Source organism: Amia ocellicauda, chromosome 10 (assembly GCF_036373705.1).
Source record: "Amia ocellicauda isolate fAmiCal2 chromosome 10, fAmiCal2.hap1, whole genome shotgun sequence".
Lineage (NCBI taxonomy): Eukaryota > Metazoa > Chordata > Actinopteri > Amiiformes > Amiidae > Amia > Amia ocellicauda.
Window position 1 is genome coordinate 24,512,076 of NC_089859.1, and position 126,497 is coordinate 24,638,572.

Here is a 126,497-nt window from a genome sequence, read left to right on the forward strand (position 1 = left end):
AGAAGAAACCATTGCAAGGAATTTTCATGAAACAAAAGATGAAGCTGCTGTTTTACTTAACAACAAAACAAAACAAACAAAAACAATCTAATAAACAAAAAAATCTGGATGTATTGACAAACTTGACTGCTATGTTTTTGGACTAACCAAACAGGACCCGAGAAACTGCATATTTAACATAGCGTCAGTACTGGACAAATAACTATCCAAGACATTAAAAAGAAATGGTAGGCGTATGAAAAATTCCACAAACACCGTTAAAACGTTCACCTCTCCTCCCTCTTAAGTCTATAACTAATTTCACACAGAAACGTACAAACAGTGTCACGTATAAGAAATACAGCACACGAAAACAGTTGCAATTGTGAACTCCAGACATAGCAAAGGGAATTCTTGCATTGTGAGATCCGCAGCTGTATCTTGAGTGATTGATGAGTTACAACCAGACAGGCAATAAAATGGGAGAATGTGTGGCTGGACTGTGAAGACATATGTACATGTGGGAAACAGGTGTTTTTCACTCTGCAAAACAATACGTCTTTACCTTCGAGATAAAAAGCATAGATTCTCTTTGGCGATTCTAACCCACTGACTGTATTTTGCCAAACCAGTGATCCAAATGGGAGGAAGGTCAATTGGGCCATTGCTGGGCAGCACAGTGCAGCTGCTAGGTTAATTTGAAGACACTGAAATGCCATTATCCATGGGTCACCTTACATAAACCATGGGTCTGAGTACACAGTGGCCAGTAATACTACTACTATGACTACTACAACTACTACTAATATTAATAATAATACTTAGTAGAGTAGGTGTAGCAGTACACAGCAAAAGATGATAAAAACCTTGTTAAAGAGACAGTCGTACATGAATAATTTAGTATGAAGCCAGGAAGAAGAAAAAAATGTCTGCCAAGAAATAATTTAAACTATAGAAATCAAGAAGGCTGGCACTGCTACTAAAAAACAGTCATAAGATCTCTTTGTATGCCAGCTCATCAGTACACATGACTGTGAGCTTGTGTACCTTATAAAGTGTCATAATCCAGGCATTGCTGGCACAGACTTTGGGAACAGAATGCTAGAAAGTTTTTAAATAAAATAATAGTAATAAAAAAGCTCATCCTTTTCAAATGGAAAGTCCAGCTAATTGGCAATAAACAAAGCTTTCCATCAGCTCATCCACCTCTGCCTAGCAAGACGCAACCCAGGTTCAACTGCTTGTGGGTAGCATGCCAGCTACTAAAATTTACTTTTGTATTGTTCACATTTTGCAAAGAATGTGTCTGTATTTTACCATTCCAAATTAATAATAATAATAATTTGTTTTTAAACATTATATAATGTGCTTGTACATATATACAAATATACATTTACATGTTTAAATTTCATGTACACACACACTTGAATTTTAATTTTTACAAATCACAATTAGAAGTGTAAGTTCAGTTATTTGTTAAATTTCCAGCCCCACATTCTTAATGGACATTCCAACATCAGATATGAACATCATTTGAATGATCATTTGAACTTGACGTTGCTGCATGCACATGCTTCCTTAAAATGCGAGCACTAGGACCCCGAAGGTCACCGAAAACTGTCTGTTTGTCAAGTAAAGTACATCTTGCCTGAGAGAGACAAGTTGTAGGAGAAAAATAAGAGACAGGAGTTTCCATCTGCTGATCAGATTAGACCTCAGAGTTCATACTGAACAGGATTAGTTGACCTAGAAAATGATGCATAAAAAATCTGTCCTGTTTGTTATGTTTTTTTGTTTTTGTTTTTGTTTTTAATAATAATAATAATAATAATAATAATAATAATAATAATAATAATAATAAAATCTTAATAGTATGAAATCAATAACAAGAAAAAGTAGTCGCAAAAAAGAAAATACAATATAAATTCCCTTGAAGAAAAGGAACATGGAGGGTTAAAATTGGAGTACTCATATTTCACATGTGGATGTTCATGGTTAAACTCGCAATTATAAAATGCAGTTTAAATACCAATGTGTTTTGGGGGTGTTTGTGTTTTGTTTTTGGAGTATGGCATGCTCTGTAGCAATCAGCTGGTGCGCAGCTGGATGGGTGGCTAGATATAAATCTGTCTCTTCTGCTTGCAACATGAGATTGAGGTGCAGGTACAGATTGTGTAGGCTGCAGTTTGTCTTCTTATGGTTGGTGTTGGGGTTCCTGGCGATGATGGTGACTTTTCTCGACCCTCTTTTCGGTGAACTTTCCAAGAAGCCGCTTCTTGTTCCGCGACACCAGCCCGAAGAGCGTCCCTGCGCCGTGGACGATGTTCTGGACCTTGATGGACTGTCCTCCCTGGGATCGCTGAAGGAAGACCAGCTGATCATAGTCACATCGAAACTGAGAAGTCAAGCAGATCATCCGAAGCAGGGGAGGTACAGGGTGCTGAGGGCTGGAGGCAGAAAAGAGACAGGCATGTCGCAGTCCACTCACGGGGATCTGGGCAAACCTGTGCACCTCTCTCTGCACGGGTCCGAGAGGGACCTGGAGGAGTCGGGACTGAAGAGACATGGGTTTAATGAAGTTGTCAGCGAGAAGATCTCTCTACACAGACGGCTGTCCGAGGTGCGTCATCCTTTGTAAGTAAACCCGACCTTCTGTTCAACCAAGAACTTCCACCGAATTCTCAGACACGCTTTGATTTTTGTATTTTTGTATCTAACCAGCAATATATATATATATATATATATATAGTATGTTCAAAAAATTAGGTTGCTTTAATATAATAGCAGGCATGTTCACGTTCATGATAGTATGTAAGTTACTAGAAATACATGTAATTATTATTATTATTATTATTATTATTATTATTATTATTATTATTATTATTATTTCTCATACAATGGAAATGTTTTTTCCCTAATGAAACCTCCTCCATATCACCAAATCAATTAAGTCATATGATTTAAGATTAATGGGGAAGATGAGAGGGTACAGCTGGGTCTTTTCCAAATACCAAGGCGCTCTACCAGCCAGAGACGGGCAGAAGGAGAGCTCTGCCCACTTCAGGGTTGAGAGGGCCTGATCCTGGGGGGACTGCATAACGACATTAACAGGGCCGGGGGGTGAGTACAGCCACCTGATATGGGCGCAAAGTTAACCATGCCTCCTTTTTCACCCCCTCCGTTATCCCGGGTGCAGAGGGTCATTTCTTTGGCCTGTCCCTCCAGAGACCATTCCAGAACAGGACTAAGACTGTCTTCCCTCAGGGATGAGGGACTAAGGGAGGGGGGCAGGTCTTTTCAGGACTGTTGTGTTTACATTCAGGAATATATATTCAATCTTCTTATATCCTGAACACTTTCAATTCCCAAACCTGTGTCATGTAAACCCTTGTATTCCAGGTGTCTCACACAGCAGTACAGCACACACTTGCCAACAGCCAGTGTAATCATCTGCTTCCACAACGAGGCCTGGTCCACACTGCTGAGGACAGTGCACAGTGTCCTGGACACCGTGTCTAGGGAGCTGCTGAAGGAAATCATACTGGTGGATGACCTCAGTCAACAAGGTGGGTCGTTGTCACAGTGGGTAACAAGGTACACAGTCGGTTACACTCTGCACTTGGCAGAAGGCAGGGTTAACCAACTGATGATGCTTCAGTTTAATAGGAAAATTTAGACACAGTGCATGTCGCATAAGACACAGTGCCCTTATTATAAGGAGCTACTTCCATTTTATCTGTTGGTTGATCTTCACTCGGTCTAAGGAGTAAGAGAATAAAGTGGACAAGGGCTGCTTTGTCACTCCTCAGGTCCAAGCCTCTTAACGTCTGCTGTTCTCCACAGGCCATCTGAAGACAGCTCTCAGTGAGTACGTGGCCCAGCTTGAGGCCGTGAAGCTGATCAGGAGCAACAAGCGCTTGGGGGTTATTGGAGGCCGGGGGCTGGGGGCGGCACGGGCCTCCGGGGATGTGATCGTGTTCATGGACTCTCACTGTGAGTGTCACCCAGGCTGGCTGGAGCCACTGCTGGATAGAATAGCAGGAGACAGGTGAGACCGTCAGTCCTCTTTATATTCGATACTCATCAGGACTCTGTGGGAGTGTATTCTTTTTGTGCTCTCTTTCATTTCTCCCCCCCTCCAGTTTTATCCAGTTAACCTCCTGAAAGATCTTGCTTACTCATTTTATACTTTTTGCCTAAAGATAGGTTGTGTACATACTCCTGTTTTATTTCTTTTATTTCCTACATGGCTCTAGTAGACCCATGAGGAGTGATCGGAGTGATGTACCAAGGTAATTCATATTTTCTCACCACACCTAAATTTAAATCTTGCACATTCAGCTTAAATGAAATGGACTGTATTTGGGCTTACTCATGCAAAATAGGTGTATGTCTAGTCACACAAGCTATTATCCAAAGGATCTGTGAGGATTGAGCAGCTCCCCAAAATAGAAACCCGGGTGGTCTCAGCCCAGCTCTTTCAACATCTTTCCACTTCACTTTCACTGCCCTTTATGTTTTCTTGACAAGCAGTATCCCACAAAGACCTCCAAATGAAATGCAGGGACACTCCAGCATCCACCAGTGGGTATAGTGCTGCTTGTGAAGTCCCCTTGTGTGAGTTTCACCTGACAGCTGTGAACCGAACTTTGTGACAGAGAGAGGGAAATGCAGGACTCCTGTGTAATGGAGTCACGGTGCGTAAGGAGAAGTGTGACAGGGGCTGTAGAGGGATGAGTTACAAGAATTAGGGGTTAAGAAGTGAGATAGATAGGCAGTAGCACAAAAGTGTCAGTCCACGCATGAATTACTTATTTCTGAAATGAGTTTTGGTTTAAACATGTGTTTGCTTTCTTTCTTCTTCTTCTTATTCATTTTCTTCTTTTCTATTGATTTTTTAATTATTATTATTTCTTTATTTAATGGCAGGCGCCCTTAACCATAGTGACTTACAGTTTTTGGTAGTATGCTGCTAAAACCTGCAATAAAAAAAGAAAAAGAAAGTGGAAAGGTATGTTTTCCCTAAAATTGGCATCTTTCTGAGTTAATCAGACCGCAGTAATACGCTGTCATCTTGTGATTTCCAGTCTGTCTACCCCAGACAGGGTTGCGAGAAGCAGCGCCGGGCACTCATTTAATCTTAAACACTTTTGTTGGAATTGAAATTTCACAGTGTGGGACCTGTAATTGAAGGGATTATTATTTTATTTTTTTGAGTGTCTGAATTTTGATTCAGCTGCATCTCTCTGGGTAAAACCTGCAAGTCTCTCTCAGGGTAAATCTCATGGGTTACTGCTGAGGGGCCCGCTTTTAGATTCAATTAGATTCAAAAGAACATGCTCTCCTTGTCCATGAAGTAAATAGTTTGTGTCTGATCAAAAATGTTTTCAAAGTGGAATGGAGATGTTTAATGGAACTTAACATACTTGATATGTTTGCATTGTGCCCAGAAGCCAGCAGAACATAAGAGTGAAGGGACTGGAATTGGAGCAAGTGAAAGGCAAGGACAAGAATCTTAAATAGGATGTGAGCAGAGATAGTTTCCCAGTAAGGAGTCCAAAGAAGAAGAGTTATATTGGAGAAGAAAGACATCTATCCACCGAGATCAGGTTGAAATGGTGATAGTCGGTTGCGGAAGCTGTAGTTGATGGGGGCTATTTCAAATGTAATGATGAGAGACAGATAACAGATATTTAAATGGATGTGCTCAAAGAAATAAGCCAAATTTGTTTCTTATAGAGGAACAACAAGTACAAATTTTGCAAGAGCTTTGAATAGCCTTAAATACTGTAATTCAGCCCCTTGAAAATGGGGAATAGGAGAAATTACCCCTCAGTAACACTCATGGTCACTTTCCCCAGCAGTGCCCATTCTATGCATTTGGGAATGGTGTCCAATAAATCTAGAAACAATTCAGAAACCTCTATTTCAAATCCATATTGAACAGGAGAAACAATTCTCCTAAAAGTTTTAATCTTTGCAAATAGAGCTGCTTATGAATAACAAGTTCAGCTTTCACAAACAAACTGAGATGCACGATGTCAACAGAAATATTTGATTGTTTTACCACCTAGCATTTTTCCACAGTGATATATGACTAGGTATGAAGGCAGACTTTAAGGCATTACTTTGTTAATCTTTTATATGTCTAGTATATGCTGTTATAGCAAAGGAAAACAGTAGGGTAGCACGCATCACAGTACAATAATGACATTATTAACATTGTACTGTAAATGAGGATGAAAAATCTCAGACATTGCCTAATTTCTGCGGCCATGGGATTTAATGCTTCTCAGTAGGCTTTTGAAAACGTGCCACAGTCAATTACGCTGTGCACGGACACTAATGAGCAGACGTGCCCTGCCTGGGACTCGGAGTGTTACATCCAGGATGCCTGGTGCGTATATGTAGTTAATCTCTTGAAATGCCATAATCTTGAGTCCTGCTCTATGTATTTGAGCAAATCCTTTTCATGTTCAATCACTATCAGCTGGATAATTACTTACCTACTGGTCCACCTCTCATGATACAATTTTACTTATAATATAAGTATTTATAATATAAGTATATAAATATACTAATTCCATTGTAGAATGGTTTTAGAAGTAAAACAAGTGTTTTTGGAATCCTAAACAACTGTAGCTTAATTTAGCATCTGTGTGGGAGTTTTATTTAAAAACAAAAAACGTATAACTGGGAATTGGCAAAAGAACATGAAAACAATGAATATTACAGAATGTACAATATTGTGTTTTTTTTAGCTTGTGGCATTATTTTTGGTTGCCATGGTAGCTTCTATTTATAGAAACTCAGATGGTCTTTTCATCTGGCCTCTGTTGAATCGGGCTTTCCACATGTGAGAGGCCTAAACTGTATCCAATATTCACACGGCCCGTGTTTCCCCAGCTTTTCAACATCTGTGTCCAAGAGTTGTCAAAAAAGGAAAAGTAACTATAGCAACAACAGTAAATCTGCTGTAGGGACTTATGTGAAAAACATTAGTTGCTAAAAAATCAATCCCTCTTGCCCTAAGTTTGCTACAGATGAAAGCAGAGTCAAGTGGGATTTGTAGGAATCAGTTGCTTTTTGTTTGCCAATCAAGACTACGCATAAGTAATGTAAAGAAAGTAAATTATTCATTAAACATATAACTAGCAAAAACATATATACAGTGCATAATTTTTTGGATTTGTTTACATATGTCACATTTTTGTATGTCAAAACATGAACTAGTCTACCTTGAAAAATAAAGAAATAGGCCACTATATATTAGTTAAAGTAATTTAATACTAATAATTTTATTAGGGACTTTTTTAGGGAATCAGGAGAATGAAGTTAGATAAATTAGGTTAAATGCAGCTGGGCATCTTCTCATCTTGAAGTCATATATTTCCCAAGGTTTTGCATACAATTTAAGTAGCACACACACCAGTCTATGGTGGAGAAATGATCCTATAAATCTTCACATCTCATTCTTCCTCTGTCCTGTCTCAGCTCCCAGATTGAAGTCCCCAGGAGTGTAATGCCCTGGACTGAATGGAAATCCGCTGATACTCTCCCATGTTTTCTCTCACAGAAGTCGGGTCCTGTCCCCAGTGATCGACAGCATCAACTGGAACACATTTCAGTATCATGGCTCCCCACATCCACAGAGGGGTGTGTTTGACTGGAAGCTGGATTTCCACTGGGAGCCTGTGCCCAAATACCAGCAGAAGAAACATGAATCCCCTATCCACCCTGTCAGGTACAACTGTGACACTAAATGCAGAAGCCAAGAAACAGGAAAACAGTGCTAAAGCTTCTCATTGTTGCACTGTAGTTGTGGCATCTTCCTGTAGAAGATAGTCTGCAATTTCATTATTTTGTTTTAAGACAAATCAAACGGTGCCAGTAGTGAATCAAAGTGGTAATGGAGAACAGGTTAATAATCATTATCATTATTAAAGTATCATGTTTTCCTTCAGCAGCTAACCACAATGACCAAATCCATAAACACCACCCTAAAACCATCTTAAAAAAACCTTTATTTAATAATAAATAAATAATTCCTTTCTGTGTGCAAAAAGTTTTAATGGATTATCTGCTAACCAATTAATTAGCTTAATTACTTCAAATTAAGATGATCCCACTTTTCCTGTTATCTTCCTTCAGAGTCCTGACATAATTACAGTTGCTTGAACCAACCCTCTCTTCTGATACCATCATTTTCAGCATGCAGTAAAAAGATGCACACAGCAACGTTTGATTGTGTGTTTCTTACCATTGTCTTCTGATTATGTGGACTCACAGTATATAAAGCAAATAAGAATGGACTACATCTATATGTATATGTATATATATATATATATATATATATATATACACACACACCGATCAGCCATAACATTATGACCACTGACAGGTGGAGTGAATAACACTAATAATCTCGTTATCATGGCACCTGTCAGTGGGTGGGATATATTAGGCAGCAAGTGAACAGTTTGTCCTCAAACTTGATGTGTTAGAAGCAGGAAAAATGGGCAAGCGTAAGGATCTGAGCGACTTTGACAAGGGCCAAATTGTGATGGCTAGACGACTGGGTCAGAGCATCTCCAAAACTGCAGCTCTTGCCGGGTGTTCCTGGTCTGCAGTGGTCAGTACCTATCAAAAGTTCTCCAAGGAAGGAAAAGCGGTGAACCGGCGACAGGATCATGGGCGGCCAAGGCTCACTGATGCACATGGGGAGCGAAGGCTGGCCCGTGTGGTCCGATCCAACAGACGAGCTACTGTAGCTCAAATTGCTGAAAAAATGAATGCTGGTTCTGATAGAAAGGTGTCAGAACACACAGTGCGTCGCAGTTTGTTGCGTATGGGGCTGCGTAGCTGCAGACCAGTCAGGGTGCCCATGCTGACCCCTGTCCACTGCCGAAAGCGCCTACAATGGGCATGTGAGCATCAGAACGGGACCACGGAGCAATGGAAGAAGGTGGCCTGGTCTGATGAATCACGAGTTCAAGGTGTTGACTTGGCCTCCAAATTCCCCAGATCTCAATCCAATTGAGCATCTGTGGGATGTGCTGGACAAACAAGTCCGATCCATGGAGGCCCCACCTCGCAACATACAGGACGTAAAGGATCTGCTGCTAACGTCTTGGTGCCAGATACCACAGCACACCTTCAGAGGTCTAGTGGAGTCCATGCCTCGACGGGTCAGGGCTGTTTTGGCAGTAAAAGGGGGACCTACACAATATTAGGCAGGTGGTCATAATGTTATGGCTGATTGGTGTATATACCTACTGTTGGGGGATGAACAAGGTGCTGGGCTCTTTGAATATGTGAGATCTAGGACAACCGCAAAATGTAAGTAAACTGAATTCAAACAGCCAATTCTACTCAAGGACTCTACTTAATTTACTAGCTTTGCAAAATGAGCCATTGAAGGATATTACTCAACAGAGACCTCCCTGTTCTTGTAGTGACTATCGAAGGCCTTGGGCATCCAGTACCATCACCTGTGAACTGGTCTTGCATGTGCTGTAATGGTTGTGCTCTGTGCAGGAGCCCTGCTTTGCCGGGTGGAGTCCTGGCTATCGAGCGTCACTATTTTCAGAGGATTGGAGCCTACGACCCCGGCATGACCTTATGGGGATTGGAGAATGTGGAGCTGTCCATCAGGGTAAATGACCGTTGTCTGTGTCACCTTTCCTTTGGCGTAAAGTATTTATCATGTGAGGAGTCACGCATAAATGTTTTTGGATGTTGACTCAGTGGTCCCTAAAGGAGGTTTGTGCATGCAGTAGTTTGTGTTTCCATTAACACAGGGTGACAAACTCAACATGGTGGAAGATTCTTCCTGAATGTGGTTTGTCAGGTTGATGTATGTGAGAAAGAGAGTGGAAATGGTATGCAGGAGCATGAAGGGAATCAGGAGAATGAAGTGCAGCTTTTTGGGATACAGATTGACTTCATGTTCACACAGAGCCCAGCTGTACCTGTGTCTGTATTACTCCATACCCTGTCTTATAGGTGTGGCTCTGTGGGGGTTCCATGGAGGTCCATCCTTGTTCCAGAGTTGGACACCTGTACCGCAGTCACATCCCCTACTCTTTTCCTGATGATGACATGGTGGAGAGAAACAAGATTCGTGTGGCTGAGACCTGGCTAGACTCTTACAAGAGGATTTTTTACAAGCGAGACACAGTGGCCTACTTTATAAGCAAGGTGAGGGATGGAACATCTATTTTTCTTGCATGTGTTAGTTTTGTCATGTATGTGTTATTTATTTTATTCGCTGTGCTCACTAGGCAGAGAATGCAAATTGTACGGAAAGACTGCAGCTGCGGAAGCGGCTTGGATGCAAGAACTTTCATTGGTTTCTGTCTGACGTCCACCCAGAGCTCTACATACCACAGGATACACCTGGCCACTCAGGAGAGGCAAGACTCAGTTCCCCATGGTAGTTTGAAATGATTGATGCACATCAAGTAAAATAAAGCCAAATAATAAAATAAGTTATGGACATTTCATGCATGGCAATATATATTTACTATTGCACTGAATTCAGAATTTTACAACCAGTGGAACATGTGGAATGAACCAGTGTATTTCGGTTACGCAACTTAAGGTTTTGTGTTGTGACTTGCGTATTTTTCATTTTTCAATATAAATAAATGTGGCCCTTAAGGCAACCCCTCTAGAATGAATAGTCCACTCACAGGCAATGTATTACTCAAAGTACAAATCCCAGTTTGATGTGTATCATGCAAGATCACATGTTTGGAGTGCCATATTAATCTATTTTTGAACACCTGTATGTTTAAAGCTGTACAATGTTGGCACTGGCTATTGTGCAGATCACAAGAATGGGTGGAGTACGATGGAACAGCCCATGGACATTTCACCCTGCAGTGGAAATGGAAATCAGGTACCCTAAGCTACCATCACTCATTAATCTACGTTCAGTGATATTGACTAATATGTAACAATTGTAACTATGCAATTCCATTTAGTAGCCTGCAGTATAAAGATGATGATAAAGTTTGATTAGAAAACCTCTAGTGCAAGATATTTCTTCTCTATATTATGTCCTGTGACATGTTTTTCATTAATGTTTACCAATTGTTGCAAATACAAGTGTAATTATAGCTTTGAATGTGATCTGTGTCATTTTGGCTTAAGATGCACAACTGCATTTAAAAGCAAAGCTATTAACTCTCAATTATTTCTTTAAAATGGCATTAAACGTGAGAACAACTAGTTTTGTGTCAAGGCCATTTACTATCAGGTTTTAAAGACTTAATTGCCACTCAGATAGTATATTATAAATAATCTGGGAATGCAACTTGTTTATGCAAATGGTTAGTATCTGAGTTGATTTTGATGAGCCGCACAGATGGCGTGTGGAGGGTTAAAGATTGTAGCGCTCTCCCTGGTGTTCCCCTGCAGCACTGCGAGTACAACACGCTGAGGGAGATCCGATGTGGCTCGGCGGGGCAGCTGTGCTTGGATGTGAGACAGGAGCGGGTCACTGTGGCCGCTTGCTCCCTGAAACAGCACACCCACCTCAGGCAGCAGTGGAGAGTGGTAAATGTAAGCTGACGAGAAATTAAATAATGATAATCACCAGGATCAAATTTGGCAAACACAACTTACGGTCACCTGAGTCATAAAGCTGTAGTTATTGTTGCCTTCATTCAGCCTATTCATATTGTCTAGTCTCCATTGCCATCTGCTGGTGTGTTTGTTCTTAAAATGGTTGTTCAGGAAATTATTTTACTACAAAGAAAGCTGACTAAATGCTTTTGAATATCAATTCACACAGCTGTAACTTTCTATTTGTTTGACCAGGTTGAAATAAATGAAATAATTAATAAATCTATGCCACAGCTGCCCTGTTCATGTGGGACATTGACTTAATTTGGTGTTGTTTTGTCATTGCAGCACAGCGGAGAGATAGTGCACGTGGCGTCTGGCAAGTGCATGGAAGCAGTGGACAGTGAGGGTGGGAGGGGCCTGTTTCTGAGGGCGTGCAGTGCCGCCCCCCAGCAGCAGTGGCTTTTCGAGCAGCTGATTGTCCTGAATGAAGGTTGACAGTCAGGAACAAAGGCACCCTCATCTCTCCCTACAGTGTCCTCTTTCATGCTCATTGCACCTCCTTAGTCAAATGAGTGCAGTGGAATCAAAGGACTGTCTATATATCCGATGCTAAAGCATGGCCTGGTTGTATATATACTTTATATTAAATGCTGGCCATTGAACAAGAAATAAAATCATGCATCTGATTTATAAATGATTGGAATAGTCATTGTTTTTGATTTCTACTGAAACCTAAACTATGTTTATCAAAATCTCTAAAAGAAATACGCTTTGGTATGATATGATAAATTCAGCTTCCATAGTAATATTCTGAGTGAGTGAATATATGGTTGTAGTGCACTAGCAGTAAAGTATGAGGTCAATTTTGTTTACCTGTACTTTTTTTGTAGAAGTAATGAATACTAATTTCCTTTTACAGTTAAGACAAATGCAAGGATTTAAATCATACATCAAACTATCCTCACACTTATGGAGACCACTTTACATGGCAGTGAAGATACACAATCTCTTTAATTAGGTGAATCATTGAGAAACCTCCTATCTTTCCACCTGACCAATTGATATTCAGAGGAGAGAGGAGGCTTAGCAATGAGGTTTCCTGTTGCAACAGAAATGCATAGAATGCTGCTGTGCACAATTACCACAGCTGATGATGTTTATGGCAGTGGTGTCATATGGATGAGGTTAGCTATATATAGAGAGAAATATATTGTGTGTGATATCTTTCATCTGTTGCACCTTGTTCCTGTTTAATCATTTGGCTCAGAGCTCAGCTTAGGAAGCCCTGCAAGGCTACAGGCCTGTCAGCAGTTCCTTGCAACAGGATCACGGGAGTGCATACAGCCGGTGTGGTGTGACTGTCAGCAGTATTCTATCTCACTATAACATATTCATCGTCAAAGTGAGTTGTGCTGGCGTTAACGGGATTGTGCAAAGGCAGAGACCTTCTGGCTGACTGAAGCAAAAAAATAGAAAGTTATCGTGGTGCGGCTTTTGCACAGTGCAACTGTGTCCTCTCCCGGCACAATATGCATAGGTTTTATTTGTCACTGACTTACATTAGTGGCTCTCTTTGCTGATCAATGGACCCCTACTCAGATGAGTGATAAACACAATGGCAGGGAGGGTAGCTGACTAGCATACAACAGATTCCTTAGTTTAGACCTAGAAGGCAACATAGTTTATAAGACAAAACCATAAAGAAATGAATAATTGATTTTGAGATCAGCGAAGCCTCCAAGGCTTTTAGGACAATGGCAGCATGGGAATAGAATGCCCTTGATGACTCAAAAAAAGCCCAACCATTAAAAGGTCACATGGTATTCTCATTAGGGGAGAGTGGGAGGATATTCACTGGGGTTCAACACAGGTGTCTTTAAAGTCCTGGAGGACATAATTCCAGCTGAACTTGTGATTCGATGATGGAAGACAGGTGAACATGTGTTGTTCTGCTTTGCTTAAGGTAGTAGTTTGACTGTGTGCTGCTGATGTGATGAGAAAATAAAATTAAATAAAATAACCGGACTGAAAAACAGAATCCAGTAAAGACAAAAATAGCAGATTTCACAAACAGCATTCATAGCATCATAAACTCTAGTTGTATATACCTTTTTAGGTGTTAAGAAACCAAACATTTTAGTAACAATTGTAGCTATGCACTTCATTTTTGAGTTTTATTTGTATATATATATATATATATATATATATATATATATTTGTTTTGTAACACTTTGGAGTCAATGTAAAGATTCCAAAGACAGCAGGGAGTGAAAATCCGGATATTGTCTTCCTTGGTTGGCCACCGTTAGTTGAAGTTAAAGCACACTGCTCTTCCTTTCCTACACAAACAAAACAGTGAGTTTTGTTTGTTTAGCCAGACAGTGATGTAAAAGTTGACCCGTTGCTGTTGTTTTTTTACTGCCTGTCCTCTAAAAATATCTCAGAACTGCAGATGCTTTTAACTTTTTGCTTTGATTTTCCTGTTATTTGACCTTTCACCTCTAAATCTAGTGTCGGCATTATTCCTAAAAATAACCTGCAGTCTTCCTTTACAACTACAACACTATAAACAATAAAGCATTTGTTTGTGGAACTTAGCTGGTTTCATGCATGTATCCTGACAGCTTTTTGTTCAAGATTTGTTTTTAATGTTGTGGGACATACTGAGAAACCACCTGTTTTTTGTATGTTTATTGTGCAGGCGAAAAACTGATATGAAAGGCAGGTACACACAACCACAGCCATGCAACACTAGTGAGGCAAAAGCCAGATTGTATGAGAATGATCTGAAACAGAAGAAGGTCTCACCATGGATTTGCTGGTGGTGGCAAGAGATAGCTGCATGAATCTAGGAGCAGCAGAAGAAGCGCACGTCATTCAGGGCGCTGTCATCCAGTCCTACTTGGTACGGCTCCTGCTTGGTTTCGATCCCACAGATCCCTCCTTGTGGGCATTCATCACTCCAGTTGCCGTAGTCTCCCCAGGTGAGACCCAGCCCTTCAATGACTGGGTTGCTGCTGCAGCGAAACTTGATGTTGTTGGCCGAAGTGTCGTCACCAAAATGCCCTTTATGGGGCTCCACTCTCAGCTGGAAGGACTTGAGGACACCATTGGGACACCACAAGGTCTGTGTCCACTCTCCGAATCTCAGGGTAAACAAATTAAAGACTTGAGGGTTACACTGAAAGAGCCTGACTTAAAATAGACTTAATTACATTGCTTTTTCAGAATTCTATCATTTATTATGCTACTTTTTTAATATATAAAACTGATATGCTACATTTTCTGTTAACAACTATTCACAGTGCCTTTTTGAACGTAAGTCTCCTTTGACAAAAGTGTCAGACAAATAAACATACTTACAATCCAATGTTTGACTCAGTGGTATAAAGTACACTTCTGTCCGAGGGCTTAGAGCAGAACAGGCGAATCCCATTGAGAGCAGTGTCATCCAAGCCTAGCTGATTTTCCTCTACCTTTGAAACAAAAAATCACAGTGACACATATGCCCACATTTACTGTGCTTTGAATAGTTTTTTATAATTTTATTAGCTTTTTAAAATACTTTTTAAAATCACTGTCAAAGCAAATTAAAATCTGTGGGATCTGTGACGTTTAATCAGGTTTCTGAAAGTGTAACATTCAGCACCCTCTACACTGAGGAAAAGGCAATTAATTTGCAGTATGTGTTCTACTTTAAAATTCCTATTTGAAATTAGAGATCGGCCATACCTTGTTACTGTTATTGTTCTTATTTTTTCTTCAAAGAACATTTGTTTCTCCTTTCATTCATGATGTTGTGAATTGCACTCAATGAAGAATAAAAAAAAAAAAGAGAGAGAACTACAACTGGGGACTTCTTACCCTCAGACTGAATCCTATTGCATAGAAGCCCTCTGGACACATTTCTCGCCAAGTCCATGCTCCAAACTGTCCTCCGTTGGTGACGTTTATAGTGGAGTAGTATGCTCTCTCTGCAAAAATTGTCCCCGCTCTTTGCACAAAGCTGGTCTCTTCCAGGTTACAAGATACTGGAGAGAGTACAAAAAGGAGGGACAAGGAACTGAGGAGTAGCAAAGCCATTCCAACTAAATTATACTGGGCTCAGTCTGATACACTGGGGCAAGGTTATTAAGTCTGTTTCCTCTTTATACCCCCGCAACATTTCCCAGTATCATAAAAAAAACATTTTTGTTTAACGTCCATAACATATCAAGGTTAATCTAATCAACATTAATAATTACCAAGCCTGAGAAAGGTTTTCAGGGAGAAACAGGTGCTTCGCTGAACACATGAGATTTGAGTGTAAATGGACTAGCTGAAAAACAACATAATTTCTGAGATTGTTTACAATATTTTTTATTAAAAACAAATCTATTTTTCACATAATACAAATAATTGTAGACTGGAGCTCACAATAATTGCTAATAAGTATTTATCATTGATCAACCTTGACATGTCATCACATAACGAGGAGGATATATAGAACTTGCTGAGTGATGAGTGTACTTCTAGTTTTAATTAATATATTTTTGTTTTTGATTCATTGCTCAGTTAGCACAATTAAAATTAATTTGCCCAGCATAGGGATGGTCAGCACTTATTATTATAGTCATGAAAATAGGTGGAGGTAACTGACTTTAAACAAGCCAAAATTAGATAATTTTGTATTTGTTGGTACAGGTGTACAGACACCTATAAAAAGAAAAAAGTGTTATGAGGCAGAAATGAATAATGAATAATAGATTCTGTATGAACATCATGCCTTTTCTCACACGCTTGTCTAAAATGTCAAGGCTATGTAAAATAAACAAAGTGGTGGGGTGCAACAAACCTGAGTTCAGAACTGAATTATATCTAGGATAATTTTAAAAATAAATTAATAGATACATAAATATTATACAAAATAAGTAAATTAATTAAAATATAAATATATTAATTAATTTATAATTTAGAAATAAACCAAAATGTATTTATTTAGCTATCTATGGCCTCTCTATATCACTTATTTATGTATTTATCTAGTTATCAGTTTATTTATATCTATTTATTTAGTTAGTTTTTTAAATTTTGGCACAATCTTTTCACCCGTGAACTTCTTCCTAGCGTGTTGGTGCTCAGACATTGAAAATGCAGGCCTATAGCCTACGTTTTTCCGCTTAATTTATCCAGTCACTGAAATGTTTGCATTTAATAGTATTATTACTATGTAAATAAAAGCTGCATTTTGTTGGAGGAAACCGAATACAAATACTAAATATGGTCAACATAACCCCTCCTACTAGGGTCTGCCGTCACCACTTTCAAAGTGGGGAGGCGTTGTTCCAAATTTCTTTAAAGAGTAGGACTCAAATTCACTTTCCAATTCAGGTTCTACTGTTCAATCAAAGATTAGGACTACACAAATACAAAATAAAAGTAATATTTTATCAAATATACACAAACAGAATAAAAATTTACATTTTTTTAAAGCAAGATTTTTTTTTAAGTGTTAAAATACGGGCTTTAAAGGAAATTAATGATATATGTGTGTGTTACAAACTTGTGCTTTCAGTTATCTTACGTAGGTGTTGAAATACAAATCTCATGAAAACCTGTCACTCGCTCTTAAAAATGGAAGCGTTTAGTTTTAGCGTTAAAAATTCATAAAAAGAAACATTATTTCTTACTCTATGTGAAGATGTTGACAAAAGTTTCTACACTTGCCCACTAGGCGGTGCTGTATTGAATGCAGAGAGCAACACCATCCCATCCTCGCGATTCTACATGCATCAAAGCGCCTAGTAGATGGAAATGTTATGCAATTGAGGTGAGGGGGGGGCACCCCTGTAGCTCCCGGAAACAAAGGCATATGCATTGAGTCTTCACAATTTAGCCCCCTATTGTAATCTATGGAACAACTACCGCAAATCCCCACTAGAGGCATAGAAATGCTGCTTTATCCTATGCTTTCCTGGCCCCCTAGAACTGGCATTCACTTGCTTCAGCCTTACATCTCGCAGCTTGCAGGTGCCACACAAGGCATGCTTTAGCCGGCCTGCTCCGCGCCTCCAGAAGCTGATATGCCCTTGTTTAAACCTTACATCTCGCAGCTTCCAGGTGTGCAAATGGCATGCTTTAGCTCCAAGCTTCTGGAAGCCGCTGTGCACTTGCTTTAGCCTTATTCTCTCAGTTCCGTATACAGCGCTGCATTTGTCGCCTTCATTTGATCCCATGGAGAGGCAAATACATTTTAAACATGTGATGTCTTGAAAGAGCCTTTATTTATACATTTGTGTATTTATTTCTGTATTTATATGTAGTGTATTTAAGACAATGTAATAGAACGAGGACAGGTTCATGTAGCCTGTATTGCCTGTAAGCCGCAATACACCAGCACCAATTTCTCTCAGCTCCTAGGGGCCACACACTGCATGTTTTAACCCTCCGGCTCTGTGCATCCAGAAGCCAATATGCCCTTGTTTAAGCCTTACATCGTGCAGCTTCCAGGTGCGGCACAAGGCATGCTTTAGCCCACCTGCTCCGTGCCTCCAGAAGCCAAAATACGCATGCATTACCAGATGTGAGGAGGACACTCTTGTAAGTTGAGTTGAGTTACTGGTTTTAATGATGCAGAAATTAAGACTAGTTTGGGTCCTGAATTGTGATTATTATTGTGTCAGAGTGCATGCCACAACAGCAAGAGATGCAAGTGTAATTACAGATGTTTCTGTGATTATGATCTGGAATTTCTTCAGCTGCCGTTTTAAGATACACAAAAGACAGTTCATACATGAAGAATACCAAACCTATGAATTATTCACATGGAAAAAATAACATGTTAATAGCATGCATTTACTGCATGGCTGGCTGTTTTAAACTATTTCCTGCCAATACCACCTGATACTGAGACATTCTCTGCAGGTTTAATATGGATTTCTCAAATTCAGATTAAAAAGAAATCAAATGACAAAAGCATTGTTGTTGTTTTTCATTTATTTAAACTGGTATTTAAAACTTGCAGGGGGATGTAACGATTCCCAAGACAGCAGGAATGGATGTCCAGATGTTGTCCTCCAGTATTAGCCATCTCAAATTGCCCTTCTTTTCCAAGGGAAACAAAACAGAGCAGTTCATTAGTTTTGCAGGAGAGTGATGTAAAAGTCGATCCAATGCTGACATTATTAATGCATGTTGTCTTCATTATTGCTTAGATTTCCATGTAATCGTACTTTTCATCAGGCAGGAATGATTTCTTAGGTATGTTATATTTCTGACAGGAATACTGAGTGTGTAGTGTACAGAGGTTCAACAAAGACAAATGGCATTGATACACAGCAGCAGCTACCCAGCATGCATGTTTCAAAGCTAGTTTTGATGAGAAACATCCAAAACAGAAGAAGAGCTCACCATGAGTGCACCAGGCCAGTGGTGACCAGAGCTGGATCCACAGTCCTAAGCGCAGCAGAAGAAGCGCACATCGTTCAAGGTTGTGTCATCACCATCACCTTGCCTTGGCTCCTGCTTGGTTTCTATGCCGCAGATCCCTCCTCGTGGGCATTCCTCACTCCAGCTGCCGTACTCTCCCCAGCCGAGACCCTGCCCTTCAATAATTTGGTTGCTGCTGCAGCAGAACCTAATGTTGTTGGCCGCAGTGTCATCACCAGACCCTTGAGGCTGTTCCACTCTCAGCTGGAAGGACTTGAGGACACCGCTGCCGGGACACCACTGGGTCTGTGTCCAATCTCCGAAACTGAGGGAAGATGAAGCATGAGAAACTCCAGTGTTACACTGAACAAGCCTGACTGGTAAAATAAGATCAATAGACTCATCTTGCTTTTAGAAATTCTGTATTCTGGAGATTTTTAATTGAATTATTACTGTTGCACTAGGTACATTTTCACAGTTCCCTTTTGCATGTAAGTTACATTTGATAAAAGTGTACATTTGACAAGTAAATAAACAGATAAAAGTATAAATATGTTAAGGAAACCTACAATCCAGCGCGGGCCTCAACTGTAGAAACAGCTGTTGGTTGTCCAGGCTTGGAACAATACAGGCGAATGCCATTCAGCGCTGTGTCATCACCTTTACCTTGATTTCCTTCAACCTATTACAAATATACACTCACCTAAAGGATTATTAGGAACACCTGTTCAATTTCTCATTAATGCAATTATCTAACCAACCAATCACATGGCAGTTGCTTCAATGCATTTAGGGGTGTGGTCCTGGTCAAGACAATCTCCTGAACTCCAAACTGAATGTCTGAATGGGAAAGAAAGGTGATTTAAGCAATTTTGAGCGTGGCATGGTTGTTGGTGCCAGACGGGCCGGTCTGAGTATTTCACAATCTGCTCAGTTACTGGGATTTTCACGCACAACCATTTCTAGGGTTTACAAAGAATGGTGTGAAAAGGGAAAAACATCCAGTATGCGGCAGTCCTGTGGGCGAACATGCCTTGTTGATGCTAGAGGTCAGAGGAGAATGGGCCGACTGATTCAAGCTGATAGAAGAGCAACTTTGACTGAAATAACCACTCGTTACAACCGAGGTATGCAGCAAAGCATTTGTGAAGCCACAACACGTACAACTTTGAGGCGGATGGGCTACAACAGCAGAAGACCCCACCGGGTACCACTCATCTCCACTACAAATAGGAAAAAGAGGCTACAATTTGCACAAGCTCACCAAAATTGGACAGTTGAAGACTGGAAAAATGTTGCCTGGTCTGATGAGTCTCGATTTCTGTTGAGACATTCAGATGGTAGAGTCAGAATTTGGCGTAAACAGAATGAGAACATGGATCCATCATGCCTTGTTACCACTGTGCAGGCTGGTGGTGGTGGTGTAATGGTGTGGGGGATGTTTTCTTGGCACACTTTAGGCCCCTTAGTGCCAATTGGGCATCGTTTAAATGCCACGGCCTACCTGAGCATTGTTTCTGACCATGTCCGTCCCTTTATGACCACCATGTACCCATCCTCTGATGGCTACTTCCAGCAGGATAATGCACCATGTCACAAAGGTCGAATCATTTCAAATTGGTTTCTTGAACATGACAATGAGTTTACTGTACTAAACTGGCCCCCACAGTCACCAGATCTCAACCCAATAGAGCATCTTTGGGATGTGGTGGAACGGGAGCTTCGTGCCCTGGATGTGCATCCCACAAATCTCCATCAACTGCAAGATGCTATCCTATCAATATGGGCCAACATTTCTAAAGAATGCTTTCAGCACCTTGTTGAATCAATGCCACGTAGAACTAAGGCAGTTCTGAAGGCGAAAGGGGGTCAAACACAGTATTAGTATGGTGTTCCTAATAATCCTTTAGGTGAGTGTACAAAGGTCACATATACACATTGACTGGCAGCTTTAAATTCATTTGATTCAATGACTGTATGACGCCACTGTAATGTTGAAATTACGCAGCATTAACATGACATCAGGATCTGCAAGGTTGAATCCACTTACAAAGGGATGTTCTTCTGTTTGTAACTTTCACCCTGCATTTTACTGAAGTAGTTTTCCTTGTTACTGTGGTAATGTTCTTCTTTCTTATGGGAGTTTCTGATTCCCATAACAAAATATGGTTTAAATTTCACTCAATTACTGTATTTTCTTGAGTTTTAGTCAAAGCACAGGCGATAGGTATAAGCAGACTAAGCAATTGCTTAGTGTGGCCCCCATTATATATTTTTTCTTATGATTTAATTTGCATTATCAGTATGGAGGCTTGCGACTTTGTAAAGTATTGTTATTTCATAAAGAGTTTGGCACTGCGCTCTTACTTCACCCATGATTTCAAGTTGTGTATGTAATTGTATAAATAACTTAAAATCTACAACTTCTTTTAAACTGAAGAATAGTTTCAAAATCTGATTAGGTCAATTAAGTGTTCATGTAAGCAACAGAGTTGGAACCACAGCCTTCAAAGCTGAATAAATTATTGGTCTTTTGTGACAAAATACATAGATTGCTCATGTTGCAAGAGCTAATCAGCACGATTAGAATATGAAGACCTCTGGAGTGAGAATGTGTTTCATCTGTACATTTATTTTTCAAATATTTCTAACTTTAACCTTTTTCATATATATAAAGGAAGTACAGCACTGTCAAATGCAGAGGTTTTCTTGATTTGTAACTGAAGAAATCAAAAGGTTTAGTGTTAATCTTGGTTTAGTAATAAGAAATACAGTTTAATTGTAGTGATTCAGCTTTCACAATTCACATACAAATCTATAACAACATGAATAAGGCTGTTGCTTTACACACAAAATACTTACATTGCAATTCAACTGTTCCACCTTAAATTAAATGAAGACACTACCTCTACTGTCATGAATTTACCAGCATGTAAATAAGGAATTACATATATTCTTACCCTCAGACTGAATCATATAGCATAGTAGCCATCTGGACACATTTCTCTCCAAGTCCATGATCCCCATCATCCTCCATTTGGGACGTATATTTTGGAATAGGAAGATCTCCCAACAGTGGCTGCTTCCACTTGCTGAAGAAAGCTACCAGGGTAGAGCACAAGAAGAAGGGAAAGAGAACTAAGGAGTAACATCGTTATTCCAACACAGTTACAATCTGCAAACTCTGGGACACTGGAGGGAAAAGGCAGACTGACTCCAGATACTTAACCTACATCGAATATACTTTACAAGCTTTCATAGTTAATCATTTCTACCCAGTGGTATTCCTCACTCTGTCCTCCCTCAGCCCCCTCCATCCTTAGTCAACACTTAGGGTAACTGTTGTGTAACTTTGTGGTAACTCCTTGTTGGGAGCAGAAGTCAATGTCCATGTTCTGTTTACCTGTCTACAAAGTCCATGTTGTCAGGAGAGGTGATTATCCAGTCAACACTTATGGTAAATGTTGTGCCACTGTTTCTGGTAAGTCAATATTAATGTTCTATGTTCTGTTTGTTTGCTTGCTAAGTCCACATTGCCAGGAGAGGTGAATGCCCTGTATTGATCCTGTGTTCCATCTGTTTGTGAGCATTTTGATTTATGCAGAAATATTTGAAAGCTAGAGCTAGAAGTGACGAGGGGGTCCCCCATGTTGCAATAATGAAATCAGAGTGTTTAAAAATACGGCCAGACATTAAAACCCTGCTGGAAAAAATAAAAAGGACAGCACAGCAGAGAGGAAAAAAATCTAAAAATAGGCATGATATTATAATATTATAATAATGAAAGCAGTAAACTTTCTTGTGATGAGATATATGCACTAGCATTGGATAAAGGTGTCTGCTAAATTGTTTAATAACGAATACATCAAAAGGAAATTCCATGCAAGGGTGCTTCACTAACTTCACTCAAACGATTTTATTAATATTTTATGAACAACTTGATGGTGTTTCAGGCTGTTGTCCTGTGAATGGTGTGCAGGTCTGTTGTATAACAGCCCCGCAGAGACAATCAGTATGAAGACGAACACAACAGCTTGTGCCCATTTACAAGTTAAATGAATTAATACATAAATACAGCATATCTGGGTTTCCCTCTAAAACAGGGGTCCCAAAATGCGGCCCTCAAGGATGTTTGGTGTGGCCTCCCAAAGCCAACCTTCAACCACCCCTTTTCTGAAACTTTACTATATGTTTACACTTTATGGCAATTTTCTGTTACAAATTACACATGTAATTCTGTTCCCTAACAGAAATGTATAGGAAATTAAATGTTCTAGTGCAGCACCCCCATCCCATGCAATCGCAGGAATTTGGCCCTTCATCACCAGACGTTGGGAACCCCTGCTCTAAAACATTAAGGACTGGTTTAATAAATGCGTCCATAAGTCCATAAATATGAGGGGCCATTTAGGAAATAATTCAAACTTTTTGTACATACACATTTGAAACACTCACATACACACATGAATACATACAGTGAGGGAAAAAAGTATTTGATCCCCTGCTGATTTTGTACGTTTGCCCACTGACAAAGAAATGATCAGTCTATAATTTTAATGGTAGGTGTATTTTAACAGTGAGAGACAGAATAACAACAAATAAATCCAGAAAAACGCATTTCAAAAAAGTTATAAATTGATTTGCATGTTAATGAGGGAAATAAGTATCTGATTCCCTATCAATCAGCAAGATTTCTGGCTCCCAGGTGTCTTTTATACAGGTAACGAGCTGAGATTAGGAGCACTCTCTTAAAGGGAGTTACCTGTATAAAAGACACCTGTCCACAGAAGCAATCAATCAATCAGATTCCAAACTCTCCACCATGGCCAAGACCAAAGAGCTGTCCAAGGATGTCAGGGACAAGATTGTAGACCTACACAAGGCTGGAATGGGCTACAAGACCATCGCCAAGCAGCTTGGTGATAAGGTGACAACAGTTGGTGCGATTATTCGCAAATGGAAGAAACACAAAATAACGGTCAGTCTCCCTCGGTCTGGGGCTCCATGCAAGATCTCACCCCGTGGAGTTTCAATGATCATGAGAACGGTGAGGAATCAGCCCAGAACTACACGGGAGGATCTTGTTAATGATCTCAAGGCAGCTGGGACCATAGTCACCAAGAAAACAATTGGTAACACACTACGCCGTGAAGGACTGAAATCCTGCAGCGCCCGCAAGGTCCCCCTGCTCAAGAAAGCACATGTACAGGCCCGTCTGAAGTTTGCCAATGAACATCTGAATGATTCAGAGGAGAACTGGGTGAAAGTGTTGTGGTCAGATGAGACCAAAATCGAGCTCTTTGGCATCAACTCAACTCGCCGTGTTTGGAGGAGGATGAATGACCCCAAGAACACCATCCCCACCATCAAACATGGAGGTGGAAACATTATGCTTTGGGGGTGTTTTTCTGCTAAGGGGACAGGACAACTGCACCGCATCAAAGGGACGATGGACAGGGCCATGTACCGTCAAATCTTGGGTGAGAACCTCCTTCCCTCAGCCAGGGCATTGAAAATGGGTCGTGGATGAGTATTCCAGCATGACAATGACCCAAAACACACAGCCAAGGCAACAAAGGAGTGGCTCAAGAAGAAGCACATTAAGGTCCTGGAGTGGCCTAGCCAGTCTCCAGACCTTAATCCCATAGAAAATCTGTGGAGGGAGCTGAAGGTTCGAGTTGCCAAACGTCAGCCTCGAAACCTTAATGACTTGGAGAGGATCTGCAAAGAGGAGTGGGACAAAATCCCTCCTGAGATGTGTGCAAACCTGGTGGACAACGTCTGACCTCTGTGATTGCCAACAAGGGTTTTGCCACCAAGTACTAAGTCGAAGGGGTCAAATCCTTATTTCCCTCATTAACATGCAAATCAATGTATAACTTTTTTGAAATGTGTTTTCCTGGATTTTTTTGTTGTTATTCTGTCTCTCACTGTTAAAATGTTAGATAGGGTAGGACTTGTATTTTGCTGTATATTTTTCCTATGCAATTGTGTAATTTTGAACTTGTAATTGTATTTGTTTGTATCTGTAATTTGATATTGTATTATTTAACTAATCAAAACAACGTGCATTCGAGCAACACTCCTGCAAAGCCACATTGAGCACCCTTACATAAATCACCAATTAGGCTTCAACACGTTTAGCTCTTACTAATATTCCTTAACAGAAACATGTATTTATTACGCTGTCTCCAATCATGTAAAACAGAAAGAATAAAACAGACACAAAAGTCCTTTCTGTTATGTCCACGTCCTGACCTTGTTCCTAGTCTCTCCACCAGAGGTCACTTTCTCTCACCTTCTACCCTTTCTCAGCTTTCTGTTCTCCTGTTCAGGGTTACTTCAGGTCAAGTGCTCTCCAATTTACCAATTAGCACACCTGTTCCCAGTTACCTGGGCTCATTAGCTCAGTATTTAAACCCCCTTGTTTCTACAGCTCCTCATGAAGTCTTGTAAAGCCTCCTTTGCTGTGTTTTCTGGCTTTCTGGTTTTTATTATTATTATTATTTATTTATTGATATATATATATATATATATATAAACACTATCCCACAATTGCTCTGGCTCCTCCCACAACAGGGGAGGGACTTGCTACAATGTCCACGTTTTTCAAAGTGCTATGGAACACGTCTGGCATTGCACAGACACTTAGCCAGTGGAAACGAGGCACTAGTCATTGAATCAAATTAATTTAAAGCAGCCAGTCAATGTGTATATATGACCTGTGTATATTTGTAATAGGTTGAAGGACCTCAAGGTAAAGGTGATGACACAGCGCTGAATGTAATTTGTCTGTATTGTTCCAAGCCTGGACAACCAATGAGCGTTTCTACAGTTGAGTCACACCCTGGATTGTAGGTTTCCTTCACCTTTTTATGTATACTCATTTGTCTGACACCTTTATGCAAAAGGGAACTGTAAAATGTACATATTGCAACAGTAATAATTCTATTCAAAAATGTAATGAAATACAGAATTTCTAAAAGCAAGATGAGTCTATTGATCTTATTTTACCAGTCAGGCTTGTTCAGTGTAACACTGGAGTTTCTCATGCATCCTCTTCCCTCAGTTTTAGAGATTGGAAACTTACCCAGTGGTGTCCCGGCAGCGGTGTCCTCAAGTCCTTCCAGCTGAGAGTGGAACAGCCTCAAGGGTCTGGTGATGACACTGCGGCCAACAACATCAAGTTCCACTGCAGCAGCAACCCAGTCATTGAAGGGCAGGGTCTCGGCTGGGGAGAGTATGGCAGCTGGAGTGAGGAATGCCCATGAGGAGGGATCTGCGGCATAGAAACCAAGCAGGAGCCAAGGCAAGGTGATGGTGATGACACAACCTTGAACGATGTGCGCTTCTTCTGCTGCGCTTAGGACTGTGGATCCAGCTCTGGTCACCACTGGCCTGGTGCACTCATGGTGAGCCCTTCTGTTTTAGGTGTTTCTCATCAGAACTAGCTTTGAAACATGCATGCTGGGTAGCTGCTGCCGTGTATTAATGTACCCTCCTGTACACTACATATTTCTCTGAGAAAACATCATGTATCTAAGAATTTCTGCATACACTTTACCAGGATAAAGGCAGAAAAATGAATTTTGGACCAGAATTCTTGCATAACATTTGTTTCATGTGTAAGGAGACTCACTGGATTGTCTACGTTGGTTTCTTAATGAATAGTCAAATTACATGGAAATCTAAGCAATAATTAATACAATCTGCGTTGCCAATGCCAGCAATGGATTGACTTTTACATCTCTGTCCTACAAAACTAATGAACTTCTCTGTTTTGTTTCCCTTGGAAAATAAGGGCAATGTGCTTTAACTTCAAGATGGCTAAAAGTGGAGGACAACATCTGGACATCCAGGGAATCTTTACATCGACCTGAAAGTGTTAATGACGAGTATCAATAAATGAACAACAGCAACAATGTGTCCCATCAGTTTCTAGATATATCAACTGTCTTTTGTGTATTTTAAAATGGCAGTTGAAGAAATGCCAGATCACATCATAATCACAGACACATTTATAATTACATCTCTTGCTGTTGTGGAGTACACTCTGTTTGACACAATGATCACAAAACAGGAGCCAAAATAGTCCTCATTGTCATATTAAACCCAGTAACTCATCTCAACTTACAAGTCTCCTCCTCACATGTATTAGTGTTGCTCTCTGTAGTCAATACAGCACAGCCTAGTGGCCAAGTGCAGAATCTTCTTTTAAACCACCCTTTTTTTAAACAAACGATTTACAGATCTTCTAAAAGCAAAAGCCTGTTGCATCCGTTTTTACAAGAAGCCTTTACAGCAATACTGCCATTTAATCAGTTTTGGAGACATCTGCAAAAGCATGTATAATGTCTTGTGATACAGTGTGATCTTGTGATTTTCAAATGCAGATTTCAAGAGTTTTTTCAGTTTTTAAAGCACAACCTGATATTAAGAAAAGTACACCAACTGTGTAATGTGGACACACTCATACTCTAGTATGGCTCCCATGCAACTTTTTTTTTTTTTCCTACAGTTAAGTGTTTATTAAAAATAATAACACTTTTTATGGCCAGTGGGGAATATTTGTGTCATATCTCTTTGTTTGGCACTGTGTGAGACTGGATGATTAGTTTGTTCTGTGATTTAGACAAGGGGTCACATGTAATTGTGCAGTGTGTTCAATTTCTCGAATGAAAAACAGCACAGTGTCTAGAACATCAGCTTAGTTTTTTGGTTTAAGTGTTTAAATGCTCACAATAATAAGAAAGATTTGTGCCATCTTTGAATATCTCTATTTTCTTGGCAAGTTGCATTTTTCTTGCGTGGCACACATATTGCGTGGAAATTCCTTTAAGTTTGAATATCTGGCCATATGTGTAGGGCCCTGAGATTTTTTTTTTTTTTGTACAGATATCACTCCAGTTTCATGGGTAAAGTATAATTTTTCATGGACTATGCATGGAACTAATACATTTTATGTACAAAATATTTTTATTAATCCCTCATGCACTTCAATGTATGTTTTTGACATTTAGGACACATTAATGTTGTCATGGATAGTCCTCCATATTACTGCACCTTGTAATGCTTTACTTAAAAAAAAAAAAAAAAATCTGAATAAACTGACAGATTAGTCTATTTTAGAAGGGGAAAAAAAACTTAAAAACCTGCGAAAAAGTACTGCAGCTGTATTTAGAAAATAAACGGCAGTAGTCGTGGCCTGCAACATAACTGAACGCAGACCTCAGTGGTCCTGATGTGGGAATGAGAGGACAGCTGACCACATCTGCGTCACAGCCTCCGCGCATGCGCCATCATAGAGCATTATGAGTTAATGCAGTCTTGCATTGATGTATATTGCTTTACTCTCTATAGCTATATATGTGTACAGATGGAAATCATTCATTTAAAAATCCATGTGTTTTTATCTTAGACTGATTTTGTTTCAAATAGTTATTTTCAAGTTAATTATTTAGATCATAAAATTGCTCTCGACAGTCCCCAGGTGTCAATATCGCGCAAATGACAGCACGGCGCCCTCATGTCACATGACAATGGCGCCGCTGCTGAGCGCTTCACAGCCGGCACAGATGCCGGTAACTGCTTCCGGGGTCACAGCGTTGTGACAGGTCACGCATGAGGAAGGTTATTTAACTTACAGAATGACTATCAGGTGAACATTACATTTGGTAAGCTACTTTTTACTACACAAGCGAGTTTAACTTTAGGCATTTGTTTTAAAAACAAAATTCTTGAAGTTTGCAGTATATGATATACTTAGTAACTATACGGGTAAACGGTTTTAATCAACTTATAGTAAATGGCCAGTTGCAAAATATGATCGATTTTTTTAAATGTATAGCTAATAACTCTGCCAAGGGCTGATGTGTAATCTAGTGGCTACAGGGTACGTATATAAGTACGTATAGTTGATATCTCACCAAATTATAATAAGCAAGAATCTCTTTCTGGCTCGACTTTGTCTGAAATATATGTGTGTGTGTGTGTGTGTGTGTATATATATATACACACTCACCTAAAGGATTATTAGGAACACCATACTAATACTGTGTTTGACCCCCTTTCGCCTTCAGAACTGCCTTAATTCTACGTGGCATTGATTCAACAAGGTGCTGAAAGCATTCTTTAGAAATGTTGGCCCATATTGATAGGATAGCATCTTGCAGTTGATGGAGATTTGTGGGATGCACATCCAGGGCACGAAGCTCCCGTTCCACCACATCCCAAAGATGCTCTATTGGGTTGAGATCTGGTGACTGTGGGGGCCAGTTTAGTACAGTGAACTCATTGTCATGTTCAAGAAACCAATTTGAAATGATTCGACCTTTGTGACATGGTGCATTATCCTGCTGGAAGTAGCCATCAGAGGATGGGCACATGGTGGTCATAAAGGGATGGACATGGTCAGAAACAATGCTCAGGTAGGCCGTGGCATTTAAACGATGACCAATTGGCACTAAGGGGCCTAAAGTGTGCCAAGAAAACATCCCCCACACCATTACACCACCACCACCAGCCTGCACAGTGGTAACAAGGCATGATGGATCCATGTTCTCATTCTGTTTACGCCAAATTCTGACTCTACCATCTGAATGTCTCAACAGAAATCGAGACTCATCAGACCAGGCAACATTTTTCCAGTCTTCAACTGTCCAATTTTGGTGAGCTTGTGCAAATTGTAGCCTCTTTTTCCTATTTGTAGTGGAGATGAGTGGTACCCGGTGGGGTCTTCTGCTGTTGTAGCCCATCCGCCTCAAGGTTGTACGTGTTGTGGCTTCACAAATGCTTTGCTGCATACCTCGGTTGTAACGAGTGGTTATTTCAGTCAAAGTTGCTCTTCTATCAGCTTGAATCAGTCGGCCCATTCTCCTCTGACCTCTAGCATCAACAAGGCATGTTCGCCCACAGGACTGCCGCATACTGGATGTTTTTCCCTTTTCACACCATTCTTTGTAAACCCTAGAAATGGTTGTGCGTGAAAATCCCAGTAACTGAGCAGATTGTGAAATACTCAGACCGGCCCGTCTGGCACCAACAACCATGCCACGCTCAAAATTGCTTAAATCACCTTTCTTTCCCATTCAGACATTCAGTTTGGAGTTCAGGAGATTGTCTTGACCAGGACCACACCCCTAAATGCATTGAAGCAACTGCCATGTGATTGGTTGGTTAGATAATTGCATTCATGAGAAATTGAACAGGTGTTCCTAATAATCGTTTAGGTGAGTGTGTATATATATATATATATATATATATATTTACACACACACACACATTTTGGTCTCTTTGCATTACAGATGCACCTCCTCTTCCTCTCTCATTATATCTTTATTTAAAGAATGATTATTTTCATGCACATCAGTGTAACAGTGTTATACATGTATGACAGTGTTTCCAGTGTATTACTGTATGCACCTTTGCATTTTATTGATTTAAAATATTTTAAAGCAATGCTATTAGGTAGTCCACCATAGGTAAGTCTGAGGTAACTGACTGCGAAAATGGATCATCCTCACGCTACTCAGGTGTGCTACCTTGATTAAACAACAAATCTTGCAATGTAATCCAGGGCTCAGGGATGAGAAACGCAAGACATGATATACTCTCAGTGGGTGAGTTTCTATGCCTCTGTTCAACCTAGAAAGTGAAAACCTTAGCCAGAGTTGAAATCTGAGGTATATATATTTCTTCCCATGTTTGTACCCCAGGTGCAGTGGATTGCCCAGCGACAGACGGTCATGGCCAGTGTTGCTGCTTCAGTGAGTGGTTTACTGAGAGGCGCTGCTGGAAGCTTCCCAGCCCGGGGAGCAGCAATGTTGCTAAAGCCCAGGCCTTTGTGTGCCTGCATGCCCAATAGGTGGGTGGCCTCTGGAAAATATCTCTCATTGTTCCTGTCATATGGCGATTCCCTTTATTGTGCTGCGTTATTCTGATGGGTTGGTTTGGGGATATGCTTTAATTTTACTTCACATACTATTAAACGAGCGAGTTCTCCCTCTGATGCAGTCTTGCCCTCAGCATGAAGTTCACGCTCCCGAGATGACAACAAGGTAGTGTAGGAGTGGTGGTTGCAGTGTAACAGTAGCTTAACTTTATTAAGTTGAAGATCAGTATTTTAAGTCTGTGTTTTCTAATCATTGAAACATTGTAGAGAAAAGGAGGAAAATTTATTGAATTGAGAAAAATACCTTGTGGAGTGCACTCCACTGTCAAAGCTGTTTTATATATAGACAACTTTGACAGTGAAGTGCACTGCACAAGGTTTTTTACTTTACATTTACTTTTACATTACACACATTTCTGTATCTCCTTTTAGAAAAATGGCATCAAGAAGAAAAACAGATCATCTGGAGAGAACTGCTGAAAAATATCGACAAGACGTGAGTTTTTAAAAAAATCTGAAGCCAGATAAAATTGGCTGATGCTGGAGTTCTCAACAAAAACTACAACAGGAAATGAGTACTACGGAGGTGGACTTTGCCCGTCTGTGTAAAGAAGCAAGCTTTGTTTGTATATTCTGGCAGCTGGGTCGCAAAACTGAGCATTCTCCTGAGATGAGCTTACTGGTAAACATAGACGTTGTTGATGTGTCATACATTAAAATAGTTGTGAAATGTAAAATTTGATACTATATCTGTATTGAGCTGTTTTGCTTTTCATGAAACTGGAGTTTACAGCAGCACAGGTCTGGGATCTGTAGTGCACACATAATAACACAAACAGTGCTTTTGCATTGCGTTTAGATAAAAGGCCAGAGGGGTCTGTTCGTTATTACACTCTTTGAAAATATATATATATTTTTTTTTAGGTGCTGTTTCCAGCAAAAGTCTGTGGAATTCTTGATGAATCGAACAAAGTCAGAAGACTCCGTCTGGCCGTGCCAAATAAAGACTTCTCTTTTAAAGCGGGACAGTGGTGAGTTGTGTTTTCTGTGAAGAGAAATCAAAGAGTACTGTTCTTAATGTAAATTCATGCATTTAATTTTTTGCTTTTTATATGAAAATGTGATTTAATTTATATACATTTTGAAATACAAGTGGTCTGACCCCCTCCATTCCCTGAAAAGATGCATATGTTCAATCTCAAATTAAAGAGCATATTTGCCTGTTTGTTCGATGTTTGTTTGTGATTTGACAGATTAATGTCAATGGTGGACTAATGAACTGTTTTGTCTGTCTTGCTAGGGTGGATTTCTATATTCCTGGCTTTCCCAAAGTTGGTGGCTTTTCTATCTGCTCCAGCCCAGGCCTGTTACAGAGAGAGGGGGTCATTGAGCTGGCTGTCAAATACAGTGAGCATCCCCCGGCCCGCTGGATACATACAGAGGTGAGCCGGCTAGCTCTCATTTAAAGGCAGGAAAATATTCTGAAAATAATCACAAAAGGACCAGCCTGGGAAAGTGCCTGGTTTACAATTGGGTTCTAAGCCAGAAAATAAGTATTACCTTGAATCTCACACATGCAATACATGCAAGACTGAGAGTCATTATTTAAGCAGCAATCATGGGAACGTGAGACCATTTTCCACTAACAGAGGAAGAAGTCCTTGCGGTGGTTCCTGGAGCAGTTGTGACGGCTCAATTTAGCATGATGTTCCACCGCTGATGTTTCCTGAGGAGTGGGGAGATCAGTCTGATTTTGTAACGTGAGAAGACGCTCTCTCTTCTCAATAAACCTTTCATAGTCTGTAAAACCGAGAGAGCCACAGCTAGGCCTGTCTCTGTTTGCTCTCCCCTGGTGTCTGAGCATTAGGCTTCTCTTGATCAGTATATTTGCTTTCATACTACCGTTTTCTCTCTCTCGCCTATAAAAATGCACAGCCAAGTGGCATGTTTCTCTGGCTAGGAGGCATATTATTGGGGATTAAGGGGGTACTGATTCAACTGAAATACATGAGAGCACGTTTAAATAATTGTGAAGGGGAAATGGCCACCTTGACTACGGGGTGTCGTTTGCTCCTTAAAGGAACCACTGGAGAATTTGAGTTTTTTTTTTTTTTGCGTCCTTCTTCTGATGAATGTGAAGTGAAGACTAAAAAAGAAGCCCAACCCCCTGATAAAGGAAGGCTTCTTCACGACATTAGGTGCCATCTTTCATCAAAAGCAAAACCCAGCAGCCTCTCAGACTTACTTCCCTGCTGCATCCGTAAGTCACGAGTTCTCTTCATTGTAAGCTCTTATGAAATTATTGATAAGTGGCACATTATATTTCTGTGACCGGTATTTATCCCATGACTTACTTACTTACTTAAGGAAAGAAAATAAACCTTTAAGTTGATCTGGATGTTTTAAATTACCAGGACCATATTTTTTCACCTATTAAGAACACAAATAATTAATATCATCATCACTCATTGAAATATATAATACTGCACCTATCCCCTTTAAAGAGGTGTTTGAGATTCCAGCCAAGCCAGTATTTTAAAGCAAAAATTGAATGTTTGTCAAGTTGTCCCTCTTCCAGCTTCATCCCAAGTAAGCTGCCACAAGCTATGCTGGTAACATATTGTTTCTCTACACCATATGCAAGTTCCAGCCATTAGCTGGTGAAGCGATCTCATGATTATTCATGGAAATCTGGAGGTGCCTTGTTGTTCTAAATGAAGTTATTCTGCACTACCATTATTCCAGCGTTCAGCCTTAAATTGTGGTAATCAAACACATGCAGCTCATGGATTAATAGCTTAATATACCCCATCACATCACACATAATCATGAAAATGTCATGGTCGACAGTTTTCTTTTGGGGGGGGGGGGGGTACTAGAGCTTTCCATGTAACTGCTCTGAAAGTGTCAGGAAGGAGGGATTGAAAAGAAAAATGCTTTCTTCTGAAGGCTGCTGAGGGGAGGGAAGAAGGCACTTCAGTTAATGAGTGCTGAAACAGCATTCATTCATGTTTTTTTTACTTATTTTTATTTTATTTCTCCAGCTCTGTTGTTTTGCTGATTTGACACACTTTGTGTTTACAAAGTGAGCCAGCAGGAAGCCAGTCTGTCTTTCTCATGTTCAAACGCTGCATGTGGGCCTTCACAATCCACTTGCTTTTGCAATTTCCCACTGGAGAAAAAGAAAAAGAAAAATGTAATATCTTGAGTCACTTTCAGGCTCTACCCTTAGGTTGACCAGTAATAAGATTTTTTGTTTTGTTTTGTTTGAGGGGAACTAGGCTAAATGTTTCCATTTTCACTGTGTGAAATGAAACTTTAATTATTTTGTTATTATTAGCTTGAGGCGTGAATTGAGTGATTCAGTGCAGGACATTCACAGCACATTAGATAACAGAATCAGGCACACAGAAGGATTTTTCTGGGAAGAAGGAACACTGGTCTTCAAAGGTTACTGTCAGCATCAGTGCAGCCTCAGATCTCAACGTCAATATGAGCCGTCTGAAGATGTGATATGGTATTGCTGTGGAAACCTTCCAATCAAAAGAAAATGATCCGTCCATAATCAATTCAACTTGCACATGGGTCATGCAACCAGCAGTTCGTGTGCTTCAGGATAATCTGGAAGTCATGGCATGATCTTATATAAACTTAATTTACCATCTTTATTTTATCCTGCCAAAGCTTTGTTGCCTTCAGTGTGATTTATTTTAATTAGTACAGTTGCAGGACATAGTTGAAATCTGATATTGCTAAATTAGATATAACCCAATCGGTGTTATTTAAAGAATGAAAACCTCCAGAGCTCATCAACAACTGTCTACCAAACCCTGGTGTGCACTGCAATCTCAGCACATGGCATACATTTCGACAACAACCAAAATGAATCTTCTCTAAAGTTCCACAGCCAGACCTTGTTGGCCATTTCCTATGATTGTTAACTTAATGCTGTTTATCTCCAATCCCACCCTCTTGTTCGCTGCAGTGCACCCTGGACTGTGAAGTTGCCGTGCGAGTGGGGGGGGACTTCTATTTCGACCCCCAGCCCTCTGACTCCGCTGTGAACCTGTTGCTGGTGGCGGGAGGAGTGGGCATCAATCCTCTGTACTCCATCCTGCTGCACGTGGCGGACCTGCACAGACTGAGGCAGTGCGAGGACTCGGGCTACGAGCCGGGCTCAGTCCAGCTGTGCTACAGCGCCAAGAACACAGACGAGCTGCTCTTCAAGGTGCCTTTACTCTCCCGTCTGAGTTTCCTTTCCACATGTCAAGTCAGAATTCAGAAACTGTGCATATAGTTGTGATGCAGAGAAAGGTGTGTCCGGGTCACTTCCATACATTATCTGCTTAAACAGATCTTAACTTACGGACTGACACGGACAGGCCTACAGTAAGCAATGAACCATTTTTGGAAGTGCTTATTTGGGCTTTTAGAAAACCAACATAAAGTAGGAATCATGTTTTGCCCTGTATTTGGAATATTTAGGATACTGCCCTCTGGGGTTAGCGTAGATGTATGCACAGTAAATGGATGCATATTCCAGTAATACAGAGATACTGTCTGTACATCTGTTCAAAAGAATTATGGATCTAACAATCCTCAGAACATTGTTCAATGATTAAATAACAAGGGTTGCCAATGCTCCACATATTCAAAATGGCCAGCATCTATTCCTCCTGCAGAAAAAATCCAAATTGAAGTTGTCAGCTCGAATGTTGTCATGGAGAGAGATGATGCCAGCTGTTCCACGGCTGAGTGGAAACCCAAACGGTCATGAGACAGATGTCTCTTCACTCTCTGCTGTGCAATTCGACACCATTGTGACTCTTCTCATTCAGCTGAGAGCGTGTGTTTGTTTTAATGACTGAACCGTTCAGTTCACAGATGACATGAAATAAATATCTCGGCCAAGCCGCATTACACAGACTGATACGTAATGACTTGTTGAAGTTGAGTGATCTTTCCCAAGCGTCGCTTCATGAAGTCTAATACAATGCTGGACAGCAGTGAAGAATCGCAGCAGGGCCTAGGAAAGTCATTAGGAACAAGTGCTCTTTACTTGAACAGATGACACACATTTAAATGAAACCGAAATATGTACAGTGTGTTCAGTTTAATATTCTATTCTGTGCTTTCAAGTACAATAAATAAAGCGTATATGTGTGTGTGTGTGTGTGTGAAGTTCATACTGATCTTTAATCTTTTTTTTTAGGTCAAAAAGAAACAATGAAAATGGAATTCACTTACTATTCATGTTCTTCTCTTTCTAGAACACCATTATTGGACTTTCTAAAGAGCTGTCGGGGAAGTTTTCCTGTGACTTCCACGTGACACAACAGGACACTGAAATCAACATGCAGCTCAGACCATACGTCAGTGGTGAGTTTTATGATAAAATCGTTAATTAATGACTGTACTGCTGCCAAAGCATTGGCCATGAAAGAAATAAACTAAATTAGAAGATCAGTTTTCAAGGGCTAATGACCTTCCTGCATCTTTTTTTTTCTCCCAAGGTTTTTATGGAATACAAATTGTACTCTATTAAAACAGGGAGGAAGCTTGAACAGTAGCCTCTAGTGTAAAAATAGTTCATAGCTATTGTTAAAGGTTACTGTCTAATCCTTAATTCCCACTACAGTATTCAAAATTCAGATCCATACATTTGACTGAAATGCATCACACATGTGTGGTCTAATGTGCTCCCTTTGATATTACTAAAGATGGACAATACAAACCATTTCCATTCAATACATGTTAAAATTTGTCAAGATTGTCAAACGCAAATTGTCAACAGTATTCTCGCTTCAGTTTCATCCTCTGTCAAACACTAAACCATCATTGAAGACCATGAAATCATTCAGCAGCTCGATCAAGTCTTGATTCACATGTGTGTCGCTTCACAGAGGGAAGGATATCGGAACAAATCCTGCGGCAGCATTTATCAACCGACGCCCTGTGCTACATCTGCGGGCCTCCTCCCATGATCCAGTCCGTCTCGGAACAGCTGCAGCACCTGGGGATCTCCAAGGAGAAGATACTATTTGAGAAGTGGTGGTAGCAGGCGGGAGAAGTGCCTAGTGCTCAGAAAGGCAGCAACTCCTTTTTTTAATGTAATAGATTAATAGAACCATATTTAGAACTGTATTTAAAAAGAGACATTAATTTTATTGCACACACTTTTTTTTTTTTTTTTTTAAAGCATAATATCAGACTGATTGCTGTACTGGACTGTGACCATGCAGAGGTACTGCACTCGTGTTTCTCATTCCTGATCCCCTCTCTGCGGTGCGTGTTGGTAGCCCTTGCGCCCGGCATACCTGGTCCACGGGGGCATCGCTGCCCCCCACAGCGCCCTGCGGAGTCCCTGGTCTTCACAAGCGTACAGTACCGTCGCTACCTCTCTGTAAAGGCAAGACACAGTTTCACAAGAACGCTGCTGGTGTACCTTTGAATATATTTTACATATACATATAAATTGTAAAATAAGTTTATGGTAGCTTTCCTTTATTTTTTTAATTTTTTTATGAAGATGTACAGGGATCAAGAATATGTATTTTAAGTATTTCATGTTTAACTTACGGTTATCTAAATCTACATTTTTAAGTTTATTGTGGGTTGCTCTTATGTCTGAACCCATTAAAAATATGAGCTGGACACTCGCCCTTCAGTTTCACCGCGATGTACCAGCCTAAACAGAATCCAGTTTTTTGTTTATTAATTAAATCGGTGTCCTTCACTTAACATATAAATCTGCTTTTTATTCCCAAAGCTTTTCGGTGTAAACTGAACAGAATGGCCCTACAGCTTGACAGGAAATGTTATTTTCTTGAGAAAACGGACCGGTAGCAGACACTTAAAATGATTTAGGAGTAATTTGCAGGGGAGTAGGGGTTGGGGAGAGTGACTGAGCCATTTAAAGCACTTTTATGTTCTCCTTTTGTACCTGCTAAATTGCAATTATGCTCCCTGTTGTAACGTAGAAAAAACCCTGTACAGCTTTCTGAGCTTCCTGGTTTTCATGATATTTTAGAAGAGAGATAATCCTGTGGATGCCTTTTCTAAATTGTGAGTTTTATGCATAAAATCAGGGCATATAAATATCTTTCTTAAAAGAGGGGGGTGAGGGAAATGTGTAATAACTAATGCTTGAAATTACTGCAGGTGATTTTGATCACTTGCAATCATGTTACAGCCATTTGGTTTGGAAAGTAAAACCTAACCATCTTTTCTTGTTTGGAAAATACATTTAATCAGTCCTGAAGCTTTCTGTTCACCCCTCAGTAATTCACTATAGCTTGCTACAAGCTGTGTGTAAAGCTATGATAGAAAATTAGGAGGAAATGAAATTCAAGGAAATGACAGTGGCTTGGTAAAGGGCATTATTAGACCCATCATGGGGCCACATATGTGTTATATGACTAATTTAAAGGAGATGAGCATTTTCCTTCTGAACCCAGTCTCACCAGGAATGCAGGAATTATATATATTTATGTATGTATATTCGGTCATTTTCTGAACACTTACAAAACACCTCTACATCCTTGTACCCTGATGAGATTATTAACCCCACAATATAACGATAGTCTGTCTCATTGTATGACAACTGGTATACTATAATGCCTTTGGTATTCAAATAATAAGTTACAAGTACAGTTACTTATTAAAACACTAAAAAGGATTTGATTGCTACTTCTACCAAGGCAGTGGCAAGCCATGGAAAATGCACAAGGTTATTTTTTTTTGGGGGGGGGGATGCATGTAAATGTGATGTACATAAATGTATTTATTTATTGACATAGCTTATAACATTCAGTCTAAACAAATGTGCGTTAGGAAGAACGCTCAGTACTGTACTCCCTTAGTAGTTGTTCTTATGGTCTTGTCCACTAGAGGGCACCGTTTATGTGTCAGAAAGCCGAGCTATAGCGCCTGTGCTCTTCTCTTTGGTGCTGAACTGTTTGTGTTCCAAGAAAGACAGGATGAACAGAAAACAACCTATAATGTATAGATGGATTCTGTGGTATTTGTTTCTTCACTACAAATCAATTTAGACATTTTGGCCTCATCTTTGCATTGTAAAATCTGATTTATCTATTAGGAGGGTTCATTGTTAATGATTTTCAATGCTTTCCCGAGACACGGCAGTTTTCATGACTGACAGCATATATCTCTTGATCTATTGTGTAGTGCACTGGAGACCTGGTATTAGGCAGGGATTTTACACGTTGCAGCCCTTGACAATCTGAGGGATGCGTTTTTCCTTCTGTATTGTTGTCCAGTAGGCATGTCCGAGTCTTCAATATCCAACACATTAACCTTTCTTTCTGTGGTGAAGGAAATTCTCTCTCTCCCACCATCTGACCTTCACAATGAAGCACAGAGTAGAGTCCTTTTTCTTTATTTTCCTAATGTTTTTTGTTTTAAATCTTCGTTTTGGTCTCGAAACCTAAACCGCGTCACTGTTCTCCAGTAGTCCTGGCTGCTCAGGGATTTCAGTTGAGGGACCACTTTCACTGTTTTCAAAGATGCCATCTGGCTTTGGTCATCAACCTTCTCATGGTCAGCTTATTTGGTGACAGTTTACTTAAAATTAAGCCACACATTGCATTTCCTTTTACGGGGGAATGGAGGAAAAAAAAACAAGATCTTTCTGAGGTCGATGCATTGGAGCTTTTTATTTGTGTGATGTGGTTTCTAAGAAAGAACAGCAGTAATGAGATCTACCGGGATACAAACGTGTATGTTGAAGAGGTTAGCTTTTGAGAGAAAACAGCACATACTGCCAGAGAAGGACAATCTGACAGAAACTAATAGCATTTTGGGATGAGGAATTGGAAGAAACTGAATGTTTTTAATATTACCTTTACTAAACTGCCATTCCTGGGGTCTAATATATTTTACCCTACATCTGCAGAACTTATTTATCTTCTCTTATACCTTAATTTTATTAACTGTCATGTTTTTTAATGTTGCAGCTTTGTGTATATATATATATATATATATATATATATATGTGTGTGTTAGTAATTATTAAACTATGTAAGTCGCCTTGGATAAAGGTATCTACTAATAATACGTACTACACTCATTGAGGGAAGACCTAGTGTCTCATCTATAATGCCTGAAACAGATACAATTGGACAAGCTTTTCTCTTTAGATTACCAGCTTTCACTACAAAGCCCTCCTGGTATGTACTGTATATTGTATAACCTGAACCAAAGAGATGCAATCACAGCCTCCGTATAATCTTATATACCTTGATTTGCTGCGAAATAAAATCAATAATAAGGTCATCTTGTGCTTTATCGTCCGCTCTGGTGCCAATTCCTGCAGCGGGCTCTTGGATGTTAGACATCATTTGCAAACTGCTTCCTAAAACCAGAACACATTTTTGGGAATGTTTTTTTAGGAAATCATGAGTCTGGAGCTAATTCTTGCTTAACCTCAACAATCGAGCCTCTTGTGCCTTTTCCCCCACTTACAAGCGCAGAAACTGCTGCCCACTAGATGCGATTTCCATGACAATATAAGCAATATTTATACAGCTATCTTTTTAATAGTAACAGCATAAACATTTCTCTCAGTACCGCTAATCCCCTCTCACTTAAATAAAGCTCTGTGATGTTGGTGTAGCGAAAGAAACGCTCAAAAGCGAGAGACCTGGAGTTTCCCTGGAAGAGGGGCGCCGTGCTGAAGATCAGGCGGTTCTGTTTTTGCATTCTTTAACTATACAGGGAATGACTTCAAATGTCAAAGTTCAATGACTGCTCATTAAAAAGGCTCGGGCTGTGCTCTTGAGTCTCAAAGGATAGTGATACAGCTTACCTGTTGAATATAAAAGATCAACAACTTGGTGATGAAAGGAAAGCACAGTCCAGTCTTACTTTAAGAACCTGGGGTTTCTTGGGATCTCATGTGTTCTTGTTTTCATATATATTTAGACTTCCTTAACCCCTGAATGAAAGGGTTTGCATGATTAGACCTCTGTCCAAAGTTTTCGGCTGATAAGAAGTTGTACAGAGTTTGAAATTACCTCAAATTCTTGACCAAGTGCTGGATTTCAAAGCTTTTTTGGGTGTATCGCCTCACTGACCCGGTGTCTGGAATTGCAGCAGCTGGCCGAAGCTGAAGTTTCTACTTCTGATGGGAGTGTTCATTATAATCCCTAGGTATGTCTGCTCAGAATTAACTGGATGTTATGTTGATATGTTTTTTATTCTAATTCAACATGAACATTGTAGACATTAGTGAAGACTCTTAGAGGGGTTATAATGGCATCGTCTCTGGCTGCAGAGGCATAACTTGGTGGAAATTGAATCATGATGAACTAGTTTGCGTTTCATTTTGTGAGAATAAACTGATTAATCTATCAAGTTAAATTATAAGGAGCCTAGAACACACAGTTTTTACTATAAAGTAGTTTTTTAGATGGGGGTGAAGAGTAATGTGATCTTGGACTGACTTGTTTGTAAGGTCATTTCAGTGTAGGGAGTATACTGTAAGATTTTGTTTTTATAAATAAATGAACGTTACGAGTAACAGCAGGCAGAGGAATGAGACAAACTACACACACACACACACACCAGTTTAAACACAAGACAACATGATTTGTTTACAAAACCAAATATATTCATATTAAAAACAAAATGAAAATCAAATATAAAGCAGATCTGTAATATACACGTTTTTTTACAGAATGCATGGCAAGCACACAGTGTTCCGAGTGTACCAGATTGAAACAGTGAAAAAACTATTTCTTTACCCAGAGCAGTGCACCGTTCCGTCCTATGTCCACAACACTGACAAACAACATATTTTAAAGCTTACATACAAGATGTGATTGCTTGCAGTAGTGAAAACAATGTAGAGGAGGTTGGCTGAAATACACTTTACTCCAAAAGCAATTCTATGCTCAAAAAGCCACGAAAAAGCCTATTACAGCATAGATTACAGATAGCTGAAGCGTTTTAAGACTTACTTCAATTGTGCCAACACTTACAAATGCATTTTTCACAAACATTAGTACATACTGTGGAAAGGAGCATTTAACAACAAATGTTTTCTGTAAGTAATTTTAAACTATGAAACTGGCATTACTGCTCATTTCTAAACACTGTAGACTACACACAGATGCAGGAAGCAGTTTAAAGGAGTACCACCTGCCTTTCAGACAAGGTGGTCCAAACAACAGTCAGTATCAAACTACACAATCATACTGCAGAAACTGCTTTACACCGAGGCTCTGCATTGCTCCTCGGAGTAAACACTGTATAAAAAGGATTAAGGGATGCCTCGTCCCATGATTATTTTGAGACTCAGCGCTTCCCTTATTGACTCAAGGTGATGTGGACCCACGCTTTTATGAATCACAGTGAAGCTGGTGCCTGTGTCGTCGTGACCGGGTACTGGTGCAGAGACTATAGTGTATTTACATCTGGAAACGTAATGTAAGGCAGTATTTGCGCCAAGGTCACATCTCTCCTGCCTTACAATGTCTTGGAGGTTGCATCAGTTGCTGTATCGTCCTGTAATACTGTGGTAAAAGGTAAAACAATCACTTCACTATATCCGCTGAAATTCTGCTCCAGCCTACTGAGCCAAACCTGCCGCGGAGGAGGTCCGCCTTGTACTGCGACTACTCTGGGGGTGGAAATGCAAGGTCTGTGCGTACTGCATGTTGCAAGAATATTTCCTCTGCGGCATTAGTTTATTACCACAGCGTGTGCCCTATTTTACAGTACAACTCGCCCCAGGTACATTCCAGCGAACATGGGGGTGGAACTCAACTGCATTCGATTAGTCCTTCAACCGTGAGCACTGCAGTCACGAATTTTCAGTTTTTGCTTTGGTGACATCACAGACGACTTTACTGCAATAACATGCATCGCGATGTGACCTTATTGGTGCCGTACAAACAAGTACAAGTCATGCGTATGACCTAGACTGCGGTGGTCTGGTGAGCCGTTAGTGTAGGAGAACACACCTGCTGGCCAAATTATGACAAAGCCAACAGGGGAAGCTGGCAGGAGAAACCAAAGTATGTGGATTGAATTGCTGGCTTTGCTAGGAAAAGTTGTAAGTGAGTCAGCAACAATGCTGGCAAAATTACACCTTCTCTTCACAGGTTTCTGTTATAATGCTAGATATTGTTGCCAATAGGGGACCACCTTAGTTAAATTACACTACAGTTCCTATACCCGTCAGGCCTCTGTCTCCGCCCTATAGCTCAATAGTTAAGTAGCAATTCCACTGCTTGAGACTATATTAACATCTGAAGACTGAAATCTGATGCTTAATCTAATGCAGATAGAACTTGTCATTTTTTTTTACTTTTAGCGTCCTAAAAAAAAGGCATTTCAGTTGTTGGAATCAGTAACTCATTATTTAGTCTATGTCTGAGCCAAAACCATGATCGCTGGGCTATGGCTGGATCCTGACAACACTGGCCTACTAAAGATCAGCACAAAAAGATGCTACCATTTAAATAAAAGTGAAAGAACAGGGATATGTACTTTTGTAAATAGGTTCTCCATTGCAACACAATTCATTTCATAGAAAGGCAAATTACAATGGTTCCAGCATATTTTATTTTTAAATATTTACCAGGCCTTTGTCGTCAATGATACAAAGCTCAATGTTAAAATGCACTCTCACACACACAGGCAAACAAAACCCTGTTTCAATTGTGTTAGTTGTTGTTGTGTGTTCAGATCTTCTAATGAAACCCAGCATTTTTAATCCTTTAATCCTCATCACTTTCAGTTGCTGGTGATTTGCAACCGTTCAGAGGAGCCGCACTTTTCCATCCTTTGCATTTCTCTCTGTATATATAGAAATACAATATAAGAAGAATTCTCCAAATCCCTATACATTTTCTGAGAGCAAATGAGGGGAAAAAAGGTCCAAACCATTATAAACTATTTGATTTGACTTACTTACTCTGGCAAACCATAGTGTACATAAAATCATTTCCACCTGTTTGAGACAGTGGAAAATCTATAAAATACTTTAAAACATGACCACTCAACTATTAAAACATATGTTCTGTGAAAAGAATTTAACTCCATAATATCTGATATTTCGATGGATAGGTTAAGAAGTATAAAAAAGAGCAAAAAGTAGCTTTGGTGATGCTGTTCCTATACCTTTAAAGTATAACAGCCGCAGATTTTAAATATTCTTTAAGCGGATTTCATCACCAGTCTTAAAACAGACCTTGATACAAACATTTTTTTTCATGTTTGGAAATGCAAAGTACAGCACTTTACATGGCAGGTTTTGACGAGATACGTTATTACACAAATCTTCAGAACCACTACCGATGGACACCAATCCAATGTAGATACATCTAGCTTTTCAATCGATTGAGGAATCGGAACTGCCTGTGCTGAGATCATGCCGTACAGCCGACTCAAAGGTCTGTCTGGTGGGCCCGCCACTCAACATTGTTCAGGGTAGAATACATTTACATAGAGATAACTTTCACCATAGTGTTACAACAAAATACACACAGTAACACACTACTACTACTGCCACCAGAGTATTCCCCTCCTGCCTCACGTTAAGCACTCAGCTGCAAAATCAATAAACGCTTGTCAAAGGTCACTTTTGATTATTTCAAATGAAACATAGCAATATTCTAGGTTCAAGTAATTCACGATTCTTGTTATAACTTGCCACACAAATTCAACAAGCTCATTATCATTAGTCAAGCTGTTTTTAGATTTAATTTGATCCTGGAAAGTCTGCCCTGCGGGGGATCATCCGTAACACAGTCTTGCTGTTATTTCCTGGTAGGGGCCTACTCTGCAGATCCTTTACAAAATAAGTGCAATGTTGAAAATGCCTCCAATTGGTCCCATCAGCGTCAATATTGAAATAAGCGGCACACATACATTTCCAAGCAGACCTACGATTACAATACACTTAAGAGAATAGCTTAAATATCCATAAACATCAGTGTTATCCTTTCTGCAGCCTGATCAAGAAAACCCACAGGCTATAGCCTGTGTACTGTTTATTTGCACCCGAACATCTGTGTTGCACACACTCGGATATGGGCAGGGTACGCCAAAGCCATCTTTCTATGGATTTATCTTGGGATCAAAAGTAGGAATGCTGACTATATACACAACTCAAAAGCACTGGAAGTTGTGATCATTTCACAAAGTGCCACCAACACTTTTTGTGCTGATATATATACATATATATTTAAAATAATATTCATTATAGATTTTTTCATTAAAAAAAAAAAGTATGGCAAGAAAACTCCAAAAGTTCCAACCCTTTTCCACGAAACAGAGAGAAGCACACTTTCCAACTAACACAACTAAAACCAATTCAAAGATTCTTTCATCTTTTATTTCTGGATTTATAAGACAGATATAGTAGAGGAATGGTGAGGAATGCAGCACAGGTGATGAATGACCTCAGGGATGCCAATTAGATGCCAATTACCCACTGAAAATCGCTCCAACCTAACTGCGGGTGGCTGCAGAGAGCGGACCGTTCACTGAATACCGAAGCCTCATTGTAAATGGTGTGAAGACGGCAGTGCTGCCCGGTCTTAGTCAATGCTGATGTGTAGACTGAGGTCCTGTGAGATGTCGGGGCAGCTGCTGTTGTCTTGTGGGATGTCAGAGCTCGCCGTCTCCTGCACCGGCTCTGACGCTTCACTCACGTCAGCTCCCTGCATCTCACAGCAGATCTCGCTGTCCTGTGTTCCTGCATGTGGCTCCTCGTTCTCTCCCGTCTCTTCCTTCCACTCATCCTCAGTGTCCATTTTGTCCTGCGGCTCAGCGTCCTCTCCAGCCTCCTCCTCTGCACTCCTCTGGTTTCCACTCTCATTCCCCTCTTTTCCAGTGCCTTTCTCACTCTCCTCTGTGTCCCCTTTCTCCACGTCTTCTACAATCTTCTGGTCTTCCAACTCTTTCGGTGTCAGTTTTGCGCTGCTGTTTTTCTTTTTGTTTTTCGGGGCATCTTTGATGGAGTTTTTGTTGGAACTTCTCAGTGCTTTGAAACTCAGTTTCTAAAAGCAGAATTTAAGGAAACAAAAAATATTTGTTTAAGGCAACATACAGATACTGACGTTTAGTGAAGGGAAGTTAACAAAAGCTATGTTTTAGATTTGATTTACTTGTTTTGGTAATTATATGGGGGTTTAATTGAGTTTGGGAGCAACTGACAAAAACAAAAACGTTCTTTAAACTGCTACAGACAGGTAACAGTATATTTTCCTCTCTTGTAAGGTAGAGAGATCAGATGTACATTGAAAAACTAAAATCTATTGATTACTTAATGTGGAAGAATATAGCCGAAGGGTGTCAGACTAAGGGTGTCAGACTGACATAAAACAAAATGTGAATGTGAAAAACACCTCACATTTTTAATGAAACATCAACAGTATTCATTGAAATGTGGCAGTGTTTGTTACACGATTGTTGTGCAGGCTAGACTTATCGAATATTGATACCTTGCCACCATTAACCCCAGTGGTTAAAAATGGAAGGGTGTTGGTTTTTTGCAGACTGCAGAGGTAGACATATTAAATCTGGGACAGAGCCAGCTGAGGCAGAAACTCATGTCATTTTATCACCCTGAACTCAAGCCTTGAGCTTATCAGTGCTCACTTACACTGCGCTCACACTGGCCGCTTTTAGGGTTCAACTTGGAAACCGCAGATAAGCACAGTGCTTAGTCAGACAATTCCCAGCATGCATGCATGACGACCCATTGAAGGAGACGTGCAATACTAGTGCAGAGCATGTTTTAATAGCCCTTAAAGTGTTTAGGTTCCTGTAAACAAAACAAAGACCTTCTGGGTCATTTTGAATTAGCCACACTGCAGTATTTTATTCTATGGGAAACTGATTATAATATCACGTTACTGCCAAAAGAAACATGCTGAGGAATGTAAGGTCAGATACCTTGGATTCCTTCTTCTTTCGGGGTAGGAAGGGTCTCTGAAGAAAAACAATCTGCTTTGTCGCCAGATTGCCTTCGCTGTAAGAGAGAGTATTCATTACCGTCAGCTTCACTTCAGTAATCACTGCTTCAGCACAATTCGCTTTCCCTGAATTCATTATTTATATCAGCGCTAGACTCCATAATGGCATGGAACCTTTAAGTGTCATTTTAAAAATGTAACATTTATTTATGTATATCTTTACTTCTGAGTGGGGCATGAATGTACTTCAATGTACGTAACATTGTTTATGTTTTCCTGTGGCAATAATGTGCATTTGAATTTGTCTCTGTTAAAAAGAGTTTACAGTTTCTTATCATCCTAATGTATTAGCAGCTAATGAATGTCACTGTTGTTGCACAAGTCTTCCACATCAGCAATAGCATAATGCGAAAGCAGTGAGGGATTATGGCATTTATGTATTTTCCAAGGTCAGTCTTTCTCTGCTCCAAAAGATAATCACTTTAAAACATCATGAGATAAGACAAAGGACTGGAAACTGAGACTTTTACAGAGTCTGGACCGCAGGACTCTTGCTGTGCACTTAATATGTAGCGACCAACCCTGCCTCCTTCCACAAGACTTCTCTCGCAGTACGAGGCACAACACAGCTGATCTCTTGGGTACAATAGGAATACATGTTTTTAAATCACTTCAAATGAAGGAAAGATCAATCTATTCTATAACTATGCAGCCTGAAGCAATTTAGCGTAACAGTGGAAAATGATAGTTGAAAATGATAGTTTCACAACATACAGGGCTTTAAGAGATATTATTAGCACAGTAAACGGTTTCCCACAATAATTAGAAATATTATTCATTTTAACATCTGTGTTCAATAAAATATATAATAAAAAAGAAAACACCAAGCAAATTTGATCTGCAGCTTATTTCAATTTAGCTGAAATGAGAAATTAATCCTCTAACGCGATGGAGAAAGTGTGCCCCTCAATTTTACACTCCCGTAAACAGACTCAAAGTCTCAGTGCATCTCTGATAAACAGGGAGTTTGATTAAGCCCTCCTTTAACCCCCTGCTTCTACAGTAATGCTCAAACCAAAAAAGTCTGCTCCATTCTGCTGATCAACCGCAACAACTTGTGAAAATCCACACTCCTCAACTTATCCCATGTCTGTTTAAAAGAGATTTCACTGAACCGTCGTTTGATTTTCCATATTTCCTTCATGCATTTCAGTGAACATTTTGTTACACTGCTCAACATTTCCATTGTTATTTTTAACAACATATCCCTCTTCTTGACTTGCGGTTGGAGGGAAGATCTGTGTATTTATATACCTTTATGACTGGTTGTTTCTGAAGCACATTGGCTAGAGGGAGAATATATATATATATATATATATATATATATATAGTCTCCCACTAGCCAATGTGCTTCAAATATATATATAGGTAGATTTTAAAGTAGATTTCCCCCCTCCGTTTTATACTAAATGTTTTACAAAAATACACCCATTTCTTTCTGGGACAGAGTCTTTGATTAATTGGATGCATCACCAAAGTGGTGCGTGCTCAAGCTCAGTGTGGCACATTAGAGTTTAGCACAGACATGTAATTAATCAGACGTGTCCTGAATAGCTTCTCAATATTTTCTACGACAGGATGAAAACAGACCCAGAACTCTTAAGAATTACTGAAGAGCACGGGAATCCCTAAAGACTTTGACGGGATTGGAACTGCTTTCCCAAAATTACCTATTTCTTAAGTGGAAGTGGATTATGATTTATCCGAGTCAGCAGCCTGGGTTGTACAGGCTTATCTCCTGGAGGATTTTTAAAAATATAATACTAATGCTTCATTCTATATCATAAGAGTCTTACACAGAGACAGAGACACTTAGCGGTGAGGTTTGCCGACTTCCAGGTACACCAATCATTTACATTTACAGATATAAGTGACAATGTGAAAGCCTACCTGTTTGTCTTCACTATTGGAGTAGGGAGCACACACGTCAGCCTCCAACCATATGAGGCAAGGGACTTTAACAGGGGGATGTAGTCTGTCTTTACTTCAAAACCCTGCAGAGCACATACACAGGTACATATTTATATACACATAGCACAAATACCCACACACATGCATAAATATAGACACAGTGCTTTGAAATACAAGCTGGTAGCCTAGAATTGAAGCTTAGCCATTTTCTTCTCTTTACTCTCCTTCAGCTGAGCAAACACACTGCCGTATCTTTCTCAAATGCACGTTCACGGTACAATATCAGCAGCTCCATGTTCAATGTGCAGTTGTTTCAAATCTGTATTATGTAACACAAGGCCGATCATTTTAAAGGTGTATGTTTCAATGGTCATGAAACAGTGCTGGATCGTTCAGTTTCAGTATTTTGAACGGCACCTTAAATGTATGCTTGCTTCAGTCACAGTTCTAGGAACATGCAAGAGCATTTCCATCACTATCAGGTTAGGAGCCAGTATCTTCACAATATAAATCATCCAGGACAGGAATGTGAGGATTAGATTTCAGATTCTCCATGGAAGATGCCCAGTAGAGTTTACATGAATATAACTACTTGCAAGGATGTCTTTCTAGGCTTACTAGTCGATGCAAGGATGTGTTCTGACAAAGTGTCATGGTTTAAACATGAATCTGTTGTAGCAAACAGGTTCCATGTGAATGTATTGATGTGTGTGTATATTTACACAGAGTGAGAGATAAATGAACTTATTTCTCATATAACAACACGCAAAATGTGAAATAATGTATTGCCTTTATTGTTTTTATTTATTTATTATTTATTTATTTGTTTTAATTTTGTAAAACACTAATACACCATACTACGATGACAAAGGTGTGCTGAGCAAGTAGTGACCATCAGGAATTTGGTTTAACTGTTATTATTCCGATACAAAAGCAAAAGTAACGATTAAAAAAACACTAAATATGCCTTCCATGTTAACCCCTGCATTGAATTATGGGTGAAAGAGGAAAGTTCCCCCTTTGTCCTTGCTCCTTTCTTCCCTTCTCATGCTATACCTTATTCCTTGAAGTTGATCGGGTTTTTGCAGGTCATATGATCTGATAGGTTAAATACTGTTTCATGAAAGGCGTCGTGGTTGCGTGCAAGTCAGGGCTGTGTGTGACGAGATGGAGAGGCACGCGCCCGCCACAATTTAAACAGGAACTTTGTGTGGTTTACTGCCAGATCACAGCATGTAACGTCTGCACCTCACGTTTGCTGCACAGTGCCCCACATCAGCCCTGAAACAGAGACGTTTCCTCCCCAGTAAGCCACATTACTGGTCTGAGGCGGGCCACGCCAATTCCACGAATCTGCACTGTGTCCTTGTCAGTTTGTCCGTTTACCCACATCATTGTCTTCAAGTTGAGATGTAGCATTTTAATCATAATTTGCTTTTTGTATTCATTGTGTTGTATTGTAATGTCTCTTTAACTCCACTGGCTGTTCCACTGCACTCATTGTACGACCTTATTTATATTGGCCGATGATCTACCAAAAGTCATTGGACAACAAAGAAATATGCATAAAGGTTTGAATTGGAAGAGCTCCCAGCTTGGACTCAGTTACAGAAACTTGAAACTTGGTTCTGAAAGAATGCCTGTTTAATGTCTTGCCATCTGTCTTTTTTTATTTGTGCAAGTTCCTCGAGTTCATTGGACTCCTTTCTTTCCTTCAGCAAAATCAGGTGAGAATAATCTTAAGAGCAAACTGCTTTTCTTGTAGGACCCCTGTCTCATATAAAATTCTTTACTCTTTTATGAGCATGACAAACAAAGGCCACTGTGAATGCAGACTGAGGAAGAAATGTTCAAACATAATGTACACTGACAGGAAGAGCATTTACAGTACATCTGAACAATATTCAATGTGTACAAAGCTCACTGTGTCAAAGGCTTTTTAATTATACATACACTACAATATTGCATTCTGAGGAGTGGGGGAGGTGAGGCCATACAGAAACAGTGCAAATCTGAATCTGAACTTGGAACAGACCAAGGTTATTACCTGGGCTATAGGAACAGAAGAAAGTGTATTAGCCTAATGTAATCCCTTTCACGTCAGCTTGCATTCACACAGGGCTAGAGAAACATTTTCTATAGACCGTGGTGCCTGCATTTTTTCCAGTTCAGCAGCTGAGAAAATCCAGACGGACAGAACGCAGTCTATTGGACAAACGCTGTGCACAAATGTAAGCTGACAACTTGAAAGTCATTGCAGTATACTAAAAACAAAAAGGAGGAAACATTGATTTTCTATGAAATTACTTTTTTTTTTTACTTCATTTTTTTCTTCCATTTAGCATCTGTTGTTGTTGACATGCCTTTGACAGAGAGCATGAGAGCTGCCCGAGAGAGTAGGGAGCAGAGTCCCGAGACGCACACAGGTCTTGCACTTTGAAGCGTAAGTTATGCAGAAGCAGCTACAGCCCCATCTGATGGAGATATTAACTAGCGCTGGACTGATAAAAAAACAAAAAACAAAAAACATGCTAGATTGTTCATAAATTCAATATCTAATTTGACAAAATCAACATCATTCCACTGCAGATATGCCATCTGTGTAACATGCTACAAAATGGGTTCAGCTACCCATGTCTATACTGCTCTCATAGAGGCCTTCTTATAATGGCACATTAAGATGGGGTTTGATTTTGTAAACAGAAGGAAAAGCTGAATTCCTACTGATTTTATTAAGGTCGTTACTCTTGGCTGAGATAGGAAGTTAAAGCTTGGATAGAGCAAAAAGATAACAAGGCTCTGTATTCCCTTGAAATCACTTGAGGGACCCCCCCATCATACACAACATCAGAGAAGCTACTATAACTAGCAAGTGAATATCCTTGTGTAACATGTCCTTTAATGATTCATATAAAGACTGGCACAACTTAAATACACCACCAGGACTATACACGCATACATTAGAATTACATGTAAGTGACATGAAGCTATAAATCCGTGTTAAATGTTACACAATGCTAGGAAACTCGTAGCATTAATTTTAATAGCATGTCTGACACATAATGACATGCAGCATTAGTACATTAGTCATGTAGTTAGCTTTTTTGAACTTGTAGTGTAAATACACATAATTTCACATATGTTTCTAAAATGATCACTCGCCAGCCGATGTGCTCAGTCTGAATTGCATGTCAGGATATCCACTGTTAAGCAATTCCTCACTGGCCAAGGACAGATTTTCTACCTGTGGGAAAACCAAACCTGACAACCCTGACCATTTCTCAGGAGGTTGCAGAGGGAACCTGAAACTTAAAGTGCAGAAAAGCGATCACTGCAGCCACCCGGCTTAAAAAGGAAAATACGATAAGCCCCATCTCCCAGTGTGATAATTCCCATCCGTTCCTCCCATGACGTTCTCCTATCATGTCAGGAGATTGTAATAAACGCTTTGCTCTGAATTCAGTCAGAGGCATTTGCTATAAATTGGAGTGATGTGTATATTCACATGCTCGAGAGTGTACCAGATATGCATGCAATATCACAAATGCAACACAGTCATAATTATAGTGAGACAGCAGGCACAGCAATTGCAGATGTATTTCGAGCTCTGGCTGAGGTTATATAGTCACGCAGAGATAAGCAGATGAAAATCAAGGTGCACCCGAAATCTTCAACAGATCACATTTTAATCAGTTTCTGTTATTCATGAAAATTCTACATTTTTGTGTGTGCTGGAAAAAATGTGTCAGAACCTTTTAAAACCACATATCTATCCCCTTCTTGAATAATAAACATTCACTTTAATTAAGGGGTTATCTGTCTGACGTCCATAGTAATCCAGTTTTTGTGTTTTGCTTTAATGGTGCTCTTTCTCCTAAAACACTGGCCATTAAATCAGGGGTGAAGCTGAAAGTTCTGGCATTTGTGGCCTAACCTTGACTCATAGTTACAAAACTACAAAACTTGTGACTAAACCACAAATTCAGTAACAATTAATGAACTTACAAAGTCTGCTGTAAGTTTGTTTAAGAGTTTTAAACGTAGTTAGGCTTGTTTTCCCAGAAAACATGTGACTGAGGGGACGACACTGAGCTCTAACAAGAAATTCAGGGGAGCCGAAGTAACATCTCACTGTGGCTTTCTGTGATGACAAATATGCTATTGGACAAAAGGAAACCCGTCAAAATAGACACTGACAGTGATAACAATGCTGCTTTTAACAGCAAGACAAGCAAATAAGCAGAACAGAATGAATCACTTATCCTCTCTGCGACAAACCCACTTGAGAAGGAAGATGAAATGAGCAAACTGTTGACACACATGAAAGCACACATACATTGGTAAACACATCCACAAAAAAATAGGCACATAATCCACTCACTTCAAAAACAGTCCACTGTTCCACGACAATGGCATCATAAGCCTGCACTGCAGAGGAATCCACTTCCACATCCTCTTGAAAGATGAAAACCCCGTCAACCGACTTGGACAAAGAATCTGTGGATAAATAGACATTAATCCATGAAAATTTCATTCATGATACATTGTTTTTCTTCCAGGGAAGGGTCCTGACTTTCCTCCAGGCTTCTGATATGAAATACAGTTAGCCTTCATGAAATACTTCTGTCTGAAGCAGAAACTAGTTTTTTAGTTAGTTCAATTCATGGCAACATTACACCCTGTAGATATTAATTAATTTCATCAACTGCCCTCATTAGTGTTGGGACCACTGAAAATTGTTTCTCCTGTTGTCTGCTGTAGTTGATATGAACAAATTGATATGGCTCAGCCCTTGAGTACATGGAGTATATTGCTCACATTGCATGTACAACGAGGCTTCGTCATGTAATGTAAGCATTCTTAATAGAACCAGACGGAGATATTTAATCCATCTGCATATTTTTAGAAGGAGCTGTAAATTCTGCAGAAGGAAAAAGGAAGGAAAAACAATATAATTATGAAACATAACACAATCTCTTTTATGAAGCACACAATAGCCAATATTAATCAATTACATGTGAATTAAGTGGAGTTGTACTTCTATTTCCCATCCTCCTGTTCCAAGCATATTCATTTCCCCTCGATAAAGATAACCAGCTGGGGAGTGATAGCACCTTTCGCCCATGCTAAACTTACATAATCGACCCGATGAAAATATTACTGCAACTACTGCGATTCAAAACAGATTGAGAAAAAATCCAGATCCCCCATTCTGTTGGACCTACATGGAAAATGTCTGATGTTACAGGTATAATCTTTCCCTCGTGTAAACAGAATTCCTAGTAGTTCTTGAAAGTACAGCCAAACGTATTTCACTTAATTTTACAACTCCTTCAGATGAAACGCAGAGAAGCACAGAGAATGTTTTCAGAATCCCTTTGTTATTCTGTAGATTAGCCTGGCTCCAGGCCGTCAGAGGAACACTCGTTAGTTTCCCAACATTTGCAGGCTGATGCTGTGTGAACGGCCTGTCTCCTCTCAGTCCCACTCAAGATACATTACTCAGAATAATACGAATGAAGAGCAACGGGCAGATACGGATTTCACTGGTGACATGTTGCTGTACTCCCATATACAGTTTCTCCAGTTTTTCTTAAACCTATTTAAGCACCATACCGTCATTTCAAGAAATCCCTGTTCCTTTTTTTCAATGTACATTTCTTTATCAATTTCTACCCCAGGCAACCGTGATTAGCCCGTACATTTAAGTTTCGAGCATCGCTCAGATTGGCTTGCTAAGCTGTTAAGCTGAGGTACACAGGGATCTCAAATACAGACAAAAGCATCTCTCTCTCATCTCCTTTGATCTATTAAATGATTTTACCACTGGAGCAGCGAAACACTCATCTGTTAAGTAGAGCAAGCTAAAGAAAGTCTACACCAACTTTTCACCTTTTGTCAAATTACCTTGGCTACGTCATTTCTGGCACAACATTATACTTTCTAAACAATGTTGCTGCTGTTTTCTCAGAGATGTGCCAGCCTTTCTCCAGAGGCATTGCTTTTTTGGGGATGTGACCCCTTCCTCCACTCCCCTGGTGACAGCTCTCACTTTGCACCTGTTGACTTATTATGAGAGCACTTGTCAGGATTGAAGGGAAAATGAACAGAGCAAAGAAAGTACAGAAAAGTTCTTGAGGGAAAACCTATTGCCCTCTGCAAGAAAGTTGAAACTAGGACAGACGTTCACCCTTCAGCATGAAGATGACCCAAAGCACACAGCCAAAACTACACTGGAGTGGCTATAAGGAACACAAAGCTAAATGTCCTTGATTGGCCCAGTCAGAGCCCTGACCTAAATACACTCAACAATTTGTGGCATGATATCCCTCAACACTCTCCAAGGAATATGACAGTGTTTGAACAGTTTTGGAAAGACAAATGATCAAATATTGCCACATCTAGGTGTGCAAAGTTGGTAGACCCCTATCCCAACAGATTTACAGCTGTAATTGCTGCCAAAGGTGTTTCCACCAAGTATTATATACATATACAACACACTGCTCTGTCATAATAATATATATGTGGTCAGATCTCACTTAATTCAGTTAAGTTCTGTAAATAATATGTACTTAATCCAATCTGAATACAAGCTGTTACTGGCGTTCCTAATGAATTCTGAATTTAAAAAAAACTTTGGTAACTTTGTAAAAATAAACATTCATATAAAACTGAATTCATATAAGGTTAGTAGCATTCCACATGCAGAAAAAAATAAATACAAAGAAATCAAAAAGGACCTTGTTGATATTATAAATACTGAACAAAAAAAGTGGCTGCTCTGAAAGTTTAAATAGTCAACTCGTGTTTATGGATTTAAAAAAAATTCTCTAGACTTTTACTGCCACACAATAATTCCCCTTTTAAAAGGAAAGATTACTTCACTTGTGTGTAACAAAGGGTACAGGCAGTCAATACCATTAGCATCACTTCACCAATAAACACTCCATTATTGAAGCATACCAAATGTGAAATGGAAAAGAGAAATCCCTGCTGTTCAAAGCTCTCAGACTCCCCAAGTATAAATCTTTAATACATCTCAGTAAGGCTGTGGAATGCTTTCATAATGCCATCATTGTACACACGAGGGTCTGAAACGCAGGCTACAAACTCAAAATTCAATAACATTATTGTTTTGTGTCCCTGTTTTAATATCAAGGCCACTTCCTTGCATTGGAAGACACTGCAATGGAGCAATTGTATCCTGATTTCTGTGTGGAGGTTCTGTGTGGAGTAGGGAGCAGTCAGCTTTGTCTTCTACAGAATGAATGCAGAGTTGTTTGCTGAGTCGGTTCCTCTTAACAATCTCCATATCACTTCCATGCATGGACAAACAATATTGCATTAATTAGCATCAGGCCAGGCTGTTCTTGGGCCATCCAAGAGATTAATGCTGATGTGAAGAAATACTCTCCTTGAAATTAACTTTTTAATGGCTAAGTACTTTTAAGAGGTGACCATTAATGATTGTATATATAAAAACACCCTTCTGTATTTTTCTAGTTAAATTTTTCAGTTAAAGACTGCAACAGCACACATAATAAATTGTTTATGTGTAATAATAGGGCTACACAAATGCCCTGAAATATTAGGCAGTCAAATATTTGTGTGATGAAGTTGACTTTCCTTCTTTAAGTGTTTAAAAACAGCTGCTGCTTTCTTTGTTGTTGTGCTTTGTTTAATTCAGACCTCAGGAAACTATAGGAGAGGAAATGAAAAAGCATTTGTATGTAATGCAGTACAATATGTGTCATTGTATATCATTTCCATACTGTCCAAAACCACTACAATGCACCAAGGAAGAGATCTGAGGTTGGAGAAATGAACAGTGAGTCAAATAATTGTTCAGAATCATCTTATAAGAAATGGTTTGTGAAATAGCCCATGACTACATCACTGTGCCCTCTACAAGTAATGCCCCCGTATGTGTACTACTTTCAAAGGCAGTGGTCGTGATTGTGCAAATAGACTAACATGATGCCATTAACAGAGGGACTAATCACGGAAGACTGCTACCACTCCGTTCCACAGGAAACGAAAATGAACTTAATTGTGCAATTAGCACATTTCTTTGCATATTAAATAGCACCGAAATTGAGAAATGAAGCTTGTTATTATAATTAGCTGCCACTGTTTGTGTTGATTTTCTCGCAGCTGCTTCTAATCCTAGGCTAAACCATACAAGATACAACACCTCCTAGCAAGTGACAAATAATGCACTGCCCCTGTGATTTTTTCCAACTCTACACAAATGGGGCCTACACAACTTCACAGTATGAAGTACGCATGCATCTTCTGAAGAATAGGAGGACACTCTTAAACTCAGAAACATGAACTCTACATGGAGGACTGTTTTAGAAGGTGAAGTTCAATTAAATGTAAAGCAGCTAAAGAGAGGGGCCGACTCCAGAGAACTCTGCATTCATAACGCCTTGAGAAGTGGAGAATGCAACAGCCTTGGTCATGAGTCATGAGAGCGTGGGTTTCTTCTGACACCACCACCCTGTAATGTACTTAAATGTACTGATAGTAGTGCTTTCCCTTGCTCTCCCCACAGCGAGGTACGGCGTGTTCCCTTACCGGGTGACGTACCGTTTTCGGGTCCAAGATGGAAGTACCCGTCCACTAGGGAGGCACCGTTGGTGAAGTGCTGGGTCATGTGATCCAGCCAGTTGGCTTCCAGACTGCTCACACTCTCAGCCTTCTTGTGGATCCTCAAGGGCACCTTCACTGTGTAATACTTCAGGGAGTTCTGCTTGCTGTGGGGATGGTTGAAGAGAGCAAACATCTGGACTCCTGTTGTCAGAAATGGAAATAATCTTATATCAAATATATATATATATATATATACACACACACACACACACATTTCTTCCATGATATTTATCTGTACCCTGTCTATTCCTGTTATCAGTCACTTGGGTATGGTCGCTACCTATCCATTTTGGTGAGGACTGTGCCTTTTTATATTATGAGTCATGATAGTGTATCTGGGTTCACACAGAGAAAAAAGTTTAAGTATTTTATCTGAATGCTATAAACCTATAATTACTTTTGGTTCTATATAAAATTTCATACATTTATATAAAACACTCAAATGCATATCAATTATCTTTTAAGATACTATAAGTAACCACAGAAAACCCTGAGGCACTACCATTACAGTTTGTGTTTCTGTTTTTGCACAATTTACTCAGGTTTCCTCCAGAAACAGTTTGATCCAATAACATAAACCTACTGGGCAGGGACATATAAGCATTGAACAGCGAGGTATTTTCCCATCGGATGTTTTTAAATGAGAAAAATAAACTCGTCCATTGACACATGTAAGTCTTCTAGAAAAGCCGGAGGCACTAAACTTCATTACGCACACCCTCAAATGCAGCTCACTTTGGTATGTCATCACTTTTATCATGTACACTTATTCATAAGATAAGATCCTTTCTCACTCTTGAATTTGATTTCATTACAAGCCATCTCAGACTTTTCCCTCAGAATTTTGATACAGCATTTATATGTATTTGTGATGGTGATTCAACAAAACACACCAATCTTTCCCCCACAAAGTAGCAAGAACTGCAGTGCAATTTACCTAATTAAACAGATCCACACAGTCCCATCACCAACTGATCACAATTTTGAAATCAATGAATTAAAATTGCAGAAGCATTGAACATGTCCACACAACACAAACAACAACAATAATATTAATTATTATCATTATAATCCTAATCATAATGATAATGTGTGTAATAAACTACATATGATGTGCAAACATAAAAAAAAATACACTTGTGTTGCCAAGATGTTTGCCTCCTCACTCTACTATAGCTGCCACTGAGCACAGACCTAATGAGCACAGAAAAGTGATCGCTCTTGCTGATATGAGTCCTGCGGGTAATACATTGTGAATACTTTATTAATGTGAGATGGGCATTGACTCTAGGATCAGAGGATGCACACGTGCCCGCCATCCCTGCCTCCAACATCTACTGGCACCGCTGTTGATGAGCAATCATGAATCAAAGTGACTGTTATCATTTTGGTCCTGTGGAAACTTTTGCCATGTGGTCATACAAACCTATAATTCAAAATCAACAAAATAGCTGCTGGCAATGAGACTCATCCAGCAAAGCAACAGGGGCGCGATCGATAAGCAAAGTGCTCGGCCCAGGTGGACATAAGCTGTTATTGAACGGTTTGTTAGCAGAGAGAAAGAGAAAGAGAGAGAGAGAGAGAGAGAGCTTTGAAGCTGGGGAAGAAAATTGCACAGGCACAGTTTCCACACACCAAAGAGCTAACACCTGCCTCAGGGAGCTGCTGCAAACCTCTCTGCATGTTCAATGTCTGCCGGCGGTGTGTGTATGTCTGCCATGTTGCAATGCCCATCGAGGCAGCTCCTCACACTGTTGGCGGTCTTTACAAAGCATTCAGGGATAACCAGGCATCTCCAGTAGAACCAGTTTCAAAGCACTCCGTGGCATTTTGCTTATTGAATACACACAAGGATCCAGGTTTAGCCATTCTACACACAGTTTTGAAATACAACATCTGCAGCAAAATGTTTTTTTGTTTTCTTTGGTGTGTGCATGTACTGTAATTGCTTATAATGCAACAGTATTGTGGAACTTTAAATGTTTTTTTTTTAGTGTGCTATGTCAAAATATATAGAAATAGGAAGTGAGATCATACCAAGAAGCTAAACCTCTAAATAAATCTGACAATGACGTCTGTAACAGCCAGCGGACAAATGCATGTATATTTGTTGATGTGATCGGTTAATATATATAAATAAACCAAAACATAATGTAGACGTTTCAGATGATCATTGTGGAGTATTCACGGTGCATTTCAAAGACCTTCTGAAGACTGACTCTGAGGGGAAAACTGTCTTTTAAGATTTTCCGAGCTCAGGTTGCATCATTTAATAAGCCAGCTACATTTGATCATTCCTGCACCACATGAAAGTAATTAAAGCACCAAAGTAAAGTTTCAAACCTTAGCTTGTTTTTTGTACAATCAAGTGTCTGTTTGCTCCACACATGCAAAGGAGGAGCGCATGCACACAATTACAGGGCCAGTCACCGCTCTGACTTTCTGCTTCAAAAGCCTAAGTGAATAATTTTCTCTGGCCAGCACAAGACAATGATAATGTGCTCAATATAAATGTATTTGTTAATATAAATTTTCACAATATGATGTTTTACCTCTGCATTCTAGTACATCTAATAGAAAAAAAATAAATAAAAATAATAATAATAATAATAATATATATATATATATATATATATATATATATATATTCTTTTACTTTAGCTGACATTGCAAGTACATCTTTAAATCAGCTGACGTGTGCAAGGTCTAAGAGCTGCCTTTCAAAACCGAATTGCTTTCATTCCATCGTCTTTGCCTTTGTTCAGCAGTTAAGATCCCTTTCTTGCCTTGAGGCAGCCTGGGAAACTACAGAGATGCACACTAAATCTGTTCAGTGCTAGTACGCCACACATCAGGAGTCCACACACGCAGGAAAGTGACACAAACCTCAAATTCACTACACAAAGGTGGCTCGCTGGGGTACAGAATTAAAAAACACTGGCCTACTGGAGCAATTTTCCAGTGTGGAATCAAGGCATCTGCCCTCATCACCACAAAAAAAAAAAACTTGCACCACGATATCTTCAAAGAGCCTCCACAAGAACATAATTAATCAAACACCTATCCTTAGAGAAGCGATTGAAATCCTTTTTGGCAGCCGACACGGACATAGCGCGATCTAAGGATACAGAGCTGAAGGAATAGATATCTCACCTGGGGAAAAGGTACTGCCTGCATTGGTCCCCAGGCAGTACAGTCCAGTCTACAGCACACCGACGTTGATTTGACAATGAAACATCTCAGACTGAATCAATTCATAGGATGCATTTTGTTTTGTAGTCTGTATTACACCGAAAACATTTGCAGGCACCAGCTCTGGCTAGAAGGGATTAGATTTCTGACAGATATTTGACATAAACCAGCTGTCAAGAGTCTAGAGACAAAAGTTATGCCGGTAATCCCAGATGTGTCAGTGCACGGCCTCTCCAATCAATGCAAATGCGGCCCACACGCTGTGTCGGCAGGTCCATACAGTTAATCTCAAAGTGGGCTTTAACATACAGATACGTTAAGTATAGGAGGACTATCTTTGATTTTATAAATGTCATGACAAAATGCTTAGCCATGCAAGTGTGTAATATTGCTGACAACTGAAACCAAGCCAGATATCAGAGTTAGGTTTTTGTTGGCATAGGAAGTATTCAGAGGCATATTTTAAACTCTAAATATGAAATCAGAGGGAAGTTTGGGGAACTGATTGTGTGACTACACACGCATCTGCTGGAAAACCTACCATTCAGCGGCAGCTCAATTTACAGCTCTGTTATTGAGAGCACATTTAGCTTGTGTGCCACAATTGATTAAGACATGCCAGGGATTATCTCATCATAAAAACAGCTGTGGAACCGATTCAAGGGGGAGTTGGTATTGTATGTAAAAGGAATACTAAATGGCAATGCGAGATCTACTTAAAAGGACAGGAAGGGAATTTTTAGCTCTCTATGGAGCTGATGAGTCAGTGGAAGTGATGGCTGATCTATTCAATTGATTCAATACAACAGGTTTTGGATTTTGAGAGAACAAAAAAAAAAAGCACAAAGCAGTGTGAAGACAAGTCATAAATGTTAAGTTGCTTCCCTTCTCTTTCAATTCCTGCTGAGTTACAGATGGGCAAACTGTTCCAAAAGAAAAAAAAAATGACATACCTTTCTTGGACTGCGTTGGGCTGGTCAGTTTGGGCTCCCCCTCCGTCGGCTTCTCCTTGTTGTTATTGTGAGTGAGAGTGTCGGTTTCGGGGGCCTCTTCCGTGTCCTTGTGTTGTTGTGCATCGTCAGTGGGTGGGTCTGTCAGTCCATCTGAGGGGTGCTGAGAAGAATCCTCCCCTTGTTCACTGCCATTATTCCCACTGCCCGCGACGTCGGCCTGTCCTTCGTTCTCGTTCAAGAGCGCCGGAGGGGACGTCTCCCGCTCTGTCCCCGGCCCCTGTCCCGACCCACATCCTCCCTCCTCCGTTGCAGCCTCCAGCTCTAGGTTGACGCTTGGCCCGTCTTCCAAGGTCTCGAACGCAGAGCTCGGGCTGGAGTGCAGTGACAGCGTTTTGTCTTCCTGGGCGTCAGAGGTCAGCGGAAAGCCGTGCTGCTGGACGAAGCCCACAAAAGTCACTCCCTGTTCCGCAGCGTCCTGGACCTGTGAATTAAAAATGATGAATGATGTGTCACAGGGATTGAAGAGGGTGTTTAAACAGATTTACTTATTCCCTCCCAAACAGTAGATCTGGATTAATTACAAAGCTGCATACCGGTGGACGGTGATCATTACTTTTTTGTCTTTGTTCAGTTACATCACACTATAACCCTTCAAAGCATTACAGGACAGCAGCTAATTATGTTTTAACCAATACATATTTGCATGTATTAAGATGCACGTGATAAGAATTGTGAATTTCAATTGGTTTTCATCACAGCAGGGAACAAACAGATCTTTTCTTTTTTCTTATAATTGGGGAATATTATTTCATTCTTAATGTGGGAACTATGACTAAGCACTTGACATGACGGATTAATCCCCGTATCTACTGTATACATAGCTGGGAGACTCGGTAAAACAAGCTTTCTCCAGTAATGTTCATTCAAAGCCTCTGTGGAAAGACTGCAGGCTTCACCACGGCCTGGTATTGCATTAATCACTTTAAATTTTAATTAAAAGCCACGGGAGCAATGCTTTTAAAGTCTTTGATAATGATATCAAGGTTCACAAATTTTCTTTGAAAATCCTGTGCCTCTTCAAAGACAGTTAATGGGGGAGGCTATAGCCCCTTAGCTGCTCTGAATGTGTTCTGAGTGTTAAAGGTCTTGTGGCAACTCTTCTAAGAATCCTGAATTACAATCGCTACCGTGTCGTGTAGCACACGTGTAGCGTGTAGATTTCATATTCGATGCTCTTGTGGCCATTTTTCTCCACATTCCAAGCACAATTTTGATGACTTTTTTGACGTATACTACATCGTCTGTATGAACCCCAGCCTTTTCACCTTGATCCCCAGATTGTGTCATTGAAACTGACCTTCAGCACTCTGTCTCCCAGAGGCTGCTGGCTTTGCCGATACGAATCTCAGTTCCTCAGGCATGCTTAGCGTTCGGCCTGAGGTTTCCACATCTGTGTGCCGTCGATTTAATTATAGCTTAACTGCGTGATTCCATTCAGCGGTCAGGTCAAACTTGAGGAAATATCGTTATCGTAGTTTTCCATTTATAATTGCAGGCTGCAAGCATGCTTTCTATTATGCAGTTCATGCATGGATAGCAGATGATGATGATGATATCGTTTATTTATTATCTATCTTAAGTTTAATTATATTATTGAAGGAGTGTTATTTGTGTCTGAAATACCAGTCAACAATGACCGGCAGAGATCTGAAGAAAACAGTAGTTTCAGATAAGCTCATTAGCATATAAATAAATCCTCCAAACTGAACATTCTGAACATGAACAAAAGTACAATAAACTACACTAACTTCAAAATCAGCTGAGCTCCTAAATATTTATTGACATGAATAATAGCAATTAAAAAGACAAGTGTGTTAAAAGAAATTCCTGCTCCTGTTGATGTTTATAAATCAATATGAAATATCCTACTTTTGAAGAGGTTGTCTTCACTGAATTAATTATTATTCATCTGTATCTCCTTGGTCTCAGAGTCTGAGATGAAGTATATGGATGTTCTTGTGGTGGCAAGAACTTTATCAATGCAAACTGTCAAAATGTGAAATACATGAGATTGTATGTCAAGGTGTTTTTATATATCTTGGCCAACATAATTTGCTTTCCATTGATAAATTAGTTAAACAGCACATTATAAATTATAGTTTTTAAGTGCCAGATTATGAGTTAGCATGCTTCATAACCAGTAAAAAGCTCTCTTATTTTTCAGTTATACACATTTTAATGTAGACTAATCCAATACAGTAGGTATTCAGGGAGGATCAGACTATGCAAATGAATCATGTCATATCTCATTTCAAATTAACAGGCTACAAATTTTAATGTTTAAGATGCATTAGCATTGTCTGCTCACATTTACAAATTCAATGGTTTTTCAAATTAATTGTCAGCTGGCATTTTGAAATCAATATAAGGAGTCTACATCAAATAAAATTAAAATGTTAACTGTCACAGCATGTTAATGACGCTATTTTTCTCTATGATCTTTTTAATAAAATCCTGCCAGGGGCAAATAAAAAAAATGTATCACTCATTGAGAAGAGACATACATTAATATTAATAGACACCCAGCTAATGCACAGCTGGTTAATTTGTGTGAAATATTGCAAAGAATACAATTTCCGTTAAAAAGGAGTAAATTAAAAGGCACCGTATTTTCAATGGTCTTTTTGAATACCTCTTACCAGCTAATGTTAATATCGTAATCTCCACTGTGACATTTGAAACTGAGTTTTCAGGATTACACTGCAGTCCCATTAAAGAAATAAAGGAGAAAAGAGATAAGGGGGAAAATACATTTCGTTTCAACGATATGCGCTTCCAAGAAATTGTGAAAGTATTTGCTTTTCACGGAAATATATATTGATGTATTTATATATTCACACTGGCTGTCAAAATGATGGGTTTGGAAATCTCTCTGAAATCCTAGAACGGGTATTGACAGTGATTTGCTGGTGTCCCTAGTCAGCTGACCTTTACCCCAAATGATGGTATTTTGTGGTATTTTTATGTGAAAAGGTATTAAACAGTTGCCATAGTGATCAATTGAATGTTTAGCTTCCTCTTTTCTTAAAGCAACACCAGAATTGTGGTTGACCATGTATAAGGTATTTATACAGACATTAATTAAGTATGAATTAACCCTTTTTGAGTTTTATTAAATAGTGTGAGACTGTGTTGGTGTCATGGGATAAAAAGAGCATTAAAATAATAACAAGACTACAATGTGTGGCTTAGATATGAAGATATTAGGTTGAATGTATTTCAGTTGACAACACAATTAAACAATTCTCAGAAATACATATATATATATATATATATATATATATATATATATATAATTTGAACTATGTGGGAGTCAATAAATCATAAGGATGATATCCCATACAATATGTGCAGACTTTGTCTTCTTAATGAGAATCTTTCTGTTGCCTTAGAGATGTTATTATTAGCCACACAAAATTCCCCTGCCATCGGAAGAGAATAAACTCTGTGTGAGATGTATAAATGAGCCGACTATAGGGGATTTACTTAACAGCCAAGCAAAAGCTCTGGCTTGAGCTGTGGGACTCCCCTGCAGGGTAGACGCCTGCTGGAATAGTGTGTGCCATGTTCAGTGTTCAGCGTTCGGCTGAGCTGCAGCGAAGAGTAAACCTGTTGTTGGAAATTGCAGCTAAGCCACTAACATACTGGAAGTAATAATAAATTAGCAAGATCAAGATCATCACTTAATTGCAACAGCTAAGAGAGCCACCGGTCCAAAGATACAGTGTTAGGCTATGTGTCTCAACATGTTGACCAGCCATAACTTCTCTTAAAGGTTCATTATTGATATCCATTGTAATGAAATAGTGCCCCTTTAATTTCAACATGGAATGTACTCTCTCCGTTAATATTTCTGCAGATCGGTCACCTCCTACCAAGGATATTTGTCATTTGAATTAGTAAAGAAACTGCTCCAAAGAAATCATGATTAATTTTCATGAAAGTGCTTTTGTTGTTTGTTTAGTTATCTTGAGTCGTGGTGAATAAGGAATTAAATAGATTTTTTACTAGCATTATCTATGTAGCTGTGGCCTCAAACACCAGCTCTGTTTGACTGAAGTCAGGTTGTAAACAATGCACAGAATTCCTGGAGGAGTAAAATTGGGTGTGAAAGACAATCAACCCGAAGAGCAAAAACCCAGTCATTTAAATACAGAACCCTATTAATACATTCCAGTTCTTAATAGTGAAACATCGGCCTTCAGAAACTTACTTTTTTCATATAGCCCTGTATTACATCGGTGTCGGGGAAGTCGTTGGAGGACAGGCACATATCCATCTCCAGTCTATGGGGATCATTGTTTTGCTGTTTGTTTTCTGAGCTACAAGGGAGGACAGAAAGAACATTTCAACATTTGTATCATCCACACACAAAAAAAGAGAGAGAAATGTCAGCTTTCTGGAACTGTATTCCTCTGTGTGTTACTCCTGTTCAAAATATATTAGTGACCTTAATGTGACTCAAGGGAGGAATTACAATGAGAGAACAAAGTAACAGTGTGACTTAATAAGAAATAAATATAAACATACATAAAACAGTCACAGAAAAAAAATACTTGCTGCTTTAATTCAAGATTCCAAAGAGACAAAATGCTACTTTTAATCATCTAAATCAATGATCTAAGAAATCACTTGAATTGAATGTATCTAGCTGTAGATCTCCAGCAGCAAATACTTAAGTTGTTTGTCTCTACTGTATGAAGTAGACGATATCTAGTCCAGCAGTCTATATTTATCATAGGAAAAGCACTATTCTCAACATAGGAAGTCTAATTCTATCCCAGAAAGAGGATGATAAAGTGGCTTCCTTCTATCAGCTTTCTCATCCTGTTGACAGGATCGGCCTCTCCCTGCCGAAAAAGACTCCCGGAGACATGAATGAAAGCCAACTGAAAAAAAAAAACGGTCTCACTATCAAACAGAGTGGAGCGAGACATGGCGTATTAAAATCATGACCGGAACGCACTTTCAATTCCACAGCTCAGTATAAATGTACACCACCTGGGAACTTCAGAAATTGGCATTGCAAAGCCTGCCGAAGACTGGTAATGGTAAGTGTGCTCTGGCGGATTGCGGTAATGACAATCTGCGGATTGCGCCCGGCTCACAAACCCATTCACATTCAAACACGGCCATTGCTTGACTAAAATATCAGGGCTTAAGCCTTCCGTTTCTGATAAAACTATAGCTTAACCATTCTACAATCTATGGAAAATGTCTGTGAAAGTAAAAGTGCAGCTTTATACCATATATACAATAGGATTTTGCCATTTTTTGAAAAGAGAAAAATGTTGCTTTCTTGAAAGTAAACGTGTATTTCTTTCTGTTATTGTTATCCTTACGATGCACAATTTATAGCCCGAATCTGATTGTTTGAGTTATTTGTACAGAGGGTGACTATGAAAATTATTTCAGGTATTTTTAAAAACTGTCTCACGGAGAAGATTGCTCATCTAAGACCCAAACGGACTAGCGTTCCTCCCACAGGAAGCCCCTGTAGTAGACGTGTTAAAAGGCTGCTGTCATTTCCTGCTCAGATGGTTTCAGTTACCATTGACAGTTGACACACCATCCACAGCTGGGTCTGATCTCCAGCAGGCACTTGGAGGTCAGGGCACCTACAACATTGAATGGGCCCACAGGGGTCAGGAATTTTAATTTTCCCTAAACCACAGGATGGAACGGCAGCTCTAGCATTCAATTCGAATTTTACAGAAATCCTTGTTATTTCCGATCCACTCAGTACAGTATTTGCTTGACAGCTCAGGGGGCTTAAAGATAACACAACTGTCCTTCACAGTCCTGGTTTGAGTACTGAATCGTTTGCATTAATAATGTAAGCAAAAGGCCACATTTATGACTGTCGTGATTTACTCTGCCATAAATGCTCTCTGTTTGTTTTATATATTGTTTTTTCTCATTGTCATGACAACATCAGAGCCAATAATTAATATAATTTTAGTTTTGACACTCAAAATGAACTGACATTTGACATTTTAAAGGAAGATGAACAAGGGTTATACGCTCATGATTCACATTGGCAGATGCATGCTTTCAGGAGCATGTTCTGGCAATGTCAGAAACTCAGTTGTTTCCTCATGTGTAATAAAACTTTTAAACAGAAGAAAAGAATGCAGAGAAGAATATTCTGGGGAATTCACAAATCTGCTGATGGAATTCAGCACGTACTCAAGAGACAAAAACCTTGCATGCTAAATAAAGCAATTCCAGAAGCAAGCTTGCCCTGTTCTATTTTTCCCCAACATGTTTTCATTGAAGATGTTTTCTTTCTCTCCAGATGCTCGGCTATCTGGGAATCTCACTTCCCTTATCAATCCTTTTTTTATTTTCTTTGTCCGAACGGTGAGAAGAGGGAAAATGCATTGTGATTATTTTCTATTCCTCGCGGATTTCTACTGAATAACCAGTCTTCTTTGTTTAAGCCCATCTTGTCCAGAACAAGCAGGAAGATAAGGACAGACTCCATGGCCAGTGTTGAGCAATGGAGTGTTTTCAATAGGTTTTATTATATATTGTCAAATTAAAAGACAGAACGTTGTTCTCTTAAAAAAGGCTACTCTCCTACGCGCTGGCCCTGAGGGGTGCTGCCCAGCTGTGCCGTCAGCCCGTCATTCAGAACTCGCATCCTTTGAACGTGACAGCCGTTTCTGTTCCTCCAACACACAGCAAACACCCATTTCGATTCCACTAATGTCTGCTTTTGATCAGGCCTAAGAATGCAGCTTGATTTCACTCTCGCCACAACCAGAACGAGTGCACGTCAGCCTGTGGGGGTGTGAAACAATACACAGTAATTGGTCTTTGTGCGGTTTGCTCTCCAGCACCAGGGGCACAGTGTTGAAAAAATCTTCACTGTGTTCAGATTCCTCAGAACCAGGGTGAAGAGAGGGATTAGCCCGCACAGTGTTTATTGATTAATCACACTCACAAGCCAGTTCGGTTAGGGACGAGACATGAAACTGACAAGCACTCTCAGACACATGGCCTTCAGCTGACACACAACGGGTCTAGTCTCTTTCAGGATTCCCTAGGCCATCTTCCAAAAATATGAATGCGTGATTAATTTGAATTATTTTCTCATTATTAAGGACCTTTTGATGAATTCAATACATGCAGCTATTCAAAGCAGGGCGAGAGGGACTGAAATTAAAGGAAAATACCAAAGCGAAATGTAAGAGAGAGAGAAAGAGACGTCCAGAATAAAGGAGGGAGAAAATCACTGTGAAAATGTATATAAATCTACAATCCCCAGCAGAATTGTATAAAATAATCACATAGTATTTCTAATTATGTATTAATTTACTAGGAATGTCCTGTAAATAGCACAACTCATTAAGTTAACAAAAAAGACATTCAAGAGCTGTATTCCCCAATGGCAACTTGCCTTGGTACTAAGAACTTAGGGGACAGTGTGATCCTGGCTCTTTGGAGAAGCACAGCAAACACTTCAGGCGGATACACTACATCTTTGCATTCTTGTTAGGATGGACTGTAAACAAGGCCAAGAGACGTACTTCAGAAATTCAAGTGGGGCTTCTTTTTCTCTCGTGTCTTTCTCTCTTGGGGTTGGTCTGATCATTGTAAACCACATGTGAGAAACCAGCCAATCAGAGAAGCATTTCCAAACATTCCTACACATCTTATCTTATGTATAAATGTCAACCCATGCAGAGATTTATCAGTATTTCAAAATTCATAAGTTTCAGGATGCTTAAATGCTAGTGGTGCAAGTTTCACAGGATGTACATTCACTTTTAATAAACATTTATCTAACACATCACAGATCGGCAACTGTAGGTCAGTTACAGCTGATCCAGGACAAAATCATTTTTAGAAGGGGAAGAGGGGAGATTGTTACATTTAACGAAAATAAACAATTTCTTCACTGTAAATTTCTTTCCTATAACAAAAGCAACTTGGATTGTGTGCCCCATTGTTTTAAAGTTACTATCACAGAAATGCCCCACAAGTGAACACTCTTACATTAACAGGGAGGTTAACAACTTTTGTTTAACAGATTGCTTATTTCCTCTTCACCCCAATTGCCCAGGACAGGCCTTTATGAAACAGCCCTGCAACCAGTCATGTCATAATGTGGCCTGTCACATACTCTGGGGGGTAGGGACTGTGCAGGAACTAGTCATTTGTGGGTAAAATTGCCCTTAAAGGCGTATCAATAGGCACAGCATGCAAAATGTTTCTTCTCAGTATACAACTTTACATAAAATTAAAACTGCCTTGGCCCCCAGAGTACCTCTCCTGAACCCAATTTAAAAATGTTAAAACAGAGCTTTCCAAAAGGTTCCTGAATGAATACCAGACTGGATAATGAATACTGTTAATACTTATCTGAATTGTATCATGCTGTGTTGAAATGTCATTGAAAGTATGGTTTCTTTTTTTGTACATAAAGCAGCATAAAAAAAAACTATCTTTATCTAACCTAATTCAATAATAGAGGTAATGTCCTGAAAGCATGCATGGCTAATGTTCTTCAGAAATGTATCGCTACTGCTCTTATGTAAGCATATTGGTAGATCTAACATCTTGTTTCGCCATTTCTATTGCTCTCTTTGTAATCAATTAGCTTACAGTTCCGAGCCATTAAGAGAAGAAGCCGAACATTCCAGGCCAGTATCGACAGTGCCTCTGGGACCAACTTCTTTAAGTGTCTGTTTGTGGAGGGAATGCATGACCTTATTCATTTTCTGTTTGACATTTTCTTTTTCTCATAAGCAAGAAGGATTTCATGCATTCTCCTGGGGTTTCCCTTTCTGATTACACTAAATGACAAACTATAGTTGTTGTTTTTCCTAAATCAATCTTAATTTTGATTTCCCAAATCCAGGGCAAAGTTAAGGTCTTTCTTATTCTCCTCTTTTCTCTGCGCCCAGTTGAGCAGAAATTGCAGAGCCTACTGAAAGTCACTTTTAAACCAAGCGCTGATTTATCACTTTTCAAGCAAAATTTTTTAATTTTAGTTCAAAGGAAAGTCGCAGATTTCTAAAAGGGCAAGACATGAGAATTTGGTTTTCACAAGAGCTTACAAGTCCTGCCTTTATGTCTGTCAGCGTGTGGAAAAATTAGGAATGGTCTGATGAGATATCAGATCTGCTCTTATAAACACGATGCCCTTCAGGATTTTCCCCGCTTTTAAATTCCCTGTTCACACAAGTGAGGTCTGGTCCTACACTTACAGTAGGGGGTTGATTTTATAGTACAGAATGTGCTTGTGATGATCTTTAGTGCTTTAAACTGGAGATGCCTGTGTGCATAGAGTAATATTCAATTTTTTTTATTTGTGATTAAGTTCATAATTTTCTACCTGTTAAAAGAAGTAATGAATGCTGAATTTTCTGATCTGCTTTAAAAGATCTTTCTATATTTACTCCCCCTTTGGTAGCTCATTTTCAACTCATTACAAAGAAAAACAGCTTAAACATTGCAGTACTAAAGAAGTACTCAAATCAAGTTTCAAAAACAACACTTTCTTTCAAACCCAGCGGAAAACAGAACCGATAAAAAGAAAACTCACATTCTGTGTTTCAGATTCCCCAAAACTTCCACATTTCCTGCTGGGTCAATGGTTTAGTGTTTATTATATTCAAACTATATTCAAATTGTTTCAGTTCTGCATTCAACTTCTTTGTGTTTTTTTCTTGTGGTTACTAAGAGACTGTTTTTCCAAAGCCAAGTGAAGTATTTACTCATTTCTATTTCTGTGCAGTATCTGTGTTTATTAGAGTGGCCGTAACACATGTGCAGCTTATCTTCACTTAGAGAAGAGTTGTAGAAAGCCCCCAATATATTAATTTAATTTGAAAAACTGTAAAAAAATTATAATGAGAATTGAATCTACCGTTACTCATGGCTAAATAAGGTAAACAACTTTCGATAATGATTAGGACGGAAGTGGGTAATCCTATCGTTTTAAAATAAGTGTACAAGGGAAATCAGGCAATTTGCATACGTTTCTGTCTGCCGAGAGCCAAGGTGCCAGTCAGGGCTCGGCATGGAAACCAGTACCTTTCAGCCAGCTTGATGAGAACAGCCCGGTAGAGCTGCTGTTGCTGCCGCTGCTGCATGCTGCCCTCCTCCTGGCCGGCCGGGTGGATGAAGGAGTGGACGGCGGTCAGCACGAAGCCTTGCTGGTACAGGTCGTGCAGCTGGGCGGGCAGCTCGTGCATGGAGCGCAGGCAGAGGGCTGACGACCCCTCGACCTCTGCAGAGAGACACAGGAAGACAACACAGCTGAGTGGGATCAGGGATAAACTGATCTCTAGTCATGCATCATCACACTGGGGAGATCGCCCTGCTTTAGTTTCTCTTGCTTTTCCTAATGATCCATCCATGCTTTCAAAATACTTCTATGTTCTTTTTCTTTCTTTCTTTTCTTCCCTTTGTGTGTTGAATGTTTTAATTTCCTGCTTTCAAATCGACATCAAGAATGCAAAACGAAAAGTTGTAGATTTTCATTGATACATAACAAATGAATTACAATAAATCACAGTTTTATAGCATCTGTGGATGGATTTCAAAACCTGTTGTTACTGAATGTATATATTTACTTTTAATAAAATATATTAAGGCACATGTTTTATTCAGGGTGTGTGTGTGGTTTGTGATTGGTAGAAGAACACATGGTTGTGACAGTGGGTACAATTTATGAGGAACAACAAACACAACCACACAGTATTAAATCTTGTTGCATAATGGGACCGCAGCCTGTCACACTTCAAGCAGGAACAGGTGTGAGCTGGTTAAGGACTGCAACTACTCAGAACAATATCACAAGGGACTTGGCTTTGCGTGCGAGCAGAGAGAAAGCATTTGGAAACTTGGTCACCATAAAAGAAACGATAAACCAAAAAACTTTTTGGCACATTTTTAATCATCTCCTGAGACATCTTGCTTAATAGAATAATTACTGACACACTTTTTTCATTGGTTGCTTAAACACAGACAATGTGGATGATGTTATATTCACTTTGCATATGGGGGAAATTGCTTAAGAAAGGTCAGCCGCATTTCTTCATCAGTTTGCCAGTCGTGTCTTTGTGTGTTGTTTCTATCACACTTCAGGGTGTATACTTGGTACTGACTGTTTCGCTACAATTCTAAAGGCAATGTTTATTTATTGATTTATTTAAATGTGAAACGTGCCGATTATCCAGATGTCTGGGCAATAGAAGCTAGTTGATTAACAAAAACTGGAAATCACTTATTTTCTAAATCTAGAAATAAATAAATGTATTCAAAAACATAGCAGCAATATTAAGACAAATAAAAACAATTAATAGACTTAAATGCAAATAGTTCTTTAATTAAAAAAGGCTGGCCCATGAAAAATGAAACCATACTCCCCAATAAATGCCATTGTTTATTTTCATTTTCTGTTGCAAAATAATTACCTACCATTTTCTACTCAGCCCTCATTATGGATTGTTTCCCTGCATCAATTAAACACAGCAAACGTGTTGGTCTTGTTTAAACAGGTAGCCTACAGTAGTATCTTCATTATGATAAAAGAGTCTGACCGCAGTGGAGAGGTTGTATCCAGTACTGGGCTTTATTACAGAAACACAACTACCAATAAACTGTGTTTATCTTGAGAATTTGCACAGCAATAATCTCAATTACATGTACTATAGAATGCTAATGTAGCCCAGGGCAGCAACACAAACTATCTGTCTTGATAAGTGAGAAAATGAGAAATTAAAACTCATAGTTCAGGCGATGCAAAACTCCCTTCACTTCAGAGCAGCACTCTTATTGTGTTCCTGTAATTAGCACTGCTGAAGGATTACAAGCCCTACAAGATCTCTTCTTTAATTGGAGTCCAATTATCTCTTGTTTCTCCCTCTCATTTCTGACTCAGCTTCCTTCGTATTTTTGGTTCATTTCAAGACCAGTTCTCAATTACTTTGGCCAAGTCTATTGGTCAAATATAGCATGGCCTTTGAGATGACCCTCTGTGCATTCTGTGTGGGACAGAGAAACGTGTTAATATGTTCAAAATGTACATTCCTGTGTCCTTTTCGATTGCTTTGATCAAATTCAAAAGCTTCCTTAACTTTGTTTCACCATCTTTTTGTTTGACAGCACAAGTTGGGGTTAAGACCTTGCATTAATAAAACGAGTCTTCGCAGTGAGTGTTGAGTTTTCAACAGCTTTTGAAGGGCTTGGCATCTAAGTGCAATATCATCAGACAGCTAAGGAGAAGATAGAACATGTTCGGCAGCAGGCAGAATACATGAAGGCTTCATATTTAAGTCAACTAGCTGTGCAAAAGAAACTGACAAATCCCGTTTTGAGGAATGAATCAAAAGTACTGTTATGCAAAATATCTGTTTAAACCGCACTTGGCTCTGTACTTGGTCCATTGTGATTCCCAGATATGTCTGTTTCTTCTGCTTTTTTTTGCCACTGTAGCATTTGAACATCATTAAACAGCTGTGTCACTTGGGAGCCAGAATAAATAAAGGGGGCGGGACACTAGCCAATATAATTCCCTATGTAATGTGTCACATGTGAACAAGATGTTAATGTTGGCATTGGGAAAAGTTAGATTCAGAAGAAGACTACAGCAATTAAAGAAAAAACGACTTACAGAAACAAAGAGCAATACTCTTATTCTAATGGTGTATATGACAAACCAAGAGCACATGGTCAGCTCCTCAGACAGTTGCAGCGTATTGATGCTGACACGGTCACACCAAGGCCAACAATGCACTTAGTGAATGTACCATATGATTTCGGATTTAAGTCACTGGGTTTGAACATACGTTTGCCTTTAAATCAGGTCCATATCTCTTTTGTGAAAATGACACCCTACTGGAGACTAGAGAAATGGATACTGAAGGATAGTGAAATGAGTATTTACCCAGTGATAATAAAGCAGACTTATAAAGACAGGTCTTCACATACTCAAACACAAAATGGTACAAATGGGTTACTGTCAAAGGTATCTTTAATTGTGTATGGGTTTATTTTATGAGCTTAATATCTTGGCATGCAGAAGGAAAAGGCAGTACAGGTGGCTCCTGTAGGGAATATACTGCCCATATGATTAAATGAAGACAAGACGTCTAACATGCTGGAGATTAAACCCTTGATGGGTTTGTAATAGCTCGACATGATTGCTCCAGTTCTGACTCATTTGGAACGTAAGTCCAAAATCCAAAACCATGTCTGAGACAGGGAGTCCCTCAGCATCGGAAAAGTCATGTTGTTTCTTTTGGGATACTGCCTATTTATTAACTGTACTTGAACTGTACATTTTTCACTACTTATTCAGGGGTTTCCAGGAATAAAAGTATCCTAAAAAAAGGCGCCAACCTGAACATTAATTAATTACTAAAAGGAAACAGTGATTAATAAATAAACTCCATTGAACATAGTTCTGAGGGCAATCTTGACAAAAATAAAAGAATGCGATTTGAAGGACAGTCACTTTTGTCCCTCCCAGAGATTTCTAGAGATGTGGATTGTGAAATTGCTTTATAAACAATCCCCCTGTTGATTGCTGGCCCTGGACACATGGTTAAAAATACTATGTAATCATAAATGTAATTTCCATATGACAGTAAACAAACTACAGAGACAGGCAGTGCTGTAACTTGATCATTTCAGTATGTCTGTTGTTAGGCTGTGTTTCTCAGAACTTGGCTTTCAGTGGTAACACTGCAGACTCAAATCAAAGCCATGCAATATTTCTGCTGTTTAACATTTATTATGACATCTCTCTTAATAGTTGGCAGGGGCAAACAAACATCTTTATTTTGGCATCAAGTAGTATAGCTGTTTTCATCTTTCTGTGCAATGAGTTTTTGCTTCCCTGAAGGCTGTAAACTTGCCATTTTCTGAGCCAGAGAATATCTATCCTAATGTATTCTGCTGCCCAAATCTTGAACACGTATGTTATGAAGAACAATTATGAATGAAAAGTAGCCACACTCTAAAAAGTAATTTAAATCTATTATAATACAATTGGATTAATGACAATATACAAATTGGCACAATTGATAAAAATATCAGAAAAAACCTGGACATATCTGTTTTTTTTAACAGACTTTATGGGCTCAAATTAATATTAAATGGTTTTCTTATATATTAATATTGCAATGTATATTTTGTTATTTTGTCAAAAAAAAGTAATGCAAATTACATCATGAAGATCTGCTACATAAAATTGCCCAAATAATAAAAACAAAAAAACAAGTAAGACTTGCACTCTTTTGAGAAATCTGTGGTTACTTTTTCCAGTGTCTTGAATAACACTGACCTGTTTAAATGGCAGAGAAGCCATTTCTGAAGCACATTGGACTGGAATAAGCAGTGCCCTTTAGAAACCCTCAGACATGTATAGTTCGCTGTATTATTGACTAATACATGTTACTATGACAACCAGTTGCTTATGTAGAAAAATTTGGCAAAATAATCAAGTTATTTATAGAAGATTGAAGTTTGTTGCATTAGTCATTGCATGAAAATAATCTAATACAATAGGAAAAATTAGAAATGTATTCTGAGCTCAGAATGACAGCTACTTTAAGTCCCTTGTCTTTATGATTTCCAAAACCAGGAAGAAATCTTGAATTTCTATTTTTGTAAGTAAAGGCCTCTTTCTCTGTAGAAAAAAACAGCACTTTACAAATGTTCAGCTACTATTTTCCCTCCCAAAAGGCCAGCAAGCTAACATCCTGTAAAGCAGTTTGGTCTTTCAGATCTCTTGAGTGATATGGTGGGGAAAGGGTACTGAAAGCTTCTTTAAAACACGTAGTTTCACCTCTCATCAACACCTGGTTCCACCTTACGGAAACTGCTCAGCTGTGGGTGGAACCACACTTGAAACGCTTTAGATTTGATTTAATTGTGTTAAAGCTTCTGGAATGTATTGCTGTTTTGGAATGAAACTAAACTAAACTTGCCGATTAAAAAAAAAACGAAAAGTGAAAGAGAAGTCACAGGGGAGTTCTGGTCAGGCACACATGTGTAGACGACTCACCAACCACAGAAAAATGTGGTGCTGATATCACGGCCAATACACATTCATATTGTTATGTACAGCACAGAATATTTGTATGTTAATCTCACACCAACATGTTAAATTTGGGACCCTATGAGCCACACATGAGATCTAATGATCTTTGTCTGATGGCCGTCAGACAGACAGGTCACGTGTGTTCATTGTACTGGCAGCTTTGTATTCTGATCACGGACAGGCGGAAATGTGTCCATGGTCTCAAATTGTGTGGGCAGACGTTCGCCTTTATAATACAATGGCAGAATCAACAGTGAAGTCTTTTTTCTGTGCTGATCATTGGGGCAGTAATAGACAAGAAAATATGTATACTTAATTACATTAAACTATGATAACAATCCCAAATGGGAATTAATGAGCTCCAAGTAGATGATTAAACTGGTCTGATAATTGTTCATTACTGACATTCAGTGCCCGATCACAGCCCAAACAGGTGACAGACACATAATACATTGGCATTAATGATCAATGAGGAGCACTTTTCGTTAGACTCCCTGGAATCCAGGTTCATTATTTTCAGCCACTGTCTCTCGTTGTGTATCCTGTCAGTGAAGTGGGGACTGCAAAGTCTGTTAATGAGGGTTAACATGGAGAAGCGCGAGAAACGCCTAGCTGGTTTATTGATTTCACTGATTTGTGTTGGTATACTTTAGATTACACTATTGCTTCACTGCAGGCTTTGGTGTACCACTCTGAAGCACGTTTCCTTTGAGACAGATATACTTTAATCTGTATTCCCCAGCTGAGTGGCTGCCCTTTTAATCTGCTATTGGAATAGTTACTCCGTCCAGTCACTCCTGGAGGCTGAGTACAGCATTGTGATGCTCTGAACTTCTGGAAGTCTATAATAGACTCCACCACTCAGCTGTCTACTTCTAAAGAAAAAAGCCTGTAACTGGATGTGGTTAAACTTAAAGGTAGTAAATCCATGAAGAAAAATAAATTGCAGTTTAGAAGTGTGAAAAATCCAGACGGTCCAGCTATAGTATAAATCAAAGTAATTAATCCTTTAACTTATTGCAATATGAATGTCATTCTTTGTCATTAAACTGAAAGCATGGTTAACAGTTACAGTGACAAAATACCCTTATAATGCAATTCTTCTGTGTGTATTTGTATCAAATGTTCGTTATTTCATACTAAATCCTTTCCTCCATTTATAAGGTTGAACATTTCTTATCTTTATCAGTTTCATGTCTTATGTCTGACTTATGTACAGGGGGCCATGCTTTGACAGTACATCATGGTGCTCCTTCCCAGAGCAAAAACATTTCAAATTCAATCAATCATAATCTTATCAGATATCTGTGAATAACGCTGTAAGCGTTTACTGGTGTTATGAAAGGAAATTTGCATTAAACTTGAGAAAAACACACCACTTTGAATTAATTAGAATAATCACGCTCCAAAAGGCGCTAATGAGCTAAAGCGAAATGTGCTTTTCCAAATAAACCTCCCTGTGAACAATTAAGTAGATGTTTTTAATACAGTACCACGGTCAACTTTCCTTATGGAGATATTCGGGCATTCGCTTTGATTTAAATCTGAAGGAAATTTGAAAGTGAGATGCTGAAAAGAGTTTTTAAAATTAATGTTTAGATGATTGTTTTGCTATGTCCCATTCCTTGACTTTTGTTTAATATGGTTTACTTCAAAATCAAGATTGAGGGGTCGTCAGAAATATAGAAGAAAGTGTTACTCCAAAAACAAACAAAAAACACAAATTTATTTTATAAAACAGAACATAATTCAAATCCCATGACAGCCAAGGCTATGGCAGCTTTTAAAAAGTCAGAGACCACTTGCTGGGGAAGGAAGAATAAGTCAACTTCCTCACCTGTACTGATCCAACGCCGTATATTGCCTTTTCTAAAAGAACGCGACTATGAACAGACTTGAAATAAGAATGACTGAGCCTCTCTGAAAACCATGTTTTGTTCCAGACTGATCTCTCACACCAGTGTTGCTAGGAAACTGCTATCAAGAATCCGATAGAAAGGGGAGGAAGTGAATAAGAAATGTGTAGATATAACTAGGAGCTTCCAACAGTTGTGCTAAAATGTCGCAGGGGAAAAACAAATTATCTGACAAGTTGACACCATGATGTTGCAGGTATCTTACACAAATTTAAAAAACACTGACAATTGTTGCAGTAGATATTACAAGTTATCTGACAGCCTCTGCTACTGCATAATGAGTATTTTGTCAGTTAAATTAAATGTGGCCTTACTCCTCAAGAGGTATAATCATCATTCAAGGGTTAAATATAAATAACATGGATGAACCAAGTAACATGTTGTACAGGTTGGATCTACTTCAACTCAGTGCTCTCCTAAACTGACTAATCTTCAGAAATCACACAACCAGAAATGTAGACAGAACTGGGACAAAAACAAAAGTTGGAATGGTTGTATGTGACTGCTTGTGTTACTTTTAGTTGTTTTGCTGTAAATGCTTTGGCAATGCTCTGTCATGCCAATAAAGCTCTTTTTAATTGATTGCGGGGATTTTTTCATCTGTCTTGACAATACAGAGAAATTGCACCTGTTATTGTAAGTGTACTCGATATAACTTACACATTACATAAAAGCATTGTGTAAAAGAAATCATAATAATATAGCTGCAAGCAGCAATGTAGGGGGCCAGGCATATGTGTAGATTGTACATAGGTGTACATTCAGTGTGATAGGATGTAATTGGATTAGGTAAAAGTACATTAGTTTTATAAATCTATTTTATGAATTTACATTTACAAATCTGAATATAGGTCATAACATGAAGTGTCATGCACCAAGTCTCACATCTGTCCCATTAGTGGTGGTTTGGAAGGAGAAGAGGTTTAAATATTGTCTTATAATTGTCATGTAATCCAATATTGGCACCACACCATATGACATATGACCTCCACATTTCTTGTGGGACAACCTGCTATAGGTATCTACCAACACACCAATATTGGTGAGTTTCTGTTACAATGTTTTAATGTCATGGTCATTTGAAATTTATGGAGAAAAAATATATTGATTTGGTCATAGCATGTTGTTTAATGAATCACCTTGCTTTTAACAAATGTGATAGAGGACCAAGCCAAATTTCTGTCCAGTAGTTTTCATTTTATGGCCATTTGAAATATATTGCGTAATAATAATAATTATAATAATAATAATTATAATAATAATAATAATAATCTGAACAATTACAAAAGGTGGTCCAGCCACTTTGTTGCTTGGCCCCCTAATAAACTGAAATAAGGTTGGATATTTAGGCTCATTGTGGAAGACATAGTGTATCAAAATAACACTAATCTATTTCTTGACACCACACTCAGTTTTAATATTTACCACGTTTGTCACACTTGATAGATGTGAAGTTGTGAAGCATAACTTGAGGTAGGAAATCTCATCTGAGGCTCTAACATTCATCATTGGGCTTGAAACCAAGTGTGAACAGGTGGAAACCAAGCACATTAATCTCCTGAACATAACAACTCACGCAAAACAACTAATTTGCCAGAAAAACTAAAAAAGATGTTGGGTTAAGTGGCAATATAAAACAGCACACTGGACAATAAGTTTACAGTCGAAACAAACAAACACACTTTTGTATGTATTACATAGTACCCAGTAAGTTCAATGTTTACATGTTTTTGTGTTACAGTCCATGACAACCATCTTTGAAAGGTAGTGCCTTAAAATACATCTTAAAATAATGCTGCTCTTCGTGGCCATGAACTACACCACCATGGAATTTCTTGTAAACCAAAAATATTAAAACAGCTTCCGAGAATCCCGCAGAGAAGGCTTGCGAGGTTACAAGCAACTAGAGATTGCTGTACCTCATGAAGTGCCTAGGGATGTAATTAAATCATGTTAACCACACCCCCTGTTGTGTCCTAATGTTTAAATATTCTATAAAGATGTGATACGGCCTCTGTAATTAGTACCACAGTCAATGAATGAGTGAACGAGCGCAATAATAGGCAAAACAAAGAAGAAGAAAACTGTGCCAGAGATTAATCATAAAGAAAACGGGGAAAACCGGTGTCTGACACTGATTGAGAAACATTTCCTAAAAAATGCACAAGAACTATTTCAGCTGAAAAATGTCAAGATAATTCCAAAATGTGGTAGCTGTAACAAAGTACAAAAGATAAAAGTTAACAAATTTTGGTTTTATACAATGAAAATACATTAACTTCCCACAGATTGTACTGCTATGACATAAACCATTGTAAATGCAAGAACCACAAATACATTTGAATATATATTTTACCCAACTAATGAAGCATTAAGTGGACACATTCTCTAACAATAGTAAACTCTCCCATTTTGCTTGATTTTAAGCTACAAAAGATATGTACAACTGACAGTTCTCTAGATACAATAAGCTGACTTCAAAATCACTTTCTATATAAGATATAAGACAATGTGGTCCTGCACTGTTAAGATGTAAACCGGTGTGTTTTGAGACTTTAAGCCAATTTACTCAATTGAGAAGCTTTTGGGGAGATGGTATCTGCATTCACAATTAAATCAACTAGAAACTGAATGCTAACTGCAAAAGACAGGAGAAACCACAAGACACTAATTTAAATTACTGAGCCACTTTGTATGAGTCAGCATTAAGCTGCCAGAGAGATACAAGTTTAAATATTCTTTACCATGCTGATAAAAAAAGTGGAGAAAGATTTGTTTATTCTGGCCCATACTGCAAACTGCCACAGGAGATGACTTGAACAATTTTCCGGGCTTGGCTGCTGGTTTGCCAGCAGCAGACAGAGACCCAAGGTGAGTGCTGTTTATTGATTAAGGAATAAGACGCGACAGACTGTATTGCCAGGAAATACCCGTTCCTCCTGGGGCATAAATTGGCATGTGGCAGACTATTGCCAAGTGCCGCCCAACCCTTCTGGGTGTTGTTAACTAATGGTAATTCACTCTGTCAATAGCATCACCGGCGCAGAACGTAAATAACGGTGAAAAAAAAAAAAAGCAATTCTTCCGAGATTATAGATTCACTCTTCCATTAATTAAACCAACAGTGTAATTCACTGCTCTTTATCCTCTTGTGAATAATAATCAGTTACCGGGAGCTCGTGAAGGAGTCTCTAGACTCATTTGCACCGGAGCAGAGTCAGATTACTACAGGAGTCGTTGCCTTTCATTAGGGATGAGATTGTATCCCCAGGCCGCCAAATTATTAACAACACATTTGCAATGCCACTATAAAATATTAGCAATATTGACGAGGTATTTAATCAGCCTCAAAATATAGATGTTTTAAAAACACGGAGTCTCATTGTAGCCACCAGTGACATTAGACAGCAACATCCCCCCTTCACTGAGCTTAGTTTATATGCATAGTGGTTGTTTGCTATTCAAACCATCCTGTTCATTCACCTCACTGTCCATTCAATTACATTTTGTGAGAGCAACATTAGCCATACCTAGGAAACTAAGCAAGTCAGTACTTCTTCCAATTACAGCTTAGGGTGGTTTCCTTTAAAATGTAGATTATAGCAAGGCCCCTGTACATAATACATAATACAGAAAAGAAAATAAATCAATAAAATCTGGTAGAGCAGTAAAAGACATGGCTGACACAAGTGATCACATGACCAGTCCTGCAATTAGGAGTAAACCAGTAACATTGTCTTGCTAAGAAAGTTGATTGTGAAGATTGAGGAAACTTAGATACCATAAACCTGGCAACACATCGTTTCCAAATGTTTAGTTTTTCACAGTTAGTTTGACGCACACAGCACCAATACAATAACTGTATGAATGCAGACATTGAGGCAAAAAGTGAACTGGAACCGTTATTTTCCGTAAATGCAGAGTAAAACGTACTAATGAGGTGCATCAGTTCATCAGACTACCAATGAATTCTCAAATCAACCGCTCATAATATCATGATAAGCAGACAACCTGGCAGGAAACATAATCAAAAGGAAGTGAAGAGCTGAAACAGGAAGCCGGGGATATGTCTGTCATTTCTTTGTATGCTAAAAAACAAGTCAATCCTGTGTTTGGCACTTAATGTGTATTTGACTTATAAATATAAATCATTCGGACAGCTGCAACAACACTGCAATGATTCCCTAGGAGGACATATTTTAATTATGGAAACATGATTTCAATAAAATATTATTAAAAAAAGACTTAAAGAAGGAAAGTATGATTTGATTCTTTTTTGTTTGTTAGATAAATCTTTCATTATATTAAGGCCATACATGTAGATATGTTATTATATATTAGGCTTTATATATCATATAAAGTATATATTAAAATTAAATTAAGTGAAATGTTAATGGTTTCATCAATATCCCTTCCCATCACTACCCCTTCACCGTGTGTGAGCAATGTTAGGAGTTAGTATTTCCTCCAATTCCCGCTGAGGGTGGTTCCATTTAAACTGACGACAGCAATAACCAACAAAATCAATACTGAAATATCCAGTCATCGTAGGAGAGCAATAACAAACAAACATCCAATTACGGAAGCACTGCTATATTAAGGTGTTGGTGGGTGGGGCCGAGGTTAGGAAATCATATTTACTAGAGCAGGCAACAGCAATGAATGCCAGAGGCAATAACCCACTGCTGTTTCTGAAGACAAACTGATGGTAATAATGTGTTAAAATCTGCTGAGACAATCAGATTCTAAAAGCGTCCGTTACAATAACTATGAAGTTTCCTGAGCTAACAAACTGACAAGCTACAGATAAAGGCAAAGCCTAGCATGAAGAAAATGTTTTCCTTTAATCTCAATAGGATTATTAAGCACCATACTTTCACACAAGGAACAAAGACGGTAAAAGGAAGGAAATGTTCAGGCTTTTGGTTTTCCTGTTGTTGAAAATACTATCAGTTTCTTGAGACTTTGAGAAGAAACTGGTCTTATACTGTTTTTTGTTTTTGTTTTGTTTCGTGTCTTGGTGCCAGCCCGCCCCGGGAAATGTGTAATAATTTGATGATCTCCATGATAGCAATTGGAGGATTTCAACTCAGCATTATAATGAAGTCCAAAACATTGAACTGTGATTTAAGAATAAACAGATGTCCATGTACTCAGTGTAGGAATTTATAAAAGACCAGACTCGTTTTAGGAAGCACAGCAGGGGAAATTATTCTCTGTCCTATTATGCCTTTAATACACTGCTAACTTAATTTCAAATTCTTTTTCAGGCTTCGCTCACATGACAAACAAAGAGTCTGGTCACAGCTGCAGACAAGGCGATACATAAGTCACAAACATATTCAAGAAAAAACAGGAAAAGGAGTAAAAAAAAAAAAAAAAAAAAAAAAGTCTAATGGTGCTAATGAACAGAAACACCTGTATCTGACAAAGCTATCTCTGCTAAGTCAAGATTTTAAAATGTTCTACTGATTTGTAATTACTGAAAGGTGTGTGGAAGAAGCTGGTCCTGGCACTGATTTCTGTGTTTCTATCAGCTAATTCCTTGGTTACACACGTCTGAAGCATTCGTAAAATTGACTTTTAAAAACATGCATGACAATTTCTACCTATTTGGGAAAATAAGACGAGGAGGCCACCAACACAATTAACTACACACTGTGTACAATATATAGGGGGATTAAAAGCAGGGAAGAACAGCATGATAAACTAAGGATTTTGAGATTATATCAAAATGAAGGTCCACCTCTATCTCTACCTCAGACAGACAGGGTTACTCTGAATGACTGCTCGAAATAACCCCCACGATGCGCTGTAAAGACAGCATGTCAATTAAAAATCCTATGCATATTTTATTACAGGATTATTTTTTATATTTGTTTTGCTCATATCTGAAGGCACCGCTCAAAAATCTAATATCTGTTTTAAGCCACCCCCACTGATTTTAGAACCTATATTAATTTGAAGGTTTCTCAAGGTGTCTGGAAATTTTACATATAAATGACTGCCTTAGTGATGCATTCAAGCAAAGTCTGTACTTGGAGGCTTCAGTTTAAGAAGAATGGTTTCATGACATTAAATATCACATATTGCCCGACCCTACACATGAATATTATTATTTATGTTATTCACGATCATTACACAGGGACTGTCATAGAATGTAGAGGCCAGACAACAGTACAAATCTAAACATTTTTGTAAAACTATACACGTGTGGTCTGTAGTATATCGTACACACTGCAAAATCTGTTCTGCATCTGTTCCATAATGATAAACAGATAAAGTAATCTAAGCTGAAATCGAGGAAGAAAAAGTATAACCATATGCTATCATCAAATAAAATTCAAGTTCAGGTTGTTTGTATGGTCATTACCTTTGAAATATAAGATGGCACCTTCTATATGATCTTGTAAAGAGACTTTATTGTGTAATTTCGGAAATGTTCGTAGAAGTGTGGATTGGTGAGAAATCATGCTACTGGGAAGTGTTGCACAACAATCCAGTTTTAAAGAGTGAGGCGTCAGTTTTGTCCTTTTGAACTTATTGCAATGTAATCACGTGCCTCTTCGTGCAAGAGAGCATTCACACCCTTCATTTGAAATAATATTACTTGGTCTTTTCATGTATTTAAAACCATTTTGTTCATGAACTGGTTTCAATCTACACAAGCCCTGCCTTACGGATTTGTCTTCAAGAAACTCTGAAAAGACACAACTGTACGTCAAGTTGCGTGTGCAGGATCATCATGGCGTTACTTCTCATCGCCGTCTTTGTACTGTAACACAACAGCTCCCAAATGGACCTTTTTGCTCTGCAGTATGAGCTACAATCAGTCACCACACCTACCGAGCACCACATCACCCCGTAGAGATCTGCTATATGGAGAGATCAAAAGGTTCTTCACTGATAAGAGAAAGAGATTTGAAATAGAGCCAGAATCAGGCCCCAGGTGATGTCTCTTTACAGTGAAAGAGCTTCTGAATCTAAAAGCAAACACTGCATATATAAGGGCACTTTCAATTGACAGTGGGTGAGCATCCATATTTTTCAATCAGACTACGATCTTAAGTGGGTGTAGCACGGGACTAAGAAATACAAATCCCTGACAGTGCATGGAATCATTCTCTCCAACACATACACATTCTTCACAGTGGCATTTTAGATTTCTTTTGGGCGGTGTATTCTTGTCATTCTTCTTTGACTGGGCCATTGCAAGGGCATCTCTGAAGTGCTGGTGTTCAGCTTTACATAATGATGGGCTTCTCTGAAGTCACTTAGACTTGTCTTACACAAGGTGATATAGAGGTCAGCTGCACGGGGGGGATTAGCAAGTCCCCACGCTGTTGAGCAAGCCAAAGCATGTTCGATGCACGATTAATTTAAATGCAAGACAGAAGAGTTTCAAAAATGTATGTACATAAAAGCCCTGTTTGAGCATCGCTGCCAAGTCAGTTTGCATCCTTTTGATGAGAATAACAACACAATTAGCGCTTTACTATATTTAGAGACTCTCTCAAAGGCATTCACTTCCACACATTTTGAATTTCCATCTGGGGCTTGGAATTGTAGAAGCACAGCAAATTCACAAGACCCTATAATTCCCAAACACCATACACGAAGTCTCCGGTGATGCATGTAAATTACGGAGGTGGGGGAAATGTCAGACAAAATCTGCAAAAGTACTTATATACTATTATCAGCAGGAGCGGTGGCAGTTTGGTAACGCATGAGCCGAATGCTGAATAATAAAGCTATAGAAATAATACACAGTACTGTAAAAAAAAAAAATAATAATACCAAATGTTTTTTTACACTCCTCTTTCTTTGATATGTTTATATCTTGGTTCTCAAAATATTGCATTAAGAAATAATCTTGGGGGGGGCTATAAATCAAGGCTTTGTGCCGAGTCTAGGGGAAGAATAAAGCGAACGAGACCAAGTACATATTCTCTGGCTGATTGTATGGCACATTTAATTAAAAATGGAATAACTCTTGGTCTTTGGTCAGTGCTTTATTGAGGCTTATGAAGAGAATAATATAATAATATAAGATGATGATAATATAACAGTGTCACCAGCCTGGGAGTGCATGTTTAAGTCTTGCAGGCAGCTTTTGAATCCACAAACCACATGCTGAATTTCTGAGGCAATCTCAGTGCAATAAACAGGACAATTTTCAGGTCTAATTCAATGGGTCATTTTCTTATCTCATTATTTATTTATTTATTTATTTAGTGGCAGGCACCCTTATCCAAGAAATACCTTTCTGGAGCAAATATGCACTTTATACACAAACACAATGGCAATGATTCCTATTTAAACTTTTAAGAACTCTGGCAATTTCAAACAAATAATGGAAAAACACAATTGAAATGCTTTTATTGTAATATGTTCTGATAGTTTCTTGAGAATCAATTTTCTCCAAAGACTCGACTTATTTTCTCCCAGTTAGTGTGGATTTTCTTTAGCCCGTTTACAGGAGCTACCTTTTTCTCAAAACATGTAATTATCAGCAGCGACTGTTAATTTAATTGAATCAAAATCAGAAATGTGCTCATTTAATTTCATCTTCACTTTATCTTCTCTGCCAAGATACAAAGTGCTTTAAATAGTTCCCTACCAGGGAAAAAATCAGGTCATTCAACTACACAATTATAATTATATGTTCAGGAACAGTCAATGAAATGATCAACATCAAAATGGAAAAATACACCTATTGGAATTTGGTACATCATCCATGAACAACATGTAGCGCCTCAACCCAATTAGATATGGAAACACCAGCCAGGTCCAGATGTTGTGTAGCTGTGTATCTTTTATTCATGGTGGCACACAAGATGTTGCCCTATTGGTCTCATATGATCTACGTATGTGCCTGTGGATGATGATGTCATTTGCAAGCTACTGTAATGTTGAAGGCATGTAGCAAGGTATGAGTTCCAATCTGAGCAGTATTGAGGTGGAACAAGGGTGAAACATAGTTTTCACTGAGGGACAGGAATAAGCCCTGGTCCTTTTGAGCCGAGGGTCTGTCTCAGTGAATTCCAGGTTGGATTCGCCCATGTTCAGGAAACATACAGCAGGATTTGACCAGCTTGACACAGCTTCCTGTGAACCCTGCCAAACATGTGTTTCCACTGTGTAGTACATTATTTAGATCATTATCAATATGCATATTTTATTGGGGGTGGGTAGTTTCATACCAAAACAAATCTTTCGCTGGTGTTAACTTGGTAGTGACAACCAGTCTTGCCCCAACAAATGTAGTCAAACACTTTCTTTTCATAAAAATATTAGGGTGAAGGAATTATTTTTTTACTGTGCGGAGCTGAACGCACTTTGTACTGTGCAGCATGTAGGCATTTTAGGGAAAATGTTCAAAATTCTGAATAAAAATAAATAAATAAATAAGCTAAATTTTATAAGCGCCTGTAAGAAAAATGCTGTGGAATCAAAGCCTTTTCTAACAAATTGCAGGCATGTTTCTTAGATCTTTTTCCTGCCTTACCTACTGTATCACTGAAAGCTATGTCCGAAGTCATATCTCAAAAGCTGTTCATACTCTCATAATCAAATGACAGGGTTTCTGACAGCTCCACATCTGTAATCATGGCTTGTGCCGATTCTTTGTAGGAAAGAAACTGCAAACATCTGTGAAGTCTGGTAGGGGGCCTTTTTCTGCCCCAGCTGTTCCCTTTTTCAAAGCAGGGGATGGGGTCACAAAAATAGGTACTGCTGCAAGCAGTTTAAAACAATAATAAACTATATACATACAAATAAAAACTTAATTATTGAAGCCAACCATACACAGTAGGGAAACATACCTCTCCCAGATCATGTTCTTCAACAGAAAGCAGTTACACAATGAGTAAGTACAGTTCATGTTAAATTTACAGTTTACATGGAAGTAGATAAGTAACTTTTGTTTCAGCAAAGCTGTATTTCCGAGTAAGGAGGGAATTAAAAGCAGAACATAATCATACAGACCTTAACACTTTGTACATGAACACCAAACAGGCACATTACTTTTTCTCTCAGTCTCTCTCCCACAATTCTGAGTAAAATAACACTTACCATCCTTTCCTATCGTAAAGTCCAGGAAGCTATAGCAGTAGGCTGTCCCCACTTTTGTCTCCACCTGAGGCCGTTTGAGGGTGGAGTAGATCTTGCCCGGGCTGTTCTCTTCTGCCTTCTCCAGCTTGGCTAGTCCACAGCCCATCTTGGCAGCTTCTGTCACCAGCGGACCCAGAGACAGGAGATAGAGAGACCCGTGAGTGCTCCTCCGCTGCGCTCGCCAGCAGAAACACAAATCATTACACTCACAGCACCTTCTGAACGATGAAAAAAAAAAAAGAAAAAAAAGAAAAGCACACAGGCTCACACAGCACAGACGAGACGCCTCCTCCTTCAGGGGGTTTCATGAAACCCAATAAAGCATAATTTGATAAACGGCTAAGGAAGGGGGGAAAAAAACAAAAAAAGAAAACTAAATGAGTAATATTTTTCACGGATGCCCAAGCCCGTTTCTCTTAGGTTGAAATTATCACTGACAAGCGTGGAATTACAGTAGTGCTAACATCTAAAGAGCTGCAAGCCTATTTTTAGTTTGAAATAACAAAATCCCTTTTGACAGCACCAAACCCATGGAATCGCTCGAGCAACAGTAGGTAATATCATATTGTTTACACTTGATTAAACCTCAGGGTGTTGCTTATTGCAGACAGCATTATTGTGTTGTTAGGATTACACTGTACAGCGAGTGACAATTCCAAAAAGGCACCATTCAAAAGATTAGAGAAAATGAGCAATTAATATGGTGAAAGTGAGAGCTGCACGAAATGAAAAGATGAAATGAATCACATGAGGAAAATCTCCACGAGATTTGTTTTCAGATTAAATCTGGGTTCATTTGGGATTAAGGTAATGCATAACAAGGGATCCCAGTCAGTGATGAAAGTTTTAATTAGGTTATGTGGTTATATCAATACTGTAATATAACTTACAAGTTTAAATAGGACATACATTAGCAACTGCATATCAAATTTAATAAAAGGATTACCATAAAATGCAGACACAAACATGTATGCATAAAACTACTTATTCAAGTTTGTCAAAATAGTTAAAAATTTGTTCCACATGGTATGCAAAGCTTTGTTCTTGGCTGTATATACAAGAGAGTGGAGAAAAGGTCATAATATTTGAAGTAACGGACTGATTCAGCAAACAAAACCCCTGAGGGAGGAGTCTGGCTCCCATAACATTGTGCTCCATAAAGTTACAACAGCTGACAGAATGATTCTGAGCACATTAAATAGTATCCAAAAATATTAACATAATGCTGAGAGAGAGATTTGATATAAAACTAATAAATGAAAACCAAAATCCCACACCCTAACAAACAAACCAACAAAAACAAGCTCTGAACAGTGCTCTTTGTATTATAGTCTAAATTAATTATGCATACATACCAAAAACATTTTATTGGATCTACCGAACTGTAACTGAAAGTTGCGTATTCCCTAATGCATTCAAAAATCACCCACACTAAAGTCACAGATTACTGCTAAGAAAGCTCACCATTACGCACAAACTTACACATTCAATGTCAGTCTTCAATATTCAAAATGTTCTCTCTCTCTTAGCCTCTGTAAATCCAAATGGAGTTTGAATGCATAATCTAATACGTAGTAGAAGTTAGAACAAAGGGAAAAAAATCTGGCAACGGGTCCTATTTGCATAGCTTTGGGAGACTGCAGGGTGGCATGATATTTTAAGAATTATTTATAGAAGAAGTTTAGGTGGCGGATGATAGATTCCAAGGAAAAAAAAAAAAGAAAAAAAGAAAAATGTTTGTTTAATGCCAGAAGGCGGTCAGAGAATTCCAGCTGCTTTTTCTTGTGCTATTGTTGGCTACTACACATATGATGACTTTTGCTCCAGTACTCCACCCACACAAGTCAGAAGAAACTCAGATGTCAAGAGCCCTGGATAATTAAATGCAAGATTTATTTATGCATGCAGAAATATTGTGCTATTTAGCCACAGCGCACGAACGTAAAATATATCTTGGAACAAACACAGCAAAGTTAAAACTGACCTGCTGAAGCCAGGTACCATGGAAACTATCACAATGGAGGAGCTAAACAAGAGGAGGAGGATACGGCTTTATAGAAGCAGACATTCAGATGATTTCAAAGCGAAACCATAGAACAAAAAACAGGCTGTTTGTGTTTCCTGTACAATTTTGTCAGTTGAACTAAAACACCATATTTGGCGGGAGGGGGAGTCCCCTGTTTGGACTTGTCTTTTCCTTCCTCAGCTAGACATCTCAAAATAGGAGCCACTAGAGAATGGCGGCCTGCCAGTCAAGACAGAAGTGAAAAAGCGACTTGTTGAATAAAGCCATGAAGTCAAACCTCCCTTTGGAGAACGTGTTGAAAAACCACACGGATCAGTCAGGCCTGCCACAAGATATGGTGACAATTGCCATGTTCTATAGGCACACGTGCACACATCCACAGAGCGGTCAAAAAGGACATGATATTAAGAGCTGAACTGAAGGTGTTTGAATGTCAGTTAAACAAAAGAAAAATGGAGGCTCATATTATACACAGCTCTTCCTGGGGACTGCAGTGCCTGGTAATTAGTATTACTTTGTTTACACACAATTTCCATTATCTCAAGAGCTGTAAATCCCCAGTCTTTTAATGGATAAAAGAACCCTGGTTAATGACTACAGCTTAGACAGCAAGTGAGAGTCTAGGAGTACAGTAAAATCAAACCACATTGCTCCCTAATCTCACGCATTAGACTGAACTGAGCTGAAATCACATTTGCAAACATGTAATTGAAAATGCAGCTCCTCTGCCCAGTTGCTTCAGCAGACTTACAGTGTAAATACCAATTCCATTGACAGTTTCTGAATGGTCGGCAGAGATAGGACTGCATCAGGACGTGTCGCATGGCTCTGCAAATTAAACAGGTCTAGTGCATCTTTGCATTTCCAATCTGTTTACTTTCACAGGGACCCATATGCACTTGTGAGGTTGAATTTGATGGGATTCATTGTTCACCCTGAATTGGGTGCATTTCATTTTCGGTCTCAAGGCCTGGATGTATCTCAGGTCTGGGAGCAAATTGCTAAGATACAAACAACAAAGCGTAACCTTGGATACCAGCCCGTTTATTACCATTCCACAATTACTGACAATGAAAGACACCTATCAAGAGTACACTCCCTGGGGAAAGTGTATTGCCTTGTTAACCATTACAGTACAGTCTGTCTACAGTGCTGGGCTCCTTTTGAGAAACACAAAATACAGATGGCACATTTACAGCTTTGTTCTGTGCAGTAACTTCAAATTTGAAATATATTGCATTATGTTAGAATGTTAATTGGTAGATATCTGATTATATAAATATATAAAAAAAAACAGTACAATGTTTGGCAATTCAAAGCAAGTTCATAATTAATTCACATGTAAAACTCTATCTATGTATATCTATATATTCATCTATACATATTTAATGTGTTTCAAAGATTATCTTGGCTTATAAATAGGAATAAAAACAGCATATGGATAAACTACTACATTTGTCTGGACTAGTTTACAACTTCAAGTGTCAATGGCTTTACTTAAAAGCATATTGTGTTTCTATTAAGAAGTGACAGACAAAGGTGTGACATTTCTCTAAATATATGATTGGGGGTGGTTTCTTTCACTCTCTTTACTTCTGTACTGTTGAAATGAAAATGATACTTCCTTTGTGGCAAAGTGCATAAGGGTTACTGTGTTCCCTTTTTCCAGAAAACACAGATGCTTAATACAGATGTTTCTAAATGCTTAATACCCTAATTTATTTTAAATTCCTTAATTTTCAACAGATAAAATAGCAGATAACAGATAAGATATGTATCACTGAATATATATATATCATATGAAGCACTCTTAAACAATAAAAACAATGTACTGGAAAGCATTTTGAAATGTATACACACACACACACATATATATATATATATATATATATACACACACATATATATATATATACATATACACACACTGTATATATACACATACACACACATATATTAATATATTTGTACAATCATATTCCCTTAGATCTGATTCTCACCTTAAACTAAAAGCACAACCCTGTTGTGCCACAGAGTGAAAATATAACTTCATCTGATATCGTTAAGTTACCAACTACAAAACTATTTTTGCTTTCTTGAGGGAGAAAAAAACTTTAAAATGAGAATTGCAGATACAGTAGTGCTTGCAAAGCATGCAGAGGAAAAGGGCTTAGATGCTTTCCCTTCAGCTGGGTGTGCTCTAGTGATAATACTGCTCGTTTGTGTGTTTTGGGGGCTCAGTGGGCTCTGAAACGGTTAACGTATGCCTTCTGGAACTGATTAGCTACACTTTGGTAAAACACTTAAAGGAAGAGGCTTGCTGGCAGCCTTGGTTACAATTTAAGATGTCATGCATATCTTGTTTGAAATGCTGTCAGAGATGTTTTTTTCTTTCTTTGTAGCTCGGGAGCTGGGTCAGAAATCTAGCTCTTCTCAAAATGTGTGACCTTGAACGGCACCACAGGTCACACATATGGGGATGGGAAACCCCTGGAATTCATCAGGACTAAGAAGAAACAAACTGGACGTTTTCCTGCTCGGCATTTTCTGTTTCTGTGATCGATACAGCTACCTTCATATGGGATGCTTGTGGCTCTGGACAAAGCGAGAAGCATTTCGAAACTGAACGGCATAAGCAGTTTAAGCTGTTGAACTGATTGCATTAGCCATTAAAAATGATTTAGTTTTAACCATCAGCTTCCATGTGCTTGATTGCACACAAATCAGTGAGATACTCAATGGCACGAAAAACAGGTTTAAGAAACATTTAAGTTGTAAAAAAATGCAGATTTTTACCCCACTTCTACAGATGATCTGTAGTTTTTTTTAAAGCTTGAATTTCCTACAGCAAATCAATGTATAAAACCAATAAAACTTACCTTTTATGATGATGCTGTAGTTCAGACTCAGAAGGATTACTTCAGTGCTCAAAAGCAACAATCAGCCAGCCAGCCAACACCTAGAGACACATTCATTATAGGAAAAAAAATGAATTCAATTCACTTCTGAAGTAACCAGCTCCAGAGAAGTGTTTAAAAAAAGAAAAGAATAATAAGACAAGTCTGTAGCGTCTGTCTTTAGAACAGAAAGCGAAAAAGTTAAAAACAGCAGCTGACGCAATTAAAAGTAAGTGCAGATATGTTTCATTCTCATCACAACAGACCACAATCTATGGAAACGTATAGACACTTTGCTTCCTTTTGTTGTTAAGTCATGCTCAAAGTATGCTTCTGTGCAGTTCTGCAAGCTCAGGAAAACCACATCCTCTGACATTTTCTAGTTCTTCTCCTGCTGAACAATCTCATTTCAAAACTGTCTGCGAACAGAAGATCAACCCCTCAGCTCAGCACAGCTCTAAACACCACCAGCCTGCTCAGCTCCCACCGAGTGCAACGTCCGACAGAGTGTGTCTGAGACCGCCAGCGAGAGAGACGGCAGAAGCTCAGCAGTCAGGAGGGACTGGGAAGTCTCTGCCTCGTCTCCTCGACGAAATCTATATTTTATAAACCCCAGACGAGGCCCCCTATAGCTTCAATCCATTATTCAACACGGTTTCAAAAAGGGCACCCTGCTTCTGGGACACCCGTCTGACAAAATGAGGTTACCTTTTAAATTACTTAAGACAAACCATGATTTTTTCAAAAACAAAATATCGGTAAAGTTATGTGTACAACTGGGGGGTATTTCCTGTTGGTTTGGGGTTTTTTGAGCACATGCTTTAGTTGAGTGACAGATGCCACCGAACTATTAAGGAAATAGTACATACATTCACAAACAAGAGGTTTGCAACTGATATAAAGCACAGTATTACTAGTATAGTTTGTCGATATAATGTACACAAATTAAAAGGCAAAATTAATTAAAAGTGGCTCAGTGACAAATGCAAGTTAAATTTGAGTAATTTTCAGGTAAACAATATATTTAAGCCATAAATCAGTGTAAAACAGCTCAAGGTAACCTGTAAAAAATAAACTGACATAATTCTGAGCTTTACAGAAGGTTTTTGGCGAGTTGTTACGAATTCATAGCCTTGTTAGGATGAAAAAAAGGAAAAATTACTGAATGCACTGAATTTCAAACTGAGCATGTGAATATCTAATTGAAAACTCACATGAGAATACAAAGAGCAGCTTAATGGAGTTACATTATACTGTTTATATATTAGAGTATTGAATATTGATTTTTATAATGTATTAACCACATCAAAAGCAAATGCAACACATTAAATGTTTAGGTGGCATCGTGCTGCAAAGTTTTCAGAGAATACCCCTTTAAAAAAAAAAAAAAAAAAAGTACTGCATTGATTACCAGCTTTTGAAAGGCATGTAGATTTCCTTTATGGAGAGAATGATGTGCAATTTAAATCAACTGGACTTTCAGCCAATCAGTGTTCATTAAGGTTGTCCAGGCAGCTTCATTATTGTTCCCCCCTCATGGTTAATTGGTATAGAAACTGTATACAGCTTTGGGAGACCATTAATACAGAAACCCAGCATCACACCAATGCCCCCACAAGTCATAAGAAAATTGGAGGATATTTTAATATACAACTGTAATAATGCATGATTGCCTTTTCACTGTGGGGTGGAGACCTCTACTGAGAGGTTTTAGACTTTACCATTGCTCAACTGCCTTATTGGAGCACTCCATTCAAAATAAAATAAATGTTCATTGCTCTTCAGAGGGAAAACATCCCAAACCCATCCACTGATCTTCACCTCATTCATACTATAGACCACCTTTACAGCAAAGGTTACTTAACACCATTATAAGCCCAAGCAACAGGCTGAACCTCAACCCCAGCCAAGACTAAAACTTGAAGCTAGGCCCATATATATGCTCACTCGATTGTCAACAAGGTTTAGTAACAAGTTTGTTCATATGCAGTGCAACACATTAAGAAACCACAATCAAAACGTGATTTTGCAAAATAATTTAAACTTTTATTTAAACTTTAACAAAACATAACATTTCTTGTGTGGGGAAAGAAAAAAGAAAAGAAACTTAACAAAACAATTACCTCAGACATTCAAGCGAGTTGTACTAATGCTTCAGTCACCATTAGTAGCAAAGGAGGAAATAACAAAAACCCATTTACCAAAATTCTCTTCATCCTTGTCAGTCCCATGAGAAAATGGAATCTGAAGTTATTTTAAAAGGCCATAATTCACAGAAAAACCATTAGTTCTTAGCAAGTGCTTCAAGCTTTTCATGTTTGTCATAAAATTCCTATTTTGTAACTGCAAACATCTTGTTTCATGACATTTGTAACTTAATGGCTATCAGTAGATAACTAGATAGAACCGATGAGTATTTGCCTTTTAAAATACAACTCTTACATCACACATTGTTTTTGGTACTTAAGAAAAATCAAGTAGTAAACATTGTTTAGATTAAAACAAATCTTATGAAGCTTAAATAATTAAGTCATAGTAAACCAGAACCTGGAAACCTGAAGGTAGAAATGTTTTCCCAAAGAACTTCAAACACCAAAAAGTTAAATTTAAACATGCAAAACACCAGTTGAACATTTTCAACTTGAACTTTACAAAAATGAAACATCTGTAAGTGAAACTACAATAGTAAGTCAAAACAAATTTAACAGCTGACAAATGGTGCATAAAACCAATAATGAATTTTAAGACCCCCCCCTAATTTTCTCCTTCATTACCATGGTATTAAAAACTATACAAGGCCTAGAATCACTTAATAGGTTTTATGCAGTGAAGCAATCCAACATTTCAAATGCATTCAGTGAAACTGATGCTATGATTTATCTTGGGTACATAGCTCATAATTGGTACCCAAGATGCAATTTTTCAAAAGAAGTGCACATTAAACTACAGAAATTTGAACATGGCACACAGTGAACATTTAAGGGACAGTGTACATAGGAAAGTTCTGAAATCTACTACAACAAATAAAGATATAGAAGTGCTTTACTTTCAATAAATCTAATTCGGTGAGAGAAATTAAAATAGAAATGTGGAAAGTAATTTACTAGGTACCCAGAAAAATCTATGGTTTCTTATCGCACCAACTTAAAATAAATATCCCTCCGAGGCCAGATATTTAAGTCTCAAGATGTTTAAATTAGAGTTTATACATAAATCGGTGAAAAGGCACATCATTGAGTCACTTAAGTAACTCAAAGTAAAAAATAACTCCAGGTTCTGAACAATCAATAACTCCAGCCGTTACATGGCATTAAACTTAAGTAACGATACTCCTAGCTCAATATATACATATTAACTGAAAGCATTAGAAATCACTCAGTCTAGGGAAAGAATTGACAAAAAAAGTAAAATATAAATAAGGACAGGTGAATTAAAACAAATATTTGGATCAGACTAGAGGAAAAAAAAAAAAAAAAACAGCAAAAATGGAAAATAACAAAAACCCAGTGGGAAGAACAAAAAAAATAGTGACATCTTCCATTTTTTCCTCCAACAGCAAAGATGCTAAAAATGTTTCAACTGAACTAAAACTTATTAGTCAATCTCTGATTCAGTGAAGCTTTTTCAAGAATGCCGCCGTTATTACGCTGTTAAGTAAGCGCTTCATTTTTCTTGTGAGGGGTAATCTGAATTAAAATGTTAAGAGAGCATCTTGAAAAGTTCAATAAAAGCCCACATGCTTTGCCAATCTGTATTTGGATAACATCTCAGCGCTTGTAGAGTGCCCACTTTATACCTGTTGAAATAAAACGCATATATAAGCATATACTTCAAAAAAAAAAAAAAGAACTATAGTATCAGACTACATTAACGCAGAACATTTAAAAGCATGGCTGACATACCTCGCAGTTGGATGTTTTCTGTGTAAGAAAACGTGCCACAAGAATTAAGGAGCAGATCCAAATGTTTTTAGGATAGAGATGTTGATACTCATGAATTGGGGTTACAGAAAAAGGGTTGCAAATGATTTAGTTTTTCTCAGCAGCATAGGGAACTTGTTTTGTCTTTTTAAATTGTGAACATGGATGTACATACACATTCAAACCTATTACACCTTGTTATGATGCATCTTGCATTTCCGAGAGTGACAGCAATATTGTTAAAATCAAGCCTAAACTACTTGTCAATTTAAATAAGAGCCATTACAAAGCTAAACATGATCTTCAATTACTCGGAAATTCGTTAATTACAACCCAAGCAAATGCAACATAAAAAGAAGCTCCAAGCAGCACAAACCCTGTAAATGAAATGCTGGACCTGGAATATGTAGTCGACTGTAAACTAAGGCAATTAAAATTATGTCGTTAAGCTGAAGACCATTATAGCAACACACAAAGACAATTTTCAAAAACCTAAACAAGATTAGTTCATTAAGATTAGTTCATGCACATTTAACAAGAACATTATGTATAACAAAAAAAATTGGAGGGTTTGGCAGATATCCATCACGCCCTCCCACCCATAAAAGCCTAGAAGTTCCAAGATGAATGAAAAGCAGTGAAAATGATACTTTAATTCTTCGGAAGACATACATCCATCCATCCATATATACGTCTTATCTTTTATCTTGCAAATACACTTAATTCTGTCAAGTAGCCTTTAAAAGTAGCTGTTTTAAAGGGACAAGCAATGCTATAATTTACGATCATATTTCCACATGAGCACTACAGGCAAAAACAAATGTTAAGAAAAAAAAAAAAAAAAAAACAGGCTGCTCTAAACAATGACATTAAATGTAACGCAGCATGAGATGAGGTCCACTGAATACTATACTAACTGAAACACTTAAACAGGCTAATAACTGGAAAAATACAAAGTTAAGTATTGCGTACCAGCAAAATACTGGCCAGCTAAAAATGGGGGTGAAGGCAGGGATACCAAATTACAAATTGTGTGGCAGATTATAACCCTGTACTGTAAAACAGCCCAGGAATAAAGTGCACTGAGCAATGAGATGTTTAGAAGGCAGTACCAAAGCATGAGAGATGCAGAAAAGTGGGAAAGATTATTAGAATGACTCTGGTGGCGCAAACACCTTCAACTCTCAAATTGCTGTACTTGTTAAAGTACAGACCGTGACGGGGCCACACATTAATAAGTACCTTACCTTGGAAAAGCTTTTTCTCAAGTGGAAGGAAACTATAAGAGGGTCATCAGTGTCTGTACGCCACAGTCGACGAAGTTCTGGAAAAATTCAATTATGTTACTGAAGGAAACAAAATTACCATGGATGGTAAGCACACATCTATCTACAAGAGAGAGGTGACAACCTGTAAATGCTAAAAAAAGGGACCAGAGGCTTCAATTTACATCTTTGAGTGTGCCTATTTGTAGCACTTTGTCTTTCCTTAACGAGGCCAGTATAATTAGGATTATTCACCATTCTGAAAATACTATACAATTGCCACGGATAAAATCGAAACATTCATCTTCTACTAGGTTGAGTACAAGGTCATTTTTTCGAAATTAAACACCTTACTCTGAAGCCAAAAATGCAAGACTGGCTTCTGATGGATAATTAAAGGTTTTCTGCATCCATTTCAAACATTCAGTATAATATTGGTTTGTACTAATAAGAAACCTGGTGTTGGGAACTATTTTCATTAAGTAATTTAAAATTGCCAGCTGATGAATGTCATCTTTACTTAAAAAATGGACGAGAATGGGTTTAATAAAACTGCTTTATATAAACTACAAATATGCTGAATTTCCAAGTTGCGTAAATTAAAAAAATTGATTAACTATGAAGGACTCGTTTTTCAATTAAGCCAGTTGCTTGAAATGGTAAAAAAAAATTAAAAAATCTTATGTGCCTTTGCCAATTTTCATTAGTTGAAATCAAACCGTCACAATGTACTTATTCGAGAAGATTAAATTACTTGAATTCAATTATTTCATCCCCTTCTACGAAACCTGCTTTATAAATCATTCTGACTATTATGTTATATAGGTAATGTACTGAAGTAATGCAGAGAAATGAGGACGGGGAGGCTTTCTGAAGGCAAGACCGCCGCCTGCTGCTCATCTTCAGCAACCGCAAATCTGCACACCACCAATAACCCAAAACCTCCTGGCATCTCAGGCGTTCCAATGTCACTGCCTGAAAAACCCACTGTATATTTAAGACCAAACATCTGCAATCATGTAGAGCAATGACCTCTGATTTTAGGCGCATGTATTTGTTGACACCCTTACCTACACATCTTTACAAAAAAATATCTATCTATATATACACATCTATGTCTATACACACAATTTCACCTTTAATTGTGGGATTTAATTCTTAATCTGGAGAAACTTAATTTGCATCATATATAATCCTGCTCTGCTAACATATGACGCAGACCTTCATAAATATTTAAATGTTACAAATAAATCTCTGCTATACAATCTCACCTGATTCACGAGTCTTGTCCTTTGCTCCCCAGACCAGTGTGGAGCAGCATACTGATGAAGCCAGATAAGCATGTATGAGTATCCATTTCAAACCAAACTCTCCCCTCCACCCAGCTGTATGCTACTTCTAGTCACAGTGCTCATGCCAACAGCAGGAACAGCACGCAAACACAGTTTCTTTTGGAGTATCATTGAGTGATTTTATAATGAACACCATAAGATAGTCACATATTCAGGCCATCACGAAGGTGGGAGCTAATTAAGAAAAGGCTGACTGGCTCCCAGTTGAGGAAAGATAACCTCGGCCTCGACTATGAAAGTGCTCCTGCCACAGGCTCCCCATTGGTGCACATCTTCTTTAGAAAATGATTGCCGTGACAAATCAGCTTCATAAAGAATTATATAAAATGTGCCAGTAGAAGTTAGAAGGGTAAATTAAGACCTACAAACAAAAACATCACTGGTCTAAAGGGAACGTCAAGCTCCTAGTGCCACCTGCTGATTAGAAGTGGCAAAACAGCTGAAAAAACAGAACTAGAAATGCTCCTTGATATTTTTCCACACACACATTGTACTTTAAGAATACAAAGTGCTTTACCTGATATGCGTAGGCAGTCTGGGAATAGCTCAGAGGCATCTGTGGCATCATAACTCCTGGCACACCAGAATAAGAGTACGGCTGGGGGAAATCAGGGAAGAAAAAAAGCACTGAAACCTCAGAGAGCTCGAGGCTTCAATTCCTGTCCATTTTTCACAAGCCTTAAGATCATGGCACAGAGGCTCAGTTTACTCAGTCCAGTCCTGTTCAGATTGGGAGGGCATGACAAATATCTGCCAAACCCTCACAATGCAGGATTTAACATGAACTCATCAAAGTCCAAAAATGTTTCATCTCCTCAAGAACATGTTCGTTACCTGGATGTACTGGCTTGCTGCATTCATAGCTGTAGAAGGCTGCATCACGTTGCCCATCACTTGGGTGCAGCAGCTACAATACACATATTGTGACGGGCTGATCCAGTGTGGCGGACCGCCGACGTGACCCTGAACAGAACCTGGAACGGAATAGCAGCACAAGAAAAATACAGCCAAACCGAGAAAATTCAGTGACTGACATGTACGTCCGCAGGAACTCACGTGAGCTCCGTTCTTTCATGATCGCTGGTCCGAGCTTCAGTCTCCTGCCTTTAAAACTGATCTGTTGCTGAAAAGAAAAAAAATGTAACTGGGACTCCAAGCACGCACGGCCCTCAATCACATTTCTCTCAACACAACATTTCTGTGATCTGGATATTGAAACAGTCAGCAGATGAGAAGAATCATTAACATTATTCAAAACAAATGGCAGCCAGCGAAGACAGGCCAGCCGTTGACTTAGCCATTTGGTAAAAATCCGGGCCGCTACATTGCGCACCAGCTGGCGGGCACTGCTGAAGTGTGAGGGGGGGGCCCGTCGAGTAGAGCATTTATATTGGAAGAGACAGAAGGCATGACGGAGACCCGCGAAGGGGCGAACCTCCACAATGCATCAGATGCAATGACAATTTTGATACCAAGAAAAGCAATTCAGATATGGAAATGTTTTTCATTTTGTAAATGCACCAATGGATTCCAAATAACAAATCAGAGGTATATGCCAACTTCTACAGCAACTGTAACTGTTGCAGAGGGGGTTTCCTACCTCAACAATGGTCTGAATGTCCACATCGTCCTCAAACGAAACAAAGCCGTACCTGTGAGGGGAAAACACCCATCAGCAGAGTGGATCTGACACGCTGTGAATCAATAGAGATTGCCATTGCTTACTCCGCTCCTCACACACAAAAAGGCTCGACAATGGGACAAAAGAACGAGATTACACTGGCCTATGTTTATCCGGGGATGTATTCTGTAACATTTACTTTAGCAAAAACCTCTGGACTTCGTTCATGTATAGCTTTCTTTGTTCAGTAGGTGAAAAAGCCATCTGGAGAAGTGAATATAGACATTTGTTCAACGCTAAAGAACGGGGAACAGAACAGAGAAGCAGGCAAATGCACTATAACTTTACAGATCACTTGATTGTAAAAGGGTTTTATTAACACTTTTACACAGTCACCCTAGGTCAAATACTCACCCCTTGCATATGCCCCCGCGATAAGTGATTATTTTGACTTCCTTCACAGCACCATACCTTGCAAAAAAATCCCTGATTTCATTTTCATCCACCTGTAAAAGAAAAAAAAAAAACTACCATGAATAACGCTAACAAATTTCTATTTTTGTCTTTTTTTTTTTTTTTTAAAGTGTGTCTACATACCTTCATATCAATCCCACCCACAAAAAGGGTATTTGGGGTTACTTTTCCTTCGGGCAAGATGTACCCATTCGCCATTTTCAATGAAGGGGAAGACGGGCATCCATTTCTCGCTGCAACCGGTTTCTGTATCTCCTGGGCACACAGGAAATAGGGCTTCATTTATGCATTTGTGAAATTAAAGAGCTTCAGGCCAACCTCAGACATATTTAAATACACTGACTTATTGTAAAACTTAAGTGTAATTCGACTTCACGGCAAAACACCGAAGAGCACGAATGCAGTCCCGCAGTGTCGCAACTCAATAATGCACTGACGTGTATGCGCTGATAAACCTGAACTAAAGATGGAGAAACGGCGGCGGCGGCTACAGCCATCGTACAAGGCCTGGATAACGTATTGTCAAAGCTGGATCACAGGTGAATAAAGACACAGCGATCACGACATCGAAATATGAAATGTGCATTTTGCGTCATGGCGCAGACAGCGATACTCTAGACACCCGCGCTATTCAGTCTCGGGGCCGATGGCGCCGATGCGACGACTCCTGTGTAATGTAATGATAAAACAAAGCCCACGGCAGTAACACGGACATACAGCAGGATTAATCACACAAGCAGCCATTGTGTGCCGAGTCTGAGGGACAAACGTGGATTAAACATGCGTGTCGGCGAGCCTGCGAAGGCCGCTCCACTAATGCTTGACGCTCTGGCGCAGGGCCCCGTTTCACACGGCGGGGAAGATCGGCGCATCCGCCATGTTGTGCACCTGTAAAAACATGCTGACACTGCGAGCCTCACAGAAACGCGCCCAAAAGCCGAAACAATCGTGGATCTGCGTTTTAAACGTTACATCCCTCATCTTTATGTACCCATCAAATTGCACGTAAAATACACGACAGGACAGGACAGGACACGCTTCTCGGGCGTAGTGGTCAGGCCACCCCACTTACAAAACCGAAGACAAGCCAAGTGCATTTAAAATAACACTTGCAAAACCGAAATATATACACAGAGGTACATTTCCCGCTCCGCCTCTTGCTGCAGATCTGGCGTCCGTCCCGGTTACCCGCAATCTGGGGGGATGTGAAGCGCTCAAGCCCGCGGGTTTGCGCGGTTACTTACCATTTTCAAATAAAACCATTAAAACTGCACCACAAATGAATCACTTTCTCCCAGGCATAAAACAAAATCTCGATATTTTCCCCCTGGCCGCCAACTGCTGAACTCTTAACTTGCCGCCCTCATCCGCAGTGCCGGCGCCGGCGTTTTTGACACTAAATAAACTCAGCCGGGGGGAGGGTCGGCTGGCGGGGGAGGAGACAAGCGCGGCCTGCCGCCCAACATGTCCTTCTTGTCGGTCTTTGCTTCGGTATATATACATATATGTTATACGTGTTCTTGCATTCAGACTAATAATACGAATAATGAGTGTGCAAAACGTAGAGATCTTGATGTGATGAGTAAGCATTTTTCTGAGGGAGAACAGTTCAGGCTGCAGGACTCTTCTCTCAAAATCTTGTTTTTTTTAATTACTCCCCCCCCCCCCTATATATAGTCCTCCATGAAACATTTCCCCATATTTTCCCCCTCATGCCTTTCATTTTCCCCCAATCCGGCGACCCTGTGTTACCTTTACTCACCCCAGCTTTTCACTCGCACATTCACAAGTATTGACAAATAGAGGCTTTCTTCGGATTGCATAACAGGGACTTCAAGTTCATATTATAGAGTTGTTCATCTGCAATATGATTTCAATTGAGTGACTCGTGTTTTGGGTTTATTTTTAGTACAGTATTTCATTAGTGCATCTTCTAAGGATTGTCCAGTGAGAGCCAGTGCTTAGTCTTTCCGCCACATACAGCACAGAGCAAGCCCTCTAAATCAGGGGTCTCAAACTCAACTCCTGGAGGGCCGTGTTTATGCTGGTTTTCATTCCAGCTGAGTCTTCAAGTACTAAATGTGTCTAATTAATTTTTCAATTTCATATATGTAAACAATATATTGCAAGGTATTTTACAGTCGATGGTCTAAAAGTGCATTTGATTCAAGGTACAGTATCTTATAACATGTCCTGGGCCTGGATAGGTGTTTAAATGTATGTAGCTAATTAAACAATTAGATCAATTAAGTCATTGAGGACTCTGTTGGAACGAAAACCAGCATACACACGGTCCTCCATGGATTGAGTGTGAGACCCCTGCTCTGAATTAAAACAACCCGTGAATGTACACCACACCCGCAGGGCTGAAATTATAAAACAGTGTCCCGCCTATGTTATTATTAGGTCACAGTCTTCCTTTGCATGATTTCATAAAGACCTGCGAAACGTGTGTGTGTGTGTGTGCAACCACTCTAAGAAAAGCTTCATCTGGATATTCAAACGATATTGTATGCATATATTCAATATATATGTTTATTTCTTATTTCTTAGTTAATAAACTCTTCCTCAGTTTTGTGTGCGTAATGTTCTATTGACCTAGCTATGCTCAGTAGGATTGTTTTGAAGATTAATACATAATTTAGACATTATTCTCAGAACTCTAGGTCATAGGTGGCTATGCGGCCAAATTAAATTTGAGGCCTATTGTTTTTCAATAAACTGCAGGCTGCCCAAGTTTAATTTGATCTGGGTGAGTCAACACCTTTTAATCCAAATCATTCTCCAGCTATTAGCAATGAAGTCAGGATGTATCATTATTCTCTACCCTTTCTCACACAGAGTTATTGATCATTCCACATACCCTCATTTTTATTTCTAGGAAAGGACTGTATGCACTGCAGAATTACAGATTCCTGACAGGATAATTTGCCCCGTTTGGTTTATTGTGCCTGCTGCAGACATGACTGGAATACAGAAGAGTTATATATAATGCATAATTCCGAGGTTTGCCCCGAGTCTGCTACCATTATATTGAAACTTAGTGGAGAGCATCACACTGGAACAGAGTCCCAGCTTTATCAGGTTTCCTATAAGAAAACCTAAGAAATGTTCTTATCTGTTGTGTGATGGGTGAATAGGATTCTGACCAAAGTTCTGAGGAATAATGATGAAGAATTGAGTGATGCCAGTCAATTGAGGTATCTATCTATCTATCTATCTATGCATCTATTCATAGTGATTGATTACATTTATATTTCTAAGTTCTTGTAATATTAAATTATTTAAAAACATACTTTAAGTTGCATATATTAAATAGATATAAGAGGAAGCCAGGAAGACTTTCTGTCAAAGGAGATATTGGCTTATTGTATTGCTGAAAAGATTGGGCACTAGGAACCTTAAACAAATAAGGAATTATAAAGTCATAATCATAATAGATGTCATGTATAGGGGGTCAATGCTTTTTGTTGTATGAATAATTACGTTTCGAGGGATAAATATATTAAAACATAAATTTGTTAAGATACACTTCCTTCATAATCGAAATAATGTAACTTTAAAATTGAAACTTTTTACAATTTGTTTCTCATATATTGCACCAAGGCACTTTATGAGGAAGACATAATCATCAGCTGTGTTGTAGCACATTTTCACAAGCCTTTATTGAACAACAGAATTTCAATAAGTAACGCACTGCTGTCCACAGCTGTCCTAAAGCCCTAAAGTAGATTGATGCCAAGGACAGATTAAACTCTCCAGTTCGAACAACATAAAGGCTGCAGAGATGTCTGGTAATTAGTATCTCGAGCAGAATAATTGTATCTGCAAAAACAGACCGCAGTGACTGACTTTTCCAAAAGCATTGCTGATTGGAAATATGTTAGTACACAGTCTGGGACAAAGACGCAGGAGCCAGGTTCCCATCTCTGCATCACCTTAATCCATTCCTTTGGGGTCTTATCGTTTAATCATTCACAGCCATGCCATTTGCTTTCCACCTGAGATAACATAGTTTGTGTCTTTGAGTTTCAGCTGAGTTCTCAGTTGCTTAATTGAACCTTACTTTGAAGCATTATTAGCTAAGTAAGACCATTTGTAGAATTTCCAGCTCCAGAAGTTTACAAGTTACTATTTACTTTAAAGATGCACTGAAATTGAAGTCTGCTATTGTTTAAGAGCTGAGAACAATTAAAATGCTCATAATAATTAAGCAATTATTTAAACCCAATTGTATTGAAGAGTCTGCTCTTCTCATGGGGCCAGATTAAATCAAAACTTTGACCCACCCACTAATAGAAAACTACACAACTGTACTCAGTTGCGGCTTTTTTTATTAGGAGGCCACTTTCTTCTAATCAGAAATGTAACCGCTACTATGGATAGATTTGTAGTTTTCTATTAGGTGGGTCAACGTTTTGATTTAATCTGACCCATGATTATATTTAAGAAAATCTCACTACAGGGGTTCTGGCAGTTCTTTGATTATTAGCCCTAACCCCAATCCTAACCAGAACCAAAATATGAAGCCAAGCACCGTCCTCCACTCTCGCAGTCTCAGCTTGGCCAGTAGAAATACAACCCTAACATTAATGGAAGTCTAGGTTTTCTGGATAGTCCTACCGTTATCCACACTCTCCTGTATACCCTACCTTATGAGTAATGCTAGCCTTGGCCTTATAAAGTGCTCAGCATATTCATCTCATTCAACCTTGGACGTCTCCACTACGTCTGAAGTCTGTTTCCTACCAATATGGTCAGTCACTGCTTTCCAGCACTAGCCGGGGTCAAGATGGTCCCCAGCTCTGTTATATTTAATATTCCAAAAATAAAGGAGGAGAATAGAGTGTCTTTCTAAAGCGATTGCTAGTTCACTTAATGTGTTCATATGTCAACTATCATCAAGTCTCTCACCTTGTTATTCTGTCCATCACAGGCTAAAACGAATGGTTTCTGGCAGAGTTTTGTAGCCAATGTTGTTGTTTTTCTCCCACCTCTATTATCAAGCTGTCCATTACTGTAGGCCACCACTTTCTGCTACACTGGATCACTTCTAATTTCCTCTGTCATTAGCTGAGTTAATTTCATTGTTCACACTGCAAGGAGCTTGTTCTGGGAACCTGTATGTTAGGAATGAATTGATGCATTCACTAGAATACAGAAACTCACATCGCTGACAGAGATAATTGCATTCTCTGGACTTTGTGAGGCTGCATATCAAGACATTCATTATTTCTTTTTAAATAGGAAAGCAAGCTGCAACTATTAAAAAAAAAAAAAATTGTTACATTGTTCACTGTGATGTGATGGTTTTTCAAATCACAACAGTCGCCCTGAATAAGAGCTTCTGCCAAGAAATATTATTATTATTATTATTATTATTATTAATAATAATAATAATAATAATAATAATAATAATAATAATAATAATAATAATAATAATAATAATTTTATATAAAAATGTTTCAGCTTCGACTCAGAAACACATTTGATTCTGATTTCAGTATCATGCCACAAGTTACCTTATAGAAAGATTATGTTTTTATGCCTTTCTGTATAGTTGAACACTCTATGCACTTATAATGCCAAGCCTATATATCGTAAAAGGTTCCAGAAATTCAATCTGTCTTTCCTACCTTTCTTAGAATTTTTTTTTTTTTAAGGCGGTCTGTCACGGGTGGGGCATGATGGGTAATACATAAATGAATCAATTCATTATTATATTATTTTTTCACGTATTTATTTAGATATGCGTATTTATTCTTTATATGATCATGGTTGTCTTTTTACTTATGAATTATGGTTTTTGATTCCTTCTTTTGTTGTATCACCTTTCTTTTTGTATAATTGGTTTATTGGGATTAGATTGATTTATTGTTTTTCTTGCCAAGCACACGCCACCAGCCCACATTCTCACCTGGACTCACCTGCACAGTCTCTCCTAATTACCTTCACCTGCACCCCTGGCTCTTCGTTTAAGCTGAAAGACAGGCATTCAGGGCACAAACTGATTAAGAGATATAAGAAGGTTTAAAAACAGAAGGAAGCTAGTCGACCCATCATGCTCGTTTGGTGTCCATTAATAACTAAGTGATACAAGAATCCTATCCAGTCTATTTTTAAATTTCTCCTGAGCCTCAAATAGTATATTCTTAAAATATACCCATCCATTTTCAACTGAATCGGTATCCAGTGTTCTCCAGTCTACCTCTTCTAAGTGCCGCCTCATACCTTCAAGGTTTGCTTTTCTAAAATTGTAGAGCATTGTTTTAGACTTGGTCCTTGTTTTTTGAAAGACTGCCTCAAAGCTAACCATATTGTGATCACAGTTTGCCATTGGTTCTCTAACTAGTGTCCCTCTGACTCTGTCTTGGTCATTTGAAAAGATCAAGTCAATGCATGCTCTCTCTCTGGTTGGTTCCCTGACAAATTGAGTTAGAAAGCAGTCATTTACCGTCTCAACCATTTCTATTTCTGCTTCTCTTGTCCCAGTTGGGCTTTCCCAGTCTTTGCTTGGGAAATTGAAATCCCCCCCCATATAGCAGCCACATCCTTGCTACATGCAGTCCTGATTACACTGTACAATGCAACACCTTGCTGAATATCTGAATTGGGAGGACATGAACTTTGCATGCTTCTTGATGTTACAGTTTTTCAGCCTCTTGGTATCTGTTCCCTAGTCAACTCCTTAGCTTTTTGTCACTGAGAAACCACACCAGTGATTCTCAAACGCAGCTTTAAATATCTTTTGTCTACCTGACACCATGTCACACCTAACTGGCTTCAACTGGTTCCACCTGGAACAGAATTCCTGCTAGTCCTTAACTAGGTCACTTTTCCTTCAACCTATTTACTTTCACCAACTCAGCAGCTGAACTGTATTGACTTCAATTAAAGCAAAGTTAAAACAAAATGAGGAATGCTAAGACTGGTCTGAAACTAGGAACACAACAAGATGGCTGCCTCTCACCTGATCTATCCTGCATCTGTCCTTGCCAACTTTTAAATACTTCTGTTGAAGATGCTATTTTGTTTTCACTATATTTGGTATTATACAATGTTGCAATCTGTTCAGTACAGTGTTTTCAGATAGAGAGATCAATTTTACTGTGTGTATCATTTATCTCTTTCAAATAATAAAAACATAAAAAATTGATCGTATTCACTTGTGTAAAGTGGAATTTGTAAAATGTATTATGCTCTGAATTGCACTGTATTATGTAAATTTGAACGTGTAATGTTTTATGCCTTGTATTTTTGCACTTTGTATTGTGCTTATATTTTGTAAGTCACCCTGGATAAGGGCGTCTGCTAATAAATAAATAATAATAATAATAAAATATAAAGATGGAGAGCATATGAAAACTGAATATGAATATGAAAACTTATTTTCTATCTGGATATGGGCTATATAAATTAGAAACAATAACATTCACAATTGCCCTAAATAATGAGATGAGTCATTTGTTTTCATTTAATAATAGGAATTTAGACCACATTTTATATAGTTTATTTTGTCCAAAGAACATAAACTGAGGAATGAGTGGATCATTATTGTAGGACTAAAGAAAATGTATTTAAATACTGGTAGTCTTTTAAGGAAATACAAACATGTATGTTGGGCAATGCATGCAATAGAATATATATTGATATCCTGCAGGAGTGCTATGGATACATAAAGGCTACATATATTTAAATAAATGCTGATATTTACTTTTATATTATTCTTTTTTTTCAGCATGAAATTGAGCATGACCCTCTGTATCCAGATGCACCACTCACCAAAGTGATTTACTTATTAAGGCTTTTGCACTGAAACATCAGCTAACTGGGGAGGCTTTCGATGTCCTTTTGAACTGATGTCATGCCATGTGAAAGAATTTCCAAGAAGGTCTCAATACCAAATATGCCACAAATTCAAACATACAGAATTACATTGTATGACTCTTCACTTTTTTCTCAGTGATATCTAGGTAGAAGGCTCCCTGAAATTGATCTAAGACTTTTGCAAATGTCCCCTCCAAAAGAAATTATTAGAACACCATGCTCTTAAACCACAGGAAGTTGTCGAAAGCTAGTGAGAGGCGCTCATTCCTTCTGTTCTATTCAATTGCTATGCAATTCTGTTATGGGGTGCCAAATATAAAACGGTACACACAGTGTGCTTTTTCCACATTTATAAATACTTAAATAAATGCTAACTCTCCATTTTTGAAAAATACATATTTATCATTTGATTAAATATTTAGCTAAATCCTATATATGGGCTTTGCAAACTAAACATTTAACATTTAAAATAACTAGTCTAAATATAAATGTTAAATATAAATGCTAAATATAAATATAAATGTGAAATGTAAAAGTTCAATATAAATGTTAAATATGAATATAAATGTTAAATGTGGAGTTCACAAAATTAAATATATAGCTAACATGCACATACAGTCCCGCCCCTCTGGTGCCAGTCATTCTGCCACCGAGATAATTAAAGCATTGGTTTTATTTGGTGTATTCTGTCTAAAATCTATGAAGCACCTCAGAAGGTAAGTAAGTGTTGTATGGCCAAGTCCATGTAACTTTTAATGTCCATCTCCTTCCCCACTTTTTACCCAGAAGTGTTGGGACTGAGGACCTCTTTGGGGATCATCTGCGTTTCCATATGAAACTTACAACAGGGTAATACAAAGTATGTTCCTATGTAGTATTACAAAAAGTTAATATGAAAGATTCTAGTCAAAATGTAAACCAGTGCAAATAATCAAAGATACTCTCGCTGATGTGTTCTCTCTTCTGCTAGTGAAATGTGCAGACATTGATGTATGTTAGTTTATGCCAAATTAAGTAGAAAGAGATTAGAAAGCTTTCAGAAAGCTTTTAAGTGATGCATTTGAAAGAGGTATAGGCTGATTTGTAAAATACTGTCGTTTTCCTACAGGCACTGCACCTAACTCTCTCTCCAGAACTGTTCTAGGTTGACTGGCCTTTGTAAAGTATACTAATTTGTTTTAATTGTTTATATCTGCAATGTATTTTGTTCTATACATATGTAGGATGTAAATGAAATAGATTAAAAGGGTCTCTTTATTTAGATATGTTTCTGTTTGCAGTAGGATCCTCAATCCCAAATCTGCTGCAACCAAGAAGCACCATGGCTCCCGGACTTGTTTGAGTTTAACACCCACTGACAAATAGTTTACTTTGTAATGTCGTGTCGATTTTACTCAATATATCTTCACTTCAGATTATTTTATATTTCCATATTTAAAACAATATACACTCACCTAAAGGATTATTAGGAACACCATACTAATACTGTGTTTGACCCCCTTTCGGCTTCTGAACTGCCTTAATTCTACGTGGCATTGATTCAACAAGGTGCTGAAAGCATTATTTAGAAATGTTGGCCCATATTGGTAGGATAGCATCTTGCAGTTGATGGAGATTTGTGGGATGCACATCCAGGGCACGAAGCTCCCGTTCCACCACATCCCAAAGATGCTCTATTGGGTTGAGATCTGGTGACTGTGGGGGCCAGTTTAGTACAGTGAACTCATTGTCATGTTCAAGAAACCAATTTGAAATGATTCGACCTTTGTGACATGGTGCATTATCCTGCTGGAAGTAGCCATCAGAGGATGGGTACATGGTGGTCATAAAGGGATGGACATGGTCAGAAACAATGCTCAGGTAGGCCGTGGCATTTAAACGATGCCCAATTGGCACTAAGGGGCCTAAAGTGTGCCAAGAAAACATCCCCCACACCATTACACCACCACCACCAGCCTGCACAGTGGTAACAAGGCATGATGGATCCATGTTCTCATTCTGTTTACGCCAAATTCTGACTCTACCATCTGAATGTCTCAACAGAAATCGAGACTCATCAGACCAGGCAACATTTTTCCAGTCTTCAACTGTCCAATTTTGGTGAGCTTGTGCAAATTGTAGCCTCTTTTTCCTATTTGTAGTGGAGATGAGTGGTACCCGGTGGGGTCTTCTGCTGTTGTAGCCCATCCGCCTCAAGGTTGTACGTGTTGTGGCTTCACAAATGCTTTGCTGCATACCTCGGTTGTAACGAGTGGTTATTTCAGTCAAAGTTGCTCTTCTATCAGCTTGAATCAGTCGGCCCATTCTCCTCTGACCTCTAGCATCAACAAGGCATTTTCGCCCACAGGACTGCCGCATACTGGATGTTTTTCCCTTTTCACACCATTCTTTGTAAACCCTAGAAATGGTTGTGCGTGAAAATCCCAGTAACTGAGCAGATTGTGAAATACTCAGACTGGCCCGTCTGGCACCAACAACCATGCCACGCTCAAAATTGCTTAAATCACCTTTCTTTCCCATTCAGACATTCAGTTTGGAGTTCAGGAGATTGTCTTGACCAGGACCACACCCCTAAATGCATTGAAGCAACTGCCATGTGATTGGTTGGTTAGATAATTGCATTAATGAGAAATTGAACAGGTGTTCCTAATAATCCTTTAGGTGAGTGTATACAGCTAACAGAATTCAGCACGCAAGCCCTATTGGCAGACTTTTGGGTGCAAAGGATGGGAGATGACCCGGACCTGTCAAACGAGCTGTGATTCTGTGTTTCTGATGCCTTTCTCCACAACGTCCCTTTGCGAGACTGGATGCTCTGCCCTCAAGGCGATCCAGACCAAGTACTGACAGAGATGATTTGAGACCAAAGCCATCTCCAGTTTCCCTGCCATCAGTGATTCATGTGATAACAAGCAGGGACATCCGCCACAATGAATGAAGGTAAGTTTTTGTTTTAATTGGCATCAGTCCTGCATTACTCAACAAGAACGTACAATGTGTCCTCGTCTTTCAGTGCTTAACTATAAATGTGTGAATAGTAAACTTTACATATCCTTTTTTATTATCAACACAAATACATGATTGTTATTTTCTTACCCTAGGTTGTGTGTGAAGTGTTTGAGACCAGCGCGGAGGATTACATTTAATTTTTCCATAGTTTTGTATGTATGCGTGTGCGTTTTGTTGTATCGCATTATTGTACCTTTCATATCTATGTATGCAATTGTGTACACACACACATACACACACACACACACACATATATATATATATATATATATATATATATATATATGACTCTCAGATGGGATATTATTTGGAATGGGGTGCGCAGTTTGAAAACCCCTGCACCAGAGCGAATGACTACCGCGTTAAACACAGACGTCAATCCTGTGCCCTATTTACAGATCTAAAGGGTCGGATTTATTTACCGATAATACATACATACATATATACATACACATACGTGTATAAACGATAAATCAGCCTAATGTCATCCATTGGCATCGCTAGATCCTATATTTAGTGGCCCTTACTCACTCGTTTACACACCAGTGTGTGACACAGGGCATTTAAAAAAAACTGCAAACTGGAATTCATGTTCAGGTGTGTTGAGGATGAAGTATGTCATTTAAGGTGTGTAATGACAAACCTCACAGTCATAGGTGTACCCCCCACATAAATACTAAATACTAATTCACTGCCATCTAGATCAAAGTGATTTTTGAAGTCGGGATGGGATAAGAGCCAGATTGTATACGTCAGAAAAGCAATCTCAATTTTATGAAATGCATGTCGGTTTTAAAACTGAATTGAAGAAATTGCAGTTTTTGCAGAATATAACATTTGTGCTAAGTTAATATCCTAAAAAGCGGTTAAAGCTATAAAGTGAAGTACTTTCCCATTCGATTAATGTATTTATTTATTCATGTATTTACTTGTTGGCAGACACCCATATCCAGGGCAACTTACAGGACACATGAGCAAAACAAAAGTGGAAAAATAACTGCAAAATACAATTACAGTGTCGTGTGCAGGACGGCTCAGGAAGTGATGACACCAAAGGATCAGCATCAGTTTCCCGGTGGCTTCATTGATTTTGAATGTCTTTCTGTACTGGGCCGTGGTGGGTTTGGCTAGGTATACGGAGTCATTACTAAATGCTTGTGTTGTGAAGTTAGATCCTGGGGTTGAGAGTGGAGTTTGCCCATCTTGAATGTCTTGCTTTGACAGGTGCTGCTTGCCATGGCCAGAAACACGGGGGAAAAGGTAGCAGTCAAAGTGCTGAGGAAAGCAGACTACACAAACAGTGCAGCTGTTGACAGGTATGGCTTATTTTGGTTCTAGTGAGGCTTCTGGGTATCTAAATAGAGTAAAGATACATAAACCTAGTCATGTTTTGATGCTATTCACCAAGGGCCTGCATTAGCAAGGTCTTCATTCACTTCTTTAACGTTCTTACTCTGTAGGAAAGCCACCATTTTGTTGCATGTGCGGACTTCTTCACCTAAGCTGTTTATGAATGTACATTCGGGTGCTGTCTGTCTTTTGTCTCGCCCCAGCCTCATGCGTGAAAAGCGGGTGTTCGAGGAGGTGAGCAGCGTGCTGATCACAATAGGTATGAAGATGCAGATTGACAGTTGCTGGAGTCTGTTTGTATTTTATTTTAGATCCGATCACATCGATGGCTGGAGTTCCTGCATTGACAGGACACTGGCTGGGTTGGCTCATTCCCATTTGAGTGCAATCTGAGTTTATTAGCCAAAAAGGACAAATATTTGACCTGTGCTTTTTCTATTGTTGTCTCTTTTCTTGAACAGCTTCACTGCTGCTTGTGTGGTGCTGGGGGTGGAGTTTCTGCACAGCCGCAACATTGCACACAGGTAAGTTGTCACACATCAGCAACTTTTACAATATACAAAGAATCAAAAATCCCCAGTGTCACTGAGGTCAAACCCCACCTAATCTATTCACCTCTTTCTTTGAATTGCTCATTGATTTTGTAAATGATTTATTGTGACGCTAACATATCCACATAATGGAAGTCACTTCCTAAAATCAGGTCCACTGAATGCCAGCAGTGTGAGACATGTATGTTTCCTTTAATGGGTGAGCGTGACATAGTTATTGTGTTCCTGGCAAGATATTCTAATATAGAATACGTGATTATACTGTATTTTTATTGCAGAGACTTGAAGCTGGAGAATCTCCTCCTGGACAGCCAAGGCTTTGTGAAAATTGCCGAGTTTGGGATGTGCAAAGAAGGTACATTACAAGAACAATAGTATTGATTTCCTAGTTTAGCGCTGTATGTATTATTTACATGTTTACTAATTTCCCGACTGCTCTTCATTGTTCTGCTAGGCATTGGGTATGGCGATCGGACGTCTACATTCACCGGCACGCCCCTGTTCATGGCTCCTGAATTGCTGACCAGGGCTGTTGATTGGTGGGCACTGGGGGTGCTGCTGTTTGAAATGATGGTTGGCCAGGTGGGTGTTGTTAACATTGCAATGATGAATTTCACTGTCTATTCTGTCACTGATCTGCTTTAATAAGTCATGTCTCAGGTGTGAATTGACCACTTGGTTGCACAGTAGACACTATTTGTGTCTGTGTGGCTTTTGCACCCCTAGGCTCAGGTTGTGAATAATTCAAAGGTTCGGTCTGGAGTAATACTTTAATGTGCTCTCCTCTCTTTCTCCTGGTGCCCATAGACTCCTTTCAACAGCAGCAACCACGCGGAGCTGTACGACAGCATCATTCAGGACCCAGTGTCTTTCCCACGGTTCCTGTCAGCCGAAGCTGTGTCGGTCATCACAGGGGTTCGTATGCTGGGGTTGTTTCTTCTTGTGACTCCAGCTTGTCCCGCGGTATCCTGCTTACCAGCCATAATGAATGCACGTCACTGTTATTGAAATGTTTTGGAATCAGAGACCCAGTGACTGTGTGGTGGTGGAGTGAGGCTCACAGTCACAGCGCACATGCGCTCATTGGCACTTCGCACTACGAGAACTTCTCTCATCGTGTTTCAACTTTCAGTCCATTGATGGAAAATAACATGCGTCTCCTTCTTGTTTTGCAGCTTTTGCAGAAAATTCCCAGAGTGGCGCCTGGGGGCCGGGGAGCGCGAAGCGGAGGACGTGAAGATAAACCCCTTCTTCAGAGTACGTGGCACACGCAACTGCTTTACGGCCCCTCCTTGCCATGAAGACAACACCACCTTATCCTTCCGTTCTTCTCTCTCATTTCAGAGTGTGGATTGGCTTGCACTGCTATGCCAAAACGTGAGCCTTCCTTCAACCCTGCAATAAAAGAGCGCCAGGCCCTGTGCACCTCAGTCTCCCCCACCCCCTCTCCGCCTCACGAGCGCAGGGTCCTCAGCGAAGAGGAGCAGGAACTCTTCAGGGACTTTGAATATGTTGCGGAGTGGTTCTAGCGCTGGCGTTGGGGAAGCAACAGCAGACTAGTAGACCAGCAGACCAGTAGACTAGCAAACCAGTAGAACAGTAGAACAGTAGACCAGCAGACTAGCAGACTAACAGACCAATAGACCAGCAAAACAACAAACAGCAAACGGCAAACCAGACAAACACTGAAAGAGAGGCAAAGGAAAGCCAGGGCTGGAGAGAGGGAAATCACTTGCAGTTTTTGGAACTGGCTTTATTTTGAACTTTGTCTGCATTACAGCGAGGAGACCTAGTTCTCCTGTTTACCTCCTCCCCCTGGCATTCTCTGAACTGAACTGCACCTGGACAAAGAAAAAGTATAATTGTGGATCAGACACTAAAGTTTGCGGCAAGAAACCAACATTAAATATTGACAGTTCTCATCCTACCTGAGGTTTCGCTGCCACTGGTTCAATTGAAGAAGCCCCACTGAGGCAAATTGAATCAGGGTCTGTACCTAGTTTTCTATATTAACTATCCTTTTTGTTTTCCAGCCTGCCGGTGTCCGTTTGGCCAACAGGGCACTGGCTGGGCTCCTGGGAAGAGAAAGCACGGGAGATCCACATCACTTACCTGTGCGGGTCAAACACTGTGAAAGAAATGGGAAGAAAGGGTTGTTAGTGTCCTTGCGGGTTTGTGTTACAGTTGTGAGAGAGAGTGGGTAGTACGAGTTCCTCTCTCGTAAAACAAAGGAGGTGGTGTGGTCTTGTAGTGTGTCGCCCCTATTTACCCACTAGGTGGTGACAGGTATTTATAAGAATTAAAAAAACGTAAATCGCTTATATAGTGGAGTTTACTTCAAAAGTGGAGTTGTGGATCCAGCACTCTTCCAAATATCTCCATACGGCCTCTATTTGCAATGCCAAGTCGTATGTCAAAGGATGCTCATTGTGCTGAAGGACAACATCCGGGATTTTATACAATGGCTATGGCCTTGCATTTTGCATGACTATTTCAGTCCTGCAAAACACAGAGCCCTGGCAATGCAAATCAGGCACACACTGCAGAGAACAATATCTCTGGCTGAACTAGGAGTTGTGCATTAATGTACTCTACTGTCTATCAAAAGTTTTGCAGCAGACATTAAAGCCAGCTCTGGACCTTCACTCTATTAAATACAGTGTCAATAGCTGTCTTTCAGCATTTGTCTCTAGTTCCATTACTTCAGTTGAATATGTGATACTTTAAAAGTGTGGATCAACCAGCAGATGTCACTGCTGCACAGAAAAATTGTACAGTCCAGCTGCCAGCTACATGCCCACAATAGCTAATTGTAATTTGCCCAGGGAGACACATAGGATCTCAATATGTTACCCCTTATCCATGTTTTAAAACATCAAAAATCATTTAAAATACGGAGGAAACTGTTAAATGTTTCAATCTATACCTTGTTTTTAGTATCAGCCAATGAAAATTGACAATCCAAAGCATAGACCTGTCCTGTACATTTAGGCAGGCTAGTTGGGCTCCAGTTGACCTGCTCTTCTGTCTGACATGGTGCTTAGTTTTCTGTGAAAATGCTGGGGGAAGCATTGAAACATATGTATTGGTTAGGGGAGTGAGAGACCCTTGACAGCTCTGCTATAATCAGACTGGGGTGACACCAAACACATTATTAACTCCACAGATGGTCCCAGCCTTCTTTTGAGTTCTGCATTGTTTTTACTGCTGCTGCATGGAAAGGAGTTAAGTATGTGTATATCAGGTAATTTAAACGCTATTCACAGGCCTCACTACTTAAGTCAGGAGCTGGTTTTTATGCTGTTTCACATCAGTACTTTCTATATTGGCTCAGATTACAGTTAAGTCTAAAGAGGACTGTCATTACCTGCAAAACACCTGCTGAGCAATTGAGGCAGATCCACAAAAGACTTTACTGAAGGATTTACACTTACACACAGCATTACTGATTCAGTCTAAATCTGTGAAAATCAGCTGTAAGAAAAAGTCAATGATGTAAAACAGGACACAGCCCAAAACGTTCATCAAAACATAATATCGGTGTCAAGTGTTTTCAGTCCGCACTACACATACAATCCTGGTGGGAATTTGAAAATCAGTTCATTTTCTTGAGACGCAAAGGAAACCACTTAACACGGTGAATCCAAACAGTGTCTTTTTAATCTCTCTATTCCAAACGGAGCAGTAAATCATTGGCCAACAAGAGTAACCTAGATTCATTGATTTTAATTATATTGTCGTTAAATGACTAATCCTTTAGACAAGTCTGATGCACAAGCGGATAACAGATTTGAACATAAAAATAAATAAAAAAAACACTCCAAATCAAAGCAAGATTAGATCGGCAAGTGGAGGAATTAATGCCTTTCTCTGTGTGAGTCAAGAAAAATCGTATTAGAATAATTTGTGCAATTACACTCTTCTCATTGTTTCTCTTGGACGCATGGGTACATCAGCTCAGTAACACTTAACAGCCTGTTCAGTTGTTGAATAATGCATGCAAGCACCCAAAAGAGGAATCAACCCTTTTCCAACAGTATTATTATACCATAGTTTTGTTGATAATTGTGATAAAGATGTTGACTATTGTTGTTTACAAGCCACTGTGATTGAATTAAGCAATTAGCTCAGTATCTATTTTCATTGTGTTTTAATTTACTCGACTTCTGCAGCAGATTCTGTGCAACTCTCCAAAAATATACCGACAAATCTACAGGCTGAACACCAGTGAATTCGCAATCCATGGTCTGAATCTTTGCATGATCTATTTTAAGTCAATTTGAAAAGCAATATTATTATAACCTGGGCTCATGCTCATTGCTTTCATATGAGTTTCGATGTCTATGAATAGAATGAACCATAATAACTCTGTTTATGAATGGATTTAATGTGTGCGTGCATTTTATGGGTGTAACGTAGGCTAATGTCATTGAGCTCAATGGAGAATTAATTGTGTACATGGCACACAGTCTTCTTAGCAGCACAGTTAGCTAAAGGCAGCTCCAGGAGTTGCCTCTAGGGGTGGGTTAATCTCTTTATACATACGGTACTACATGTCTTATTAAAACAAATACATTTTTTTTAACCTACATTCAATGCAAAACATTACCATAAACTAATGGAGCAATTGTGATTTTTTTTGTTGTATCATAGTTATTCCTATGTAGACAAACTGTCATTTTAACTCAGCATGATCAGAATGCTTGAAACAGACCCACGTTACTCAGAGACATTTTTCTTTTGAAATATTGCAAAAACCACAAACCCTCATCACAGACAAAGGAAGAATATATCACCATTTCTGTCCACAGCACACTTCCTCTGTGCAGCGCTTACGTCACAATATCCTTGACATTAAACAGAGCATTGTTTCAAATGCATCACTCAATAAATGACATGATAACCCATTTATAGTTCTTGAAAAGACAGGTATTACATTAACATTGGGCAATGCTAGGGTTTCTTTGTCTGCAGTTTACAGTGGGCAGAAGAAGCACTTAACTGACAAATGTATCCATGTTTCAAAAAAGATAAGTTAAACATATTTGATGGGGGTTCAGACTCAGATTATTGCATTCGTCACAGCCTGGAAATGATTTTTCTCAACATGCCATCGACTTTATTTTCGAATGCATACTTAAATGTAGGATAACTCCGGGACATCAGTGATATAAAGTTTCAGTCCAGCCCGCCCAGATAAATTCAATGTTCTATTTGTAATGTCTGTGAAAATGTATGTGAGAGACGTACAAATTTGATGTTTGAAATAATCACTTCAGGGGAATATTTATATTGGACTTATTTTCAGTCTGTTTTTAATAAATAAACATTTGTTTGTCATGAATGCAGACAAAGACAACATCATTCTTGAAATATTTCCAGATTCACCCTTTTAACTCATGACTTCAATCTTTATTGAACTAGCCCAATACCTCATATGGGAATGAGCTGTGCAGAAGTGAAATACTTTAATACAATGTCATGTGGGTGGCCAGCAAGAGAAATCCTAAACCACTTCCCTCATAAGAAGAGATTTACTCCAGATTCAGGCCTTGGCTCCATGGATTAATGACGACATTTTAAAACCTAATTCTCAAAACCTGGCAAGCTATGCTGGATACATTTATGTTCATAAAGTTCTGCAGTTATAAAGAAAATACATTCCTTTTTTGCAGGAGGAAAGAGATTAAACCTCTTTGTAATACTAAGGAGTGCGGTACGTGCATCAAAGTCTGACAAGACGGTCTACAGCCTGTTCTCATTATTCATTATTTTTATACTCCTACACAATTATTTATGTGTCTGAGCTCTCGTGAACTGAAGAACTTGTTCTCATTCTCAAGCTATTTATCCTGTTAAATAATGCGTGACCCTCCCAAAGCCATTCTCAGGAAAACAACTGGAATAAAAGGCCTTCCTGGAACACACTGTTACAGATCTTGCGCCAGGTGCAGGTTGCAGTATCAGACATGTTATTCTCAGTTACCCAGTACACACAGGATAGATTACTGGGAAAAGGATAGGTGCACAGACTGCCGAACACTCGTTTCTAACTTTTAAACGTGATTGTTTGAAATTCCTTACTTGGTCGCTGCTAGGAACTCAGACAGCTTGGCCTATACATTTGGATTCATCTCCTTGTGCACCAGTGGTCCAAATTGGGCACAGGCTCAATGAGTCCATGTGGTTGAGCTCAGGCCTCCAGACTTTGCTTACTCATGGCTGTGTTTTGAAAGGAGGATCAGACCACATGTTCAGTCAGAGGACCCTCATCTGCCTTTCATCAAGTGGTGGTTACCATGGTGAGAATAAAGTTGGAACTGGGCTTTGTGATTGGACAGAAAGTAAACCGGAAAATCCTGTTACAGCAGACCAATTTTGCGTTATAAATATCCCAAAATATATGTTTTAAAGGAAGAAATACCAAAAATGTTGATTTTCCAGTTATAGCTTATATTTCAGTCATGTGGGAAAATCAGAATGTGAACCACACCATGATTAGAAATGAATATTTCACAAACATATTTTGCTTTTGTAATCCATTTTGGGTTGTAATCCCATGTAAACTTCCAATCCCGGTAATCTTGTATTGAAACCTCTGCAAAATGCTGCATTGTCTTTGGCTGCCTGGTATCTAATTAAAATATGGATACTGCAATATGGTATAGTTTATAAGAGATGGGTATTTTGTATTGTAAATATTAACAATATTCAGATAATGAATGGGAAATTACTTACATAATTTCGTAAATATTCATATGCTCTCTCTCCTTGAAAATGTTTTGCTTAGTAAAATGAATGCTGTTGGTGCAAAGCATGTCTTAAAGGTAGTCCGTCTTAGACTCTTTGTACAATGATATTTTAATAACATGGCAATTATATGTTTGCAGACATATTAAATCCATACCAATAAACCTTGCTCTTCTTATCAGCATAACACATCCTATGATTTACTGTTGGCAGTATGCAATATAATGTAAAGCCATAAAACCTCTTCACATAAGTTTCATATCCAGAAATACAAACACAAGTCATTTTTAAATACAAAACTACCACTTATTCCAATACTAACTCACTTCAATTAAATCCTGAGAGATTAGGGCACTCAGTGATTCCAAAAGAGGAAGTATGTAGAAAGAGCTCCTTTGCTCCTTATGCTATGCCTTGTTATAAGAAAAGGGTCTGAACAAACATTAATACAGCCAGCATTTCAAATACACACTCCCATCCAAGGATTTCAGCTTTTAAAGTATGACACACTTTTATCTATTATACCCAAAAAAAACTATCTTGGTTTACATTCTGGAGAGGTTAATAAACTGAGTTGGTGTTTAAATGTATGATCTACTGCTCATGGAGCGGAAACACACATTTCTGATGCCAAGCTAATATTGAGAAATAAACCAAAGACACGTCAGCACAAACAGCTTCAGTGCAATAAGTATCCTTCTTAAACATATAAATAATTAGAGCTGACTAATAATGAACAACAAGCATTTCTCTGCGTGTTTAAATAAATCACACTTGGCGCTTCAAAAAATAAATAAAACATTTTATTGCTGGATTTTCAATTATTGTCATATTAAAGTGCTCGTTAAGAAGTTGTAGATTCTGTTTGTCAGGTTATCTAAAGAAAAAGAAAATAAACATGTCACTATATATATATATATATATATATATATATATATATATATATATATATATATACACTCACCTAAAGGATTATTAGGAACACCTGTTCAATTTCTCATTAATGCAATTATCTAACCAACCAATCACATGGCAGTTGCTTCAATGCATTTAGGGGTGTGGTCCTGGTCAAGACAATCTCCTGAACTCCAAACTGAATGTCTGAATGGGAAAGAAAGGTGATTTAAGCAATTTTGAGCGTGGCATGGTTGTTGGTGCCACACGGGCCGGTCTGAGTATTTCACAATCTGCTCAGTTACTGGGATTTTCACGCACAACCATTTCTAGGGTTTACAAAGAATGGTGTGAAAAGGGAAAAACATCCAGTATGCAGCAGTCCTGTGGGCGAAAATGCCTTGTTGATGCTAGAGGTCAGAGGAGAATGGGCCGACTGATTCAAGCTGATAGAAGAGCAACTTTGACTGAAATAACCACTCGTTACAACCGAGGTATGCAGCAAAGCATTTGTGAAGCCACAACACGTACAACCTTGAGGCGGATGGGCTACAACAGCAGAAGACCCCACCGGGTACCACTCATCTCCACTACAAATAGGAAAAAGAGGCTACAATTTGCACAAGCTCACCAAAATTGGACAGTTGAAGACTGGAAAAATGTTGCCTGGTCTGATGAGTCTCGATTTCTGTTGAGACATTCAGATGGTAGAGTCAGAATTTGGCGTAAACAGAATGAGAACATGGATCCATCATGCCTTGTTACCACTGTGCAGGCTGGTGGTGGTGGTGTAATGGTGTGGGGGATGTTTTCTTGGCACACTTTAGGCCCCTTAGTGCCAATTGGGCATCGTTTAAATGCCACGGCCTACCTGAGCATTGTTTCTGACCATGTCCATCCCTTTATGACCACCATGTACCCATCCTCTGATGGCTACTTCCAGCAGGATAATGCACCATGTCACAAAGGTCGAATCATTTCAAATTGGTTTCTTGAACATGACAATGAGTTCACTGTACTAAACTGGCCCCCACAGTCACCAGATCTCAACCCAATAGAGCATCTTTGGGATGTGGTGGAACAGGAGCTTCGTGCCCTGGATGTGCATCCCACAAATCTCCATCAACTGCAAGATGCTATCCTATCAATATGGGCCAACATTTCTAAAGAATGCTTTCAGCACCTTGTTGAATCAATGCCACGTAGAATTAAGGCAGTTCTGAAGGCGAAAGGGGGTCAAACACAGTATTAGTATGGTGTTCCTAATAATCCTTTAGGTGAGTGTATATATACACACACACTTTTATTTAATTATAGGAATAGGAAATGGGTTAAAGCAAAAGGAATAGATTCTTGGCATTTAAATTGCTCTTAGCAGGATGGTTATGCAAAACTTGTGATGATGAAACAAATTAAACAAAATGAAAAAAAAGAAAAAAAAAGAACCACACACACATACTAAACCTTTGGTAATTGAAATATAACTTAGACAGGTCTAGGCTGGTGCATAAAAAGCCTTTTCTTGCAAAATGCCACAAACACATTTTACTGGCATGAATTTGGCACTATCAGGTAATCCTAGAACAGAACAACTTATGTGGCATACCATCTTCATTGTTTATCTGCAGCGTGGATAAGTATTTTTGTTCCGTCTCTTTGTTCTGCTACAAAAGTAAATGCATTAAACGAAAGACACATATGCATGGGAAATTCCCCTGAAGATGTTTTCAAAGGGGGTGCTTTAGTGGCATTTTACAACTCAAGTTTTTGGTTGGCTAATCACAATTATCCCCCTGGGCTGGCACCACACCCTTTTAAGAAACCTCTGCTCTGAACTGAAAGACAACCACAACTACGGTGGTGGTGGAGGCATAGGAAAAACAGAGACCCTTTGCATTTTGAGTTTATGTTAGTTCAGGCCTATGTGCTGGTGTTTTTTTTTTTTTTTTGTGAGGTATATTTAAATTAAAGTATTGAATTTTCTTTAATTCTGCTTCTGCCTCCTGGATGCCAGCTCACTCTATACAAACAACAAAGTGGATTGACAACAAGTTTTGGAAAGCTGTTTAACTGTTGCATGAACTCATATTCCAAGTCTAATTTAAAACACCACAACAATATCAAAGGAGGTGTGGGATCACAATATGCTTGGATCGCAAGCAAATAGAACTAATAACAAAACAATTAGGGCTTGTGATCTGAATGAAGAAAAACAGTGCTGGTGATACTGGCTGCAGAGCAGGGTGATGGCATAAGTTCTCTCGTTACAGTCAGAATGGGACCATTTTCAGGGTTGCTGGAAGGTAGTCAGAGATGCTGTTATCTTCCTGTTCCCAGGTAGCATGTACCCCCAGGTGGGGAAATGAGGAAGATGGAAGTTGGGGAGTGATGTTAAGAGACAGCTATGTGACAAAATTATCTTCATATGTAAGGAAATGTGTGCAAATAGAAATGGACAAAATAAGTAAGGTTTCAAATGGAGATATGTATAGCCTGTGCTCTGCTTGTACATAAACCTAATATACTAAACAATAGGTAGTTATTCACATTAACAATAGATATTGTAAAATGTATTATTTTGAATTGCTATGTTTTAGCTAAATTTAATTTGTAATGATTTGTAATGATTGATGCCTGTATTTTTGCACTTTGTTTGCACTTATGTTTGTAAGTCGCCCTGGATAAGGGCGTCTGCCAAGAAATAAAAATAATAATAATAATAATAATAATAATAATAATAATAATAATAATAATAATAATGCATAGTAATTTAACATTAAATACACTGAACCAAAACGCAACATTATGCAGCATTTTGACATGCAATATATGAATAACACAAGTGCAATTAGTTATGCCTTAGTGTGAGGTGCACATTACACAATAAAATGAAGATAGATCAGCATCAATACATTATCAATTCAATACATGGTTATGTTTCTTTAAATAAAGCTGTACAGCCGCAGAATCACTGGAGACATGTACTTTGCCGTGTTTACATGTATGTTATCTGCTCCATAAAAGAGAACTTACCTGGGCTGTAGATCATCAAGGTATTTTGTATGTTTTTCATGCCTATACCTTTTTCTACATATGAACTAACAGACTTGTCATCGTGAAGAAACAAGAAACACCATCTGGATACAATTGTAAATTATGGTTGTAAATCCTATTAATATATTATTTGTTGCAAAAACTGACTGGTTAAAACAGTTTAACATTTATTCAAACCATATTATTGCTTTCTGCACTTTCCAATTAGGGTGAGAAGTATGTATTGGTGTAGGACTAGTTGTAATAAAATGTAGCTTTGCAGTATTATTTATTTATTTGCCTTAGCAATGATTATGCAAAAGCAGGGCTTAATTTGTACATCACAAGGGAGAAAGGCAGAGGGCGAATAACCTCTTTAATGTGCAGATATGAGCCCAATTAAGAAAAGACAGATCAAGTTTGGTAAAGGACAGCCAAGAAGTGTCATATGGGAATGAAAACCAAAATTCATATGCAACCACAAAATATCTAAAAACTGTAATAGGCAACCAAAAAGTGTCTTGTGTGTCTAAAGAGTGTCATACAAAAGCAAAAAGTGTCATATGGAAATAAAATGTGTTGTTGGGGACTAAAGAGTGTCATAGAGCAGGGGTGTGCAACCTGCGGCCCGCGACCACCCTCCCCACCCGCCACAAAAATTAAAAATAACAATAAAGTAGTGTATTTATGACGTGTTACTCCTTTATTGCATTGTTAACATGTATTTATTGCATTACATTGTTATTTGTAAAATAAAATGTAGCATTTGTGATTGTAATGGTGGTAAAATGGGTTTTGACACTCGGA

At 38.9% G+C, this 126,497-nt stretch overlaps 6 protein-coding genes and 1 long non-coding RNA gene across 11 annotated transcripts; 3 read left to right on the forward strand and 4 right to left on the reverse strand.

The window, feature by feature from the left end:
* Nucleotides 1-2,025: 2,025 nt before the first annotated feature.
* On the forward strand, nucleotides 2,026-12,238 carry LOC136760332 (polypeptide N-acetylgalactosaminyltransferase 15-like). 2 transcript variants are annotated; one of them, XM_066715681.1, is made up of 9 exons: nucleotides 2,026-2,613; nucleotides 3,379-3,545; nucleotides 3,823-4,027; nucleotides 7,556-7,723; nucleotides 9,517-9,634; nucleotides 9,985-10,179; nucleotides 10,781-10,882; nucleotides 11,404-11,547; nucleotides 11,899-12,238. In XM_066715681.1, the coding sequence occupies exons 1-9, from the start codon at nucleotides 2,048-2,050 to the stop codon at nucleotides 12,046-12,048; spliced, it is 1,815 nt and encodes a 604-aa protein (XP_066571778.1). In that variant the 5' UTR covers nucleotides 2,026-2,047; the 3' UTR covers nucleotides 12,049-12,238. The 2 variants fall into 2 exon arrangements, with proteins under 2 accessions (XP_066571778.1, XP_066571779.1); XM_066715682.1 differs by lacking the exons at nucleotides 10,781-10,882; nucleotides 11,404-11,547; nucleotides 11,899-12,238 and adding an exon at nucleotides 10,263-10,549.
* A 1,963-nt stretch (nucleotides 12,239-14,201) lies between these two features.
* Nucleotides 14,202-16,346, reverse strand: LOC136760334 (vitelline membrane outer layer protein 1-like). Its single transcript, XM_066715683.1, has 3 exons — nucleotides 15,418-16,346; nucleotides 14,917-15,029; nucleotides 14,202-14,699 (listed from the first exon to the last, which is right to left on the reverse strand). The coding sequence occupies exons 1-3, from the start codon at nucleotides 15,634-15,636 to the stop codon at nucleotides 14,402-14,404; spliced, it is 630 nt and encodes a 209-aa protein (XP_066571780.1). The 5' UTR covers nucleotides 15,637-16,346; the 3' UTR covers nucleotides 14,202-14,401.
* Nucleotides 16,347-18,510: 2,164 nt separating this feature from the next.
* On the reverse strand, nucleotides 18,511-22,250 carry vmo1b (vitelline membrane outer layer 1 homolog b). The gene is given in 4 exon segments (XM_066715684.1): nucleotides 18,511-18,636; nucleotides 18,943-19,285; nucleotides 19,530-19,642; nucleotides 21,921-22,250. Coding segments are annotated over 3 exon segments (603 nt in total). The 5' UTR covers nucleotides 22,113-22,250; the 3' UTR covers nucleotides 18,511-18,636; nucleotides 18,943-18,987.
* Nucleotides 22,251-26,235: 3,985 nt separating this feature from the next.
* Nucleotides 26,236-27,168, forward strand: LOC136759626 (uncharacterized). Its single transcript, XR_010820077.1, has 2 exons — nucleotides 26,236-26,372; nucleotides 26,762-27,168. It is a non-coding gene; the product is annotated as an uncharacterized LOC136759626 (long non-coding RNA).
* Nucleotides 27,169-28,544: 1,376 nt separating this feature from the next.
* oxnad1 (oxidoreductase NAD-binding domain containing 1) lies at nucleotides 28,545-38,111 on the forward strand. 2 transcript variants are annotated; one of them, XM_066715689.1, is made up of 8 exons: nucleotides 28,545-28,634; nucleotides 30,675-30,823; nucleotides 31,283-31,346; nucleotides 31,775-31,881; nucleotides 32,151-32,292; nucleotides 34,836-35,078; nucleotides 36,121-36,229; nucleotides 36,754-38,111. In XM_066715689.1, the coding sequence occupies exons 2-8, from the start codon at nucleotides 30,705-30,707 to the stop codon at nucleotides 36,906-36,908; spliced, it is 939 nt and encodes a 312-aa protein (XP_066571786.1). In that variant the 5' UTR covers nucleotides 28,545-28,634; nucleotides 30,675-30,704; the 3' UTR covers nucleotides 36,909-38,111. The 2 variants fall into 2 exon arrangements, with proteins under 2 accessions (XP_066571786.1, XP_066571785.1); XM_066715688.1 differs by lacking the exon at nucleotides 28,545-28,634 and adding an exon at nucleotides 30,546-30,578.
* A 3,347-nt stretch (nucleotides 38,112-41,458) lies between these two features.
* Nucleotides 41,459-94,218, reverse strand: rftn1a (raftlin, lipid raft linker 1a). Of its 3 annotated transcripts, none has more exons than XM_066715687.1 (10): nucleotides 93,627-94,218; nucleotides 88,683-88,838; nucleotides 71,676-71,871; nucleotides 65,842-65,950; nucleotides 61,569-62,049; nucleotides 57,361-57,564; nucleotides 53,150-53,265; nucleotides 48,748-48,851; nucleotides 46,778-46,853; nucleotides 41,459-45,879 (listed from the first exon to the last, which is right to left on the reverse strand). In XM_066715687.1, exons 2-10 carry the CDS (start codon nucleotides 88,825-88,827, stop codon nucleotides 45,418-45,420), a joined length of 1,893 nt encoding a protein of 630 aa, XP_066571784.1. In that variant the 5' UTR covers nucleotides 88,828-88,838; nucleotides 93,627-94,218; the 3' UTR covers nucleotides 41,459-45,417. The 3 variants fall into 3 exon arrangements, with proteins under 3 accessions (XP_066571784.1, XP_066571782.1, XP_066571783.1); XM_066715685.1 differs by having other exon boundaries at nucleotides 57,349-57,564; XM_066715686.1 differs by lacking the exon at nucleotides 93,627-94,218 and adding an exon at nucleotides 90,706-90,797 and having other exon boundaries at nucleotides 57,349-57,564.
* Nucleotides 94,219-95,665: 1,447 nt separating this feature from the next.
* dazl (deleted in azoospermia-like) lies at nucleotides 95,666-103,648 on the reverse strand. The gene is made up of 10 exons (XM_066714606.1): nucleotides 103,521-103,648; nucleotides 102,400-102,531; nucleotides 102,217-102,308; nucleotides 101,782-101,833; nucleotides 101,238-101,304; nucleotides 101,016-101,155; nucleotides 100,699-100,779; nucleotides 100,101-100,151; nucleotides 98,812-98,888; nucleotides 95,666-97,440 (listed from the first exon to the last, which is right to left on the reverse strand). Exons 1-9 carry the CDS (start codon nucleotides 103,521-103,523, stop codon nucleotides 98,844-98,846), a joined length of 663 nt encoding a protein of 220 aa, XP_066570703.1. The 5' UTR covers nucleotides 103,524-103,648; the 3' UTR covers nucleotides 95,666-97,440; nucleotides 98,812-98,843.
* Between the last annotated feature and the right edge of the window lie 22,849 nt (nucleotides 103,649-126,497).

What these genes read in the sequence shown, in the direction of transcription:
- LOC136760332 (XM_066715681.1), top strand. Translation starts at nt 2,048, where the DNA reads ATGGCATGCTCTGTAGCAATCAGCTGGTGCGCAGCTGGATGGGTGGCT. An exon ending in TGGCCTACTTTATAAGCAAG is followed by an intron (nt 10,180 to 10,780) that starts GTGAGGGATGGA and finishes GTATGTTTAAAG; the next exon opens with CTGTACAATGTTGGCACTGG. An exon ending in AGCAGTGGAGAGTGGTAAAT is followed by an intron (nt 11,548 to 11,898) that starts GTAAGCTGACGA and finishes TTGTCATTGCAG; the next exon opens with CACAGCGGAGAGATAGTGCA.
- dazl (XM_066714606.1), bottom strand. An exon ending in ACATTCAGACCATTGTTGAG is followed by an intron (nt 101,305 to 101,781) that starts GTAGGAAACCCC and finishes TTTTCTTTTCAG; the next exon opens with CAACAGATCAGTTTTAAAGG. An exon ending in CATGAAAGAACGGAGCTCAC is followed by an intron (nt 101,156 to 101,237) that starts GTGAGTTCCTGC and finishes ATTCCGTTCCAG; the next exon opens with GTTCTGTTCAGGGTCACGTC.
- rftn1a (XM_066715685.1), bottom strand. Translation starts at nt 88,827, where the DNA reads ATGGGCTGTGGACTAGCCAAGCTGGAGAAGGCAGAAGAGAACAGCCCG. An exon ending in CTCATCAAGCTGGCTGAAAG is followed by an intron (nt 65,951 to 71,675) that starts GTACTGGTTTCC and finishes CCTCCCTTGTAG; the next exon opens with CTCAGAAAACAAACAGCAAA. An exon ending in TACAGGGCTATATGAAAAAA is followed by an intron (nt 62,050 to 65,841) that starts GTAAGTTTCTGA and finishes TTTAATTCACAG; the next exon opens with GTCCAGGACGCTGCGGAACA.
- oxnad1 (XM_066715688.1), top strand. An exon ending in TGTGCCTGCATGCCCAATAG is followed by an intron (nt 30,824 to 31,282) that starts GTGGGTGGCCTC and finishes ATCTCCTTTTAG; the next exon opens with AAAAATGGCATCAAGAAGAA. An exon ending in CTGAAAAATATCGACAAGAC is followed by an intron (nt 31,347 to 31,774) that starts GTGAGTTTTTAA and finishes ATTTTTTTTTAG; the next exon opens with GTGCTGTTTCCAGCAAAAGT.
- LOC136760334 (XM_066715683.1), bottom strand. Translation starts at nt 15,636, where the DNA reads ATGGCTTTGCTACTCCTCAGTTCCTTGTCCCTCCTTTTTGTACTCTCT. An exon ending in CAATAGGATTCAGTCTGAGG is followed by an intron (nt 15,030 to 15,417) that starts GTAAGAAGTCCC and finishes TTTGTTTCAAAG; the next exon opens with GTAGAGGAAAATCAGCTAGG. An exon ending in ACTGAGTCAAACATTGGATT is followed by an intron (nt 14,700 to 14,916) that starts GTAAGTATGTTT and finishes GTTTACCCTGAG; the next exon opens with ATTCGGAGAGTGGACACAGA.